General features: G+C 36.7%; 15 protein-coding genes, 3 long non-coding RNA genes and 1 pseudogene across 30 annotated transcripts; 7 read left to right on the top strand and 12 right to left on the bottom strand.

Annotated features, from left to right (window-relative positions):
* Positions 1-4149: 4149 nt before the first annotated feature.
* Positions 4150-7447, top strand: LOC145204820 (uncharacterized). Its single transcript, XM_080077419.1, has 5 exons — positions 4150-4324; positions 4598-4720; positions 6324-6388; positions 6653-6730; positions 7011-7447. The coding sequence occupies exons 1-5, from the start codon at positions 4302-4304 to the stop codon at positions 7031-7033; spliced, it is 312 nt and encodes a 103-aa protein (XP_079933545.1). The 5' UTR covers positions 4150-4301; the 3' UTR covers positions 7034-7447.
* A 156-nt stretch (positions 7448-7603) lies between these two features.
* On the top strand, positions 7604-16206 carry LOC145204819 (alkaline phosphatase-like). 4 transcript variants are annotated; one of them, XM_080077414.1, is made up of 17 exons: positions 7604-7806; positions 9070-9213; positions 9290-9388; positions 9547-9711; positions 9774-9949; positions 10022-10164; positions 10230-10380; positions 10469-10603; positions 10683-10791; positions 10856-10993; positions 11225-11386; positions 11456-11536; positions 11730-11803; positions 12238-12309; positions 13006-13221; positions 13281-13445; positions 13530-16206. In XM_080077414.1, exons 1-17 carry the CDS (start codon positions 7734-7736, stop codon positions 13929-13931), a joined length of 2505 nt encoding a protein of 834 aa, XP_079933540.1. In that variant the 5' UTR covers positions 7604-7733; the 3' UTR covers positions 13932-16206. The 4 variants fall into 4 exon arrangements, with proteins under 4 accessions (XP_079933540.1, XP_079933542.1, XP_079933544.1 ...); XM_080077416.1 differs by having other exon boundaries at positions 7759-7825; XM_080077418.1 differs by having other exon boundaries at positions 7759-7825; positions 9070-9164.
* A 2216-nt stretch (positions 16207-18422) lies between these two features.
* On the bottom strand, positions 18423-21977 carry LOC145205226 (NADH dehydrogenase [ubiquinone] 1 alpha subcomplex subunit 8-like). The gene is made up of 5 exons (XM_080077896.1): positions 21757-21977; positions 19500-19663; positions 19351-19431; positions 19099-19186; positions 18423-18713 (listed from the first exon to the last, which is right to left on the bottom strand). The coding sequence occupies exons 1-5, from the start codon at positions 21883-21885 to the stop codon at positions 18600-18602; spliced, it is 576 nt and encodes a 191-aa protein (XP_079934022.1). The 5' UTR covers positions 21886-21977; the 3' UTR covers positions 18423-18599.
* Positions 21978-29055: 7078 nt separating this feature from the next.
* Positions 29056-30876, top strand: LOC145205652 (sentrin-specific protease 1-like). Its single transcript, XM_080078387.1, has one exon. The coding sequence runs from the start codon at positions 30013-30015 to the stop codon at positions 30634-30636; it is 624 nt and encodes a 207-aa protein (XP_079934513.1). The 5' UTR covers positions 29056-30012; the 3' UTR covers positions 30637-30876.
* Positions 30877-34715: 3839 nt separating this feature from the next.
* On the top strand, positions 34716-39078 carry LOC145205651 (MORN repeat-containing protein 5-like). 3 transcript variants are annotated; one of them, XM_080078383.1, is made up of 6 exons: positions 34735-34958; positions 35906-35955; positions 37114-37251; positions 37703-37846; positions 38127-38236; positions 38397-39078. In XM_080078383.1, the coding sequence occupies exons 1-6, from the start codon at positions 34815-34817 to the stop codon at positions 38480-38482; spliced, it is 672 nt and encodes a 223-aa protein (XP_079934509.1). In that variant the 5' UTR covers positions 34735-34814; the 3' UTR covers positions 38483-39078. The 3 variants fall into 3 exon arrangements, with proteins under 3 accessions (XP_079934510.1, XP_079934509.1, XP_079934512.1); XM_080078384.1 differs by lacking the exon at positions 37114-37251 and having other exon boundaries at positions 34716-34958; XM_080078386.1 differs by lacking the exon at positions 34735-34958 and having other exon boundaries at positions 35549-35955.
* LOC145205650 (geranylgeranyl transferase type-2 subunit beta-like) lies at positions 38246-41450 on the bottom strand. Its single transcript, XM_080078382.1, has 8 exons — positions 41274-41450; positions 41017-41207; positions 40766-40880; positions 40613-40706; positions 40371-40555; positions 40210-40309; positions 39975-40150; positions 38246-38818 (listed from the first exon to the last, which is right to left on the bottom strand). Exons 1-8 carry the CDS (start codon positions 41274-41276, stop codon positions 38672-38674), a joined length of 1011 nt encoding a protein of 336 aa, XP_079934508.1. The 5' UTR covers positions 41277-41450; the 3' UTR covers positions 38246-38671.
* An 88-nt stretch (positions 41451-41538) lies between these two features.
* LOC145205649 (epsin-2-like) lies at positions 41539-52971 on the bottom strand. The gene is made up of 9 exons (XM_080078381.1): positions 52882-52971; positions 52507-52653; positions 51172-51571; positions 50708-50848; positions 46892-46993; positions 46730-46816; positions 45308-45440; positions 44081-44250; positions 41539-43355 (listed from the first exon to the last, which is right to left on the bottom strand). The coding sequence occupies exons 3-9, from the start codon at positions 51523-51525 to the stop codon at positions 42669-42671; spliced, it is 1674 nt and encodes a 557-aa protein (XP_079934507.1). The 5' UTR covers positions 51526-51571; positions 52507-52653; positions 52882-52971; the 3' UTR covers positions 41539-42668.
* Positions 52972-56588: 3617 nt separating this feature from the next.
* On the bottom strand, positions 56589-57464 carry LOC145205053 (uncharacterized). The gene is made up of 3 exons (XR_013853577.1): positions 57399-57464; positions 57246-57315; positions 56589-56845 (listed from the first exon to the last, which is right to left on the bottom strand). It is a non-coding gene; the product is annotated as an uncharacterized LOC145205053 (long non-coding RNA).
* LOC145205052 (uncharacterized) lies at positions 57438-62497 on the bottom strand. 4 transcript variants are annotated; one of them, XM_080077693.1, is made up of 12 exons: positions 61744-62496; positions 60791-60868; positions 60648-60714; positions 60236-60303; positions 60027-60174; positions 59878-59964; positions 59655-59760; positions 58302-58344; positions 58164-58237; positions 58024-58101; positions 57733-57963; positions 57438-57555 (listed from the first exon to the last, which is right to left on the bottom strand). In XM_080077693.1, the coding sequence occupies exons 1-12, from the start codon at positions 61787-61789 to the stop codon at positions 57463-57465; spliced, it is 1119 nt and encodes a 372-aa protein (XP_079933819.1). In that variant the 5' UTR covers positions 61790-62496; the 3' UTR covers positions 57438-57462. The 4 variants fall into 4 exon arrangements, with proteins under 4 accessions (XP_079933819.1, XP_079933818.1, XP_079933820.1 ...); XM_080077692.1 differs by having other exon boundaries at positions 59655-59763; positions 61744-62495; XM_080077695.1 differs by lacking the exon at positions 57438-57555 and having other exon boundaries at positions 57783-57976; positions 59655-59763; positions 61744-62497.
* A 976-nt stretch (positions 62498-63473) lies between these two features.
* Positions 63474-64439, bottom strand: LOC145205324 (uncharacterized). The gene is made up of 3 exons (XR_013853635.1): positions 64290-64439; positions 64041-64145; positions 63474-63930 (listed from the first exon to the last, which is right to left on the bottom strand). It is a non-coding gene; the product is annotated as an uncharacterized LOC145205324 (long non-coding RNA).
* Positions 64440-68308: 3869 nt separating this feature from the next.
* LOC145205653 (prostaglandin E2 receptor EP4 subtype-like) lies at positions 68309-76567 on the bottom strand. Its single transcript, XM_080078388.1, has 9 exons — positions 76291-76567; positions 75553-75718; positions 74430-74596; positions 73809-73961; positions 73354-73494; positions 73139-73239; positions 72941-73049; positions 68796-68894; positions 68309-68620 (listed from the first exon to the last, which is right to left on the bottom strand). Exons 1-9 carry the CDS (start codon positions 76375-76377, stop codon positions 68459-68461), a joined length of 1185 nt encoding a protein of 394 aa, XP_079934514.1. The 5' UTR covers positions 76378-76567; the 3' UTR covers positions 68309-68458.
* A 570-nt stretch (positions 76568-77137) lies between these two features.
* Positions 77138-79847, bottom strand: LOC145205510 (uncharacterized). The gene is made up of 4 exons (XM_080078253.1): positions 78971-79847; positions 78814-78865; positions 78650-78724; positions 77138-78049 (listed from the first exon to the last, which is right to left on the bottom strand). The coding sequence occupies exons 1-4, from the start codon at positions 79040-79042 to the stop codon at positions 77868-77870; spliced, it is 381 nt and encodes a 126-aa protein (XP_079934379.1). The 5' UTR covers positions 79043-79847; the 3' UTR covers positions 77138-77867.
* Positions 79848-85990: 6143 nt separating this feature from the next.
* Positions 85991-88115, top strand: LOC145204110 (uncharacterized). Its single transcript, XM_080076538.1, has 4 exons — positions 85991-86191; positions 86298-86367; positions 86547-86615; positions 87949-88115. The coding sequence occupies exons 1-4, from the start codon at positions 85991-85993 to the stop codon at positions 88113-88115; spliced, it is 507 nt and encodes a 168-aa protein (XP_079932664.1).
* A 46-nt stretch (positions 88116-88161) lies between these two features.
* Positions 88162-97164, bottom strand: LOC145204109 (putative GTP-binding protein 6). The gene is made up of 9 exons (XM_080076537.1): positions 96882-97164; positions 96673-96772; positions 96451-96618; positions 95860-95994; positions 95632-95798; positions 94789-94903; positions 94633-94726; positions 94409-94560; positions 88162-89835 (listed from the first exon to the last, which is right to left on the bottom strand). The coding sequence occupies exons 1-9, from the start codon at positions 97162-97164 to the stop codon at positions 89481-89483; spliced, it is 1569 nt and encodes a 522-aa protein (XP_079932663.1). The 3' UTR covers positions 88162-89480.
* On the bottom strand, positions 96966-108047 carry LOC145204107 (uncharacterized). 3 transcript variants are annotated; one of them, XM_080076536.1, is made up of 4 exons: positions 107918-108047; positions 107314-107359; positions 103479-103621; positions 96966-98711 (listed from the first exon to the last, which is right to left on the bottom strand). In XM_080076536.1, exons 2-4 carry the CDS (start codon positions 107343-107345, stop codon positions 97399-97401), a joined length of 1488 nt encoding a protein of 495 aa, XP_079932662.1. In that variant the 5' UTR covers positions 107346-107359; positions 107918-108047; the 3' UTR covers positions 96966-97398. The 3 variants fall into 3 exon arrangements, with proteins under 3 accessions (XP_079932662.1, XP_079932660.1, XP_079932661.1); XM_080076534.1 differs by having other exon boundaries at positions 103479-103939; XM_080076535.1 differs by lacking the exon at positions 107918-108047 and adding an exon at positions 106849-107052 and having other exon boundaries at positions 103479-103939.
* Positions 99641-100194, top strand: LOC145204111 (uncharacterized). The gene is given in 3 exon segments (XM_080076540.1): positions 99641-99839; positions 99842-99891; positions 99953-100194. Coding segments are annotated over 3 exon segments (393 nt in total). The 5' UTR covers positions 99641-99679; the 3' UTR covers positions 100136-100194.
* A 1863-nt stretch (positions 108048-109910) lies between the features above and the next one.
* On the bottom strand, positions 109911-111246 carry LOC145204780 (general transcription factor II-I repeat domain-containing protein 2 pseudogene; annotated as a pseudogene).
* Positions 111247-112074: 828 nt separating this feature from the next.
* LOC145205645 (uncharacterized) lies at positions 112075-112644 on the bottom strand. Its single transcript, XR_013853691.1, has 2 exons — positions 112465-112644; positions 112075-112139 (listed from the first exon to the last, which is right to left on the bottom strand). It is a non-coding gene; the product is annotated as an uncharacterized LOC145205645 (long non-coding RNA).
* Positions 112645-120256: 7612 nt separating this feature from the next.
* On the top strand, positions 120257-126709 carry LOC145205017 (uncharacterized). Of its 3 annotated transcripts, none has more exons than XM_080077639.1 (11): positions 120257-120523; positions 120661-120735; positions 120989-121053; positions 122878-123123; positions 123185-123362; positions 123553-123641; positions 123700-123824; positions 123885-124048; positions 124119-124309; positions 124481-124565; positions 126395-126709. In XM_080077639.1, exons 1-11 carry the CDS (start codon positions 120303-120305, stop codon positions 126597-126599), a joined length of 1644 nt encoding a protein of 547 aa, XP_079933765.1. In that variant the 5' UTR covers positions 120257-120302; the 3' UTR covers positions 126600-126709. The 3 variants fall into 3 exon arrangements, with proteins under 3 accessions (XP_079933765.1, XP_079933766.1, XP_079933767.1); XM_080077640.1 differs by having other exon boundaries at positions 123885-124030; XM_080077641.1 differs by lacking the exon at positions 120661-120735.
* The last annotated feature ends 2221 nt before the right edge of the window (positions 126710-128930 follow it).

Consider the following 128930-nt stretch of genomic DNA (forward strand, 5'->3'; position numbering starts at 1 on the left):
ATGTGCCATGTTAACCTGCCTATAATCTCTATCTTTCGTAACCCTGCAAAAATCAATAGTTACGTGTGCTGGCTGTTTTCACGTTTGCTGTATGCTGTACGCGAGTTTAAAAATAACGGTATTCCATTAATAGTCGTCTGAAAAAATCTCAATGAATATCACCTTGAACTGGCCATACCTTTAAATTTGTTACATTAACGCCTTCTGGCCACAGATTCATATTTACAAACTTCATCTGTTCGACTCTCAGCTGGCCGGTTCACGCTGTTCTGATTCTATTGTCTCGCAATGGATTTTCGGGCCCGCATTGTTTGCCTTGTAGGTGTGTCCGGAAAAGTAGTCGCCTTGTTTCGTAAAATTCAATCCATTCCATAATGGCTTTTACGGATTCGTGCATTAAATTGTTTTCTTTATTAAGACTAATATCGTTATCTTATAACCAGAAAAGATTATTAGCTATAATTTATTTGGCTTCAACCTGAAGGCGAAAGTTAATAAGTAACACGTAACACTGTTTGAACTAAATCCAGCAGCCAAAAAGTTTAAACATGGACACACTTTAATTCTTTAGTTAAGGGAGAAAAAATTAAACAAATAGTTTTCTACTCATGTGGATGTGTTTAAATTGGACATAAATTAGGACCGAAGCCAAATATGATCAGGCGTTATTTATCCCCTGACAAAATGCTTTAGCCCGTGTACTTTTGCCCTGATATCAACAAATATTATTGTACAAATTCTCCCCATATTCCAACTTCTAATTCGGTTTTCGTTCGTTTTGGGGTTCGTTTTGTTCTGTACCGCATCGTGTTGCTGACATTTATAGCGATGCTTCCAAAGCACATTTTTTCCTTATAAATGTTACACGTATTTATATGAATCCTTATTTTGATAAAAGATAACATTAGTAAAATTATCTTTGTTCTGTTTGTTTCCCAACCTTTTAGCTCACGTCCAACCTGATCTAGGGTTACTATGCATGAGTGGGAAAAATTCTGGCGTCATATGTGTTGTTTAGCTTGTTGTTACGTTTTACCAAGCCAAACACTATTTCTTTATAAACTAAGTTTGCTATCAGGTGGAAATATTAGAGACTTGCTTACTTTTAAGGTACACATAATCTTTAAAACAATAAAGCTAAGGTGCCTGCAGGTATAACAGGGGACCCTAAAAAACTACTGCATATCACTGAAAAACCATTCAAGAGTACACGGCCAATTGAGTTGAGTTGGGTTGGGTTGAGTTTATTCCGCTTGGTGAAAGAAAACATAGCGACACAATAGCACTAAAACAATCACCAAGGCGGAAATAGCTGCTCAACGTTAAAACGTTATTAAGCGCAAAACAGTAAAGGGTACAATTGGTGGATGATACCAAAACGCGCTGCAGCTACACCGTACTATAAAGCGTTATGTGACCGGGGCTCACAAGAAAGTGAGGTTGGCGCAGTGTTGGTAAACACGAATGGGGAGGGAACGTTGGTGGGACCAGTCGAGGGGGCCCCTATTGACTAACCACCCGTGTTAGGGAAAGAGGGTGGGGTTCGACAGGAAAAGAAACCACCAAAAGAAACCCGGTCGGATAGTTTCAAGCGCGAGAAGGAAAAACACACACAACGATGATAATAACTTAAAAACTAAATTTGGATTATTATTGAATTGTTAATTAGGGAATGTGTTTGAAATAGAGTCATTCACATTTGGCATGATATGGTTGTAGAGTTCAATTGTAAACATCCATCAGACGCTTGCAGGTTCGGTTTTGTAGAAGACAGTATAAAAAATTTAAAACTTGGGCCTTATCACATACCTATGCTGTTGATTAGGCCCAACATTTTTATGCGTTTTTAAAAAGTCTAGAAACCAATCAGGCCTGATCAAGCCTCTTTGATACTTTGCTTCGGTGAAAATAAGGTTCAAACAAGCAACGTTATTAACTTTAGGACATATAACTGTTACTCTGAAGGTACTATAACAACTACGCATAAACAAACGCTTGACAGACGATCATCCATGGAACTAAATACTACATCTCTCTAAAAAAGCAAAGAAGCAATTTTGGTGCATACCAGTCGCCTTTACTATTACTAACTACACCGAAAAAAAAACCTTTAGAAACTGACAAAAAATTGTTGGTCTCATTGCCATCACAAATGACAACAAAACCGTATTAAAATGTATGTAAAGTATTTTTTTTCAGGTTGAACAATGCTCCAATTAAACTAAAATGTCCCCCCTACTGATATATCCTAAAAAGTTTGCATTACGACAACAAAACGTTCTAATTCGTGGCTAGATTTTTCTATAGCATTCGCCTTGCAATATGGTTGCAATTGCAATTTCCGATTGTTTAATAATTTATAGGGCGTGAAACAATCTTCGTGGAGATGGTTAACTTTACGCGTATTTGTATTAGTGATATATCACATATCGGCGGGCACATAACAATGGAATTAGGTAATGATGTGTGTTGATCAGTATCAAATAAACATGGCACAAAATGAAGTCTATAAGTTTGTTAAAAATTACTGGAAATCCAGTATGTAACATTTTCTCAATACGTGGCAATGCTGCATGAATAAAATAAACGAAGAAGGGTGGTTAACAGTAAACGGCTGTTCTGATGGTAACTATTACACGCCAACGGTACATAATTTAGTATTAGTTATAATGGATTTTAATTTCAATTTTTTGAAAAGTTGTCAATTTTGTTTTAATTGTATTACATGTGTGTCCCAATCTGCCACTAAGCTTTGACCCTGTCGGGACATTGATTCAAGATCCCATTTTCGGTAGAGCTGCCATTAACAACATGCCTGACGGCAGCAAAATTTCAAAAAGTGGTTTGAAGAGTTAATTTTATTAAGTTTAGAAAAAACTTGATGTAAGTTTGGAGAATTTTACATTAGGAACTAAGTTGTAAAGTTAGTTTTATTGAATATTTGATGATAATACCTTACCCTAACCCTACCTGTCAGCATTTTTTGAGTTACATGGTTTAAATAGGTGTTAGTGCTCTTTGCGCCACCTATCTAAACTTAGCTAAATGTGTGACTACCGTAGAAAAATCTACTAACACAAAAAAAAACGTACACCAGACAAGTTTGTAAATACCGTTAGGTAGGCCTAACGCTAAAAGCAATCGCAAATATTTTGAATCCAATTTGTGTAAGGGTTGTAGTGAGGTTTCGTAACTTATTAATGTTACCTAAAATCGTACTTCCTGACGTTAAATTTATTTTTTAATACTCACCCAGTCTCACTGCTGATGTAAATAACTGCGCTCTTTACTCAGGCGTAATTAGGAAGCTTTAGCCTACTTATCTGCTGTAAGTTTTTCTGTTAATACCTATAGCTCTTGCCCCGGCGTTCAAATGCAGCAGGTGTCAAGATCATGGTTTATAGCCTAACCTTTTTCATCATGAAAATGAGTATGATTTTATATTTAAGATTATTTACTGAATTTTGTTTCGTATATTGGTATGTCTCAGTGGTTGTTTTCTTTTCCTTGTTGGTGCCCCATGAAGTCACAAACCAGTTCTCGCATCCTCTTTTGTATTTTCCGTAACCAATATTTCACGACCATAATGATTGCATGAGCACCTCTTGCGAAATTACCTGCAGCATTTTAGAGAAACTTCGTGTCAAATCAAGTTATCTGCAGCATTAAGAGTTACGTCGCACCAACTAAGTTTCGTTGAATTAAAAAAGGTTATCTGCACTAAAACGAGTTGCCTGCAGCTTTTTAAAGTTCGTCGCATCAAAACCTGCAGCATTTTAAGGAAACGTCGTATCAAAATCCGTTATGCCTGCACTCGTAGTCTCGTACAGCATGGAGTTCAAAAATACGTCGCATCAAAAATAATTAGCAAACCTGCACTATTTACAAGTTTTGTATCTGCAGCATTTTAGAGAAACTTCGTGTCAAATCGAGTTACCTACAGCATTTTAGAGATTAGTCGCACCGACTACAAGTTTCGTCGCACCGACTACAAGTTTCGTCGCATCGAAAATGGTAACCTGCAAAATTTCCGAGTTTTAAAGATACTAAAACTAAACGATTTGCATGCACTTACACCCGCACTCCTGCAGTGGTAATCATTGCCTGCATAGATTCCCCAACCACATACCAATTTTCATCAAAGTTCACTCAAGCGGAACCAAATGAACGTACACACTCACAATCACTGATCTGGTCACAATTCTCAGAGTTCAAACTTTGAAATTGTCTTTAATGTCCACTTATTTAGTATTGTATGATTAAATTACGTAAGAGGCGTCAGATCGGGCTTGAAAAGTCACATGGAAAAAGACTCTGTTACCAGGTTACATTATCTAAAATTTACTACCATTGCATTAACAACCACTTAAAAAATATGTACATAAATCTCTGTTGACTTTGCTGAATCTATCTAACCGCAAACCATTTTAAAAAAACTTTGGTTGAAAAATAAATGTATGTTTAAATAAGTACTATTTCCTAATTAAAAAGGGCTACAATGTTTTTGAGGACTTGGATTGGTTAAAAAGCTTACAATTTGGTAAAATTAGACTAATTAAACACTTGGTATCTAGTAACATACATGTATGTCTTTCAGGGAAAAGTTGTCACACAAACAGCTCAAACGGTTTGCCAGAGACCTGTCATTTGAAAATGCAGCATTGAGTTGTGAAATTTTGGAAACTGACAAACAGTTTCAAAGAGCAAAATTAGAAAGAAGGTACATTTAATGTTTAATTATTGAAGGGGGTGTCCAACCCAAAGCCTTTCAGGCATTTCTTGATTGAAATTGGATGATGCTTATGTTGCATGCTTGCAAACTAGTTTATTCCTTAGGTCTGTTGGGAAAAAATAGCACACTTACCCGGAGTTAAATTTTGACCCATACGTTTGGCTTTATTTACAACTCAAATGTCATTGCTTGTTTATGTGGTTTATTATGGGTCCCCTTCCCTGAAGGGGACACATATTGATTTTACTCAAATTTTTTTTTTTTTTTCTTCTCAAAGTTTGTCCGACTCGTTTTTCTATCAAATGTTTGATGGATTTGGCTGAAATTTACACAGATGGTAGATATAGTTATGTAGATGTGCATCCCACTTTGTTTTTGTTGATAACCCCAGTATTTACCCCGCTAGCCCCCTAAAATGGGTATTTCCCCCCCGAAGTTTGTCCGACTCGGTTTTCCATCAAATGTTTGATGGATTTGGCTGAAATTTACACATATGGTAGATATAGTTATGTAGATGTGCATCCCACTTTGTTTTTGTTGATAACTCCAGTATTTACCCCGTTAGCCCACTAAAATGGGTGAGTTTTTAAACAGTGTCGGAATTGGCTGAAATTTGGATTTCTTGTATAGTATGCCATTTATAGGTGTCGATTGTTGTGTTCAACCCTGTAGTCCTAACATTTACCCCACAAGCCCCTAAAGTGTAAAACGTATTTGTATGTTACTGGGCACCACAAACGAAAGATTTCTTTGGCGCAATAGTGTTACAAGGGCAACCAGTTGTACGTTGCTCGTTGGTGGGTAGCTTGGTGGTTGTTTTTGCGCCATGGCAGCTAGGGGCTTGTTAACAGCCCTATGACGTCAGAAACATTAACGGTTGTTGCTCAAAACACCTCTAGTGGTCGAAATTTTAAACATTGGCGGATTGGGCTGAAATTTTGCAGTACTATTGATTGAGTCATTGTGGTTTTTATATATTTTTTAGTTTGTGTGTCGAAACCAATTAGTTACCCTACTAGCCCCCTAAAATGGGTCAGTTTTTTAAAATGTTAAATAGTTCAAACAATATCCGGGGTGAATCTAATTTTATAGTTTGTATTCTACATAGTATTATTATTTAAGCCCAGTGCCGATCACTGTGTTTTACCTTACAACACCCGACTTTCTCATGGTTATCTCTTGAATTGCATTATTTTCAACTTAGCATGTGTGGGGACCCATGAGTTTTTGCCTGCAGAAACGACTAAGGTTATAAGAGACGGTGACTAATATGGGACCCAATACAAAATAAGCATAGGAAATATATTTATGTTTTAAAATAGGTTATAGTGTATATGCAAGGGCAATATGTGCTAAGCCACCCTTCTAGTTTTAAATAAAAACACATACAAACAAAGAGTGCTGTGAACAACTGAAACAACCCAAAGCCCTGTGTACTAAAATTAATAAAAAAAGTTGTAGGGTAACATGTCTATAATCCAAGTTCGAAGTGAGGATTTAGCATTATATTGTGAAAACCTAGCTACAAACTTTTCTGTTGTCAATTGACGGTGGAAAGGTTATCACTTATTACACCGTGTAATGTTTACAGATATTTATTGAAGAGACTTCTGCAACTAGAAAAATCAGAGAACAAGACTAGTAAATGGCCTAAAAGTAAGTGTTTATTCTTTCTGTTATTGTTAATGGCAGTTTACAAGCCCTAACCAACCAGGGTTGTAGAGTAAGGAGCAAACAGAAAATAAGTCAGTTGGTGAAAAAAAAAAATTCATCTCTAACTACATTTTGTTTTTCTGCAATAAAATTCTTAGATACACATTGTAAATATATATCCTTTCTAATAATGTGATGTAACAGCGAGTATATGGCAAAACTGCCCACGAAGTTAAAAGGTGATAAGATAGATGTTATGTTATATAGCTGTTGAAGGGGAGTTGCCTAACAGCAAATCTCTTGCAAATTCACAGAAGACTACTGATAACAAGAAAAAAGAATCAGGTTTGTTGTACTAAATGTTTCTTTACAACACACGGTGTAGCTGCAGCGCGTTTTGCTATCATCCAGCAATTCTGCCCTTAAATGTTTTGCGCTTAATAACGTTTTAACGTTGTGCATCTATTTCCGGTTTGGTGATTGTTTTTAGTGCTATTGTTTCGCTGTGTTTTCTTTCACTAAGCGAAATAAACTCAACTCAACTATCAAGTTTAAAGAGCTCTTCTGGCAAATGTGATTTTTATTCCGACTCAACTATGGTTGTATATCCAAATATTTTTTGTAGATGTCTTCAATGGAAAAAAGTAAGAAGCTCGCAACTCGGTCGTTGTTGTGCTCTAGACTATGTCATCCCCAAAGTTGGTGTTTAAGGATGTGATGATACAAAGTTTGTTGTTTGAAAACAATTTCGTTTTCACATCTAATAATGTCCTTTTAAACTGACAAACTTGTTCAATTGTAAGATTGGTCAGTTCTTAATAAACAAGTGATTTGCTAAGCTTTTTGTCACCTGAAACATTTTTTTAATTACAGTTTTTAATGAATCAATTAGGACTAGCCTTAGGTTCACCCAGATTCGGTCGAAAATATTTTTTTCGGTATTAGACCGAGTCGAATTCGGAACATATTGTTTTGATGAACATGACTTTTCGAATGCTTGCGCAAAACGCATTTTACTTCTGTCGCCGACATGTGTCCAATAAACGATTGTTTCGTCGTGTGCATTGTTCTGAATGAGACGTATGTTTGTCGGACTGTCGTGAAATGCAATAAAGACCGGTAGCTAATACCCACAATATAAGCGTTTTGTTTATGCGATACATAAATTATACAGTATCTCGCTCTTAAAGTCGCCATATGTGCTGTAATTATTGAAGGGCATATGTTAGTTTGCCGCAGGTGAAATATGGCACGGACATGATGTCTGCTGCTAACTATATGGAGATCAGGCTAAGTCACAATTCAGTTTAGTTGAAACGTAACGTTGCTGTTGTATTGGTGGTGTGCCATGGGACAGTTGTCAGAAAGGACGTTTGTTTTTCTTTTTATTCGGTGTGTTTTGGCATTGGAAATAAGAAAAGGTATAAAAAATATGTGATAGTAAGTATAAGTAAGTAAGTAAGTATTTTTGTTTTGCGCTGTTTAAGCGGCTACATATTAGCGATGTATTTTTATTATTTTTGAGATCTAGATGTAGCTTATGTATTAATTTACTCACATGCTTAGCCTACGGCCAAATGAACCGCCATCAATGGTAAGAACATAACTGCTGAAATGAAGAGAATTACTTTTAATTGTTCTCTGAAATCATGAGAATTACTTTAAACCTACACATAGATTGACTATCTACACCAGTGGTCGGCAACCGCCGGTACCGGTCCGCGAGGAGTTCGTTACCGGGCCGTATAATTTTTTCAGGTAAAATGCGACAAAACATTTTGCCTATGTATCCCGGGGAAGATAAACTAATTTAAGCGTTTTCATTGCTACATATTTGTAGTTTTTTAAAGACCGGTCCGCGATAAAATTTCACTTTCAAAACCGGTCCGCAGTGCAAAAAAGGTTGCCGACCCCTGATCTACACAACATCACTATAAGGTTGCGCTAAACCAGGGGTGCACAACCTGCGGCCGAGAAGACGGGTTTGTGCGGCCGTGACCGCGTTTATTAAAATACATGTACTGGCGGCCGTGACGTAACTAAAACTACTTGGCGAAATATTTTGATTTTCCAACTGCTCTAAACAGATTTCGTGAGACTGAAAAAAAAACAGTCGAGTAACCATGTGCGCCAGGCATTTTATCCGCTTATTGTGTGCAAACAATGCGAAAAAAAAGGCACCGTAATCGTCACTATACAGATTATAACGTCATAAGCAGTTAGCTCAGTTCAGCTTAACCTATGCACCAAGATAGAAATTATTAATCTGAGCATTTTAGGGGACTTTAAATGGTATATATACAGTGGTGGGATTCAGCCGGTTCGCACCGGTTCTATAGAACCGTCTCACGAAATTTTATGAGATCAGCGAACCGGTTAGCATTACTGGCTACTGTCAATTGACTTTTTGTGACAGAACCGGCTGAAAAATATGACTTTTGTGATAGAACCGACTGACAAAAAATTCGAATCCCGCCACTGTATATATATATATGATATAAACCTAATTCTTTGCACCAAGTAATTTAAACAAATACAAGCAAGTAATTGGCGGCCGTTGGTGAAATAAGGACCTGCGACGCGGCCGTCACAGAGAAAAGGTTGTGCACCCCTGCGCTAAACCAACATTGGAAATTTTAAAGACGACTTTGCAAGATACGATATTTTGCTTGTCCAATATTTAGGCGAAGATGATGCTAATTTTTGGAAAGAGTCTTCAAAAGCTACACTGGATGAGATTTTACAACGTGGTAGTCCGCAACTTACACCAGCAAAAAACGTAATTTTGTTTATTGGGGATGGAATGGGTCTTTCGACGATAACTGCAGGTTTACTACCTTATGACAGAAAAAAACCTTCCCCTATTAGGCTATACTATAAGGATCGTTTTTTTTTACTTTGCAGGCAGAATATTTATGGGACAACGTAAAGGACATCCAGGAGAGGAAACAAAAACATCGTTGGATCAGTTCCATCATGTGGGACTGGCAAAGGTGTACTCCAGTAAGCATAGATGGGCTAACACGTTGTCCTAAAACAATTAAAAAGTTATCAATATACTAGAACTTAAATAATAATGGACAAAACCAGTATTTGTAGATACTCCAAAGTGTTATTTCCAATTGTATTTCATCGGTTAAAATAATACTGAAACATTTCAGTTGACAAACAAACACCCGACAGTGCTTCGACTGGAACTGCTTTGCTATCTGGAGTGAAAACACGAAACAAAGTAATTGGACTAAACGGCAAAGCAATTTTTAAGAATTGCTCGTCGTCTTTTGGAAACGCAGTACAAAGCATTCTTGAGGATTCTGCAGACCAAAGTAAGCACAATTTTAAGAATGTGGCAAAACAGAAGGTATTTTAGGTGAATCCATGTTAACAGTGAAAGCCACCGGCATCGTCACAACAACTCAAGTGCAACATGCCACACCTGCTGCCGCCTTTGCTCACGTACCCTCGCGCAGTTGGTATGCGGATCACGCCATGGATGCAACATCACTCCAGGAAGGGTGTAAAGATATTGCTGTCCAACTTATTGAAAAAGGCCGACAGATTAATGTAGGCATTACCGAAACACATTGTGTCAATAATTTTTTACAAAGAAAAAAATCTAACAATTACAATTTTTAGGTAATTTTGGGTGGGGGTCGAGCACATATGCGACCAAATGGTTTTCCAGACGAAGAATACCTGCATAAGTTTTCGGGAAAACGCAAAGATAAAAGAGACCTCATTGATGAGTGGACAAAAATTTTACCTTCAGACAGAGCAAGGTATGAATTATATTTGACTGATGATTATGCGGTAATTCAGATTGCCTAAAAAAAACTAATTATAGATACGTTTGGAATTTGGCGGATTTTAACTCAATTGATGCCATGGAAACAGATTTTTTGCTTGGGTTGTTTCAACCAAACGAATTGCGTTTTGATCACGACAGGAGCGCCGATATTGCTGGAGAACCTAGTTTGCACGAAATGACTCGTAAGGTAAAAGCTGTCAAAATTTATGAAGCGCAATGTGTTCGTTTGAGTAAAATATAATCTTCATTCAGTTAAGTTTGTGATCCAAAAACAGGCAATAAAAATTCTTGAAAGGAACGCCAACGGATTTTTTCTGTTAGTGGAAGGTGGGAAAATTGATCATGCACATCATGCAAATCGTGCTAACATTGCTCTCAGTGAGTTTGAGGCGTTTGACAAAGCTGTTCAGGTTTGTGCTAAACAAACATAAAATTTTGACATGTGGCAAATTCCTACCAAATTAAATATATCCTTGTCCACAACTCAAGGCTGCACTGGAGTTAACTGATCCCAAAGAAACGCTGATAGTGGTGACGGCTGATCACGGTCACGTATTTACTGTTGGAGGTTATGCAGACAGAGGAAATCCAATATCGGGTAAAACAATTTACGCCTTATTAGGCAACAAATTGAGCACATTTCCTCATTGCAAAATATTTAGCGTTTGCCCGCAACAAGCAAAATCCCGAACTTGCTAGTGATGGCAGGAAATACACGAGCATGGCATACGGCAACGGACCAGGATTTCGAGGTGCTGGTCGATCTCACTCTCGTGAAGTGTTGCAAAATGGTCAAACAGGTAAAAACGATAAATTTTCATTTTAAGTTGTATCCTAACTTGTGCTGGTCAACTCTAACTCAGCTCCTATAACAGCCCTGGCGTAGTTACATGTTATAACATCAACATCCATCAAAAAGTTAATTCCAAAAGTGCACAAATAAACTGCACTGCGAAATTGAACAAATTTAAGACGTGTTCATTTTTATGGAAAGGGACCTATATTAAATATTCTTTCCAAAACTTTTTCAGAAAAAACAAACTATCGGTTTCAAACTGCGATTCCCCTTCCGTTTGAATCACACAGCGCCGAAGATACAGTGGTTCTTGCTCGTGGACCGATGTCCCACATTTTTTGCGGTTTGTATGAGCAAAGTTATGTTGGCTTCGCGATGAAATATGCTTCATGTGTCGGTGGGTCTACATTACCTTTATGCCATAAGATGACTAATTGTCGTATAATTGATAGCATTCACTTTTCAGGAATTAATCAAACTTTGTGCAAAACAAGCGGACAAGATCCTCTGCCTGGTACAACTTCTCAGCCGAAAGCAGGCGTTTTTGGTAAAGCAATCTAAACAGAGTGCATAGAATTAGACACTGTAAACACAGAACCATTGCTGATCTGTTTTCGTCACTTAAATTCGAGACAGCCATTTACAAATACGTGGCCTATATCGAAAAAGTATTTTGACTTTATGATTTTTTCACCATATGTAAAGTTTAACAAAACTATTTTAATTTTTTTTGCCTACAGTTACGAGCAACGAAAACCGTGTAACCAGCCAGATGTCGGTTCAATTTGTTACCCAGGATGCAAGAAATGGGAGGGTACGTTAATTTCCGCAAGGCCCACAACGTAGGGACTTCCTTTTTTACATAAAAACGTTTTTGGTACATTTGCCATGTTGATTTTTAAATATATGGTAGAGCTACTAACACAGTAACTCACACCAGAGGTTTGGGAATTGACGATAGGTGGCGCAACGGAGATTACGCGTTTGCAAATGGCAATAATTGCTGACTTAGCAAATATCGCCACATTCCCAAACCTCTGGTATGAGTTCCTGTGTTAGTGGCTCTACCTAATTATATAGGTAGCCTAATCTGTCAGACAAGAGTGATCTCGTGTTGGTAAAGTTTAGTTGAATAAATGTATGTCGCACACGTTGAATGTCGCACACGTTGATGCCAATCCAATCGTAAATCGACTTTCAGCCAATTATGTGCGCAGCCACAAATTACCGTTAAAACTTGTGGTTCAGGTAGCAACAAAGATAGGCAAGGATGAAATCCCAAAGAAGAGTTCTTCAACCAACGTCAATCTTAACCAAAGGGTATGATTTCATTCATTGAAGGGCTGTCACAGTGTTTGCTTTTTACTGTGTGCAAATCAGCCATTTTTCTGCTGTGCTTTCATTTATTTAACAAAAACTTTTATAAAACTTGTCACATGGGATCGAATACTCGCATACTAAACATTCGAATACTTTACAAGTACCTATAGCTGTATTCGAATTCATAAATACTTTTGTAGTTTTTGAGTAACAGCGATTTAAATTGTACTCGAATAAGATTCGTTTTCATGAAACATTGACCAAAACTCAACAACCAGCAGTTCGAATAGGGTTGGAATAAACCCTAGCATACAAGTTATACATATTCATAAAAAAGTTGTATTCGAACAAAGCGAGTCAAGTACTCGTATTCATATCATTGACCAATATGACCGGCAATTCGAATAAACCCAAACATGTATTCGTGGTCATAAATATTCCACACTTTTTGACATCCAGCAATTCGAATTATTCATTCCAGTAATGAGTAATAGACAATCCGAATAGCATTCGAATGTACTGTATCGGGTGTTTGTAATCATAAATAGTTAGAAAAACAACAGCGGCACACAATTTTTACTTTATTATTGTGACAAATTGTGCACTTTATTTCAATTACACGTAGACTGGAAAATAAGCGGATGTTTTCGTTTTCTATTCAGCGTATATGTGTTAAAACAAAACGTTTTTGTACAGATTAGACCGACGACTGACAGTAATAAATACACTACTGATTCATTGTACACGTCACCTGGCTTATCAACTTACTTTGGCGGTGAAGAATTAGCAAGCAGCCAGCAAGCAACCACAATGTTTCCCAGTAAATTGCCACAAAGCTTGTCACCACGGAAAAGTCTTTCGCAAACGAAAGAAGCTACAGTTTCTCCTACCAATGCAACTATTTCGCAAAAGGTAGATCAGAATGTCACATAATTTTAGAAGCATCACGAAGAATGGGTAATGTTTTGCAGACCGAATTATTTGACAAAGATAGGGTGAGGACAGATACAGCTTTGCACACGTCACGTGACCCAGTTACTTCTGACGACACAAACAAACAAGCAACAACAGTATCTGACGAACCGAATGCCTTTACTATATCAAATGGTTTCCAAAACGAAATAACCGAGCAACAGGTATTGTATTTCCAAAGTTTAAAACATAAACCCGCCATCCAATTTATCCACGTATTTAAAACACGCCATCCATATTTGCTTTAGAATGGAATTTTTTATGGGGACATGATTGAAAAAATGCTGCACGATGTCACGAGGCGAGATGAAACCGTCCGTTTTCAAGTTACCTTTCGGGTTCTCGGTTTATCCTCCTCATCACGACAAGATCACAACAGAAGGTTGAGGGTGGAATCAATACGTACTGGTGTTGTTTTTCCCTCCACCACAGCCTCTAATCAGTTATCAGACAAACTTAAAGTAGATTTTGACCCAATATCAACACCTGCGTTCAACGTGGTATCGAAACCAGCAACTGCACCAAAAAATGTCATTTTAATATTCTCTGCAGCTGCAGGGACGTTCTTTTTTGTGTTATCCATTCTACTGTTTGTTTATATAGTGCGATTACGCCGGGCATTTCAACTCATAAGTGTAAATAACAAGTAAATACATAAATTAACCTGGTTGTGGAAGTTCTCCACTACAAAAAACCTAAACAGGAAACACATTATGACAAACAGTTAATCCTGTTAAGATGGGTGAGATTATAAGCTTACTTTTAAACATTGTAGAGTGTAGACAAACGCTTACTTCTCATTTAGATTTTGGTTTATGGACCGCATATTTAATACCCCGATTGCATAAGCGCCCAGTTCCACAAATTTCCAAGGCGACAGACGTAAAATTTAAAGTTTAAACTAAACATATTCTGGCGTTACTAATGACAAACTTCATACAAAAGCAAGTCTGGCGGTCCATTGTTATGTCGAATCGCTTATTTTGATATTAAAGCGGTACTATAGTCAGTTAAAATAAACTGTAGCAAATTGCAGAACTCAAACATCAATAGCGTAATTACTTTCTGGAAAGTTTACGTGCGCAAAAACTGATCACCAACAAGGCATAGCGTTATAGTTTGTTTTGCAGTAATTGTGTTGTAACAAATAACTCTATAAAGTTATAGTGTTCTTTGGTTGTAACAAACGGAGTTATACTAGGGTTGCCATGTTTTATAATACACAATCCCTGACAAAATTTACCTCAGTTGCATTAACCCAGTGGTTCTCAAACTTTTTCATTATTTTTTTCTAAACGGTCGTATTGCCAATATTTCGAGGGCTCGCGGTCCTCAAGCTTGAATGTATATTTCAGAAAAACGAAAGTTGATTGCAGGATTTTAGCTAGTTATGCGAAATTGCGCATAACAATGATCTAAATCTGACATCACAGACAAGACAAAAACATTACAATTGTGCGCGAACAATTGCATTTTTGTTAGTTGTCATGCAATAAAGCCTAATGTTTAGCAATGGAGACGGTCGATTCTTACTTTCATTTTGATTTAAACTTATTCAGTTGCATAAACTGACGCCAAACAAGAATATAGAATTACTTCCACCTTTTCGCGGTCCCCGCAAAATTGCCTCACGGAGCCCTAAAGGACCGCGGACCTCAGTTAACCTTTTTTGCGATCCAAACACTTCTCTTCTGGAATACATTTCGAAAATTCGAAAGTCACACGCACGGCGACACGAGAAAACGTTAGATACGATACTCTGATCCTTGCCAATTAACTTTCTTTGAGGCTTCTGTTTTGTTAAGTTTATTAGGCTAAGCTCACTACTCTTACTATCCTTGAAACAATAAGCACATATATCAGGGGACGCCAACCTTTACCACTCTAAAAGCCATTCGGACCAATTTCACACACACAAAAAACACTGTGAGCCACAACGACCTTTTCAAATTAAGAAAAATAAAATGCCACTGCAAAAACGTTTTTATCGTCTCACGACATTCGACTTTTTGTTGGTAATTAGTTCCTTGCATATGAGGTAAGATGAACATAAATTCATAACTGGGATCAGCCCTGAAGCGTCTATGCAGACCAGCGATCACGGCGATTTGCATATGAGGTACACAGTTAAAGCAAATAAAACTTCCCAAGTTCCCACGTATCATCGAATGCTGTGTTTTCTTGAGACGCGGGTTTTTATTTGAGTATTTAACGCGTATTGTTAGACAACTAGTAACAAACAGGTATTGTTACGCGCGCACACACACTGCAAAACGAAACAGTAACCTTGTGCGTTAACCTGCGCGCCGCAAGTTTACCTCTTTACGTTTCGTGGCATAGACGCGGTTGTAGTTAACTAGAAACTTTCTTTGTTGGTACATTGATTTCATAGTACATATAATTTTTTTCTTAAATTCCTGACTTTTAAGTACATTTTAACATTTCTCCCTGGCGCAAATTTAAACACTAAATTCCCTGACATGTCAGGGAAAATCCTAAAGTATGGCAACCATAAGTTATACGATCTATGTGCTGACTCTCAGTATTTCTGAATATATGGTTAAGAACTTAAGACCAAATAAATACAAACCACTTTTTAAACGGTGAAGGTTAGGCAAGATCCTGAGTGCGTCGTCCGTTATGTGAAAAATAATTCGATAATTTTGTTAAGGTTGTTTGTTTCTTAAAAAACGGTGTCAGTGTTATTCGAATGTTCTGTAACATTATCTATTTTGCAACAAGTTGTAACAATTACAGGTATTTTAGCAATGTAAAACTTGTCGTCAAGTGGTTGTTGTTTTGTGCCACTGTGATTAGTCTGATTATACTATTCGTTATTACAACATATTCGAATCGTACGCATTAATGGCCATGCAAAGGCAAACAACCATTTATGTTTGGCGTAATAAACAAGGCAGTAGTTCAGTGGTTCTGAACCTGTGGGCATTATTACCATCAAAAGCAAAGGGGACCGCAAGTAGTCCATGATGACTTTTGGGTGGCCCCAAGGATGATAATTATATTTGGTGATAAACTGGAAATACTTGCATATAATTTATTGAATATTCAGTACGAAAGAGATTATCCAAGTCATTGGTCATTAACTGTTAGCTGTCAGTTGTTTGTTTGTTATCACTCCTAGAAATTCTATTTTAAAGAAATATATATCAAGCCAATATGCTTGTTGTGGATGCTTTCTTTAACCATACTTTACAATGATGGGCGTCCGCAGGAAAAAATGCAGGGGAGGGCAATACTATCGCCACATCGCCGTTCGGGAAACGGTATTTCAGAACAAAAATCATCTGACTGTCCTACTCATTCTTGCCAATCCCAAAGTAACATAAAAATACAATAAACACAATATTAACTGTTACTGAAATATGTGGTAGGTTGGCAAACAATTTTTAACGGAAGTGGGATTTACATAAAAAACCTCAGATGTAACAACAAAATCAGTGAAAATATTACATAATCGCTTTTTGACACATCCACCAATGACGTAATAATATGCTTGTTACCGAGCTATTGTTAAGTAATAATGTTCGATTCATTTAAACTGTTGTGAAACCTCAACCTGTTCTGTTACAGCAGTGGTTCTTAACCTTTTTGTAACGGTCGAACCCCCACGATATTCTTCAGCCTTTGGTCGAACCCCAAAGTTACATGCTAGGTTTTTAGCTCATTTTGTTTGGTGGGTCGAAAAAGATGAAGTAATAAGTTTTTGCTGCCGACAAAATTTCGTTGTTTTACTGCTTACGAACAAACAATGCTTGTTGTAATGTTCTGTGTTACGTCAAAAGTAAAAGAAAATAAAACCCTTAGTGCAGGCGGTGCACGACCATTTTGCTAGGACGGCCGCATCGCAGATTTTTATTTCACCAACTGCCGCCATCTACCTGCTTATTATTGTTTTAAAATACTTCGTTTATATGATGTATTTACCATCTAATAGCGCCCAAAAGCCCACTTTAATTTTTAGCTCGGTGCACAGATTGAGCTGCACAACCAGGAGATCAGTCTTAAGTGTTTATGATGTCATAATCTATATTGTGGTGCTTGTGGTACCTGTTTTGTTCGCATTGTTGGCACACAATATGCGTACAAAAAGATTGACACATACGGGTATCAGGCTGGTAATACTATTTTTAGTACCACAAAAACTGTTTAGTGCCGTTTAAAACACCCCTGCCTAAGTTAACCTTCCAGTGTTTTGATATTGAGCAAATACAAATTGCCGTTTTTAGCGACAATAGACCCTAAAGTTTGACAAAAACGAGTATTTGTATTGTACTTCAAAAAGACCTTCGTCGAACCCCTCATTCGGCGTTGCCGAACCCCGGTTACGAACCACTGTGTTACAGCTTGTATTAGGTGCGCCCCTCTGCGGACGCCCATGTTTACAATGAACTGGTCCACGATACTCATCTAATCTGATTGAACTGGTCACCAAACTTTTTTCACTGCGGGCCGGATAAGTTTAATAATAATTCGCGCAGGCCGGATAGTTTACATGCCCTAGCGCCGTCTTAGCGAACTTAGCCCGCAAGCCGAATTTGATAGGGGCGCCAAGATATGGTCTTTCTAGAATCCCATTAAAAATCTGGTGATGCGTCTATTAAATTGCGTAGTTAGTCTCATCTTACAAGCAACGCTTGTATATTACGTCACAAGTGACCAAAGAAAGCAATTGTTTGCGCACAATTGACACTTTTAGTCTTGTTTGTGACGTAACAAACTGGCTTTGGGTCAATCTTGGGCTTTGTAATCGCATAAAATAAGGTAATATCAATTCTACATATCGCGACAGGAAAACTTTCGTAAGAAGTAGATTAATTTTTAAATGTTACAAAGCTATCAATGCGATTTGACAAACCAAAAAAAATGTGGCCGCCGTAGTTTGGTGACCCCTGCACTAGGCGAAGGGGTTGCAGTTTTATAGGATGTTTCGTTGTCATGTTGGCAGTAAGTTTGTTCAACAGCGAAATTTATTTTGATTTTCTTGTTTTAAAAACCCAAGGTAACCGCTTCACCCGACGACGGTATTCTAGTCGGATTTGCCCAAGGGGTTTATTATTTCGAGATGATTAAGGTAAAAATCAAGTCTTAAAAATCAAGTCTTAAAAATCCTTCCAACTAAATAACATCAAGCATAGCAAAATTTTATTGTGTGTTCCAGAACAAATCATGCGATTTCCATTCTGTCCACTTGGTTTCCACCACAAATAAATAAAATATCAAGGAAAATATTACAAAAAGATGCGTTTGTTACATGCCAAAACTTAGATTTATTTACTTTCTGAAAGATCGAGAAAAAATTAATCACTTTTTTGTGGTGGAAAGGGCCTTGACCAATCAGGGGCGATGGGCTTTGGATAATCGTAATTCTTCAGGTGCAATGGATTTGTGGGTTTTGGTCTGTCAGTGTATATCTGCAAATATAACAATAACAATTGTAAGCTAATAGCTAAACAACGTTGGACATGGTTCACAATTGTTTTATTTTAGTTATCTGAATAAATTGGTATGAAATGTACAATTCAACCAAAACATATAGACAAAAATAGAATTAAACCAACCATCGAAAATGAAAAGTTGGCTTTTCTACAGCCTCTTAATGTTGTATGACACACCTTTTTTCATGGATACACAATATGTGGTGACTTGTTCCTCACAAGGGAGTATAATCATTCAGTGAAATAATTCACTTGAAAGATTTATGTTTTTGCTGTTTAGCCATGGTAAATCTAGCAACTATATTTTAATCTTTACCTTGCATGGTAACATAAAGTAGTTAAAAAAACAAATGGTGTATACCTTTTGGCGTTTCATTGAAAACACCTCTTTGTCAAAACCCAATTTATCAAACAAACATCTGTCCAACTTTAACTGCTGCTCCCGACAACTGAATTTGAAAACACAAAATGTGGTTGGCAACAATCAAATAATGTAACTGCAGTCACACCACTTACTGATAGGCAAAGTTGTTAAAATTAGGCAAATCCATCTTTCTTACTTGGTTTTAGAGTTTATTTTATTGTCATTGAGGTTGCATGTAAAAACACTTACTGTGAAAAGCTTCGACATATGTCAGATTCTAAGCATTGTGCAAGAGATATAAAGGATTCCTCACAATGGTCTGTCACAGTCCTTGAATTGGGGTTAGTTAAATTAGCAAATTATGTACTAAATGTTTTAGCAAACTATGTACATCATACTTGTAAAATTTGGCAGCACAATCTGAGACATTGTGACTATACTTTAAACACTTTCTTGGGTCTAGCTCTTCCTTTTTGCACAACATGTATTCTTGGTTAATATTTCCACATTGCACTGCATACTGGAAGGCAGCAGCCTTGAGGGCATGTGATGGAACACCAAGCTGAAAAAAATCTGCTTTACTGATATATTTTTCATGTCAAAATCTGCAATGGACATGAATAAGCAAGTCTCTTAAGACAGCATTGACAGCACCTGGCGAATACAAAAATTGGGATCCCTGCTAAGGCTATGTAATTACAACCAGAAAGGTGGTGCCCCTATATATTTGAAATTTATATATGTCACATGCTGCTTAATGGTTGTCCAATGTACCTAACCCTCAAGGATTTGTCATCAACCAGCTTTGAAACTTCTTTCCACATACTTTTTCATTATCATGTATTTGTTTATTGTAAAATAGAGAATGGAAAACAACCTGTTACCAACAGTTTACATACACCAATAAATTAGGAAACCATGTAGTGACAAAAGTATAACAAACCTTTCTTAATTGTACTTTGTAAACTGTTTATATATGTTGACTTGCAGTAATCAACAGCAGTTTTACCAGATGCATATTATGAACCAAGTGTAGCTTCAAGCTTGACAAGATAACTTTCCTATATATTTCCATTTTATATGTTCTATATCCTATTAATGGATCCACTATACACACTATTCACCAACAAACATGATTGTTTTTATAAGCAAAAACTGATGGGTCTTTCCCCTCACACATGTTAAAGCGAACTGGGTACAGTATTAAAACGGTGCAATTATTTTTAGACTCTTGGGAACAAATTAGTAGAAAGTATAAAACCAAAATTAAAAAAGGTTTCCATTTTCTTTTTCATCATTATATATATTTATTTTCAAACATTTACAAAAGTGGTAAAAAAGAACTAAAAAAAAGTCCAGTTTAAAAACAGGTAAAACTTTTGCTATTAAACCCAGACAGTATTATAGACATGAAACATTTCCTGTAGGGATGTGCCAAAATTGAAAATGTTCTGTTTGGTCGAGCACCGAGCATCTCACTTTGATGCTCGGTGCTCGGCCGAGCACGCTCGGTGCATTATGACATCACAAAAAATCCCCTTTCTACGTTTTAGCTCCATAAGGTCTCTTACGTCACCGGCGGTGTTTTATTAAGCTGTACATGCCTATAAAGTTCGCGTTTTTCCACCATCTAGTATATTTGAAAAATCATTCGTTTTTGTTCATAGACACCCTTTACAACACTAGTTTCATATGTTAGCAGGGCATGAACATGCAAATTGAACGCTCGGGTCAGTTCGTGCAACTGCTCGGCTGAGCACCGAGCATCAAAAACAGCGATGCTCGGTACCGAGTACTCGGGTTCTGGCTCGGCCCATCCCTAATTTCCTGCCAAAAGTACATGGACAAACTTCACCAAAGAAAAAAAAAACTGAAATAAGATGATGCTTATAATGCACCAACCAACAATGTATGAAACTTCTGGATTACGTCTTTTGCAAGTATATATATATAGATGATTTAGAAATTTCATATTTAGCATCATTCGGGTCAAACTTGGGAGGATTACTATAGGATAACTAACTTACATGTGTGTAAATTTGAAAGTTTTGTTTCTTTCTCAACCAAATGTTTGAACAAACCAGCGTAAGACAAAAAATACGAACAACACTTTTTGCCATTTGCTTCGGACAGCACAAAATTGGAAGAAAGTACAACACTACAATTAAGTACTCGGTAACCATAACCGTACATGGTATCAAAGGTATATACATGTGGTACTCGGTATCGGTACTCGCTTCAAAACCTGGTATTGTACCATCACTAGTATTCACCAAAAAGACTGTCCAGTAACAGGTCTGTTCATGCTTGAAGCAACAAAATTGAAAACAAGTGAATCAATTCCTGAGAGTTTAGTGAATGTGGTTGGGGCTGGGTCATCACTGTGCTCATCAGGCTAAAATTTATAACATACACGGAATACCTCATAAACAACTGTTCAAAATTATAACTCATAGTGGGTTGTATTTTTGACATAAATGGTCTGTAAACCTAACATATATTTTTGGGTAAAAGGTTAAACCAATTAAAAACTATAAAATGTTTCAAACACTTTGCAATGCCCCAACCAACAAAGTAAGACACTCCTTGGTCATATAATTTAGTAAGTAAAACTGTGAAAAGACTGGTTTTATTTCTACAGTCATACAAACTCACATCTCCTCGTTTGATTTGTTGGAAAACTGTTTGCAGTTCTTCATCCACATTTTCCTTTACCCCCTTTGTATTTTCAAATTTGTTTGTGTTGTTTGGCACAAAGCCATCAGGGTTGAGTAGTGATGGCATTGGTACCCTTTACCACATCAGTTTGTGGACAAGTTGGTAGCCAGCACACTATTTAAATGATTTCTGTTTAAACAATATTTAGAAGAAGTGGGTTAAATAGAAACTTTACTATGTTTACTAAATCATTTTTGCAGGAGGTTTTGTGTATGAAATCGTTATTTGTAAATATTGAGTATATTTTGTGGTCTAACAAGAGTACATTTTTAACACTATATTTACTACCCCAGCAATCCAGCATACATCATATTCTTACGCAGATTCGATAGTCGATACGCTTTGGATTTTTTGAAATGTTACTTTATCTTTTCGACTAACTTTCTTCGTCACTGCCGATTTTTAATTTCTAGTTGTTTGCAAATATTAACAAACCTACACCAAGAACAATATAACGAACATCAGACAAGACAGAAGTCAGTTGGTGGTTTTGTATTGTTAATCTTATCCTCATTGTTGTCATTGTTAATCTTATCCTCATTATCTGGGTAACACTAAAAGAAGAAAAACGGAAAGGCGGGAAAAGCAGGAAATCAACACTAAAAACAGAAAAGAAAGGAAAAGCAGAAAAAAGGGAAATTTATGTTTCCTAAAAGAGGGAAAAATAATTGCAGAAAAACAGGAAAAGAGTGAAATTTCCTGTTTCTTTAGGTTTCGAAAGCAGAAAACGGGAAACGTTGTCAAAACACTGAAAAGCAGAAAAATGGGAAATGTTTCTTTATTTGTTTTTTATGTCGTTCTAACCAGTTAATAGCGTTCTGCATCGATTGTGTCGAAATACAGAAAAGCAGAAAAACGGGAAATAATTCTTTATTTGTTTTTTATGTCGTTTTAATTTAACTCTTTACACCATTTAATAGCGTTCTACATCGATTGTGTCGAAATACAGAATAGCAGAAAAACGGGAAATGTTTCTTTATTTGTTTTTTATGCCATTCTAACTCTTTAAAACCATTTAATAGCGTCCTACATTGATTATGTCGAAATACAGAAAAGCAGAAAAACAGGAAATGTTTCTTTATTTGTTTTTTTTTATGTCATTCTAACTCTTTAAAACCATTTAATAGCATTCTACATCGATTGTTTTGAAATACAGAAAAGCAGAAAAACAGGAAATGTTTCTTTATTTGATTTTTATGTCGTTCTAACTCTTTAAAACCATTTAATAGCGTTCTACATCGATTGTGTCGAAATACAGAAAAGCAGAAAAACGGGAAATGTTTCTTTATTTGCTTTTTATGTTATTCTCACTCGTAAAAATCATTGGAAAGTGATCTAATGGCGTTCTACATCGATTGTGTCGCAATACAGAAAAGTAGAAAAACGGGAAACGTTGTCGAAATACAGAAAAGCAGAAAAACGGGAAATGTTTCTTTATTTGCTTTTTATGTCGTTCTAACTCTTCAAAACCATTTAAGAGCATTCTTCTTCGATTGTGTTGAAACACAGAAAAGCAGAAAAACGGGAAATGTTTCTTTATTTGTTTTTTATGGCATTCTAACTCTTTAAAACCATTTAATAGCGTTCTACATCGATTGTGTCGAAATACAGAAAAGCAGAAAAACGGGAAATGTTTCTTTATTTGTTTTTTATGTCGTTCTAATTAACTCTTTACACCATTTAATAGCGTTCTACATCGATTGTGTCGAAATACAGAAAAGCAGAAAAACGGGAAATGTTTCTTTATTTGTTTTTTATGTCGTTCTAATTAACTCTTTACACCATTTAATAGCGTTCTACATCGATTGTGTCGCAATACAGAAAAGCAGAAAAACAGGAAATGTTTCTTTATTTGTTTTTTTACGCCGTTTTAAATGATACAAATCATTTTACAAATCACCTATTTTCAAGTCGATTGTGTCGAAATACAGAAAAGGCGGGTAAACTTAATTGGTCAGACTTCTAAAGGGATCCGAAATTTAACTCCCTATTGAAAGATGCTGACGCAGTTGTACGATTGCTTATCTCACTGTTAACTCTATATTCTCGCCTAATCGATGGCCACATTTTTAATAGTCACAAATCTAAAGCTTCCGCATCAGCAATTTCACTGTGGATATGCTTTAGGAAAACGTTTACTAGTTGGAGGTAGGAGCACGTCTCTTTAGCAGTGATGGGTCAAGTTTGTTGCATAATAGCCTACTGCTTGCTGCGATCAAGATTACGGAGACATCTTGACTTTGTTTGCAGGTGCGAGAGAGGTTTCTTTACTTTAGATGACACATAAGTCAGTTCAATAGTCACACACTATTCTTTCGCTTGATAAAGTGTGGCAGAAACTAACCGGTAAAAGAGCTGCTTAAGAATACGAAAGACAATAAAATAAAATCTGGTTATTACGCATTCCCTCTGTTAAAAGCAAGTTTTAAAATTTATTAAATTAGGCAGTTTCACATCCTAGTAATCACAAAACTGTTTTAATAGTAAAAAGGCATTTATTTGTGGGATATTGTACTGTCATATTCCATTTAACTTTTTTTAATTAACCGACTTTCTTTTGGATATGTGACTGATTGCGCTACAACCTTGACATACTGCACTCGCTCTGAGACGTCATGCTATTTTGCGGCGCATTGCTGTCAGTGACCTTGCGTTGTTGTCGCGATTAGCCTTTTGTGTTCACGTCCAGGCAGAAGCATTAACTTCTATGTGTTAATTGAAAGGATATTTTGAGATGTTATAGTTAAATTATACTTCACAATTTCAAAGGACTTGTTTAATAATTAATGCACTTTTTTTCAACTTGTAGCAAATTTGTATGAAATCTTTAATAGCAAGCATTCAAAAAATGGAAATAAAACTGTTAAAATCAGAATACAAGCCTTTGACTTTGTTGGACGCAAAACAGTTACTGGAAAATCCCGTGGACATCTCACATGTTCCAGCTGTTAAGCCATGTGGCGGAACTTTTTCAAAGGAGAAAATTGGGAGTCGCGAAATGATTTTAAATGCGACCAGTATAGGTTTATCGGCGAAGGTCGTCATAAAAATGACAAGCTGGGAATCCTCCGCCGGTACTACAAAATCAAAGTTCCTGGTGGCAGAAAAAAACGGAACTTCGGTGGCGTTTCAGAGACATGTGTTTACTCTTCTACCCGACAGTTCCAAGGATCCACCATTATGTTTAGTCCACTACTTTGGAAATGAAGAAACTCATATGGATACTCCACACGGAAACGCAAAAAAGAAAACAGGAGTTTATCTTCCAACTCTTAAAACAGTAATCAACAATATTTCTTCAAAAACGGAAACTCAAAAGCCCAAAAAAGTGTATGACGAAATGCAAACCCCAAAAAGTCATGAAGATGATCAGCTTCGAATGCCGATCGATAGACCAAGAGACGTAAAACAATGCGAAAATATACAGCACAGTGCATCGCTTAAAAAAAGTTTTCAAACGACGAATATTTCAGCACTGTTGAAGTAGCCATTCAAACGGGGACCTTTGTGCGTCAATTGACAATTCATCCCGGCTTGGTAGTTTAAGCAAGTGGTTTCCTATGACACCACGTTTTGCCTCGGGAACTTTGTCAGTGCTTGTCGCTAGAAACGTCAAAATGCAGGATGATCCCATTTTTCCAGTGGCGTTCATGTTGCAGGAAAGAATTTTTTTTACCACAGGGAATTTTTACGCGACATTTTTCCTGCCATTGGCATCACTAAAGCGAAACATACACCAATAGTTACGGACAGAGAAAAATGAATGACCAGGTGCCTCAAGACCCATTTTCCAAGACTTGTGAATTGTTTTGCACAAATCACATTTTAAAAGCTGTCGAGAGGTGGATAAAATCACATGGTGGGGAAAAAGATGATGAAAAGGTCCTCAAAGACGACGTTTCGCGCCTCATCGATTGTCAGTCGATAACTGATTTCAATAACTTGTACGAGATACTTTCAAGCAGCTGGTCGCAATCGTTTAAAAGCTATTTTGATGGAAATTTGAAAAACGATCTCATTCAACACTCCTGCAAGTTTGTAACAGAAAAGTTTGCTGCGTTTCAACAAGGTGCTGTAACAAACAACATCGCAGAAAGTATGAACCACGTGCTTAAGGCAGTAACAGAACACCAACTATTACCCATTGACCTGATGATAATGATATTAAAGCAAGTTCGGGACATTTACCGCTACGACTTTTTGCGCGCAGTTACTGGTTTCGGAAGTAACCAGTTAAAACCAGAGTTTTCTTTTTTGCGGCAACCACGCACTGAAGTACACTTGCCAGTTATTTCCACAATGGAAAATCTTGTAAGCGAAACACTTTCAGATGAAGTCAGACAGGTTGGCAGTGTGGAAAAGGGAGATGATTATCGGACGACCCAAAAAGCGATGGCACGACTATGCATCAAGCGAGGTCTTATTGGCTTTTCCGCTGCCACATCATCATTTTCAGTAATGAATCCTTTCACGAACAACGTACAAAGCGTTGTTTTAAACCCGAAGCCCTCAAAGTGTTCTTGTCCAAGTACCGGTTTATGTTTCCATGTTCTAGCAGTGCAAATGGCAATACAGGAGTCAAAAGATAAAAGTAAAGACCAGCGTAGTTACTCACTTTCGATGATCCCAGTTATGAATTTATGTTCATCTTCACTTTCGATGATGATAAAAAAAAGCCGTGGCTCGGAAAAAAAATCCGGTCGAAAACGGCCAAGACCAAAGGATTATGACTACGAAGTTGACCCCGCCCCAGATGCCACGTTTCCCCTGGACCGAAAAATGGTCAAATTACAACATGCAACATCAACACCCAAAAAAGGAAAACTCGTCCAGCTTTGCCAAACAGTTGACACACTGGATGATTTAAGTCTAGAGGCTTTAGATGATACAACAATTGTTGATGAGTTTTCGATCCATGAATTGGATGATTGTGAAGTTAAACATTCTTCTGAAGTTCAGCTGTTTCCATGGAAAAGCAACTATTCGGAAATCAAAATTGATGAGGGTTGGAGTAAGACCTATCTGAGTGTTTGGAAGGAAGCCGGTGGTTGACAGAGGAATCACTGGAATTTTCAATCCAGTGCCTGATTAAAGATACCACAAGTCCAGCTTTCTTAATGTTCGATTCTTTTCTTCTGCAGTGTGCAGAAAGAAATATGCACGACGTGATTGCTACATTTGCCTGCCATAGAGAAGCAATTAACTTCGACAATTTCTGCTTTGTCTGCAACCCTGGAGGTCATTGGTTTCTAATCGTAGCAAATCTTAAGGAAAAAATTATTGCTTCGATTGACACCTTCGAAACGTTAACATCTTCCAAACTAAACTCTTATGACGAAGGTATTCCAAATAGTGGCCGCTTGCTACGCTGTTGCTGGCATAAAAGTATCGTACACAGAGTGGAAATTTGTACAATGTCAAGCAGTTCCCCAACAAAAAAACAGTTATGACTGTGGTGTTTTGTGTGTGGTAAACATGTTCTGTGTCCTCAACAATCTCCCTCTTCCCGTGGATGTTAGTTCTACTGAAGCAAGAAACTGGATAAAGCAAACTGTAGCAAACCAAGAACTGATTTATTCATCCACCAAGCCCAAACAAAAGCTGAATGAAGCTAAACGGGCAGTCAGTGAAATTTGGGACGAGGAACACCATGCAGAATCTTCACTGTCCATCGAAAAACGGCCATACCACCAAATTTTCAAATCAAATGCAAAGAGCACTGAGGCATGGGAAAATGCGAAGCCATAGGCTGCTCAGGAAACAAAACAAACCAAACACAGGTTTTCTGCATCTCATGTAGAAAATGGTTCCACCGGGTCCGTCTGCCAGGAAATGTTCGTTCGGATGGAACATGTTTCAATTGTTCATCCGTTTAAGTGTAACTGTTGACATTTATGGTTTGTAATTCTTTTTCATTTTAGCCGGGACACTTTTTAATCGCCTTGTATTTGCATACTCTTCATCCTTGTATTACTTTTCCAAAAATACCTTGACAAAAATGTTTCTGTTTATGTGGTTGTTGTGTGCAAGTAAATACGCAATCCATTCTAGAAACATTTCCTGTTTTTCTGCTTTTCTGTGTTTCGACACAATCGATGTAGAACGCTATTAAATGGTTTCAAAGAGTTATAATGACATAAAAAACAAACAAAGAAACATTTCCTGTTTTTCTGCTTTTCTGTGTTTCGTCACAATCGATGTAGAACGCTATTAAATGGTTTTAAAGAGTTATAATGACATAAAAAACAAATAAAGAAACATTTCCTGTTTTTCTGCTTTTCTGTGTTTCGTCACAATCGATGTAGAACGCTATTAAATGGTTTTAAAGAGTTATAATGACATAAAAAACAAATAAAGAAACACTTCCTGTTTTTCTGCTTTACTGTGTTTCGTCACAATCGATGTAGAACGCTATTAAATGGTTTTAAAGAAGTAAGAACGACATAAAAAACAAATAAAGAAACATTTCCTGTTTTTCTGCTTTTCTGTATTTCAAAACAATCGATGTAGAACGCTCTTAAATTGTTTTAAAGAGTTATAATGACATAAAAAACAAATAAAGAAACATTTCCTGTTTTTCTGCTTTTCTGTGTTTCGTCACAATCGATGTAGAACGCTCTTAAATTGTTTTAAAGAAGTTAGAATGGCATAAAAAACAAATAAAAAAAATTTCCCGTTTTTCTGCTTTTCTGTATTTCGACACAATCGATGTAGAACGCTATTAAATGGTTTTAAAGAGTTAGAACGACATAAAAAACAAATAACGACACAATCGATGTAGAACGCTCTTAAATGGTTTTGAAGAGTTAGAACGACATAAAAAACAAATAAAGAAACATTTCCTGTTTTTCTGCTTTTCTGTGTTTCGTCACAATCGATGTAGAACGCTCTTAAATTGTTTTAAAGAAGTTAGAATGGCATAAAAAACAAATAAAAAAAATTTCCCGTTTTTCTGCTTTTCTATGTTCGTCACAATCGATGTAGAACGCTATTAAATGGTTTTAAAGAGTTATAACGACATAAAAACAAATAACGACACAATCGATGTAGAACGCTATTAAGTGGTTTTGAAGAGTTAGAACGACATAAAAAACAAATAAAGAAACATTTCCCGTTTTTCTGCTTTTCTGTATTTCGACAACGTTTCCCGTTTTTCTGCTTTTCTGTACTGCGACACAATCGATGTAGAACGCTCTTAAATGGTTTTAAAGAGTTATGTAACAAACTGCTGGCTTTGGATCAATCCTGGGCGTTGTAATCCAACGAAACTAGGTAATATTATTCTACATATCGCGACAGGAAAACTTTCGTGAGGAGTAAATTAATTTTTAAATGCTACAAAGTTATCAACACGATTTGGCAAACCAAAAAATGTGGTCGCGGGCCTGATGAAATGACCTAGCGGGCCGGATCCGGACCGCGGGCCGTAGTTTTGTGACCCCTGTTCAAGTAGAATGAAAGACGGGACTGGGTGAAAGTTCACAGACCGTGCTTATAACGTTAGACGGGACTACGGAAAAGCGTTTGTTCTACATGACTAAAATACGGGACTGGGTGAAAGTTCACAGACCGTGCTTATAGCGTTAGACGGGATTACGGAAAAGCTTTTGTTCGACATGACTAAAAGACGGGACTGGGTGAAAGTTCACACGCAGTTCTTATAGCGTTAGACGGGACTACGGAAAAGCGCATATCCAACATGACTAAAAGACGGGACTGGGTGAAAGTTCAAAGGCGGTTGTTATAGCGTTAGACGGTACTACGGAAAAGCATTTGTTCGACATGACTAAAAGACGGGACTGGGTGAAAGTTCAAAGGCGTTTGTTATAGCGCCAGACGGGACTACGAAAAATTGTTTGTTCGAAAGTTCACACGCAGTTCTTATAGCGTTAGACGGGACTACGGAAAAGCAATTGTTCGAAATGACTAAAAGGCGGGACTGGGTGAAAGTTCAAAGGCGTTTGTTATAGCGCCAGACGTGACTACGGAAAAGCAATTGTTCGACATGACTAAAAGACGGGACTGCATGGGTGAAAGTTCACATATAGTTGTTATAGCGCCAGACGGGACTACGGAAAACCTTGATGGCAACCCATGGATCTGTGACCTTGTTCTGGACACGCAGCTGTGAAGTATTTTCGACTCAATTTACAAACCGCTGGCAACAAGTTTTTGGTGTTGGACTCAGCTTTTATGACTTGTGCCACGCGCCGCGCCCCTTTTCAACTGGCATGCTTTATATGTAAAACAGAAGCCCTAAATTATGACAATTTGCTAATTATTTCTGGCAATGGAAGTCATTGGGTTTTGTTTGTAGTGGATTTTAAAGCAAAGCGGCTGATTTCAATCAATTCATTAACATCAATTACTGTTGAAAACCTTGTTGAGGGAGGAATTAAAATTATCCAGGCCTGCTATGCCGTTGCCCAAAAAGAACTTAACCCTGAAGGATGGACTGTTTGCGAATGCAATGATGTACCACAACAAACAAACTCAACGGATTGCGGGGTTCATGTTGCCCTAAATGCTTTTTCCATAATTAACAGCATTCCCCTTGCCAAATCTGTTGCGTACAATAAAGCTCGGAACTGGCTAAAGTCTATTCTCAACACTGATACCACGGTTGAAAGCGTCCTGAAAACTAAGTCCAAAGATCAACTTTTATGTGCAGTTGCCGATGTGGAAACAGCTTGGAGTTTTGATTGCCCAATATTTCCCCGCTCGTACAAATGCTTTCCAGGCCTTTTTGAGATAAAAGACCAACCTACATTGTGGGACAAATGCGAGGATGAGCCTTGCCAAGAGGTAAAGCTGTAGAGGAACAGATATTTTGCGTGACCGGCAGAAAGTGGTATCACAATTCCTGTTCAGTGTTTTTTTAAGGTGTTTTGGGGACCGAAACGGATTTTGATTTCGGTTTGTGGTCGTGTGTTTAATTCGATTTCAGTTCGTGCTTAGCCTATGTGTTTCGTTTCATTTCGGTTCGTGCTTCTTTCAGTTTTGCATTGTTTTTTACAACATTCGAAGATACAACTAAAATTCAAATGCAACCGCAAACATATATTGAAGTGCTGTGTTGAACTCCGAGTTGTTTATAAAACCTAGATGTTTAGAAACTTGAAATACAGTGATATTTGCATAAAAATCGCGAAAAACAATAAGAAAAACAATCAATGACTAGGGAACGAAAAGGTATAGACCCACGTTTAAAAGGCAGAATTATTACCATTGTTCAAACGACTTCAAATGTACTGTTCGCACATAAGTACGCTTCTCGACCAACATTGTGCAAGAAATTAGACTCCCACAATTGAGGCACCCCATTGATGTAGGGAGCAAGCAGTTGGTCGGTGTCAACAAGTCGATCAATCACGTCCGACCAGCGTTGCTCCCCTTTTCGCGCATTGAAAATGCGTCGAGTGCGCTTTTCCGTAGTCCCGTCTAACGCTATAAGAATTGCGTGTGAACTTTCACCCAGTCCCGTCTTTTAGTCATTTTGAACAAACGCTTTTCCGTAGTCCCGTCTAACGCTATAGGAACTATACGTGAACTTTCACCCAGTCCCGTCTTTTAGTCATGTCGAACAAACGCTTTTTCGTAGTCCCGTCTGGCGCTATAACAAACGTCTTTGAACTTTCACCCAGTCCCGTCTTTTAGTCATGTAGGTCGTAGGATATGCGCTTTTCCGTAGTCCCGTCTAACGTTATAAGAACTGCGTGTGAACTTTCACCCAGTCCCGTCTTTTAGTCATGTCGAACAAACGCTTTTCCGTAGTCCCGTCTAATGCTATAAGACAGGGGTGTCAAACCCGCGGCCCGCGGGCCGCATGCGGCCCACGAACACTCAACAACAATTGTAGTATGTTGTTAATTTTTATCTAATTATAATGAATTTTTCTTACTTTTCTAAGTGAAAGCTATTATTTAAAAAGAGATTTACAGAAACTTAATGTATAAATAATAATTCATATGTTATGAATAGAAACGATAGTAATTAAACCGTCCCTTAAACCGCACGGCCACATGCGGCCGCAGAAACGAGTTTGTGCGGCCGTAAACATATGTAATTAAAATTCCTTAGGCAAATATTTTGATTTTCAAACTGCTCTAAACAGATTTTGTGTTACTGAAAAGACAAAAGAGTATTACTAGCCTAGCAGCCATGTGGCTCAGACTTTTTGTAGGCCTATTGTGTGCAAACAATGCGAAAAAACAGGCACGAAAAGCGTCACAATATAGATTAAGACGTAATAAACAGTTAAAACTGATCTTCATACTGTGCAGCTCAATCTCTGCATCAAGTTGGAAATGAATCTGGGCTTTGGGGGAGTCAACAGATGATATATATGTGATATTAACCTATTTCTTTACTTGTGTCATTTTAAAACAAAAACCAGCAGGCAGCACGCAATTGGCGCCTGTTGGTGAAATAAGGATCTGCAATGCGGCCGTCATAGCGAATAGGCTGTTTTAAGTGTATAAAACGTAATTAAAAATCACATGCGGCCCTCGGCATAATTTTCAAACTGCAATGTGGCCCTCGAACCCCACGAGTTTGACACCCCTGCTATTAGAACTATATGTGAACTTTCACCCAGTCCCGTCTTTTAGTCATGTCGGACAAACGCTTTTCCGTAGTCCCGTCTGGTGCTATAAGAACTGCGTGTGAACTTTCACCCAGTCCCGTATTTTAGTCATGTTGGATATGCGCTTTTCCGTAGTCCCGTCTAACGCTATAAGAACTGCGTGTGAACTTTCACCCAGTCCCGTCTTTTAGTCATGTCGAACAAACGCTTTTCCGTAGTCCCGTCTGGTGCTATAAGAACTGCGTGTAAACTTTCACCCAGTCCCGTATTTTAGTCATGTTGGATATGCGCTTTTCCGTAGACCCGTCCAACGCTATAAGAACTGCGTGTGAACTTTCACCCAGTCCCGTCTTTTAGTCATGTCGAACAAACGCTTTTCCGTAGTCCCGTCTGGTGCTATAAGAACTGCGTGTGAACTTTCACCCAGTCCCGTATTTTGGTCATGTTGGATATGCGCTTTTCCGTAGTCCCGTCTAACGCTATAAGAACTGCGTGTGAACTTTCACCCAGTCCCGTCTTTTAGTCATGTCGAACAAACGCTTTTCCGTAGTCCCGTCTGGTGCTATAAGAACTGCGTGTGAACTTTCACCCAGTCCCGTATTTTAGTCATGTTGGATATGCGCTTTTCCGTAGACCCGTCCAACGCTATAAGAACTGCGTGTGAACTTTCACCCAGTCCCGTCTTTTAGTCATGTCGAACAAACGCTTTTCCGTAGTCCCGTCTGGTGCTATAAGAACTGCGTGTGAACTTTCACCCAGTCCCGTATTTTGGTCATGTTGGATATGCGCTTTTCCGTAGTCCCGTCTAACGCTATAAGAACTGCGTGTGAACTTTCACCCAGTCCCGTCTTTTAGTCATGTCGAACAAACGCTTTTCCGTAGTCCCGTCTGGTGCTATAAGAACTGCGTGTGAACTTTCACCCAGTCCCGTATTTTAGTCATGTTGGATATGCGCTTTTCCGTAGACCCGTCCAACGCTATAAGAACTGCGTGTGAACTTTCACCCAGTCCCGTCTTTTAGTCATGTCGAACAAACGCTTTTCCGTAGTCCCGTCTGGTGCTATAAGAACTGCGTGTGAACTTTCACCCAGTCCCGTATTTTAGTCATGTTGGATATGCGCTTTTCCGTAGACCCGTCCAACGCTATAAGAACTGCGTGTGAACTTTCACCCAGTCCCGTCTTTTAGTCATGTCGAACAAACGCTTTTCCGTAGTCCCGTCTGGTGCTATAAGAACTGCGTGTGAACTTTCACCCAGTCCCGTATTTTGGTCATGTTGGATATGCGCTTTTCCGTAGTCCCGTCTAACGCTGGAAGAACTGCGTGTGAACTTTCACCCAGTCCCGTCTTTTAGTCATGTCGAACAAACGCTTTTCCGTAGTCCCGTCTGGTGCTATAAGAACTGCGTGTGAACTTTCACCCAGTCCCGTCTTTTAGTCATGTTGGATATGCGCTTTTCCGTAATCCCGTCTAACGCTACAAGAACTGCGTGTGAACTTTCACCCAGTCCCGTAACAATTGTTGCCAGATTTTCGGTGATACAAAGCAACAACGACGTCATACTTTACGTCCGCCACCTTACATTTTTGTAAAACTCGGCGCCTATGGCTATAAGCTCGGTCTGTGAACTTTCACCCAGTCCCGTCTTTCATTCTGCTAGCAGAGGTGTACAGAGTCTGATTTTTTAGACTCCGACTCCACTCCGGGTCCGACAAAAATGACTCCGACTCCACTCCGGCTCCTGATAAATAGCGCAAAATCAGACTCCGACTCCTGATAATACTCCGGTATAACAGAAAATTGTTGTTTCAACGAAGCAATAATAAAACGCAAAATGAACTATATAAACGCAAAATGAACTCCGGATCCGGCTCCTCCTCCGGCAGGCCAGACAAAACATAAACTCCGGCTCCGGCTAGACTCCGGCAAGTTTTGGCAAAATCCGGCTCCGGACACTCGGGTACTCCGGCTCGTGTACACCTCTGTCTGCTAGTCCCGCCTCTTCCGTCTTTTAGTTTGGCACTTTTCACGTCTCTCCCGTCTTTTAGACCCCCATTCCCGCATTTCCGTCGTCCCGTATTCCCGTATTTTAGACATGTCCGCATTGCACGAGGCCAATGGAGTCTACTCATCAGACAACTTGGTTTTGTTATTACTTTTTAAAAGAAATAAACTGCAATGATGATTAATATGATGAGTATTGTAAAGATGTTTCTACTTTCAAGTCAGGTTTACCGTAAGTTAACAAAGCTGATGCAGCAAGGTTTTTCTTGCATTTACAAATCTCTCATCGGATGTGCCAGAAAAATACAACAAAGATGATGTTGCTAAGCAATTACAGAAGCTACTTTTGTACATTGCTTCGTTTCGTTGACTTTTTTGCTTGTTAAAAGAAAATCCCATCGCCACAAATGCCTTTCATTAAAAAACGTAAAGGCGCTTGGGGGGTAGACGTTTGGTCTGTTTTGGTCAGTGGTTCAGATACTTTTTGGTCGCTTTTACCTCTTATAAGAGCAAATAATATTTCAATAATAAAGCTGAACAAGTTTGCAAAAGTAAGTTGGTGGTTCCATCGTTTTCAGAAAGTGATTCCTAAATACTTGCAAATAACAATATTATTTTGTGCGGGGGAGCTTTTTAAAGCGAAATGGCGCAAATCCATAATTTTTTGTAAGGAACTTGAACTACTATTGTCCAAGAAACGGGTGGTACTAAATACCGCATGTGATCGCATGTTATTCCGCTTAAAATACTGCATTGTATGTGAAAATACAAGCCCAACAAGGGTAAAATAAACCGAATTCTAGTGTAATTTTATTTGCAAACCCTCACCCAACCCAAATAGCTCTAACCGTTAGCGCTTTCAAAAGTCTGCAAAATTATATTTTCGTAAAAGCATATTCAAGTCCTTTACAACTTCATGTCGTGTGATAACATGCTGTATACCATGCGGTCACATGCGCTATTTAGTACCACCACAAGAAACAATGCTATAGTTACAGAATCAGCAAATGGCTAGCACAAACCTAATGGATGAAAATGTATTTTTACCAGTAGTGTCTGCATGGAAGTGTATAAAATGCCCGGTCACGTCTAAAACTGCGGGCCCACTTGGATCACTTGGCCCGCTTCATGGATGCAATTAAAAAACTGCGGGCCCGCTTGGCACGCTTCTCGCAAGTGTGAAAACTGCGGGCACACTATATCTAGTGCTTGGCCTGCCTCTCGCAGGGAAAAAACCGCGGGCCCATTATATCCAGTGCTTGTCGCGTCTCTCGCAAGTATAAAAACTGTGGGCCCGCAGTTTTTTCTATTGCATGGGGCGTGCCAAGTGCTGGGCCTAGCGGGCCAAGTGGGCCCGCAGTTTTAGACGTGACCCTAAAATGCCATACATTTTTGTTTAATGTTGAAAAGTTAATGCATACAAACATGTCATGTACAATTTAGGTTTTCTTTTGATAGTACAAGATTTTTACACATTGTTTTTTATTAAACTGGTTAGAAAATGGAATACACTGGAAGTGCCTATGATGGTGACTGGAAAAATGGCAGGTACCAGCACCTAGAAGTGATAAAATAACATTGTATTTCATGTATGCATAATATGGTTTTATTGATGGACTTCTTTTTTTTCTAATTTATAGTTCCATCTAAAATATACAGGTTCACTTGGTGCATTTTATTAAACCAAGTAATGAGATTGTGTACCAAATAATATAATGGTCAAGCAACATGAAGGTGCAACAAGTGATTTAAAGGTGCACTAAGAGGTGGTACTGATGTACCATGTGATTCTGTATTTTTTAGATGTACTACCTATTTATTTGTTTTTTTAACCACATGCACCTAATAAATCCTTAATGTTTTTGAAGAAATGGAAATAACATACAAAATCCCCAACTGAAATGAAGTAAATACGATTAACAACTGGATGTATGATAAACAAATCTATAAGACCAACAATTTAAGTCTCCACAATTGCTTTTTGCACCGCCAAAAATGAAATATAATATGACTTACATTTACATCACATAAACATATTTCAGCACATAGTTTATTGCAGAGGTTCCTGACATTTGTGTAGTAATGGATGTATAGCATAAAAGAGAAATGATTGATTTTTGCAAAATGTTTGCACCTATGGATTTAGTAAAACTACTGGTTTATCAGAATAATTTGATCTGATATATCTAATCGCATAGGCGCAGAGTTTAACAAAACGCAAGGTGTCGGACGTAAAATATGATGTCACTAATGTGTGCAACCACAAGAGCTCAAACCCAAAGCCTAACAAACTTTCAATAAAATGCAACATTTGTCAAAATTATAAAAAGGGATTGTTTGAAATAATATTAATTTGGAACATCTTGGTTTGGCAACTTTTAAAAAATGTTTCGTCATATTGTTGTTGCTTTGTATCACCTGCTATAATCATTTGTTACAGCACAATCGCATTGTATACAATAATGGCCAAACATTCACTGCCAAACAATTGTCTGCGTCACCCCGCCACCACCTATATCAAATCGATTTGTAAAAAAATATTGAATTTGCAAAAAAGTAGTTTTATTATAGTTTCCAATTGTCTGTTTTACTGTCCTTGCTGCCTTAAAACATTGCACAATGCCCCCTTCCTCCCTGATACTAAAAAATAAGAGACAGAGAAACAATACAATTCAAGCAAGCAATCAAAATACAAATATTTGAAAGGTTAGAAGGGAAGGGAAACTACGATTTTCCAACAAAAACTCTGTACCAAGGTGATCTACATGATGGAATGTTTCATGGAAAGGGTACTTTGCATTTTCCAAATGGAAGCAAATATGATGCTGATTGGGTAGAAGGCAGGTACAGTGCTATTTACATACCTGCTTTCATAAAAATTCAACAGTCTACAAGGGTTGCTTTGTTTAATAAACACTTATTGCATGGTTTATTAGCAACAGAATGATTCCAAATTCTTTCAAGACAAATGGTCATACCATTTTAAAGTTGAAAAAATGCTAATAACTTAATTTTGTTGTAAAACATATGCATACAAATCTTTGAAACATCGTGTAGGGTCAGGGGTTGTAAAATTAAGTTGTGGGAGCATTTGTTGTGGAATCATTAGCAACATTGACTGAGTCAGTTTAAGTCCTGGTTTACATACAAATGTTTTTGACTTACACGATTTTAGTCTCAATGACTTTGGCATTTCTTTTGTGAAAATAACTCGACTAGTACCCATGCAATACCTAGTTGAAACCAAAAAAATAGATTACAACTACAAAAGATAAATACATTAGTAACTGTTTAGAGCTGTTTCTGGAAATTACACATTTGCCGATGGTTTGAAATATGGAAATGGTGACTGGGAATATTGTGATGGTTATGACAGACGCTTTTATACCGAAATTTGTAACGGACTAAAACCAGCCGGAAGATCACAACTTACAAACAGGTTTTAAAAATATAAGTGTTAAACATTTGTCTGATTAAATTCTTAGAGTAGGATATTTGGTTATTATAAAAATTGTAGTTGGTTTAGTATAAGTTTTAAGAAATTACAGATATTACCAGTTTGTCACAAATTTTGTTTTGTTATCCATAATATCCAAAACTGTAGCCTAAGATCAGTTATCATATATTCTGTATAATGGAAAATTGGAGTTGCCATGAACCAGAATCATATGTGATAATTTGTACAGTGGTAAAAAAAAATTAAGATATGTTTATTTTAGGGTTCCACCACGCGAAATTCCAGAAGGCCAATATGACTGTGGAGATGGATTCTACAATCCAAAAAATAGAATTGTTACAGATTACAATCTGCGTTTTCTTAGAAATGCAGGTATAATAATAAACACCAATTTCATTCATGTATTTTTCAATTCTTATCAAATCAACATTGATTTTACATGTATTCTTTGCTGATAGTTTGACATTATAAAACATATTAGAATGTGTTTTGCTTTGTTGAAAAGTACAATTACAAATGGACTTCTGTTAAGATGATGATGAGCATGAGTGGATTATGAAGACATGCAGAAAGGGTTGGGACAAAGTTGTTGGCTTTCTTCCACAACTTGATGCATGAATTCATGTGGACAGAAAAAGTTATTCTCAACATACTGGAAAGTTGTTGTTCTGACATCACCAAAAACCTTGTTATTCCACTAACATTGCTTCAGTGTTGCAGCTTCCATCAACAACATGAATTAGTGAAGAAGTTCATTTATTTTGTTGGACTGTTTTAAATGTTCATGTTTTTTGTCCACATATATATTTATTGTGATGGCAGAATCTGTATTTTAATGTTCAACTTGTCAATAATACTTTGAGACATGCAAAATACTGGGTTGACTTGTTTTAAATCAGGTTCCCCAAGGAGTGATAAACCAGCAATTCCAAAAAGGGTATGAAATGGGTCAACCTGCAACAAAACAAATTGTTCTGGATTTCCTTCATAAAAATACTAATCAAAAATGTAAAAATCTCTGACACTGCACTACATCTTCAATGAATTTGTATGTAACTTTTGCAGTTGACAGATATAGTGATGTAGAGTGCAATCTGTTTTTTTTAAACTGCTACATCAGTCGTAACTCCACTAGCCATGGGTTACCATATCTGTGTGAACAAATTTCCTGAAACTTATAATAAATACTTTCTCGAATACAAGTTGGTGACATATTGTGCTTTGCATCATGTATCAAAAACATGACTTTTATTTGGTTTAAAAAATGCCAGTAACGTCAAAAGAAATGTTTTTATGCTGTGGGTAAGTGCAACCAAATTAACTTTAGTTGTAGTGGTAAACTGTTGAATGCTACTACTGCAACTAGGAAAAAAATCTTCAGATGTTATAAACCTTTTGATTAGAAGCATTCATGGTTGCTAAACTAAGTGCCTCTGGTGGTACAACAAAATATACATATAAGTGACAGTTAGGAGTGTTTGCAGCCTTGTAACATTGGAAACATCAATGAGCGCTGCTTTAATCCCCCCCTTGGCAGTCAACATTATGAGAATATACTTCAGGTTGGGTTAATATAGTTGGTGTGGTATTAGTTTGGTAAACCTGATGGTTTACACACTAGGCCTTTAATGGTTAGAACCCAATAAAGAACAATTCAGTGCATATACATCATTTTTAAAACGAAAACAGTGTTTGTGCAAATACAATATGTGGTAAGTCACCTTTTTAGTTTAATTAAGTTTTCTACATCGAGGTGTGTGGACAGAAACTGTTTTAACTGGATGTACCTACTCGCCTATGGTGGTAACAGTTTAAAACAATGTTCAAATTACATAGTGTACGGGTAATACATTATATAGAATAGCAGACCACACTACACCATCCTTAATCTTCTTGTTTTGTAAAAAGCATATTTATCAACAAAGACTGACAAAAATGCCAAATCCATTTAATTAGTGATTATATTCCCTCTTTCAAATAGCCAATAGTAACATAGTGAAGCTGACCTTCTGGTTAATTTTGAAAATTATTAGTACTGTAACATATTTAGGTTAGAATAAGCTTTACATATGCCATTATTAGTATTCATCACATTTGTAAAAAATCTTACTATGTCACCAGGACGATCGGCAATTCCCCCAGTTTCATCATCTTGTGAAGCTAAAATAAACAGTTTTAACCCTTCATTATCAATCCAGTTTAGTTTCCCAAGGATTTGCAAAGTTGAGAGGACCCACCAAGAGTAGCAAACATCTGGTAACTTTTCTGGTCTGCCATTGAGACCACCTACCAAAATACCAGATAAACTACATAGCTAGTTTTAAAATATACTAAACTTTGTATACCTGAAGGAAGCTGTCTCTCACATAGCCACCAGCCAAGTAAATTTGCATCAACATGATGTAGTTCACCTAAAATTGCTAAAGCTCCAACACAACAGTAGATCTGCAAAATATTTGCATGTCCTACTGGTTTTCTTGACCAAACATAGGAAATTATTCCAAACCTGTCCAGAATGTGATTCTGAACATGGGCGACAGCCAAATCCACCATCAAAGTTCATACAAGACAAAATAAACAATACACATTTTTCATGATTGATTGGACAATTGTCCCACAGGCGACCAAGAAGGGAAAGGGAAGCAACAGCACAAAATGAAAAACGGGTGTCAATCTCATTCCACTTATCACCTATACCTAATTTTGTTATATTTGGTTCATGTAAGTAAGAATAATCTCTACTCATACCAGAGAAGGAACCATCTTCATTTTGCAGCTTGCCAATATATTCAACAGCTTTGTTCACATCAATTTTGTCAAGCTTGTCATATGTGCATAGAACCTGATTACATGTAACAAAAGTAATAGTAAAAAATTTGCTGTTTTTGCAAAAGGAATTACCTGGATTGCACTGAGTGTGTACAAAATGCTATCGTCATGACGAGGGGATGGGCCAAACCCCCCACATTCTTTTTGACAAGACACAACAAACTCTACAATGTCAGCTTCACATAGTCTGAAAAACAAAGAGCTACAATGCAAATATCCAACGTTTTTAGTGGTACAAGGCCATATTTATTCTTTGCAAACAAAGTTGCACACTATTTTATTCGATGAAATGATATTTTAGTCAATGTTAAATTGAGTTTTACCTGTTCTTGCTGTGTAAAAGATCTAAAGCAGTTAAACCCCAAAATATGCCACTAAGGCGGAGGTATTCTGTCATGCAATATTCATAGTCATTTTTATCTTTTCCATAACTGGATAAATATTCAACATGTTTTTGCTGCAAAAAGTTCTTTGTGGCTTCTTGCTTTAACGACACATCTTTCACCAAAGTGGCCTGAAACAAGGGGATTTTATTGTTACACTGAAACCTGCTTATCTACTGCACATTTAAACCACTTACCATAATTTGTTGTCTAATTATGTGGTCATATATCACAATAATATGTTTAATTATCACCTTATTAATCTGAACAATAAAGTATATTTAATGGAAGTGAAAAATACATGCATTGCATAGATTGGCTCCAGAGGGAAGGGTCGCCACTCCCTTTCACAGACTAAACTAACTGTGCTGTACCCAACAACATGTTTGAACAAACATCTTTACCTTGGTATTTCTTGAACATAAATGCCCTAATGTATGATCTTTCTTCATTACCAACAAACAAGTGTTATATTATTTATTACTAACACAACAAACAATTATCTTATGCACGGTATGTCACATTATACAATAATGGCAAATGCAGTAATCTGCTGAAAAGTACAATAAATAGATGAAATAACAACATCGAACAAAACAGACAAAAATTTAGTGCTGCACTATACTTTTCAATTATCTCATTGTGTCACAATCTATATTTCCAAGCAATAAGTAATACTGAAATAGGGTGTTTTCCAAAACTTACGTAAGACACAACTGCCAATGACAAAGCAAATCTTTACAACCAACTCAATGCATGTGTTTTACATGTACTGACTACTATTCATTCATCCATTCACATAGCAGTGAGTGCACAAGTTGGGTAATTGTCAGCACTGACATGTTTACTGATAAGTGGTGCAGTTAAACAGATGAGCTGTTCTCAACATTTGTGTAAAAACAGCCTGGTAGCTAAAATCTCAAACAACGAACAAACCTGCAACTTGTAAAGTGCTGACATTGATTCCTGGAAGTTTAAAATAACCACACGAAAAACATGATAACAACATACATTTTAACACACATGACACAAAATATGTCAATATACAGTATAAAGAATGACTTTTAAAATGTGCACTGTACAGTCAACCTTTTTTGTACAATAATTAACACTAATAGCTAGACTGACTGGGGCAGCACTTCAGTTCACAATCTTCATTGCACACATACTAGATGCAACTGTGGGGTGTAGGTTTCAATTTATTTCTAGCAGGTCATCCTGATTTATCAAAATGTCTTTTTATCTATTTCAAACAGTTGTTTAAACAAAAAGTGTACAAGATGAAACAAGTCAATACATTTAGTTAATGTCTAAATAATATTTTGTTGAAATGGAATACAGATAATTGACAACATATACAAGCAATGGACATATCAGCTTTCGTGATGGCTACCTCAGTATTATAAGGAAATGGGGGTTGGGGGTATAAGTGGTTATACTTTCTCAACATTTTATTTCCAATGTATATGGACTGGTAATGTAAATTGTACATCGAATTCTTTAACCAAAATAAAAAATTCTTTGATGGTGAGATTACCACTGACTTGGAGGTTGTTTGAAAAAAAGGAAACAAGATGAAGTAGTAAGCTGTATCACAAAAATGGGTTGCTGTTTTGCTGTGTATTGCTGGTACCCATTCCATGCATTCCTAAATTAGGATTCATGTTAGCATTGCCCATCATCCCAACACCAGAAGCTGGCATGCCCATCATGGCTTGACTTCCTGGTGGTATTCCCATTGGGTATAATCCTGTGGGTTGGACACCAGGTTGAAAGTTGCCATATGCAGGAGGCATACCCACTGGTGGCTGCATGATTGGTGCTACCATGGCAGGTTGTGTCTGCATGTTAGGTGATGGATGAAGTATGGTTGTTCCTAGAGCAGGCCCTGCATTTGCTGATACACCTTTCATTTGGTTAAGTGTCATTTGGTTTTGTGTGGGCTGGTGGTATGGCGAGGATGACAAAAATGGATTTGATGCTGGTTGCTGTGTGGTGGGACGTGTTACTAGGCTATCAAGGTTGACCAAATCTGAGGCACCACCAAGAAAATCTTCAGCAGACTTTTTTGGCTTAGTGTTGCCATCTAGGCTGGAGGTGGGTTGGGATATGTCATTTCCTATCGCAGAACTCACAGATGAAAAATCGAATGGTTGTGCATTTGACGATTGTGGTGGATTGGTCTGCAATATGTCCAAACTGTTTCCCTGGTTAGTGGATGCAGAAGTAGCTTCCAAAGAACTGAAGGGGTCAAATGCTGCCTGTGTTGTTGCAGGTTGCTGAAAAGAAACAAATATGCATAAAGATGAAAAAGGGGGTAAGCACAAAAAGGTTGAGCTTAAGATACCACTGTTTTTGAACCTTTCTTAAAAGGCTAATTTACTTCATACCCTTCACAACTGCTCTATAAAAGTTTTTTTTATAAAGCTATTTATTGCACAACACTACAGCATAGCACACAAATAAAAACCTTTAAGATCCATTACTAAATATCGACTAAATTTCGATCATTTGAGCAATTATTCTTCATTATCCAATTTGATGTCAGGTTTGTAATTTGTCAAAAATTGTTTAACTGGTAGTTGGTAAATTTTTAAAAATGATTTATATATATTTGCTACAACAATGTGGACTTAGATATAGCAAAGTCTCTTGATTTTTTAAATAATCAATTTTTTACTTCAAACTAAAAAGCGCATGTTCTGTCTGGACTCAGATATTATACCTTGCTAAAAACCCTGCAGTCCAGTGTCTAATTATACTACTTGATCTGCATGGATCATTAAAATTGGTTAAAAGGTCATGATATTTAGCTAGAATTTGGCAGATATAATGCTTGCAAGTTTTTTTTTGCAAAGAGTACATCATAATTGACTTCAAATGATGTTGACAAAATGAAGAAACTTTCATGATCAGATGTTTAACAACATTTGCATTCTTGCTGTCAGAAAAGGACTGCTTTTGCCTACTGGGGTAAATTTGATACATGAATACTTTTTTCCACCTGCTGAGAAACACTCCATGGATCTTTAGCAGGCGCTGAGGAAGTTTCTCCCCACGGATCAGATGCTTGAGATTTGGAGCTGGTACCCCATTGATCTGCTGTTGGTTGTTGGTCAAGTGAAGAAAATGGATCTGGTACATTTGATTTGCTTTTCCCTGGAGATCCTGTCCCTGTTAATATGATAAATGTTTTTTGGAGAAACTGGGTCAGTTGTAGTAACATTCTGTTTTTATATACTATGTAATTGTTGAATCACGACCAGAACATGTAGAGATGAACCCAATTAATTGGAATTGCAATTCGTCAAGCGTTTTGTCCATTTAACTGGTTGTCCTGATTATCTTAATTCTTAATAAACATTACAAGATGTAAACAGAGTTGCTGATTTGCACTGTTTAAGCTGAAGTAAGGTTGTTATGAAGCTCTTTTAAGGCAACAGAGATGCTTTCTCTGTGTTTGTAAAATTAATGAAATCACTCTCTCATACCTTGGCCAGTGCTTACACTACTGCACAGAAGGTGACATCATGCCCATACATTGAATTGAGTTTGGTGCCATCAGTCACAGTAGCTTTAATAGAAGTATAGCAACACACACTTATGGCACACATATTGCACATACAATTGCTACATTGAAGAAATGGCATCATCCTTTAGTCTATTGTCTCTATATTTTAATCAGATTTGTCTCAGGGCTTTTGTTACCAACAAAGCATTATTTAGGCAACTTTGTCAAAAATGAAAATAGCAGGGATGGGCCGAGTCAAGCCAGAACCCTGAGTACTCGGTACTGAGCATCACTGTTTTTGATGCTTGGTGCTTGGCAGAGCAGTCGCACAAACCTAGCCTAGCATTAAATTTGCATATTCATGCCCTGCTAACATACGATTCTAGTGTTTTGAAAGGGTATCCAACAACAAAAATGACTGCTTTTAAGGCACCAAATGGTAGAAAAACACATATTTTGGGGGTCTGTACAGTTTAATACACCGCTGATGAAGTAAGGAACCTTGAAAAGCTACAAAACTAGCATGGAATGCGAAATGTTTGTAACATGTTGAATGCAACACATGTGCACTCTACCTTTACTAGAAATGAAAAACTTTTGTTTATGAATTATTAAAGTGGACCCACAACAAGTAATGAAAGATTTACTGAAAACTTTTAAGAGATAACACACAAATAATTGAGAAAGTAACAAAATAGGATTAAAACAGCACATACTTACCACCCCATGGATCTTTTAAACTTTGTGCAGCAGCAGTAAGATCTACCAAGTTTGATTTGTTTCCTTCTTGATCGGAATTCTTTACACTTTCTTGAATTGCCATCTCCAGGCGGACATTGTCACTGTCGTATTTCTGTAAAAATGTTGTAAAAGCTATGAAAGCAGCATTTCAAATATCATGAAACAAAAATAATGTGCCCAATATTATAGTACACATAGAGTGCACTCCATTTGATGTATCTATCATTTAGTACTTTGGCTCACAACCTTTTTTAGCTAGCAGCCCACTTCTGGGGAAATTTCCTCAGCAGACCACTGTAAGACATTGCTAAAAAAATGACAATGGCAAAAAACTTCAATATCAGCAAAGTGGCTTTTTTATATTTTGCTCATTAAAATCTGCTACTTCCTATTTAATAATTAAAAAATGTGTCAGTTTAAATGTGTTTTATGATACATATTTGTTAACCTGTGGTAACCTCTATCTACAAGCTAGCAAAACAGTAACCTCTTACTGGAAGGGATGCTTAGCACATGTTGCCATTGCACATAAACTATGGCCCATTTTAAAACATGTCTATATTCCCTACCAATGTGTATAATGAGTCCCCCAATAGACAACATTATTATAACCTCTGCTTGTTTCTGCTAGCAGAAACTCATCGGTACTCAAACATGCAAAGTTGTAAATAAAGAATTTTATAAGATGACCATCATAAAGTTTGATGCTATTCATTGAAACAGGGTAATCTATATTCTGCTTGAACAATCATGCTATATGAGGTACAAACTATCACAATCTCATTCATTTCAATATTTGTTTTTATAAAATCACCAATTTTAGAGGTAAGTGGGCTAAATGGTGGGGCTACAGGGTAAAAGTTAACCTACAACACCACAATGGCTCAAAATAGTTTTTATATACAGGACTGGTGGTTTAAATATTGGGGCTACAGGGTAAAACACAACAATTGACCTAATTATGGCCAAATCAACAAACTGTCCGAAATTCACCCATTTTAGGCGGCTAGTGGGGTAAATACTGGGGCTATCGATTCAAACAAAACAAATGGCACATTTACATGACCATATCTACCATCTGTGAAAGTTTTATTAAAATCCATCACAGATTTCATGGCAAAAGTGCATGGACATACTTCCACAGAAAAAAAAAACAGAGCGAAATCATGTCCCCTTCAGAAAAGGGGAGCCATAATTATGTTAAGAAAACTTTTTAGGCATGTAAAGAATCATTGGCACATCTTAACACTAAGCTTCAGCTGCACCAACTATCTCACAATTCTGTTTGCAACAGTTTTTCTGATATGCAAAACCTTAATTGTGAGGTTAAAAATATACGTAACAGCTAACAGTCATGATGTTAGTTATGTTTTGGGATAATAAACAAAACACAATTCCTACTTTCTTTTCAGATTCAGCTTCTTCTTTACTCATGGACAAAGCAAGCTGAAGTTGTAATTCCTCCTCACCAGCAGTTTGAGGACGAGCCTTAAAATGTCAATTATTATTAAAAAGACAATATAAAATACAATTGTCATGCTATGGCAGTCAAATAAATTTCACCTGTTCAATTTCTGGTGAAACTGCATCACTGGCTGCATCACTTCTTAAATTTGGTTCTGGTGTCCTTTGCTTTGGTGTTGAACCACCATGGCCATATACAACCTGTAAATGAGAAATACAAACTTGGATTAAGAATTATAAATCGTGACTGTTTTAACTGTTATGTTAGTTACTTGCAAAATAGGCATTTAAACTTTGTTTTATTACATAAGAGATTACAGATTTGAAAAATTCGTATGCACTGTTAAATTAAAAATGATCAGGTTTCTCCTGGGTTTGTTGAAGTATATAGTGTGTGCTAGAGATAGACCGACATGTTTTTTTAGGGCCGAGACCGATTATCGGTAGTCAAGAAGGCCGATAACCGATATTTTGTTTACATTTTAGGGAAAAATTTTAGTCTCTGAACAATCAAATATCTCACTTAACCTTGGCTGTATGCCTTGAGCACATGTTTATTGGACAGTAACTAAAATGTTTTTTCAATGAAAACAAAAACGAAACGAATATGGTAACAGGTAACCCGAAGTCAGCAAAAGTGTCATTAATTAGTATTCCCAATTAAGCAAGGGTAAATTATGGTGCGAGAAGCACAATTGCTCAGCGTGCTGTCCTGTGGGACGGCTTCTTTTACTTTCATATATCTGAGAAACTTCGCTGAAGACACGCTCACTTGGGACTGATGATGGTGGTATGCAAAGAAATTTTCCTGCTTGGTTGGCAAGAAGCTTAAAACGTTCTGTATTTTGTTTCCACCACTGCAGTGGGTCTCCTACGCGTCTGTTGATCACAGGCAAACAAATCCTCCATGCTCGCCATGGTATATTGTCAGTGTGCGCTTTTGCTTTAGCATTCTTTGCAGCATGTGAAGTGTTGAGTTCCACCTTGTCGGTACAGCCTGGATTAGGTTGTGCTGTGGCAAGCCAAGTCCCCTCTGAATGTCTCGCAACCGTTGTTTGGCCACGAGTGAATGATGAAAATGTGTTGCACACTTTTTCAGCATTGCAATGATATCAGTAATAGCTCTTTGACTTGTAAGCCCATCATTTACCACAAGTTGCAAGGTGTGTGCCGTGCAGCTTAGGTCTTGGAGCTCAGCAAGTCTCATTCCCTTTACTATATTTGCTCCACCGTCACGGAGCACAAGGCTACACGGTCTTTGCATATTTGCCACTCATCAAGCATATTCAGGAAAGTTACTTTCAGATATTCCCCAGTATGAGACCCATGCATTGCTTTTGTATTTAGGATTACTTGCTTTCTAGTCCATGTAGCATCAATGAAATGGCATGTTAGACTCATTAGAGATTCTGTCACACCAGACCAGCAGTCTGCGGTGAAGGAGAGTGAGTAGCCAGCATTTTCTGGTTGAATCATACCTTTGATCTTATCCACAACCTCTAGATAAACCTCTTGCTGCTTCTCGGTTCAATAGCACTTGTCACTTTTCAGTTCATATCTCGGCTCTGCTACAGCCATAAGGCGTTTAAAGCCAACATCTGACACCACTGTGAATGGTTGATTATCAGTAGCTATCATCTCCATAACCAGTTTATCCAATTTTTTCGACCTTCCATCCGAATTTGACCACATTCTTTGTTGTTTAAACATGTTGTCGATTGTTGACTGATATGAAGTTGCTTCATTCTTGTTCGATTTACATTTCTGTTTCTTTTGTGTTTGATCGAACAACTCTAAGTGATGAATCCTGAGATGGGTCCACAAGTTTGACATATTTTTATTTTTCCCTGCAGTTGCCCCCATGCTAACCTCTTTATTGCATGCATTACAAACTGCCTTTCCCGGTTGTGGTTGAGTATAAAAAGTCCATACTGCACTTTGTACCTTTAGTCTGTCCATCTGCAATCAAGGTTCACTAGCTTTAGTTCTGCAATGTGCTTTCCTGCAATAAAACAGCCTGAATTACTATTCTTACACATCAACACTCCTGTCACTGACTATTTTCTATCAATGCTTTCAGCTAGGTTTAAACCAGTCAAAAACACCAAATAGCCTGCTGTTGCAATCTTGTGCACATTTACCCGCTGCAGCTTGCAGCCTATATTGCAACATGACGTACCCTGAAACGTAACAATGCTCACTATGCGTCAAACGAAAGGTCATTGTGTCTGAGTCACTGTTCCTAAATTTCTGGTGTACCACATAGATTTTGCCATGACCATCACTCTCGAATTGTACATGTTTTAAATTGTATTGTGCACTGGGGCAGAGGGATTAGGGCTAGTAATGCGCATGGGCGTGTTACCCGGCAATGGCAAGGACAGCACAGAAATTATACCACTGGAGGACAACAGTTATTTGCCGCGACAAGTTATTAAATCATTTTGCAACTAAAATTATGGCTAACTATTATATGCTAAACTTTAAAGCCCCTGATAAAAACAACCGCAATAGTATCAAAGTATAAAACTGGACCAAGTTCAAAATTAGGCTACCACAAGTTGTCATGTATCCCGCATATAGCAAGCGTCAAAACGCTTTCTGCCATAGGTGAAAGAATAGCTAGTGCCGCCTTGCCCGCACCAGTAATTAAACCGAAGGACAACGCGAGCTTATATACAGGTACTTCTAGTGATGTTTCGCAACGGCGGTTCTTTTCGGTTTTTAGTTTGTTTTACATCGAGATTGCAACATTCCATAGCAATGCCGGAAATGGCACCATCTCAACACATCAACTAACTTTCAGTTTGTTTCAAATAACTCTCGCAACATTCCTATGCAATACCGAGATTGCACCATCTCGAGCATCATCTAATTTTAAGGCATTGCGTCATGGAAATGTTCTGTTTACACAATATATGGACGCTACAGGCCACACAATTTTGGTTTACATCCTTGGACCAAGCTCTGCTAATGAACTGTGTTCGCTTGAGCATGAACTTAACAATACTGCAGGACAGAGTAAGTAAAAAATAATGGTGTCGCATGTAATGATTGTGCGACAAAATGTTCAACAACTGCAAAGAAAGTTAGTCTTGTATGTTTTAATACATGCTGTACATAAAACAGAAAAATCAGCTTTAATGTTAGGGGTCATTGTTAATGAGCACTAGGTCGCTTGCCGTCGCGCATTACGCAAACGTAAATTTGTACAAAACAGACATGCGCTTCACTTTTGCGGTGAAACCAATTGGCGGCCAGACTGAGACGATCAGACGAAGGAACACGGCTGAGTCTACTAAACCCCCAACAATTATCGGCGAACTGACTAAAAAAAGGTGGATACCGATTATCGGCGAAACCCCGAATATGAAGTCCAACTTTCGAATTGCACAACCACAGGGGGTTTAATAGAGATTTGAAAATTAACCACCAAATGTCCCAACTTTGTTTGGGTGACTGTTTTTGCACTTGTTTCTATGTTATTCCACTCCCACTCCACTGTCTTTGTACATTTTGGGGCATTTTGTTTTAATGCAGTCAGGCAAAGTTTTTTTCCAGTGTTTTTTTTGGCAGTTTCTTTTTTACATTTTAAATGAAAAATACAATTTATAATGTATTGAACTGGTTTTTGTTCATTGTTGTCAAAATTATTAATTGCACAGTCAAAATGATAAAAGAACTGTATTCAATATTCTAGAGTCAAAACAATTATTCTAGAATACCCAGTTATTCTACTTTGAACAACGCTATATGCAGTAAAAAATGTCTGTAAAACATTTCATAAATAAGGAAATTTAGACCACTTTGTGTTTCATTTAACGAATATTTTTTTGCCTACTACAGCAGTTCTAAGTTCAGTCCATTTTTTTGCATGATGGCATTTTGAGAAAGCTTCAGAGCTTACAAATTTACCTGTCTGTCACTTCCGATCCCAGTAGTTGCTTGAGCAAATCTTTCCTTTGCTTTTAGTGCTCTGACTCTTTCTGTTTTTAGCCTTTCCTCATCTTTCAAGAGATTTACCAGTTGTTTGGATTTTTCTCTGACGTTGGAACCCTGATATATAATAAAACAGAAATAAGCTAAGGGGTGGTTGCCACCATGTTGCAAAACTGAATGCAAAACCAATAAATGCAAGTTTCCCTAATATTCCTTTAACATGACAAACATGAAATGGATGGGTAGTTGGGACAAACACAGCATTGGAAACACTGCTATAGCATGAAACAGAGAGGTCAATAATGAAACTAACTCTTAAAACACTATATATAATACACTAATCAAAACATATCTTGTATCTTGTAATCAGTGTTTTGTAGAAACTACCACCCATGGACAAATTACACGGTAATAAAAAGATATGAAGGTAAATCACTTACCTGATCTTTCACATCTCGATCAATAAACTGAAAATCCTTTAGGGTTTGAATTGCAAAAATATTTTCTTTGCATTGCTGAGCAACTCTCTCAGAGCCAGTTTTTATCAAATAATCTAGAAGTACCAGAGCTTTGTAAACATGCCTCCAGTTTTTTCCATGATCATTAATTCTTTTCCAAATCATGGTCATAATTTCTGAAAATGCTACTACATTGTATGTCATGTCAGCAATTTCAGACATAAGTGAACTTGATGGGCCCCATGGATCATTAGATGTTGCTTCCCGAACTTTAATCTCAGCATCAGAATAGTTCCTAACCACATTCATCACATTTCTTCTCACTGATAGAGCCATCTTTGTTGCTTAAACTATCACCAGTAAGCAGTTAATTTACAACTTTCTGAAACAGAATTGCACACTTAAAATTGTGCTCTAACTGTTTTTTTCTCATAAAAGTTTCATATATTTAACTGCATTACATCAAGTGGAAGCAAGCAAACATTTGAACAAAGTCCTTTCATGCACAAATAGGGCAGTGACAGGATGCGAAATGATGTAAGTTTTGTTAGGTCCACAATAGGGATAGACCGATTGTCGGCCCCAATATTCGGTCTATTGCAGATTTTTGGTATCAGCCATTTTGTCATCAGACGACCAACAAATGGCTCGTTTGTAACTATGTTATTGAACTAACATTTTTTGTTACTCTGTTCACTCACATTTTTAACATTGTTTGAGTTTTGGCCATTGAAAAGGTATAAAAGTAAGTTCTTTACTTGAAAAATAATATTGGCTTTAAATAGCGGTTATCGGCCTACCTGGGTACCGATAATAATCGGTATCGGCCTGAAAAACTAGAGATGTACCGAATCCGCTAATTTTCGGTTGGTCCGTAACCAAATATTTGGCAGTTTTCCTGTAAACTTCAACCGAATCATTAATGATGTCATGTGAAGTTGTATAATCTCTCTACTTTTATTGATTGTAAAAGAATCCATTAATTACAGCAGTTAGTACATCACAGTAGGGTTCCTCTATTTTCTGGATTTTTAAATTCCCGGGATTCGGGAAATAATTTTTATTTTCCGGAATCCTGACCGAAAATTTTGTGGGTAATTACGTCATTGCAATCGCTAAAATTATTTTCACCGGAGGCCTCTATTTAGTCACAATTTTGTCGATTAAAACTATATTTGTATCTTGTTTAACTTAAACAAGTTTTGGAAATTACCAAAAATAAATTCGTTTTTTCTAATACCACTGGGTAGACCATTTTCGAATATTATAAACTCGTATAAAAACGCTTCACCAACTCGTATAAAAACACTTACTTACTTTATCAATGAAATCACAAAACGCCATATTTAGATAACAGTTAGCAGAAATTTGAACTTTCACTGTAATTTTGTCACAAAATTCAGACGTTTTTGCTTGATTGTCTGTTTCCTGGGATGTCTCGACGGGAAATTCCCAGGAGGAACCCTACATCACAGTGACATGTTTATAAACCATACACACTCCGTTTTGGTACACAGTTCACGATTTTAACGAATCTGACAAGCCAATATTTTTGTAAAAAAAAACAAGTCAACAATTCACATGTTATTCTCAAATGGGTAAAACCCAAGCAGTAAATAAAAATGTAACAGAACAGCAATAATGGCATGTGGACAAGTGTAAGTTTTTATCAATTTTATTAGTAGTGTTCACCTGCCATTATTGCTGTTTTTTTGCTTTTTCACTTGCTGCTTGACCCATATAGAGAGGACTAGCTTGGCAAACGGTTTAAATACAAAACCATAATACCCTTAAGGCGGTTCATAAAAAAACAGTTCTCTGAAAAACATGTGTTGAAAGCATAAAAATTAAGCATTTTTTCAAAAGAAGTAACTGAAATAAAATGCGAGCTACTTCCATTATTAAAATTTACTGGCAAAAGGCTATTCGGAATTGAAGACCAAACTTTTATGTTATTTAATGCTCTGATAAAATTAAGGTGATAAGCAGGGCTAAAAGTTTGTTTCAGTTTCAATTGTGTTACTGAAAAAAACAAAGTATTGAAAAATTTACAGCTGTAAACGCGTTGTTATATCCTTACGTTCAGATATTTTTTTCTAAATTACATCCAATAGTTTCACTTATTTATCTTTTTTCGTTTTTTATTGTATACATCTAATTGTTCACTTTTACAATCATTATCTTTTGTAACCCCAATTCAGCAATAAAAGTTAAGAAGTTACTATAATAAAACAACTACAAGTACTGTTCCCCTTAAAATACATACTCCACAGATCGATAAAAATCATCAAGTCGGAGTGATTAAAAATATCCTCGACTTCGCAGTTAAATGACGGTTGACGTGACCACCTGACCAGTTAAGCAAATATTTTTTTCACGGCGACTTGTTAATTTTTAGATGTTATTTTATTCTTATTAGCACAAACAACGCAATTAACGTTAAACAAAAGTCAGATTTCAAATTTTCGGTTTATTGAGAAATAAGAACAAATAAAAAAACGGGAACCAACGCCTTTCTTTGGCGATGCATGTCAAAATGACCTCCTTAGTAGTGGATTTCACAAACAGACCTATTTCCATCTTTCTTTGCCAAATAATAATCACTCATAACTTAAAAACAATGGCTATCAAAAATGTTTCCACATGTTTACTGTCGCTTTTAGATCAGTCGTTCCCAGTGGTGGGATTCAAATTTTTTGTCAGCCGGTTCTCTCACAAAAGTCATATTTTTCAGCCGGTTCTGTTTTAAAAAAGTCCATTGTCAGTAATCAGTAATGCTAAACCGGTTCGCTGGTTTCATAAAAATGCGAACCGGCACCACTGGTCGTTCCCAAACTGGAGTCCGCTCAGCAATTTTGGCGGGACCGAAGACCTTAATATTCCATTACAAACTAATTTGATGTCAAATCGTGTGCCTTAAAAAGCCTACGTTAAGCCGGTTACGGAATGCTCTTTTTTGGTCAAAAGAACCAAACATTAGCGATTGTTTGCCCACTAATATAACAATTGCTTTTTCACCCAAATCGGCATGGTCAACTTCTTTCGGAAAAGTCGTTTAGCCTACACAAAAAATATTTGGCAATCGGCGAAGTTGGACGAAGGCTGTGTCCTAGTGGTGTCAACCGCGCCGCTTAGGCGACCGCGTAATTTTTTGGGGTAATTTTGAACGAACTGCAGCGGGTCTAAAAACTTTTTATGCCGCGTCGATGCCGCACACCGCGCAACTTATTTAATAACTTTTGCTTTGAAAAAACATCGACAATATGTACACAGATTTGTTTTTCTGTCATAAAAGACACAATCAGTTATGTACAGAATCTAAAACTCAATTATTGTTAGTTTTTAGAAGAGTGAGTGTTGTATTTTGTTGTTGGTTTGTGTTTTATTGTTCAAGGTTGCTTGGAATTTATGATTTTGTGAAACTGTTGCTGTTTGACCTTTTCATGCAAACTTGTAGCTTTTTAAGGTAAACATTAAAATGTGTTTAATGTTGAAATTTGAATGTTTGCAATGCAGATTTAAGAACTGATGTAGGGCTTTATAGTTCAATATTATACGTGGTGCAGTGCAGTGTCAACCAATTTTTTTCAAAATTTGCAGTTTCGGTGCAGTTTGCGAACAGCTTGAAATTTTGCGGTGCGAACAAAAATCCCAAAATTTCTGTCCGCGACATCACTACTGTGTCCGGCGTAAACAGTCCCATTGAAATCCATTTTGGCGAAAGGTTCGCTCACATTCGCCCAACTTCGTTCCACTGCGTCCGGTGTAAACGGGCATTTAACGATCTAAACTAGTTGTTCTCACTTCTCAACCTTTTTTATCGTCGGGCTCAAAAGGTAATTTTTAAAGTGTGTAAGGAAAGCAAACACACGAATTAAAAAAGAATGAAGGATGACAGCAAACAACAAGAGTCTGAATCGTTATTTTTTTTACTATTGTAGCTTTCTTGGTAATAATAATCTTTCGCGATTTTCCTAGGTCTGGTGAGGGCCGCAAAAAAGGTAGTTGGGGGGCAGACATGGGGCAATTCGTATTCGTATGCTTTCGAATACAGGTTATGCCGGCGTCATGCTGCAGAGCATAGGCGTTTATGGTGCTGACTCGGCAATTAGTCTTACCATAAACCCAAACTGCTGTAACAGCACCATAAACGGCTATGCTCCGTTGCTCCACCTACCAGAAGTTCTCAGACCGGGACAAAGCTGAAGCTCAGTGTTAGTAGCTCTACCGTTCGCAGCAGATGACAGGTGAAGCATGTTTTGGAAGCAAAATATGTAAATTGGGGGAAATTTATGTGACGGGGATTTAAATCAGTCAAGCTAATGTGGCAAAACAAACTCGTTGATTTAAAATTTTACAAATTTATTTGCAATTCATAAACACAAACGTTACTTTTTGTTCGACTATATTTTCGGGGCGGTTTTATTTCCTTTATTTTCCGCAACTACAAATACTCAAATAGGTGCGAACTGTTTGCTTTTTACAACAATTGAACAATTCTGGAATACAAATAACTGAAACTATTGCTACATCTCAAAAAGCACGTAAGTATTAAGGAATACGAATACATGCTTGGGTTTATTCGAATTTTATTTGTAGCGGTCACGTGCTTTCAAACCATCATTTTGGCACTTTGGTTTGGCTAAACATTAAGTAATGGAAAATTTTAACTTTGCAAGCATGACTTTTCGTCCCATGGAAATTATAAGCTGCTTTTGCGACATATGCTACCGAGCGGTGTAACTTTACTGTTCCATGTGTTCTCATGATTCAGTAACTATTGGAAGTACATATTCAGTGTCGTTGTTACATGTTCCGTCTTCCTCATATGTTGCAACAGCCTGACCATAAGATGGGCTGTTGCGTAAACCGGGTGTTTCGAAATAACTTAGTTGTGCAATCCATTGCAGTGCTGCATATTTTTGCAAGCGTTTAACTTAAAACAAACTAATAACTGATGTGAGTAAAAGAAGGTACTGTTCTGGAATGATCGCACGAAAAACGAGTATCAGTTTAAAAGCCAATGTTTTATCGTTGATCTCTCTTTTTTCCATCGTATCCTTTCGTTCAGATAAATGAGACTTGATGTGTGTTGCGTAACCAGAATAAAAGACAAGAACTAAATTGATCTTTTGTGGATCATGTCGGCTCTATGCAGCAAGCGTTAAGAATCGTAATAATGAACTTACTCGGTACTGCAGACGACCGATACGAGAAGCAGAAGAAACAACAAGCTTCCGAGTAAAGAATAACATAGCCCTAGAAGCGCAGCTGACGCGGGAGAACATTTCCAAACCAATAGTCACTCCAGGGCCGTGTTATTCATTGCGGGAACTGCGCACGCGCACGCATCTAGCCCCGCATATTCGAATTACACGTTGTTGATTTTTGGTCAACTATTCATGTGTAGCGAGGTGTTTATTCGAGGTACAACGTAGTAGAATAACACAATGAGCGAATACGCCGCATAAGACGAGAGTCAGAGAAAGAAGGCAATCTGTCCGGTTCGCTGTAGTATGAAGGCACACGATAACGGTAGTGAGAGAGGCCGCTACATAGAGGTATTCGTAAAGTATTCGAATACATGACGCGTGCATGTCTGGTTGGGAGCCGCATGCGGCCCTGAGAGCCGCGGTTGAGAATCACTGACACTGACCTAAACAGATACAAATATAACTGGTCTTCATATTCTGATAATGCTAAGTTGGTGACAACAATGCATTTTCCAGCAATGCTTATGATTCAACGATCCACGAGGTAGATGTAGTTAACAATCAGGTATTGTTCGTCACAATTCCCAGTATGACTCGAAACAGATTTAAGTGATGTGGTAAAGTCGCTTTAGCAGATAAGCATTGTGAAAATAGTATTCTTGTCGCAACCGTAAAGTCATTGAGAAAAACTAATTTATTTTTTCAACATGAAAGGGTTTCTTCATTGCGACCCTTCCAGTACTCACTAAACCATGTGACCCTTTGTGTTTTCAGCCTTAGATCAACCACATTTATTTATAATAGAAATGAAGCAATTAGTAATAGACAATTAAACAAACATACCGGACAAAGGTAATTACAGTTTTTGATCCTGGCACCCCATTTACCATTTCTTGGTTGGGTTTCCTTAATGCTGCGGAAACCATCTATTTAAACTTGGATATTTTGATCCCTTCAGTTGGATTAAAACTTTAAAAAACGAGCATGTCATCTCACCTTATCATTATTCTTGTCAGAACTAAAATTTCAACAGACTGAAATCACGGTCGGTTTTTATTTTTTAAATAATCAATGAAAATTCAAGAGCTGCAAATACTTGAAATTCCATTTTGACAATGTCTCCTTTGTCACACTTGAAGTTATGTTCTAAAGCCTGCCAAAAAATTACAAATTACTAGAATGTAGCCTTTAATAAAATATTACTACAAATATATGTAAATATGCACTTGGTTGAATGTATTTATTTTTTATATTTTGGGACAAAATAATTTGAAATATTTAGGAAAACATAGATTTCACGCTGCTGTAATGTGAAAATAATTATGCTTACCAAAAATAAGTTTGACAAGTCTTCAAGCTTCAAATCTCCATGTACCTTACTAGACAGAAGAACACACGTTCCAGCTACAGAATGTCTGTTGGCTTTTACAAAGCCTGAAAATATAAGCCTTTTAAACAAAGCAACTGCGCATCCCAATACTCCAGTGTGTAAACCAAATTGCTTTGTAACATGAAGCATTTGTTGCTCCAGTGATCTTATTTTTGAGAGAGTAATTCCAACCTGTCAAAACACACTATAAAAATTCCAGAAACTGTTAAAATTACAACTCTAAGTTCTTACATTTGGAAAGGTACACCTAAATTTTGCATTTATAGTCTTTTTCAATTCACTGGGTTTGGTATATTCCATAACACTAACCTAAAAATAAAAATAAAGTTACCAGCTTCCCAAAACATCATGTCAATACATTTAACACCCACCAAATAACCATTTAGACCTAAAACCTTTCTGTGTTTTCCAGTGGTCCATTCAGCACTGTTTAAATCAATTGGCACTGAAACACATATGTGCAAAGATTTGTCACAAAACAAACTGGTATACCATGATACCAAACAAACCTGGTGGATCATTTGTTGAGTCAAGAAGTGATTTGTATGATGTCTTAAAAAAACTCTAGTTTAAAATAGTGTCTAAGTAGCCAAAAACAATTTTCAACTAGAATGGTGGATCAGAAAAACCCTCAAACAACATACATGATAATTTACTGTTACTAGTCTGTAATAATGGAGGTCAATCAGTGTGTTTAAAACAATGACACAATAATATAAAGACCACAAATCCATTCAGCAAGTACCCAATAGTATGTGGTAAAATAAAGCGAAACTAGACGGGTGGCTTAGCACATATTGCCCTTGCATATACACTATAACCTATTTTAAAACATTTATATATTCCCAACACTTATTTTGTATTGGGTCCCATATCATCCACTGTCTTTTATAACATCGGTTGTTTCTACAAGCAGAAACGCATGGGTCCCCATACGTGCAAAGTTGTAAATAATGCATTTCAAGAAATAACTATGAGAAAGTTCGGTATTGTAATGTCAAACACAGTGATCGGTATTGTGCACAAATAAATATGCTATTTGGAGTAGAAACTATTTAAATTCACTCCATGCAAACATTTTTGAAGGTTTTTCTTATTTTATGGTCTATCTGGGGAAAAAAGTGTGAAATAGTACAAAATAGGCTAAAACACAACAATCAGCTCCCATTAATGGCAAATTGCACATGATTGTAGGGGGCTAATGGGGTAAATGATAGAACTACAGGGTTGAACACAACAATCAACACCTATAAATGGCATACACTCAAGCTGTCCAAATTTCATTCAATTCAGACATTGTTAAAAAAATTGACCCATTTTGTGGGGCTAGTGGGGTAAATGTTGGGGCCACAGGGTGAAACACAACATTCTACACCCATAAAAGGCTCTTCACACCCGTTTAACTTCCATTTGCAAAAACGTCCACCAAGTAATACACAAACACTTGTACCATATGTTATGTTGCCTTTGTTATACTATTCCACCACAGAAATCTTTCGTCTGTGATGCGCAGCAACATACAAAAATGTTTTACATTTTGGGGTCTAGCAGGGTAAATACTGGGATTATTAAGTCAAGCAGGTGGCACATCTGCATAACTATATCTACCATCTGTGAAAGTTTCATTCAAATCTACCTAAGATTTCATGCCAAAAGTACATGAACAAACTTGAAGGTGGAAAAAAGAAAAAAAAAAACTGAGTGAAATCAAAATGTGTCCCCTTCAGGGAAGGGGACCCAGTATAAAATGTCTGGAATAATTTTCTGGTAAAAAGTTTTGACAAAAACATTAAAACAGATCCAACATACACATTGCAAATCAATAGATTCTCTTTTAGGAAAACACATCCATAAAAACTTACCACGGATTGTAAAGATGTATTTAATTCATCATTAGTGACGGGTGTTTTGGTGGATGTTAACAAATTTTTTGGACCAATGTACTGATCTTTGTTTGTGTAAACATTGCTACTAAAACACAAGAAGTATTTTTCATGATACTGCCGAGTGGGTTTTATCACAAAATAAAAAAGATAACTAATAAGCAATTTTTATTCACAAACTAAAACACTGTCAGAGTCTTACCCAAAATTGTTCTTTTTGTCCTTTTGATGAGATATAACAGAAACGAGAACAAATGGTGTATTGTTTAGAGGCTCCAAAAAAAGCAGTCTAATACAGCAATAAGGCTGTGGTGGTTAAACGAATTAACATGCGACAACTTTAGTACTTGCCTGCAATTTAACAGCATTGCATTGGTTATATATTTCATTTTCACAATTGATTTTTTTAAACTGGCTCTTTTCTTCCACATTAAGGAAGAAGCTAAAGTACTTTTGTCATATAGAATCTTAGTTTCCTCCAACACATTTGATGAATTCTCTGTACGGATATATTACAAAAATTTAACTATTCTACCAAACATGTTCTCACACAAACACACCTGGACAATGCCGTTTCTCCATTTCTGCAGGATGGAAAGAAGATACAGATCTTTTGTAGAGTATGTGACTAAAATTACACTTACGTAAATAATAAGCATTAGTCCACTGTTAAAATTATTTCTTATTATCACTACAATTGTATAACTCAGTGGTTCTTAAACTTTTTTTATTTGCGACGCCTCTGGAAAATTTTTCTGGACTTCGACGCACCAGCAAATAAAAGTTAACAAGGGAACTTATTATTAAAGTTGCATTTATTGACAAAACAACAAAAAGCCATGAAACGGAACTATTCTGCGACGCCCTTGAAAAATTGATACGATGCACCAGGGCGTCACAGTTTGAGAACAGCTGGTATAACTCTTTACATGCCATTCCCAAACAAATAATACTCACATTCAAAGAACATACCTGTTCAGTTTGGTTATTTGCATGCATGTGCTGGAGCTAAATACAAGTGAGCTATCACTCCTGTTTTCTGTTTTATACAGCAAACACAAAATTAAAAACAGGTAAATTAATTAAATATTGCATAATTTGTAATTGTTGTGCACCTTGAACATTTCGTGATGAAACATCATTACTTGCCGCTGCAGTATTGTTTGATAGTTGCTGAATACTTAATGGTATTTCTGCAACAAAAACAACAAATGTTTAATATATATTAGAAATTGTTATTGTTTGCAAAGGTTTGTTTATACTTTTATCAGACTCTTTTTTGTATAAATTGTTTTGTCTGTAAGCAAATGTTTAGAACATACAATTTACTTTAAAGTTCAATTTAAACTTAGGTCCAAGTAGGGGCGTTTAAAGTGGAATATTGAATCCTCTCAGATTCTAATTAAAACTTGCCCTTAAAAATGGTAATTGGAACCAATAGGTATTGTGCTCTGAATGTTTATAAAAGTGTAAACCTTGTGTAATGTTTCTGTGGATTTCTAGTGTTTTTCCCATTGCAAAATTGACGAAGACACCACGACAAAGGCAATGTGCATTGGGTTTATGACGCATGCTTGATGATTAGCACAGGGCGATTGTCTGTTACACATCAGTGACTTTATTTCATGCAATTTGCAATGGGTTGTCAGTGGTTTATTGTTTTTCAATTTTAATATCAACAAAACCGATCATTTGTTACTCAGTTAGGCAGAAATTAGAAGCTTGGGCATTGTCTGTAAATACCACAAAAAGAATAATGCATCATGTAAAAACACCTTTACAGGCAGGTTTATTAGGCATCATCTTTACAGGCAGTTAAAAATGATTTAAGAATCGGATTAAATGTCCTGGATTTGAAACAATAATTCTAGAATACCAAGTTTACTACTTTGAAGTTTGGACATCTGCATCCCTAGGTCCAACTCCAAGTAATCAATAGCATACTTCCAGGGCCCTAACTAGTCTCAAAACTATTCAAGAATCCCAAACATCATCCAACTATTTTCTTATTTGCAAAAATTCTCATCTTTAAAAACCTAAATCATACACAAAAAACTGAAACTTTTACCTTTCAAGAAAATTAAAGCGTGTTTAACGGTATCTTCGGCCTCCATAGTTTTTTTCCGTAGGCGCACCACGATCAGCTGCTTTGCAACAGAATTTCATGCCACTCTGATAATACTACGTTCTATCTTACAGGGCTTTTTCATGGCATATTTTGTCAACAATCGATGCCGCATTGCCACTGTGACTGACTGTTTTCATGTTTTACTTGATGCAAAACCATCCGTGACCACTAATAAAATCACGCAATCATGTGTGACGACCGGAGCCTCTTGGCGACAAGAACACTTCCTATTTTTACGCGGAACCAATCTTAATTATCAAAATAATTAAATGCAGGAAAATCAACAAAAACCTTTGTGCACAATTTATTTTTATCCGCTGCCTATCGGTAATGATACAACCAAATTCATGTCGTCGCACCAGGGCCAATAGCTTACGCCAAGGGTAGAACTACTAGTTAACACTGGAACTCGGCTGACGCCCGGTTTGGTAGGTAGCAAAACAGAGCATAGGCGTTTATGGTGCTGACTCAGCATTCATTCTTACCATAAGCCCAAGTTAGCACCATAAATGCCTATGCTCCGTTGCGTCAACTATCAGAAATTCCCAGACCGGGCGTCAGGCAAATTCCAGTGTTAGTAGCTCTACCCTTGGCGTAAGCCAGTGGTTCTCAAACTTATTTTTGTTGCGACGCCTCTGGAAAAGTTTTCTGGACTTGCGACGCACCAGCAAATAAAAGTTAATGAGGAAACTTATCAATAAACAGTTATTTTAAATCTATTAAACAGCACTTAGAGAACAATTTTAGCGCAGCTGTTTTTCGACAAATTTGTAAAACTGCACTCAACACTTTCAGTGCACCCGGGCAATCACGTGCGAGCTTTTGTTAATTGTTTCAATTATTGCGCACAATTGCATTGTCATGTCTGCTGCCAGGTCTCAACAGCATCAATAACGAATTACAATGAAAGTAATGTTTCAACTTACGCACAATATAAACTGATGCACAATAACTTACTGCTGCAACTCATGCACAATAATCACTTAAAAATTTAGCTAACAATTATACGTTATAACTACCTCAAGCCTTTGCTCGAAAAGTCGCCTTTGTTACATTGTTATGAAGCAAGACTCCGTTCACATAATCAAGTTTAATGCCCGCCAAGCGTCGCCCCAGACACGCGCCTATCACGCACTTGCTGCTTGTAATGTTTGGTCTCGACGTACATTAACGGACAGCAGCATTTTTGATCAAAAACTTTTGAGGTAAATTTACGTCAATCCGCACTCTACGCAAAAAGTATTTGGACGTAGATATACGTTAACCGCATTAAAACCTCATTTTTATGAGATAAACTTAGTTCAGCCACGAAACGGAAATATTCTGCGACGCCCTTGGAAAATTGAAACGACGCACAAGGGCGTCGCGACGCACAGTTTGAGAACCACTGGCGTAAGCTATTGGTCGTGGTGCGACGACATGGATTTGGTTGTATCATTACCGATAGGCAGTGTACAAAGGTTTGTGTTGATTTTCCTGCATTTAATTATTTTGATAATTAAGATTGGTTCTGCGAAAAAATAGGAAGAAGTGTTCTTGTCGTCGACTCGTCGGTGCCGGATTAAGGGTCTGCTGGCCTGTAGGCACACGCTAAAAAATTTGTGTGAAGTTTGAATGAAAAATGATTCTCATCGGGTAAAGAGTGAAATGATTTGTGTATTTCACTTCATTCATTTTTTTCAATGATTCAAAGATTGATATTTATGCAAGCTCTATCTTTGAATCATTGAGTGATATTGAACCTTTCAGATATTCATTATTCTGAACCTTTCAAACATTTATTTTTCAGTCATAGCGAAAATAGCATACAGATTTAATATTTCGTCACTTTACTTGAAAATTTATTTACCATAGCACTTTAAACGACAGCTAAAAGAGCATGCAGTACATGTACTCAAGTCTCAACATACAACTTTTGAATTCAAACAATAAAGTTTAGGAGTTTAAAATCGTTTCAAAATGAAAAAGGGGAAAGTTATACACCAAAAAGATGCAAGCAAAAGAAGTGTTGACCAAAAATAAGCACTATAGAGTGACCCATATTGTGGTTCAGTGGGAATGGGATAGGGTTGATCCAGTTAGATTCATCGGCTGGTTTTCCTTGTGCTTTATCCCACTGAATCCAGTCTGTAAAATGTAATGTTTACGACACATTTAATACCTCTTTTTTTGGTGATATAATGTCTTTTTTGGTGATAAAATGCTAGCATCTTGTTGCAATATGAAAATAAACTCACCTTTTTTAAACTGGACAACCACGCATAGAGATATTCGCTCTCTTTCCCTCCTATACTTAATGGCGGAAGAAGCCTTTGGCTAGTACATTGTTGTAGTCATATATTCTGTAAAATGGTATATTATTTATCTACTGTTACCAGGGTTTGCTCGTTATTCCTCACCAGTTAATATAGGTTCAGATACGTTTTATGAAACCATGAAGCTTACAAATTAAAGTATAGCTCTGTGTTTTGTTAAAATCATCTTACCTGGCATCAACATCCCGATTCCCGACCTTTTTGTCGATCATGTTTTGTCTGTCGATAAGTTCCCCAATTTAAAATGGTGAAACATTTGCCATTGACAAATTATCCGTTTCGATAAAAAGCACAAAACCAGACTTGCCTACATGTTGCCTATTTGCTATAAAATAGATATTCAAAATAATTTTTGATCAATCTGTATGTTATTACGTCCACATTTATTACATTAATTTTTCGTCTAGAAAACTTTTTATACATCTATAAACTAACAAACTTATCAGTAAGCGATATATACCCCTGGCATCCCGGCCTTTACTTACCGGTTTCTAACAGCTTTTTTTCAAGTATCGTTTCAAACTTCCGCCTTCCCAAACCAGTCGAATATAGCAAAAAAAGTTAATTGAATTACCGCCCGACCGTCAATATCCAATGGGGTCGCTGTATTTGACAGGCGAAACGCCGAACTAGTGGCGCGGAAATCAGGGTTGTTACTAAAAATTAGAATTATCAGTGTTGCCAAACCATTTAAAGTGGCCTGGATTTTTGACTGGCCAGTAGGCACGTGCCTACTTAATGGTTAATCCAGCACTGCTTGTCGTCTGTGTTTCGTGCCTGCGTGAAGCGTAGCCTAGCTGTTAAAATGAAATATGTTTATTGGTACAGTAGGCCTACTACTTTTTCACTTGTAACTTTTTGTAAACCGCTACACTAGGGTTGCCATATGTGCGAGAGCAAAATTCCGGACGGTTTCTATAATTTTTTTTAGGCGAAACCAAAGTTGCGTTTCAATGCGTCCCAGGCATGTTGTTACACGTTATACCAACCCAAACAGTGCCATTTTTGATACAATATCATTACTATCACAGAGAAAAAAACGCAGTTTTGTTTCTAAATAAGTTACAAAACAAAGTTTTACAAGATCCGGTCTTTTTACAGTATAGTTAGCTTTCAAGATGTTCCGCATGCGTTAGTCTACCAATGGGGTGTATCGTAAATCAAAATTAGCACAGACAACAGTTATAACATAAATGTTTAAGTCCCATCAATACAATTGTAGGTTTGGCCGCTAGACACGTATATTTAAAAATTATTTCCGGACACTGATTTTACGCCAAAATCACGGACGTCTGGGTCTGATAACCCTAAACTAGGCCTACACGCCGATAGTGTATAATTCTGCTCAAATATTTTGTTAAGTTGATTGTTTGTCCACTTGCAAGGTTTGTCTGTGCTTTCCAACATGCGATCAAACTTCCGCAAAGTTTCTGTAAACCAACGTGGCAAAATTGTTTCGAAATAAATTTAAAACGAATTTTGAGTTTATTTCAAGAAATAACGAAGGTCCATTCAATCATTTGGTGGCCACATGTGATGCAAATAGTACCCATCAATGTACCGGTTGACTTGATCATTGATCTCCTACATTCCATATTATATTGTGATAGACCAGGGGTCGGCAACATTTTAGGCGACGCGTGCCAATTTACTTGTTGTTTCCATGTGTTAATGACCTCGCGTGCCAACATTTTTCTAAATAATAGTGGTTCGTACCAACAGATATCAATAATGAAGAGAAAGCAGAGTGTTTTGTGCATGTAACGCTGAATTTTAAGACAATGATGATAAAAACTATAATCAAGCAGTGTAACAAGTTAAATTGTTACTTCAATATAAACAGGCCAAATCGGTTGGCGTGCCATGAAAAACCACCCAGCGTGTCAAGCTTGGCACGCGTGCCATGGGTTGCTGACGCCTGTGATAGACCAATACCGTCAGTTATCTGAACAAACGTTGATTAAAAAACTAATGTATTGGACTGCTTCCATAACAAATTTCCCGTGCAACAACCAAAAGTATAAACATTGTTAATTTACTGTGAAAGTATGCCCGCAACAACAACCCAACATAAGATTGTAGCAATCCCTTAAAGCAAGCTCTTGCTGATCCCACACAACACTTCGCGTATCATGGGTTCGAATTGTTTTTAGGCGACTCTTGCTTCGCAACTTTTTTATCAATCGTTTCATGCGACGTAATTGTAATTAAACCCGTGTAAAAAATGTTCGCAGTTTGAGATCTCTACTTATTAGTCTCAAAAGAGAAAAATCGTTTTTAAACCGACCGGATGCCACGAATTGGGTGAATGCTGGTGTCATAATAACTACTGCGTTATTTGTTTAGTTTCAATTTGTCATTAAAGGATAACGTTACGTTTTTATCGTATCGCATCTAAGCCGTTGCGACTGAATAAGAAATATAACTTTGTGAAATTTGCTGTGCTCTTTTTCTATTAGGCATTGTAAGCGACCATGTTTTCAACCAGTGTTTTATACCGGAACGTTAATTATACCGAAACAAAACAAACAAATGTTGCCGAAACGGAACGAAGGGTTATAAAGGTAGTAAACATTACGAAGCTTTATTTGAGTCGGACCGGGACACTGTAAGGTTGATAACCACTGCTCTTACCCAATATCAATGATAAATCGACCCATTATGAAATACAGATAAAAACACGAAACTACACAACTACATTACAAATAGATTGCAGTCACGAGGCGATTTTCGTGGTACCGCCCAGCCAAAAAGCTTGTAGTATTCTTACAATTTTGTTTAAAGTTACATATACAGTATAAGTGTAGTTCTATGTAAAATATACATTAGTCTTTTTAGGTCTTTGTTAAAATATACATTAGTCTCGTTTTTCACAATGCCTGTTTTACATCGGATGTTACAAGCCCAGGTTGGCATTGTTAGCAGATGTGCATATAGGGCAGCAATATTTAGGTGTCGAAACACTTGAATCCATTAGAACAACAAACGCAGAAAAGAAATTGCAACACCGTAAACTTCTAAATGCAGAAAAAATTAGACTTTTATTTCTGCGCAGTGAAGCACTTTCTACAAGTTCAAGTTCTGGACTAAAGTGGCACTGTAATCTGATGTTCAAGTATAGTTGATTGCCTTTTGTGCTTGGGGTAATTTAGCGCTATTGTGGTGAATGTATGGAGCAGCGTTTGTAAAAATACTTGAAAATCAGAACGAAAATGTCATTATCATTCCGATTTAGTTTAGTCAGAACGGGGTGGTGTTTCCCATTTCGATACAGCTGAACGGAAACGTCATTCCAATTTAGCTAATTTAAAACAAAATTTTCGTTTTTCTCAGTCCATCATGGTCTAGTGCAGTGGTTCTTAACCGGTGGGAAATTTCCCGCTAGTGGGAAATTTAATGTTTTCGGAGGGAAATTATGTAAGCTTGAAAAGAGCAAACTCGCGCTCGAGGGTCGAATCCGTCTTTGAATTACCATTGAAGTTACTTTACTAAAAATTTTCTGCAACAACATGTAAGATTAATTTCACTGAGGTTTACAAGACACATAAAAATCCAAAGGCAGTTTGTTACATCACAGACAAGACTAAAACCATCAATGACTTTGCTGTTGTGCGCGAATAAAAGCCTTTCCTTTGTTGATTGTGATACAATAAATGAATAATGCAAGCAGAGCAGACTCTTCAGTATTCCAAAAAGTTTAATCTCTCACAGAAGCACTATTTAAACTAAACGAGATTGCAGTATACCTTTAGGGTCCAGACCAAATCGCTCCACAAAACTATTCTATTTAAAAAATATTTTTTTGTTAACGTATACGTGCCCTATAGGGCACAAAACATGATTTTAAAAATAACAGAGGGGGAAATTCGAATTTGGTGATTGACGTTAGTGGGAAACCACACCAAAAAGGTTAAGAACCACTGGTCTAGTGCTAGTCGGAATGACCTTAATTCTCGTTTCAATGTAGCTAAATCGAAATAAGAATGACTCGCCCGTTCTGATTGATACACCTAAATCGGAATAAGTACGCATAGTTTTACAAACGATGACATTATTTGACCTAAGGGCGTTTTTTTTAAATAAAATGATTATTTTCACAAACGTCGTCTAATATGAATGCCACTTTTGACTAACTTCAAAGAAAACAATAAGATCGTTACTGATAAACCAACTTAATGGTACATGTTTTTATTTGCACACACGATGTTTGGTGTAATAAAAAATAGGTGTAAAACAATACTGCATATACCTTTATGATATATCAAGGTTGAAAGCTTTTCATAATAAAATCTCACAGTACTCTAGGAACATGAATTAACAAAAAAGAAAAACAATAAGCATTAATGCATTTCTTGTAACTGCACGTTTTGGACAGGGCCAGGTTCGCCACGGCGTAATTTTATGAGCACATCATTGGACAGACGTTGAGACTTGTAGCAAAATATTATTTTGGCATAGCGAACCAAATCGTAAACAAACGATTTCCGAAAAAGAATGTATACCTAGAAATATAATTGAGCTCAGTTTAAGTCGTTGACCAAATTTGCTACGCTTAAGTTAAACGACCGTATACTTTTCCACGTCCACCTTTAACATTAGAGTGGTGGTTTATTTTTCATATATCAGTACGTTTAAACTTAACGAGCGCTTGAAACACCCAAACACTTATTTACATACCCAAGGATCAAGGATCGGGTTGACAGCAACGAGCCATATTGCGACACGATCACATTCAGCACAAGACCTCAGTTTTAATTGATTCAGAAATATTCGAACCTAAAAAAAACATCATTTATAGGAGGGGTACACAAACGGCGTCCGCAAGGACAAATTTATGCAACCGTTTAGGTGTACATTAAAATGAATGAAACTGATCTGAATGGGTTTGGCGGACTGGAATGGTATAGTAAACGACAAGTTGAAATATGGCCCTGGCGTTTGAAAGCTGATTGTGTGTATACAACGCGAAATAACCAATCAACACAAAGCACAACAATAAAGATGGAGACGTCATAAACAGTAAATAATAATCGTGGAATTGTTTGTTTAAAATTGATTTAACCTTGAAGTTAGGTCACCAATTTAGACTTGGGTGCTAGAAGATAAGGCAACTGCTAATTCTTTACAGCTTTATAAACAAAACGGTTGGAGATACCGGTCGTTGCAGAATAGTAAATCGGCGAAATGACCGTTAGCAACAAAAACTAGAGTGGCTTTCTAATATTATTCTATTTTATATGGTCTATAAACTCTATATCCTATTTATCAAATTACTATAAACATCATTTGATCTACTCATATGATTGTTACTACAAGCAGTGTTTGTGCGGATTTACGGTGAACAAATGTTCCGCTTACTTTTAGATTCTTAAGGACAACTTACTAGAAAGCATTAACCCAATTTTTAAAAAGTTTTGTCCTACTCTTTTGGCATCATTATTGTCATCTCTAGTTTGGATTTTGATATTGTCGTCCAGTATTGTCATCTCTAGTTTGGATTTTGATATTGTCGGTCAGTTTTAAACACAAATTTTCCTAGAAAGCCTTTACAGTTGTATTACAGACACTATAAATTAAAAATCCATTTGCAACAAAGGTATACATAACAAATTGTTTTTCACTTAAATTTGTTTCGCAAAACGAATACCATTGACCTGTAGAAATCTCTCACCGCGCAGCCGCCGAACGACCGTTTAATGACCTTTTGATATCGTTTTCAATAGCACGCAGTCCTTAGTGTTCAACAATACTGTTTTGCCTAATTTATGTATGACTTAAGCATTGATTCTTGAATTGACTTGACAAAAATAAAGAAGCTGTTATGACGAAGAATTGTTCATCAATATGCTTGTAATACCTACAAGTTGACCTTTAGTGACCCGTGGTCATGCGGCGGCCAAGCTGACAACGAGAATTTAAAGACCATTTATCGCGGAAGTCAAGTTTATGTTTTCACCTTTATGTCAATCAACAACGATTTGCCTGACATGTACGAAACCGAATCACGTTTATCGAGTTTAAATCACGCCTGAGATGTGAAACCTAGGTCAAAACTAAAAATACGCGTAATAACCTATTAAAACGACAAAAAACAGCTGATTTATAATCACCGAAAAGACTGTCTCGTAAAACGTCTGTCCGGGCGTCAAGCTGGGCACTCCCGCCTCAATCGTAAGCCAGTGAATTACTCCCTTGGGACTTCTGTATGCTTGACAATGTACACATTTCGGGCCGCAAAGGTTATTATTTTGCCGATTAAGGCAAACTTTTAAATACTAAACGAGTAACCTACTTCAAACAATTGTTTGAAACATCAGGGCTTGTATTTCCGGCCTAAAACTAAAACCGATTATTTCGGGGTTTAAGGGGTGAATCTAATAAAAATATGCCTGAAATTTGACCCCCAATGACCCAGCGGTTCACCCACAGGCCCCCAAAACGTATAGCATGCCTTACATTGCACCAACCAACAAAGCAAGAAACTCCTAGATTATGTACTTTAGTCAGTACAACCGTTTTAAAAAAATACGTTTTGGGGGCCTGTGGGTGAACCGCTGGGTCATTGGGGGTCAAATTTCAGGAGGATCAAGTTTAGGGTAATTGCACCAACCAACAAAGCATATAAATCCTAGATGATGTACTTTAGTCAGTATAGCTGTTAATAATTAACATCTGTCCAAATTTAAATAAATTCGAAACACTCTTTCTCGACCAAACGCTTATAACAAATAATGTTTTTTAAATTTTTAAATTTTTAAATTTTATGTTTTGGGGCCTGTGGGTGAACCAGTGGGTTATTCGGGGTCAAATCTCAAGAGGATCAAATTTAGGTTAATAACTAACATCTGTCCAAATTTCAATAAATTCGAAGCACTCTTTCTTGACCAAACGCGTATAACAAACCAGCGTTAGACAGAAAAAAGAAAAAAAGAAGAAAAAAAAATACGGACAAGAGCAATATGTGTCCCCTTCATGGAAGGGGACCCATAATTAAACCTAGACCTGAGCTGAAGTGACATGCACAAAGTATTTTCTACAAACAAAAGTTGCGGGAACTGATAATCTCCGGCAAAAAGTATGGCATGTGATATGTCAGGGCTCGTATAAATGCAAACCTTTGTATAGCAGAGTTTACCTAATTGGCGGCCCCTGATAAAAAGTTGCTAACGTTTAATACCAAAACATAATTAAACAGAAAACAGTACATTTCTTTTAAGCGAAACTGGTGCGGTAAAACTAGCCAACATAGATTGAAACATTTTGTGACGGGTTGTGTCGTACAACCTTAATATGACGTTTTTTTAAAGGCGGTTATGTCACAAACGGGAAAAAACTGAATTATCAAATGCATTTTTTATTCAAAATATTCTGCAAATGGTTTTGATTTAAAAACGCCTTCATTTGCTTCCTGTTTCATTCGACCCTTACAAAGTGCTGGTTACCTGCTTGGACAGGGGTGGACAATTAATTTGACTCGGGGTCATTTTGATAAGGTTGCGTTTAGTAGAAGGCCGTAACATCTGATTTATTGAATAAACCCTGATTTTGATCAGTACGATTTAGGGTGGCCGATACATGCCAACAAAATTTAGCGTGACCAATGGCAACGAGCTTTCCGAACACTTTGTTTTGCTTTCGCATCTTTATATTAGCGTTACCCAAACTGGAATTCACCATAAGCGACTTCGGTGGCGTATTTTTGCAAGTATATTTAATGCGACTGTGTTGATTAAGCGTAAAGTAGAAATTTATGTGGAATGAACAAAGTATACTCTGTCGGGCAGTGCTCTTATTATCCCAGGGACTCTCAAACTGGGGTGCGCGGTCCCTTTGGGGTCCCCCACGCGATTTTAGAGGGACCGCGAGGAGCTTAAAGTATTTCTACAATCTTATGCAATATCAGATCTTGCGAGTGTATAAGCAAAAATTAGACAGACAAACGAGTTTTCTATGACAAGAAGCGGTTTATTACTTCATTTTTAAGTAACAAACAGAGGCGATTGTTCGCGCACTATATTTGTATTGTCTTGTTTGTGACGTAATAAATTGCCCTTAGAACATTTCCCACGCAAAGCGAAACTAAATACTAATAGCCTATCATTATGCATGTTGTTGAGGGAATACATTCGAAAGGAATATATTAACTTTTAGTTGGTAACTCGACAATTTTGTTTTGCCATGGTATTTGCAGTTTAAAAATATTGGAGAGCGAGTGCTCGAAAAAATTGCGAAAGGACCGTTATGACAAAAAATTAAAAGTTTGAGAACTGTTGTATTATCCAGGGGTCCGCTCACGACCCAACGTACGTGAAAGGACACACTGAATGCACTTTTTTTACTGGTAAACATTTGGTCTTTGCAGCTAGCACTTATTACAAGCCCTAGACTGCAACTGTGGCGGAAGAAACTAGTATTGATAAATCCATTCTAAAACAACAAATCAATCTAAAGCTAAGAATAATACCAAAGAAAAACAGATGACAATATACAGTCTCTTGGTTTACATTTAAACACATTGACATTTAGATTTTGCGACCCAAAGGCGACGACTTTGCGACCTATACACGAATCGTGTCCAACTATTTTTACACCCCTGCAATAGTCCATGACAGGAAACAGACGAAAGCATTTTTTGCGCACAATCAGAAATGGAATTAGAAGCGTCTCGGTTGATTTTTTCTGAATGCTTACGTGCACCAGTAAAAAGTCACTGTGGCCACGAGCCGCTGGTTGTTCGCCTCTGCTTGGGGTACGACACACAACTTGAAAACAACTGCTATATAACAACGTTATTTGCAGTAAAACTTATCACAAAATGTTACCATAAGGGGCATCCAGCAAACAACAAAGATCACGGTGATAACGAGAAGTTGGATAATCATTTGCACTTCCATACTTAGCACGTTTTTCTTTCTTCTTCTGCAAGCTAGTCTAAAAGGTTAATTGGTCGTAAATGTTTTTTTTCCTTTATTAAAAAAACTTATCCCCACCGATGCATGATAAATATTCAATTTTGTTACCTTTTACGCATTTTCAGAAGTCCACGGATGACTTTTGTGTTGCAAAATAATGTGACGAGTAGCATGGATATTCCAAGGAAGACGTACAAAAAATTAAATGCCTTGATGCAAAAAAAGTTCTTTTTTTAATTCAAATAGTCGGTTCAACTTCCAGAAGTATTTAAAATACATAAATATCACAGGAACCGATTTGTGAGGAACAATTTAACGCCCACCTGATCTTTAGGCGCTGTTGCGCTCCAATCAGCAAAACACCACGAATATGGATACATCGGGCGAACCTTGCCGAACCCCATCACAGGAAAGCAACAAACCAATACAATCAGAAAGAACAACATTAAAACGGAAAGAGTAGCCTGAAAATGTTTAGCTGAAATAAATTTACTGTAATGAACACTTTCAATTTTAATAATCTTTATGTTTTGTCCAAAACAAATTCGAAAATGCGTATTTCTTAAATCATAAATCAATTAACTGTTGCATGAAAGTTTGTTTTATTTGCTTGGCTCGCAATTGCCACTACACCTGAAGATAATCCGTTAAATATTGCATGCGAACGTACTCCATGCAACAAGCTGTCTTCTCATTAATTTGTTATGGTAAGCCCAGACTTTTTCGATTTTGAGGTTATGCCTTTTTATTACTTTGTAGGATTGTACTTGTAACTCACGCTGCCGGCAGTAACTCTGTGGTGATAAAAGAAGGGGTGATTGATGCTTATCAACCTTTCAACGGACATAGCCATCACCATTCCCATTGTGGCAAATCCAAAAAACATCATGCAAAATGCACTGTAGTTGCATAAAGGCATCCCACCTTGCACCTGAACAACATAATCATGGAACGAATTCAATTACCAAACAAATTAGATTTTTCTGCACAAAAGACCACAGACGTTACACTTTGAAGCACGAGTGCGTGTTTGCTGTGTTATTTCACTGAACTGGATCGTTTTACACTTCAGTAAAAACTATTGTCAAGATCCGTGACCACAAACAAGTATATACGATTACCCGCTCAGGCGCTTTTTTATCACTCGCACAGTTATATCCCGCATTTATGGCCTAAAGAGTGGGTAAAACTAGACGTTTATTTGACATTACAAGCAAATTAATAATAAAACATGATTTTAGCTTTGTTCAATTGTTCGCTGGCTGTCAGTTAAAGTAGCCTACAGCAGTGAAACTAAGAGAACTTAAGTTTAAATTATAAAAACCCAAGCTAACGCAACTTGAGATCAATTGGAACGAGGTAGGGTTTCAATTAAACAATAAGAATCGTTGTATCCTACCAAAATATGTGTCTCTTTCACGTACAGAACAAATGTGACAGGCGAGACAACAAGCGAACCGAGTAAATCCAAAACAGCCAGAGTTAAAACAAGAGTATGGAATGCACCGAACTTCGCAGGTTTTCGTGTTTTTACTTCACCTTCGTAAACGGATTGTCCTCTGGCCTCTGCATTTGCAAAATATAAGTTTTAAGCACCTCATAAAACAGTGGTTCTCAAAGTATGGGTCGCGACCCAAACATGGGTCGCGCATGGTCAAAAAATGGGTCGCGCTATGGTGATTCAATTTTGCACAAATGAACTATTACTGCAATAAGTAAACACAAACGAATTTACTTAAGGCAAAAATAAAGTCACATCACTCGACCACGTTGTACAGTAAAATGAACCAATCATTACAACATACAGACAATAGCCTTCCAATTTTACTGTTACGCACATGGCGATTGCAACGTCATAGCACGGGAAATAATAGGAAGTTAATCTTGCATCCCGGTAACTTAACGGGAGATGTAACAATTAGCGTTTAAGGATGGCCTCGAAATTGTAGTCCGTCTCGTTAATACATTTTTGATGTTTGAGGCTTGGGTCGTGAGATGTTCATACGGCCCAGATTTGGGTCGCGGTAAAAAAAGTTTGAGAACCACTGTCATAAAAGGTTGCCAAAAAACTTTCAAAAAATATTTTGAGGATTAGGCAACCGCAAAAATAACGAGCAAAAGCGTTCAACGCAACAACTTGTTATTGAGCGACCTACGTTTTAACAGACTACCACTAATAAAAGAAATGGCAAGTTCAGTTTCAACACACACAGGCTGCGAAATAGTCTTCTTGGAAACCAACATACTCGTAGCAGCAACATTCAATCGGGTTCGGTTTCATGTCTCAATACCGCAACACAAAAATACCGCAAGAATACAAAAATTCATTGTAAACCAACGTCTCACTAAAAAAACCACAATCAAAAGCATTTACCTTCACAACAGTACATTGGCATGTACATAGCGGGAATTCAATTTTGGTTTAAAGGTTGTACATTGGACGTCTACAGTTTCGGTGTGCTTAAATACCACTAATCTATAATTGATAATTTTATCAGCTTCGATCTTTTGCCTTGTTTTACCGATTAAATTCGGATCTGGAAGAACGTTGGTCGATGTTTCCGACGGAACGATTGATGGTCTTCGATTACCAACCCTCCTAAATTTGTAACAGAGTAGTGAGGCAATAGCCAAACTGTTGCTCAGTACTCCCAACGAGAAGGTGGTGATGGGAATAACAACTGATGTCTAAACATACACAAAAATGACATTTAGGTGTTTGCCGCGTCCCCACTTGCCCAATCGATCGATAGCGGAAGCAATGCTACAACCTACTTGAAGTCAGTACATGACTTCGGGCAAATTATGTCCGTTACTTGACCAACCATTAGCAGTCAGCTGTTGGTTTCACGACCTAGCAGTTAGTTTTTTGAGATACCCGGGGTTAAAGTATTTCCTAGTGTAGCTACATTGCAACCGAGTCAATTAGCGTCAGAACACGTGAAATGCCAACACAGTAAAATACCAGAAACGTAATACTTGCAGCGGTAGTCAAGCATAAAAAACAGTTAACTGTAAATGACGGTTGTATAACAAAATACAAATTAATTTGGCCCTCTTATACAGTCGGATTTACGTCAGTACCATAAGTGGTTGATTTCAGTAACATATTTCATGCATACAAATACCACAGCACCATGGCCATAAAACAAACTTTGTAGTATGTAAAGTGTTTAATGTCTTGTAAACGAATTAAAACATGTTACAAAGACTATCATGATGTCTTGTACATTTTGCAACTTAAAATGGGCTGAACATACCGATTTTGCTTCAAAGTCAAGGTCAGAAGTTGTTAGGTTTCCACTGAAATTCATATCATCGTTTACGGTTTTGACAACTGCAAGCATTTAAAATGAGCCTAAAAGCTTGACGCAGACCACTAGACCTACATACAACGCGCACCCTTTCCTCGTCGATAACCTCAGCAGTTCTTGCGTTCGTACTCCCGCCCTTGCCTTTTTTTCTAGACAATTTCCACTCGCTTAGCATTTAACAAAAGGAGAGAATCACTTAGCTACCCAACAGCAACAGTCTGTCGGTAATGCCCCATTTAAAATGAATGCGGCATGCTAATTTCACACATCCTTTAATTGACTTGAGATGTGTCAAAAGTGCGCTTGTGACAATAAAATTCAGATGAACTCCATGTGAAGTTTAAAAAATGACTATAAAAATGCCTTTACAGTGGCCGTTGCACTCGTGCAGCATTCACGTTTCCTTCTACAATATAACTGCAAGTTCGTGATCTTCGTAACAGTTTTAATAATCGGGCAGTTTCAAAGCATCGCATTAAAATCGTCACGACAACATATTTATACTTGCTAACTCACCCGAAACTGAGGATTACCATGGCTCATAAATGTGAATGGAGCTATGTTAGATGGTTAGGGCATAACATAAAGGGTCAGATAACTCTGGTGCCATTTCAGTATAATTTTAAATGAATGATAGATCTGAGTTTTAAAGCTACGTCAGAGTCGTCTTGCAATTACGAGTCACATAATGAATTTCAGACACGAACGTTCTTGGTGAGCAAAAGGTACTCAAAACTGATCAAAAAATCGATTATTTGATTGATAGGGGCGGATCACAATTTATTAAAATCAATTCAGCCTCAGCGAGTGCGTAAGTCTTTGTTCATTATCAGTTTACACAAATAGAAATTCGATATCGCACGTCACGTTTGTCTTTCTGTGGTGTCAATATAGAACCACAGGCTACGACAAACAAATACCAAATAGTAACAACAATCGAATTAGTCACGACTTTTTTCCTGTCGAATTGGGATACCAATATACAGCGCTACTTTAGAGGTATACCAATTTGAAATTTATATCATGGGTTGTAAATAAACTACATAGGGTTTGTTGTTTTGTGAAGTGATATTTCTTCTCACATAAAACTTTTCCTTTATATCTTTTATTGCACGTTCCAGGCTTGTCATCGGAATATAAAATCTTAACTATGCGTTTTGCAGATAATCGAGGACGTAAAAGTGAAGATTCGATTCCCTCTGGATCTACGTCATGCACTACCGAGAATTTCCCCAGAGAAAACACGATGGGCCCTTGTTACATTTAACTTGACGCAAAAAAGCACATACTGAGATAGGTTTTAGACTTAATTGGCAACAAGGAAGCGTAGCCCGATGCACCGAGGGCGGGGTAAATGCGTCCTAAATTACAGTGAAGAAAAACACAATCAACAGAAATATCAAAAAATGCAGTTTGATCCGAAAGCGTTGGGATAAAACATGAATTACCGGTATTACAGCACTGTGACATAATCGTGTTTTATCAGGTTTTTTCTTTAAGCTGCAAGGGGTTGGAAAAATGTTTTAGGATCCACCAGAACTTCCACCAGAAAAGTCATCCGAATCGCTGCTACTACTTGACGAACTGCCGCTGTCTAGATGAGAATGTCCACTGCCACCAAACCAGCAACAGCATGGAAAGAAAGGAAAGCACCAACCTGACATTACCACTGGCAAGACGATCAACAACATTGCACCACCTATTACTAAATATAACACAGACGATAACTACACAGCATAGTAAATTCGTAATTAATGTTGCGTTTATAAACGTAGAGAAGGTAAGTTTTGCCAACAAAAAGAGTCATTGAAAATGTGTAGGCTCCATGAGTATGTAAAATAGTCTAAATAGCCTTTTTACTTCAAAGTGTACAGCTGTATGCTTCTCACTGCAGAGGCCAGTAACACCTGGTACATGTGTACGTGAGGTGTCTATTTATGCCGCACGTAGTGTTTTTAAGTTCGTGTTATAGCAGGATTTTGTATTAATTTTCAACTATTACAATTTTTGTTTTAGGTTTGTTGATGTAATTGTCCTACAAACACAGTCTTCATGATGCTTTCTGATTACTGTACAAATCGGCTGCATTAAACAGGTAGCTATTATTCACGAGAAGCCATTATTATTTTGACTTAACAAGTGCATTGTCACGCGGCGTTAAAAAGGTTGCCGACTTCTGGTTTAAAGTTTCAGAACATGTTCGTGACTTAAGAAAATAGCTGCTCTATTTTTTGCAGTGGTTCGTGTAACGTGATCTGTTTGTGTTAGTTTATCTGTTGAAAGTTGGACGAATTAGTCTACTTACCTAACTGATGGGTAATGGATATGTCAGAACTGCAGCATTGCATGCGTTGTTTTCCACAGCAATACGTATTTATACCTAAATACCAAGATTTATGTGAACCTTGATGTGAAGCACTATTGCTAACCGAATAACATTAATAAATGCACAACTGTTGTTTTTCTTACCGCTGCACATATTCACAATGGAACCATCGTCACTTGAGCACGAAGGTGATGCCTGTAAAACATACATATAACTCATAAACGCCAATTGTAACATTTACCACTTTACTTGCAAATCCGAAATATGCAACACAACCGTAAGGCCCGAACGAAAACTTACATCGCAATAGGTAAAAATATTATAAAGCCAAAGCAGGCACAGCAGGTTTCTTGTGAAGCGAAATATTTCCATTTAGAAGCATGCAGTCTAAGACCTACAATGCAAAAACATGTTTTTGGCGTACGCTTTCGTGGCCAATGAAAGATGTATAAAGAACCAATACTAAAACAGGCGTACCAATACTAAAACAGGCGTACCATTACGCAAAGGATTTCAAAACATGTTATGGAAATAATCTACCTATGTAAACTATTTAGGAAAAGCACCACTGCAACACGATGGTCGTTTAGTCAACAACTTAACGCATGACAGGATATGGCATCTTAGCTGGACCATATGCACGCGCTTTTGTAATCTTTAACAGGAAGCCGTAGTTTTCCAACCATGCAGTTAGGGGAAGTCACGCATCTCTCATAATACCGTATGGTTAATATAGCGCTCATACAGTAAGTTATCGTAGCGGCAAATACTGAAAACAACAGCTCGGGGTACCGAGCTAGCTACTTTCTGTTACGTTGCAAGCAATAAACAATCTATACTTTGTTATTGTAAAGCTGTACAGTATAGTTTGCGATTGCAAGTAGTACAGTAAAAAGCTATTTCCGTGCCGGGCAAAAATCGATAATAGTAAGACCCTTTTTTCAATCACTGATTTTCACAAGGCACACACACCAAACATTTCAGTAACATGAGGGCTTTCCCTAATATAGGACACGCACAGTTACCAAGGATCGAAGTTTTTTACGTCATTTGCTTCAACCCCATACTTTGCTGACATTAACTTGCTTTTTAGCGATGCTTCAAGATACTTTGCTTACTTTTTTATATGCATATTTTAGATTTGTACTTATAGCAATCAGTATTTTCCAGAAATGTAAATAATATAACAAGAACTACCTCGACAGAAATGTTCTATCTGTCGCTAGTCGTCAAACACACTAAATCATGTAAATTATTTTATTGCACGCAGACACACTTTATATATTGTATGACAGGAACACATTAAGTCGTTGGTTGAGCTGTTGCGTTTTTCTTCCAGCGTAGGCCTAATGTCTTCCTTTCTTTCTTTCAAACTCAGCATGTGATGTGAAACTCCCTTTAAGTTTAATTAAAGACATGAGATAATGATAGGTCAGGTATATAAATATGTTAACTGTATATGGCCGAAACGCGTATTGGACACAACGTCAACACGTGGTAATGGCGACATATGTGCATGCAATGTGCATTGGCTGAGGGCTGGCGGCTACAGCTCATATTGGAAAAATCTGTGTTAGATATTTTTAACGTTCTTGGATAACGCAATCGGGTGTGTTAAACTAGTTAAATTAATTGTTGCAATATTTGACGCTTTTTTAGTTGACAAAATATAATGCAGTTTAATTAAAAAAGAAAATCGTGCCTTATTTTTTCAGGAAATGTAAGAAAAAAAAGATGATTGGCGACTTTATTTAACGTAATATTGAAAACAGGGGCAAATACACGACGTCCTGGTCTAATTAGCCGTAACTGTTTACCAAGTCATCAATTGCGCGTTCTGTCACTCAATCCTGTTTGCAACCGACTTCTGTCAGTTATATTCGACCGTTTGACTGACGTGCAATTACTGGACAAAACTTGAGTAGCCGTCGAAACATTTTGGACTTGATGGCATTTTTCTTCGGCTCAATTCATTCTATTAATTTTATTACCATGGACGCAACAGGTCATACATACGTTAGTGCAAAAAAAAACATTTAACAAACGATCTGTTTAAATGAAGAGCATACTAAATTGGTTTGTTAAGGCAGATGTTTGCAGTTATATTATTTATCATTTTAGAATGAATTTTATGCTAGTCTTCCACATTGATATCGTGTTTCATATGTCAGTTGGAAATAGTGGTTGACTGTACAAGTTTTTCATCGACAGTATTCGATTCAAGAACACTTTCGGGTTCTACTTCGGGATCCGGTGCAAACCCAAAATTCACATTTGACTGTTTGCTGACATTAAACGCAGCTTGTCGGTTGGCTGGTGACTTATTGGCGTCACTTGCACCAATGTCAGTGTCCTTTCTATTCGAACTCATTTTAAGGTTACAAGTGTCTTCTGCGGGATACAACCTTTGATCGTACGGATAGTGATCAACGGAAGGCTGGTTGGAAATTATACGCGAACGACTTTCAAATGAATAGTAACCAGAAGGGTCATCACTTTCTGACACCTCCTCATCTTGTTCTGTAAGTTCTTTTAGACTATTCGAACATCTAATCACATCTTCATCGCCATCAAAAGAAGCGTCACTGAATACTGTAGTTCTTCGGTTAAATCTACGAATTCTGTCCTGATGTGAACAGTATGTTTGCTTACGATTCACTGTTGCCGAACTGTCGGGTTCAAAACGTGATAAATCTCCTGCTGTTATGTCATTAAGAGACACACTTTCAATTTTCCCAGATTGTTTTCTGAAATTGAAACTATAATTAAAACTAGAAATATTTCTAAGTAAAGTGTGTAAATCATAGTAGCACAAAAACTGACGCCCTTTTCCAATATAAAACCCCAGTTAACCTGCTTAATACCTTTGCGACCAAATGCTTACATTGAAAAAAAAACTGGTTTTGGCATTAAACTGGGATGTAACATCCAAAAGTCTGGGTACTCTTGGTCTAACTCTAAACAGTCACGTAAACACGCACTTATTTTTTATTGTAATGGTCATGGTATGACCCAAAACAAGTTTAAATAAAATTGTGTGACCTTTCATGTGGTCCTTATATAATAGTCAGTGAACTACCTCTTGGTAAATTAAAGGCTAAGAGGGTTACTTATTATAGTTCATAAATCTTATTTGTGGCTTATTAAAATCTTTTGCGACCCTCTGTAAAATGGCAAACGACCTTCAGGGGGTCGCGACTCACAGGTTGAAAACCGCTGCCGATAAAGTGACAAGACAGAGCAAATTGTAAAAAGTTGTGTACGTAGGGTCACACTTAAATTCGTGTCATCCCAGATCATCATTTATCTCGACAAGTTCAACAAAGATCCGAATAAAACATTAAATATTACTTTTCGCTTAATCGTGTATCATAGAGAAGATGTGTCAGTTCGTCGCTGCTTCTGCGACTGTCCTGAGAGTTGATGGAAAACGTCTTGTAGGTCGATTGATTCAACAGGTTTGATTCTGTAAACATGACTTACAATTCGATTTCAGAGTAACAATCGAAAAACTTCCATTCACCAAACCATTTACCAAAAAGTACCTTACAAAAAACAAAAGGTCCAAAAAAACGTGGCATATCCGGGGGAAATTTTGAAAACGATTTAGCAAAATGCGAGCAAAAAAAGAAAATGCGCCTACTATTTTCACTTATTGGCGACTCCCTCGCACGTTCTTTATGGGCTGATGATATTGATTCAGTGTTTCTCATTTGTTGCTGGGTCCGGCCGTGTTCTTGAATAACTTGCAGTCGAAGGCACAATATGTACAGAATTACTATCCCAAGAACACATAGCATTACAACCAAGCCGCAAATCACAAGCCAGAACCCTAAGGATAAAATGCATAAAAATCGGTAATACTGTTGCCGCTCTATTAACAGAATGTACATTTGTACAATCAACTTATATGAAAAGTTGGTTTTCACAATATACCTAAAAGCGGTAAACATACATGTTTTTAAACTAGTTATCGCATGCTCCTTCAATATTGACTTTGAAGTCATGATTTATCTCAACGTAATGACAAGACAAAATCGTTATGTTTGTTTCGACACATTTTTGCTTTAAAAATGTAACCTAAACGTATAATGAGATTGTTGTTGGCTGTCGCAGGTTGCCATATATACCGAAAAAGGTTCAAGGCGTGTAAAAGGTTGCAAACGGGTGCTTAATTATTACGTGGCCTGGGTAAAAAAGAAAAATTATGATTGGGACTTTTTCTGACAAAATTAATTCATCTGAAAAAAACTATATAAATAAGTATATAAATATTTGCAGTGCGATTTCAGAACTATTTTTTTCTGTAACGCCTCATTGAGCTGTCCTTAAAGCACTTAATTCCCTGTCAGCATTTTTTTTGTTTCAATGAATAAAAATGATGTTGTACCCGAGATAGCCAAGATCGATTAATTCTTTCTACAAGGTTCAATTTTATTCTGCCTGTTGTTTTTGCGGCTTGGCAAGCTATGCCATTTTGGGGAATCGTTAACGGGTGCCGGTAATCGCGTTGTCAGTGTATGGAAATCTCTTGCATGGTATAATTACTTTTTCAAACGGTTTGAATCTTTTTTCACTTAAAGATGGGAACTCAACAGAAAATTTACGTATTCAAAATCTCGGTGTCTTAGCATATAAATATACCGTCGGGTCGTTTTTTTTCTATTGATGCTGCGTTATTTTCTATAAGTGTAGATATTGCAACGATACAAGAATAATTTCAGCTTTTAAGGCTCGCTTTGCTCGCCACACAACTATTCTTCTGTTACGAATACCACTAAATGGGACACCACCTCTCAGTACTCTTGAGGTTGCTAAAAGGCTAAAATCCAGCCCTGTACATGAAACAGTTTATGTTTTTTTTAATTTTTAGAGGTTTGCCTTACATTTTCAGATTAAAACACAACAATCATTTGTGCTTTAAACTATACCGCTGGTTATACAATTAAGCACAAAAGCAAAACATATCACTGCGAGAACAAACAAAAACTCACTTTTAAATTACTTTTAATTAGATATGGCAGCAAACTTACTTAAATAAATAAATAATTATTGCAGCATAATTAGTGCAAACAAAAATACAGTAGTATCGTAACAGTAAGTGGCAGCGATTCTACGCAGCGGTTAATGCTCCAAGTATAATGTAAATGTGTTACTGAACATAAGATGAAATGTAAACAAAACAGTTCAATTAATCATCGCTGCTGTCTGATGATGAACTGCTTGAACTGTCGGAGGAACTTTCTTTACTAAATAAGATTCCTGTTTTGGAATCGCTTTCGTCAGAACCCTCATCATCTGAAACACTGGATTTTGATGCCTTATCACTGGAATCTTTTGATATTTTTTTACCAAACAACATGCCTTTAATGGAACTTTCATCATCAGATATACTGGATTTCGAGGCATCATCACTGGAACCTTTTGAACTTCTTTTACCAAACAACATTCCTTTTGGGGAACTTTCATTGTCAGACATACTGGATTTTGAGGCATCATCATCCGAATCATTATTTTTGCTTTGTTCGGAACCTTTGTCAGAACCTCTTTGGTCAGAGCTGTTGTTATCAGAATCATTGTCATCCGAACCACTATGTTCAGAGTCGCTGTTATTTGATTCGTTGGATTTCGGTCTTAAACCAAACCATGAGCAGCATGGTGAAAAAGGAAAGCACCAACCTGACATCACCAGTGGCAGCACTATGAGCAGCATTGCCCCACCAACTACTGTAGTAAGAACAAGCATGCAACAGCTGTTACAAGTGCTATTATTTTACGCTTGCATAGCAATGGCAGACATGCATTGTGCTACTGATTTAGAAAACTTACACCATTGTTGTGTTATGGAAAGGTCAGCACTGCAACATCGAGCTTGGTGCCTTCCACAGCAGAAAGTGTTTGGTTCTACCAAGAAACAAAACGTTTTTCAGGAAAAAAAAACACAAACACACAACCATTTTTAGATGAAAAATACGTCAATAATAGTTTACATAAAAAAGACAGTCAGACGATAAGCATGTCGATTTGAACAAAACAAGTTTTTTTGCATTCATCAAAAAAATCCTCACCCTCACAGGTGTTAATTACAGATCCATCAGCGCTAGAACATGTAGACAGCGCCTGAAAAAAACAAACATATAGGGCATTAAACACAGCATTGCGAAGTATTGGTAACAAACGTGGTTGGTTCATAAATGATAATTAAAAAATAAAATGGTGTTATACAATGTAATATGGTGTTGTACAATGTAACTCGCGAAGATGCGAATTTGCGTTAAGCAAAGATCGTTGAATGAGTATTGAAAGTGCATTAGGATTAGGCTATTTATCGTACCTGCAACATTTTTTGAATTTTAACGTTTAAATACATTATATAAATAACATACATTTCCTAGGTTTGTAGTGTAAAATATCCAAAATGCACAGATTAGTATCTTCGGAAAACTAACTGATTCCATGCTGGTCACAAAAACTGAACATTTATCTGAAAAAATGCACAAATGGATTTTGCAAGCTTTGTATTTTGTCTATTTAAGTCGCGATTTCACGAAGACCCTAAAATGCTTGGGTTTCAACTTTTGTCTGCATGTGTAGCAGTGACACGCACCACATCAACATTTAAAATATCTATCAACAATGTTTAACTTAAATACCACCCACAGTTGACAAACTGGTTCACTGTATGACACAGAACTTAAAAACTTGAGAGTTCAGATCCTGTGATGTTACATTTACCACACTATAACTCATAGGAGGAAATCCTATTGCAGTGTTTGGCTTACAGCGCATTAGAGGATCTGTTCTAGCCTATGAAAATATCACCAGCACATTTCAGGCTCATGAAATGTGACATTGCAAAATAATTTGCATTTACGTGTAGTGTCTGTTGTATTGTAAAAGTTTGGTACGTTATTTACAAATGTCAATCCTGCACAAGTTGTAACATTTCGCTGTTAGTAACACATCCAACCGTCAGATTTGATATGTTCTGTTTTAATAACCCATATTGATAACAACACTTTTCAATGTTTCTGATCCAAACCCCATGTGATAATACGACCAGACATAAAGAAAATGAATTTCGAGCTTATTTACATTTGTGACCAGTTGAAGCATTTTATTTTGGTCAATGACACAACAGTAGGATTGTTGCAAAACAATGTTTATTTTTTCGTTGTGAGAAAAGCTGGTTATATCCTGTCAGTCATTTAAAATTGGGTTTGGAAGTAACACGATGAAATGATGACAGATCTATAACTTTCCTATGTAAACAACAATTATTCTAATTCCGTTTTTTACGAGAATAACACCACAATCGAGATGGCAAACGTTTACACGAAGCAAAGTAAAATGCCTCGAACTACAACGTTGTCGGACTATGGGTTTCGAAGTCGCGTGCAAGAAGTTGAAAAGACAAGTCCTTGTGATTTAGAAGACGTTCGACTGCACTCACCAACGCGAAGACAAAATCCACAGCCAATTGGCCTTGTTTACCAAAGTCCTTACAACAGACACAATCAGGTACAACAACTAATATACCTAAACAATTGCTTGTTCGTTTTCTCAATGTAAGAGCGGCTAAATCCTGTGTTTCAATGCTGTTTACTATAAGATACTACTATTGCAGGTGTTTGGCATTTGGAATCCCAACCAAATGATGCCCCTGCTTCGTTGTCAGAAGACCTTGCCTCACCTACGTACGTTTTTCCAACTGTTCTGATTTCAACACTGCTGTAAAGGTCTAAGTCTCCATTTCGGTTTGACGTAAATGATCAATCGAGCAAGGAAACTGTAATCATAACTTCCGATGTGTAATCACGTTCTTCTGAGTTAGCTTTGTGCAACGCTGTTTAGTTTAGCTTGACGATTTTTCAAGGTGCCACAAACTTTTCGTGCAAACATGAAACGGACCTTCTGGTGAAGTACATGACCCCCGTCGATCAAGGTTCGTTTTCGTTTTTCGTGGAAATAGCTTTGAGACAATTACCCTTTAAACCAGTGGTTCTTAACCTTTTTTCCTTGCTGCACCCCTTTCAAATCACCAACCAATTTTCGCTCCCCTGGATTTTTGTATTTGTATAGAATAGACCTAACCAACCTTAATGATTCAGCATCCCCGCACCCCCTATAGGAACAGTTCTCGCACCCATTGGGGGTGCGTGCACCCCTGGTTAAGAACCCCTGCTTTAAACGGTTTACTTTATTAATGGACAGTTGGGCACTGCGTTCTATACCACTTTACGGGTGTCCAACTCGTGGCATTTGGACAGATTATCATGTTGTATTGACGTTGTGACCAAATGTATGGGTACGGAAGTAGCCTAGGCTATACTTCGTGTATAGGTATCGGAAGTACCTTACAAATAACTAATAGTACTAGAACTAGAAGGAATAAAAATTAAAAGTGATTTATCGTTCAGTGTCATTACCATGAGCATATAATTGATTTTGTGCCCAAATGGATTCTTCTTCCGCCTTTTCTGGGGATGCTAACGTCCGTTAAGCGTTAATCAATGTTTCATGATTAATTGGAGACGGAATTGAATCACGAAAGCATCGTTGAGGTGGTGGCGTTTTTTTAAGGATATTTTAACTTAAATTTCCCGTAGACCCATGATAAAAATCTGTCAAGCCGTGAGACGAACGTACAATTTAAAAATAATTCGAGCCCCCCTTGACCGCAGGACACTTTGCATTTAAGTTTTTACTTCTCACCACAAACTTCGACAAAGTCCTTGCGCCTTTTTATGCTAGCTGCAGAAGAAATTTGACTTACATCAATGATTTGCGAAACTTTCTAAAGTCATTCGAGAAAAACTTTAATAAACAAAGCTCGAGAGTTAAACATCCACAAAGTCGGGTATTTAATGTGCAGACAAGAGCATTCGGTCAAATGTAAGGTTTCAGCTGTTGAGGCGGTTTCGGTGCATCACTTACAAGCATTCCAGTTTCGGATTTTAAGCATGACATTTTCGCGATGTTTTAATTAACCTACGTTAGGAATTTTCTTTTCTTTAATTCTTTACGTTTTACATTGATTGTTTCACAGCAACTGCGAATTAAATCTACAAAACACCAGATGTCTGTAAAATGTTTTGTTCAGGCTTATTTCTGAAAAAGTGATGTAAGCGATTTGAACGACTCTTAACCACTAAAAAATCCAGAAGGACAAATATTTAGGTCTTCGACTTTTCGGCAGAACAATTGGTATCCTCCAGACACAATCCAGGTGAATAGGGTGCGAAGTTATTAAAAACCATTAGTGAAATATTGTGCAGCACCCTCCCAACGACGACAGCCGGAAGTACATTACACCAGAAACACAATTCAGCGACAGTGTTTTGAATGGCCGCAAAACATACCAGACAAATTTCAACATATGGTAAAAACAACTCGATTTGGACACACTCCTCACAGAAGTGGACCTGTGGTTGGAATTGGTTAGTCGGGCCATTATTCTTCCGTTTTGAAACATAATTTACCGCTTTAAGTTATACAAAGAAGACTCCTTTATTATCACCATAATACAGCTTTTTCAAAAATGCAAATTTTCATTTCTTGGAGATAGGTATACGATACTATCACATTTTACCACGAATAAATACAAACGAAAAAGTGAAATATATTAACAAAGTCAAAAATTACCTGAAACGACCGGGCTTGGGATAAACATGCTATCTAACAGTCAAATATAGGCGGTTTAAATTCAAGCGAGTAATATTCGTAACAAAGAAAGAGTTTCATGTGAATATTACAGTACCCAACGTCATCACAACACCCAATCTCGACAGGAAATTTGCGAGCTGCCGAGACAAACGACCCAGAATCGGATTTCCCACCATATCAAGTTCGAGCACTGCCCGTGTCCCTTCCAACACTTAAGCAAGGAAAGGATCGTCCGCAAGCCCACACACATCAACATTGTGCAAAAAGAATCCGCATTACTGTGTAAACATTTTCCTGAAGTGTAACAGTAAACGCGAAAATTAAAGCAGAGACAAAAACGGGAATATGTAAGTGGCGTCTAAAACGGTAAACATCTCGCGGATTCTAAATTTCACAGGATTTGTTTCGCAAATCGAACTTTATTTGATTAAGTCATGTGCTTGCTGATGGTTACAGCAATAATGAAAGTACAATAAGGAACGTTAATTACATAACTTGTCTCAGACAATGTGATCCCAACCATAATTGTAACAAATTAATGAAGAAAATGGTTACTTTGTATGTCACATAAATAAAAGAAACGTCAACTGCACGTTATGTATAGTCTAAAAAGACAAAATATTGTAGAATGTAGACTATTAATACAACATTTCAAGGGGTTTATGATAGATTAGTAATACAGTCGATTCTTTAGTACACATTCGCCTTGTATCTTACAGTGGAATGAGGTACCGGCCCTTTTTTGCTTGTTTTTGGTTTTGCACAGGTGTTAGTATTTACAACATAACTTATTCAACTGTGTCTGCAACATCGGATGCCATTATGGAATAAGGTTTATACGCACAATACGCTTAAGTCCGATAGAGTAAAGATAAGGTTCATATGGCATAAAGATAATACTTGAAGACGATTTTTGGTGTTAAAGATCCTACAAACACGCGTAGAGAATTTGGCCACGAGAACCAAGAGAACTTTATAACTTTAATAGGCAGCTGCGTGTACTGCAGCATACAGACGACCGTTTGATTTTAAGTCGCACCCCCGGTACTTTGCAAAACTTTTAAAATCTTACAAGACAAAAACAGTTTTGGCGAAACAATAATAAATATCAATCACAGGCAGTACCTGAAATAGTGATTTAATTTTACGTTTCAATTTGTTTTGAGTCTGGAAATACTGACAAGAACTTCTTAATTTTCCAATCGACGGCAACAACAGTGACGCACAGACGATGGTCGGTCACTGCTTGAATGTTTTGTACACTGCATTCGCTTGCCAACCATTTTAAATGCAGTCCGTGACTAGGAATATCGAATTTCACTTCTCGACGGTTTGTTACTCGCATTAGTTGCTTCTCAACTTGGGAGAGCAAGGTGTCAATGCCGAGGTTTCTCGTGATTGAAGTATAACATATGACAACCGGAATAATACATTTTGTCGATGACTCCGCTTTTGGTCGCTTTGGTTCTGTAGGCTTGTCGAATTGAAAAGTAGATAAACTGTGACAAAAATCGTTTTAAAGGAGCATTGGTTACTTGTTTCCTGATTTTGAAATAAATGGCAGTAAGCCACATAATTTTTAATCCCACTCTTTTGACTAATTTTGACCTTGTCACTGGATGTGTGTAGGTTATGTAAAATATCATTTGGCAAAGGATGGCTTGCTCAATCCCAGTAAATTGACTTTTTCTATTTTTATGTTTGTAATCAATAGAAGGAATAGATCAGGGTCTAAACCTCACATTGACTTAGGTGTGTTCAGCAATTAAAAACACATGGGCCCCACCAAACTTACAGCCAATAGCAGCTGTTTAAATAATAAAGGCACTCCCTATTGGGCCCAATGAAAAAAGGTACAGAATATATGTCTGTTAAACATAACTTGAGTGGTCTTTTTCACATTCAAAATCAAAAAATAAATGGTGCTACCATTGCATTTGTTGTTACATTCATATAATGGTAGAGGTACTAACACAAGAACTCACACCAGAAACGGTTTGCTAAATACCGATAGGTGGCGTAAAGAGCGCAGAAAATACTGAACAGGCGTTTCGTTCACCAGGTTGCATATTTAATAAATTCTTTCGTTCGACTGGTGTAATGCTAAACAAAATACTAGTTGTTGTTTTCAATAAGTTGTATTTTAGCTGACGTTTCGCCCACCAGAACGATAGGGCTTCTTCAGAGCAATGAATGAATAATACAGCGGGCACAGAGGCGAAAATGTACAAAAACAGCGGGATACGATGAAAAATAATAACAAAGGCTTTCCGTGAAGAGCTGCGTAAAGAGCGCAGTTATTTACATTAAGAGCGAGACTGGGATGAGTTAGGGACTAAATTTAACATTAACTAGAAGGGTGGCTTTCTGATATACTTCCATTTTATATATTCTATACGATATTTACCAATTTACTATACACATCATTTGATCGCTTGCTTTGACCCAGATATTGTCGTCCAAGGTCGGGTTTTAAACACAACCATTGACCTGTAGTAACCTCTCAGGGTGCAACGACTGTTTGACCTATTGACACCGTTTTCAATAGCACGCCGTCCTTTCTGTTCAACAACACCTTTTAACCTAATTTATACATGCCTTGAGTGTTGAGTCCTAAATTTATTGCCAAAAAAACGCTACGTTATGACGAAAGAAAGTTCTGAACTGTGTTAGTAATACCTACTAGTTGACCTTAAGTAACCCGTGGTCATGCGGCGGCCGACCTGACAACGAGCATTTAAAAAAAACAAGTTTTGCTTGACATATACGAAACCGAAGCACGCTTATTAGGTTTAAATCACGTCATAGGTGTGAAACCTTTGCCAAAACTGAAAATGTGAGTGATAACTTAATAAAACGAAATAGCATTGCTGTGCAAAACAGCTGATTTCTGATCACCAAAACGACGTCTCGTAAAACGTCTGTCCGACGTCAAGCTGAGCCCTCCTGCTATCGTAAACCAGTGAGTTACTCTCTTGGGACTTCTGCCTACAGTGTCTTTCTTGACCAAACGAGCGTTAGACACATTTACGTTTCGGGGGCCTGTGGGTGAACCGCTGGGTAATTCGGGGTCAAACTTCTGGAAGATCAAGTTTGGATTAATAACTAACATATGTCAAAATTTGAATAAATCTGAAGCACTCTTTCTTTACCAAACAAGCGTTACAAACCAGCGTTAAAAATTTTACGTTTCAGGGGCCTGTGGGTGAACCGCTGGGTCATTCAGGGTCAAACTTCAGGAGGATCAAATTTTGGTTAATAACTAACATCTGACAAAATTTAAACAAATTTGAAGCACTCTTTCTTGACCAAACGCATATAACAAACCATGTTTTAAAAAATTTGCATTTTGGGGGCCTGTGGGTGAACTGCTGGGTAATTCGGGGTCAAACTTCAGGAGGATCAAATTTAGATTCATAACTAACATCTGTCCAAATTTGAATAAATTTGAAGCACTCTTTCTTGACCAAATGCGTTTAACAAACCAGCGTTAGACAGAAAAAAAAAAAAAAATACGGACAAAAACAATATGTGTCCCCTTCAGGGAAGGGGACCCATAATAACTGGGTTTTGGGGTTGAATGCTATTATTATTATAAAACCTCAGACTAACCCTAATAGCCCCAACCGTCAACATTTTTTTATGCAAACTGCATTTAAAACTAGAAAGGTGGCTTTCTAATATACTTCCATTTTATATATTCTATGTCCTATTTATCAATTTACTATACCCATCATTTGATCTACACATATAATTGGGTCCCCACACACGCGTTTGTGCGGATTTATGGTAAACAAATGTTCCAGTTATTTTTAGGAAAAACTTTCAGAAAGCATTAACTCAACTTTAAAAGTTTTGTCCGTATTCTTTTTGAATCATTATTGTCATATAATTACAAAAAGTAGTAAATAAGAACGGGAAAAATACTTTCAATTTAATCTCATGCTTTGACCTTGATATTGTCGTTCAAGGTCAGTTTTCGAACACAATTTTCCAAAACTGACTTGTAAAACGTCCGTCCGAACGTCAAGCTGAGCACTTTCGCTCTGCATTCACCCGCCTTAATCGTAAACCAGTAAATTACTCCCTTGAGGTGTGAGACTTCTATCTGACTGACAGTGTACACATATTATGGGCTGTAAAAGTAACTATTAGGGTTGGGCCGATTAAGGCAAAATTTTAAATAATAAACGGAATAACCTACTGCAAACAATTGTTTAACATTTCAGCACATTAGGGCTTGTATTTTTGGCCTAAAACTAAAACTTATTATTTAAAGGTTTAAGGGGCCAAATAAAAGTTACAAAATTCTTTAGAATACCTTACATTGCACCAATCAACAAAGCATGAAACTCTCAGATTATGTACTTTAATGGGTACAGCAGTTTTAATTTTTAATTTTTCGTTTTGAGGGCCTGTGGGTGAACCGCTGGGTCGTTCGGTGCAAATTTGAATACATTTAAAGCACTCTTTCTTGACCAAACACGCCCAACAAACCAGCATTAGACAGAAACGAATATTTTTGGGTTTAAGGGGTGAAAATGGGTAAATATTTTTTTAAGGTACAAAATTCTTTAAAATGCCTTACATTGCACCAAACAACAAAGCATATTACTCCTAAATAACATACTTTAGTCCAGGGGTGGGGAACCTGTGTCAGAATACAATTTAGGATGTTGATAATACACACTGCACCAGGCGCTAAAAACTAGACAGAAACGTATTTTTTTACCTTTATTCCACATTACTATTTGATTGGCTCTAGGGCAGCGGTTTTGAAACTAGAGCCAAATGTTTGCGTACTGGTACACAAAGCGATATCCGTAGAACTGCCAAGAGACCAAGGTTCTACAATCCTACTTGTGTTGCAAAAGAATAATTGTTTGCGCATAATCGAATGTCTTAAACTTGTCTGTGATGTCACAAGCTGCTCTTAGATTGATATTGATAAACAAGCGAGTTTCTGTGTTAATAAAATCCTGAATGTGGCAGTGAGGGTGGAAATGTAGTGACAAATTTTATTTAGCTTGGACCATAAGTCCAATAGCACATCAACCATTCTGTAAGTCAAAAAGTTTGAATGTCACTGTCCTTGGCCTGAGAAATAGTCTGTGCGGCCTGAAAGAGTGTCGATAAACCGTTTGGCGGCCTTCACAAACAAAAAGGTTCCCCACCCCCACTTTAGTCAGTACAGCCGTTTAAAAAAATGTTTGGGGACCTGTGGGTGAACCGCTGGGTCGTTCAGGGTTAAACATCAGGAGGATCAAATTTGGAATAATAGACCCATAATTTGTGAGCGCGCCACCTACCGAAAATTAGCCAACCTGTCTCATGCGAGTTTTTGTGTTAGTAGCTCTACCTCTTATAATAACCTTGTTTTGAAACACAACAACTTAATTCATAAAAAAATATATATATTAATTCATAAAACATATATGAGGAAAAGTCACAAACTTGACATTACAAGCTTTTTTCCAATCTTTTAGATTTGTTTTATATATGATTTAAACCAGTGGTTCTCAACCGGGGGTCAAAGCGTTTTCAGGGGGTCCGCGACAACTTCCTAATTTTGCAGACGACGATATTGATAAAGCGCTATTTAAAAAATATGTCTCAGCGTTTTAAAATAGCATGAAACTTGTTGAAAATCGTTCTTGATAGGCGATAAACCAAAATGCATTGTGACATTTTAACCCCATTGTGATGCAACAGAGGTAAATTTTCAGTGGCAAACAACGTCACATCACAATGTAACTGCTCTATTATTGAGTTCCGATGTCGCAGCCCAGTCAAAGTGATTGAAATTTTGGTCCTGGACCAAACGTGGTTGGTTCTGCACCTTTATTGGGTTGCTTGTTAATAAAAAAGGACAAAAAATACCAAAACCTTCAAAGGGGTCCGCGATAAGCCTGACAGTACCAAAAAGGGTCCGCAAAGGCAAAAAGGTTGAGAACCACTGATTTAAATGCTTTGGAAAAACTGCGTTGGGCCTGTTATTCCAGGGACATGTAAAAAAATATCCCACATCTGTCACAAACAATCAGCATACACTGACATAAAATTTAAAGTTACCTTCGATCAGTCAAGTCCACTTTGTTTCGTACTTCAACAATGTTGTTTAAAAGAGTTTCACGTAAACCCATGCTCAATAGAAAGGAAAGTACACTTTTCAGCTGACCTTTGCAGTCAGGATGGCTCATGTCCCGTACATGAATAATTAAGTCCTATGAGAAATATAAACAAAATCAGACTTTCGAAAAAAGACTACCTGTACTCAATTGGTCTCCAAAACTTACAGCTTGTAGCATGTCTTCCATGATGGCAGTGAATGCATTAATTAATCCTTTTGGAATATCAGACAAAAATCCAACTGAGTCTATTAGCACATAACTGACAAATAAGTCACATTGTTAGTGTTTACTTTTAAATATTTGTAAATGTAACAGGTTTACTTTAGTTGGTTCGGAAGAACTGCAGAATGTGCTGTGACATCCAACGTTGAGAACAACTCATCTTTAGGTTTAGCTCTACCAGTTCTGGACAAGATTTGTACCAAACTTGTTTTTCCTTACAAAACACAAAAAATAGACTACAATATAACTAACCCAAAACTAAACATATTTAGTGTACCAGCTAGGGCTGTTATCAAACAAATAATTATTTGAAATTTTTAATTATTTAAAAATTTATCAAATAATTTTTTACTCATTTCAAATAATCAAATATTTTTTTCCTATGCAGTAAACCTCGATATACGTACAAAATCAATTTACTTGAACACATTGGTGACATTGTTATGGAATTGCGGTTACACAGAAGCACTTAAACATATGTTTTCAGCCTTATATTAATGTTTATTACCCATTCCCCCAAAAATGTTGGACAAAACAGCATGATAATTTTTTGTTCATTTCGGTATTAGTTACACCCAGGAATAATTAAAGTTTTTCAAGCAAGTGATTAAAATGGTATAGAACCAAGAAAAAGATGTTGTAATAGCATAAAAATACACACGGAATATGTACATACGGTTTTGACAAAATTACGGAGAATAATTGAAGCTTGTCTCTACCTGTACTAATTTATTATTTTAAACAAAAAAAGATGTAGCCTAGATTTAATGACTTACAAAATTCGTTTAGTAATTTCAACTATCCTTATTTAATAATGACTCTGGGACTTATATATCCGGTATTGTAAATTATTTGAATTACTTGTTTATTTGATTTGAAAGGGAAAAAATTATTTGATTATTTGAAAAATTTAAAAACTTTATTTGATAACAGCCCTAGTACCAGCATTTGTATATCCTACTATGGCAACAGTCGGAACGCCAGAGGATTTTCTGACACTACTGACAACTTCTCTTTCTTTTTTAAGTTTTTTTAATTGTCTTTGCAGCTTTTGTTCCTTTGTTTTAAATTCACGGGCGATTCTTTCCATAAAACTTTCTCCTGAACAACTTAAAAAAATATGATGAGAAAACTCTTTTGCATTTGTCAAAATACACAAGTTAAACATACCCCTTGAAAGCCATGTACTTATAAGGATCTGCATATATGTTCTGTTGTATTTGAGGAAGTGCAGCCAAAGTAACTTGCAACTGCGCAAACTTACTTTGAGCTCGCAGATAAAAAATATACAAAACAAGTTCCTGTCTGAAATAGTAAAAATGTTTTAATAGTTCAAAATTTTTGGTTGTCCTATAAGCAACACAAATCTTCTACATAAACAAATAATTTATTATTATGTAAAGCAGGGGTGGGCAACCTGCAGCCTGCGGGCCACATGCGGCCCTTCATTAAAGGTTGTGCGGCCCGCAGAGACGCTTGGATTTCAAAAGTACTGGCAAACGAGTCCAATTATTACATATTTTTGAGCTGATTAATGCGCCTGATGCTAGTTTTCTGCAATCTATCAAAATGTGGATTTAATCAAATACGAATTATACTTGTAGTTAAGCATTTTTGCTAAGAAACCAAGCAAAATCACTTTGTGTCATGCACATGTGCGGCCCGCGATCCAATTTTGACATTTATAATTGGCCCTACAGTGAAAATGGTTGCCCACCCCTGATGTAAAGCAACAACATGTTGCCGATTTAGGCTAGTTACCTATCACACACATATCTGGTTGCAGATGCATTAATCAATGCAGCTTTGTGTTGAACAGAAAATTGTTTTGTGCTAACGAAGACACATGACACGGATGGCACCTCATTTATTTTGGTGACAGTTTGAGACAATGTGTTTTTCCCCAAAAGTTCATTGATATCCCCAGATCTAAAAACATTTCAGTTTTTTCCTCACAAATAAAACATTGAATTTAACAACAACCGTAATTCAACAAAATGATTTCCAGTTGGTTTCCATCCAGGAATGCTTTCAACTAAAGCAATAGATTCATCCAATTTTGCTTTCTTTACTGTTTCACCATCTGCAACAACCTGCTATTTTTATTGAGTTTATAAAGCAACACATTTGTGTGACCTAATGCAACATAGCCTAATTTTCTTTGAGAGACACATAGCAATAAATTTACCAACCTATCATGTTATATGGCTGAAGAATGAAAACCTGCTGTGATTTGTGAAAATACTTTTCATCTTCTGAAGTGAATACACCAAGAACACTTTTACGTTGTTCATTTTCAAATTTCTGATGATGCACACAGGACACTGAAAACTTATTTGACCTCAACAATATGGTCCTCAAGCAAGATAGTGCTTGTATAGAACTTGATAAAACTTTATGTGCTAAACGAAAATTCATGATCTGATAATGTAACAAACACGGAGCATAAACAATTTTCAATAGAAAAATGGACATACAGCATCATAAAAAAATGAAGTAGTAAAATACAAAAATACAGCTACACAATAAAGACACAATCAAGTGGATTCACACAAACAAATTTCTAATAACGAATAAAGCGAACATTTTTTAATAAATTGGCAAAAACAGGAAAACTGTATATTTGAAGAGCATAACAATATTCATGAAAGCCAAGGTTTATGCATGTCATCTTAAGTTACAAAGTCTTGATTGCATTGACGCAATATCTCATTGTACATTTACCAATGCAAATTTGCAGCTACTTTTTGATACATTGTAAAAAGTAACCACAGTAGAGAAAGTAACATCATTCTGCACATACACTTTAAAAAGTAACTTGCAATCACTTCTTTTACAGAATCCTTGACAGAAAAATACACACTTGGAATATACTTTGTTACTGACCCAATGCGATTTAAATGCGAAAATACAATACTGATTATGTTGTTTAATTTTGCGTAGTATGTATTTTTTCCACATATTACTGGCAAATTTGTTATTTCCCATCATAGAATCTTTCAAATTGTTAAAAAACGAAGCATCAAAGTTAAATTTGAACTGCTTGCAGTCATTGCCAATGTGCATTTCCTCACTTGTGTCTACATATTTTGGTTCTCCAAATTTACTGTAATGAGGTTTCCAAATTTTGAAGGTGATGTCAGATATTAAATCTGGGCTTTTCACAATGCTTTCAGTACCACATGCTTGTGACTCAATATCAGTAAACTGATTAAATTTGGATGAAAACTTACTGGAAGTTCCCAATTCACAATCAGTGGCCTCCTTCACAATAGATTTGTATGCCAACTGGGTATTGTTACTGAGTATAGAGGATACGCCATGCATACTTAACAACCACATGCACCTTAACCTTGTTGCAGCATGAATAAAGTTGATGTTTTGTCGAGGGCTTGGAGAAATTTTTTTCACAATTTTTAACCAAAATCCATGATCAGATGGTGTAAATGGAATTGTAGTACCGATAGCATGCAAAACATCAGCAACACATACTTGAACATAAGGATAAAGTTTGCAGTTGCCACTGTATTCAAATTTACCATCAGAATCATCAAAATCTGCTTCAGTTGACCATGTTGATTCCAATAAATGTGAGGTATTTGTCACTAACATACTGTTGTCATCCTTTTCTCTAATAGTTCCACCAAAATCATTGTTTGCATCATCATCCGAGTCATCACTTACATTCATTAAATTCAAACTGTCTGGATATTTTACTGCTGTATTACTCTGAAGTGGCTCACCAGTTAATAATGATATGAGCTCTTTGTTCTCACACCAAAATTGCTGTAATTCTTGAGCATGAACTTTTGCCATTCCAATGACATTGCTATTATTTGCAGCACTGACCAAAGCTATCCAGTACCCCAACTTATTGGGACAAAAAGGATGAACTTTTTTCATTGCCATTACAAGATGTTCAATGGTTAGTGTGGGTTTGACACTGATCACAGGATTTGCCAAATGTTGGTTGCTGCCATTTAAATGAAAAGCAGATGAAGAAGTAAGAGCATCATCAGAATCTGTACAATACAAACAAGTAATGTAAAAGATGAATGACAGAGATTACTGTTAGGTGGTGTTTAGTTATGATAATGTGACTGGTTGTATGTTAAAAACAGTGTTTCATGCCAAAACATTACATGAACTTTACAAATAAATTTTGGCCCAATTGTTGAAACAAATTCTGACATATAAAATAGTCAATATACAAGAAACCAAATACCATTATATTTTTTTGCATATTGCAAACTTTGAGTTGTTAACAGTAAACTGTATGCATATCAATGTTGTGTGTTGATACAATACTTCCTACAATATTAGCAGTAGTTGAAAACATTTTCTGTGATCAATCAATCAATGGTTCATTTGTCACGATTTCATATAATAGTAACAAAGAAAATTGAACAACAATGAAAGGCCAATCATTGGCCGCACAGTCGTTGACCCATTACACTAGCCGACATGATTTTTATTTTCTGGCGAAAATGGTGACTTCTAAGATAATTTGCTTATGCTGATTACGAATATAAAGTCGCTTTTTTTCTATCAAGTCAAAATTTTTTATAAGTTGTGATTTAAAATTTTGCATTTCACTACTAATAACAGCCTGTTCTTTTTTTATTCCTTGCTGTTGGGTCATAGTTATTATTGTCATAGCCATTATATATCATTGTGACATCATAATAATTTTATTGTGAGTAAACCAGGCTACATACAAGCACAAATTGGGAAAATACCAGCACATGTACAGTACATTATGCCAGCTTTACTCTTGTTTCTACTACAGTTGTTATTTTAGCAATTTCAGTATTCCTCTTAAGAGGTAACCACCGAAGATTTTTGTTTAGTTTTGCATCTTGCAACAGAGATTCGAATAAATGATATTTTATGCCTGGATACAAGAATATTGTCAGGATCAATCTAGTCATCGTTCTTCTAGTGTTGGAGTTACTTTTGTTTAGGCTGTTGCTCGAGTTTTATAAGAAAAATGTCATCTAAACGAAGAAGCTGTATCAATGACCCAGACGTATTTTGCTACATATGCGGATGCTATGTTCCATCTTTTGAACGGCAGAATATAACACCTTTTGTCAAAAATGTCTATTATGCCTATTTCGGTGTAAAATTAGGGGACCAAGACAAACCATGGGCCCGCACAAAGTGTGACAGACTTGTGTGTCATTATTGAGGCAGTGGAGCATTGGAAAACAAATTTTTTTAGCATTTGGTGTGCCAATGGTTTGGATAGAGCCTAATGGACATGGAAATAAATGCAACTTTTGCTCATGTGTTGCATAAAATTCAATACCCTAATTTGCCTTGCGCAATACGACCGATTCCTCATGGGCCAGATGTCCCAATTCCATTGCCTCCAAAAGTTTTACAAACAGTTGAAGAAGATTCTCTCAGCAAAGAGTCATCAAGTGAGTGCCGAGAAAGTTAAAGACAGTGTATTTGTTGGACCTCAAATCAGAACACTCACTAAAGACTCCCAACTTCTTATTACCCGGTCCATGACGGATGTAAAAAAAAAGGGTGGCTCTCTTTCACCGAAGTTGTATCCAAATTTCTTGGAAATACTAAAGACCTGGATTACCAAAATATTGTAGAAAACATGTTGGTTTCTTATCAAGCACTTGGATGTCTAATGAGCAGGGGCGGATCTAGAAAAAAATTATGGGGGGTGTCCAACAATTTTTTGGGAAATTCCCTGATACGATACTGGCGCCATTGGGTATTCCCCTTTCTAAAAAACATAATAACCTTGATGTCATTTACACACCAAAAACGCTGCAGTCGCAAAGTATCTTTTGTAATTACGCAGTGCCTAATGCATAACAGAGATTTGGGGTTGGGAAAAACTGTTTTACTATCATGGACGCACAAAGCTTGTGATGATGCATTGTTTATAAATTCAAAAACATAACACCTAGTTCCCAACCTGATCATTGCATTTCTTTAAGTAAGAAGTTTAAACGACATTGCTCTTCTAACTCTAACACAACACAAAATGTTCACCCATAAATTTTCTTGGCGGGTCGCGAAAAGAGGAACTTTTTTAGTACTAAAACCTGAATTTGCTGTTTAATCGTCTCCACGTTTTGAGACTTGAATATTCTGATATTGGCAACTTAATTCAATGCGTTTATATCACAACACGCGAAATAGTTTACAGGTCAAATGGGAAGTAGGTAATTGTTTGGTTGTGAATTTCATTTTCTTGTTCAAAACGATGCGCTAAGCAACAAAGTGCTTTGTCCAGAATTGAAAGCAGGTCCAAATCAGAAAGTATAAGACCTCAACCTAACTCGCAACTTTGGCATGCCGCAGAGTGAGTGGCTTCTGTTATTACCCGTTATCCAATAGCAAAAAAAAAAAAACCACTATTGATATTAGTGAACAAAAATTCCAGCAAAACTGCTATTGCAAGATAAACGTGACTGTCAGGTAATCAAAATACATAAGTTGCTTAAAAAAAACATCAAAGGACTGAACTAGGGTTAGGGATATTCAAAGTATAATATCGAATCCTTAATCCATTTTTGCCGTTTATATTGGGTAATTGGAACCGATGTAAATGTGTGCTCTCGCCGTGGGTAAAAATGTAAATGCGTTACGTTTTTACGTCAACGCCCGGTCATTGTACCAGTTACAAAAGACTGCAAGTGACTCGTCCCCGTCAAATCAGGGCGCTACCCATTACGTTTATGCTATGAAACGACGTACCGGCGACTTTTTGCAACTTCTTACCAGCATCTATTTGTTTTCCGACTTTGACAACAAAAAACGTTTAAAGGCCATGGCGTTAGGCAGCGATTGGAAGCATGAGATTGTCTATTAATATAGCAAAACAGTAAAGAAATCCCAAACATATGACGTTTGGGTCAAACATTAAAGTGTAGTCAGTAAACTTTTCAAAGTTCACGTTTCTTGCTGCAAATTCGCAAGTAGTTTATTCGGAATTAAAATATTAATCACCCAATGTCCAAGCTTTGTTTGCTAGGGTGCCTTTTTGCAGTTGTTTTAGGTTAACAAACGTTATATATTTGTACACTAGGGAGTCTATGTCAGTCTTCTACCACCATACAAATCAAGTTACCTCAGTATGTTTACAATATATATAGTTACTTCTACTGAAGGCAATAAAAATCACTGAATAAAATTGTTACAATTATTTTTGTAACCTTATGCTAATTTTTCTAGCTTTGTGGATTTTGGGGCATTTAGTTTCAATGCGGTTATGCAAAGTTTTTTCTCAGTGTTTTTCTTTGTTTTGGTTGGTTCTTTTTTACATTATAAATGAAGAGTATGTTTTATAATGTAGTAAACTAGTCTATTTTAGTTGTTGTCAAGATTAATGATTGCACAGTCAAAAATAATATAAGAATTGGATTCGATATTCTGGATTCGAAACAATTATTCTAGAATACCCAGCTATTCTACTTTGAACATCCCTAGTCTAGGGTTGAATTATACGGATATCGGATAACCGACCTATATCCGGATATTATTGTGTCGGAGAATAGTGCCTTTATGCATTTTAAAATAATTTCAGAAAACACACAGTTAATGTGCAGTAACAGATGCAACAGACGACTTTAGGTTTATCCTAAATAATACGAATATTCGCTTTGTTGTACATATTCCCTACTGCTGTTAAAATTCACGAGAAAATTGAAGTCACACAATAATAAAATATATAAATGCATCCACTGTAAGGTGATTCACTCGGAAGAATAATTTTTGAGATTCGATAAAGACATGTTTGTTTAATAACAATGTTTTGGGCCTATTTTCGCTCAGAAAATTAACTGTAGGGCAAAATATGAAACAACTGATGTATCGTGCTTTTTCAGAGCTACACTGCTTAAGCAGTAAATTTGATATATGGTGGACAATATAAACACTAAAACAAAATCTGTGCCACAATTGGATGATGTTGTAATAGACTTGTCACTTGTCATTATCAGGTTAACCGAATAGCTAAATTCAAAATATCCGCATATATCCGTTATTCGGATAGTGGAAATTCTTGATATCGGAACCTACCCTAGACTACAAACTCTTCATTCTAACCCTTGTTATGTCACAATAGACTATTACATAAGCCAATATAAAACGATGAAGGCGCACTGCTTTGAGATAACGACTCCCTGTAACCACGCAGCGGTAAAAGGAACGTTTGGCCAATTTAATCTACGCACAACGTTCTTTGAAATGGAAGTCCGGCAAATTTACAAATTTTCTGAGAGAGGTGTCCAAACACCAGACACCCCCGTCTAGATCCGTCCATGCTAATGAGTTCAAAGGTTCATTTTCTACACGCACATTCGGACAATTTTCCTAAAAACTTGGGTGACATGAGTGAGGAGCATGGTGAACATTTTCTCCAAGACATCAAACCATGGACCCGCGGTATCAAGGGCGATGGGATGTGCTATTGGGGTCTAGGGTTTAGGTTTAGAGGGTTAAGGTTTAAGCTAACAAAATCTCAAATCCAATCAAGTAAGTTAAGGGCCTTGTAGGCTATGTTTCGTTTCACGTACGGAGCTCTTGACCTGTAATATGGCACAAGCGCCCTGAATACAACCGTTTTTGAGTAAACTTTTCATTCAATTTTGCAAAAACATGTGACATGATATTGAATTCTGACTGCAAATTCAGAATCAGCATAGTCAAATTAAGTAAACTAAAAAGTTGAAAAATGTCGCCTAGTGTTATCGTCTATTTAGTATTACGATAAAAAATCTACATGTAAAGGCCAAAAACGGATTCAAAACAAAAACCTGATTTGTTATCTGCAGTTTCCGACAACGGCCAGTATTTGACATTTCCCACATGGTCCAAATCCAACCAATGCTTTGAAAATAACTGGAGGAGGCTGTTAATTGACAAATGAAGAGTAGTATCACTAACCAGCTGCTTACATCTGTACAAATTTTGAAGTATTTCTTTTTTATGTCTACTCCAGGTGCTTTTTAAAGTTTTCACAGTGTTATTTTTGAAAGTTGTATCCCCACTTCCTCCAGTGACTGTCACTGCCAAAGTGTCCCAGTATTCATCTTCATGTGGTTTTAGTGGCAAAACTTTTAACATAAAGACAGCCAGGTGAATTGCTTGAAGATGGTATTCTTTTGCAAAACGTCCATAAACTTCACAGGCATTATGATATTCTGATTCATTTATTGAGCTCAAAAACCTTAACAATCTTTTAACATTAAGGTTATTGTTTGCAACAAATTCCATCCTTAATAAAACATTGATGACAGTTAGTTTTGTTAAAAAACAAACAACTACAGATGGACTTATACTAACCAAATTACATAATATGATATTATAGCTATCAGCACATGATATTATAGCCATAAGCCATTGTACAGTTGTCTTTTAGAAAGGGCATAAATTCAATAAATTAGTTTCAGATGGGTCACATATTTTTTTAAACCATGTTTGTTTGTGTAGACCAGGGGTTCTTAAACTTTTTCGGTCGCGCCCCACTTTACACTAATTATTTATTCTCACGCCCCCCCTAAAAAACGTTAGCACTAATGATGCTTGTCTTGTTTTTTGGAAACAACATACATGGTAGGTCCGCTTTAAGCTACTGTCAAGTTAGTTCCGAACGTTGGAAAAAGCCACTTCAACACTGATAAGTTGCGAAAAAGTAGGCTTTTGCGAACACAGAGACACGTTGCCAGTATTCTTTTAAACTACGCATATGTTGCCCAGAAATTGTTGATTCACTCAAAGTCAGGGCAATCTCTAATGCGAAATTGCGCACAAATAAAGAATGTACAGCCGACTATATAGTACAGGGGTCACCAAACTACGGCCCGCGAGGTCATTTCATCCGGCTCGCGACCCAATTTTTGGTTTGCCAAATCGTATTGATAACTTTGTTACTGTCAAAACTTAATCTACTCCTTACGAAAGTTTACTGTTACGACATGTAAAATTAATATTACCGACTCTCAAAGGATTGCAACGCCCAGGATTGATCCAAACCCAGTTTATTACGTCACAGACAAAACAAAAAGTGTTAATTGTGCGCAAACAATTGCCTTATTGTGTCACTTATGACATAATATACAAGCATTCCTTGTAAGATGAGACTAACTATATAATTTAACAGATTTTAAATGGGGTTTTAAAAAGACCATATCTTGGCGCCCATATAAAAATCGCCTCATGGGCTAAGTTTGAGAAGACGGCACAAGGGCATGTAAACTATGCGGCGGCCCGCAGTGGGAAAAGTTTGGTTAATACAATTGGACATCCATTTCAATGTAATGAAGCGTTTATACTTTAAACAATAAGTTCGAAATCAGCGCCGACATAATTCCAATGCATTAATTTACAATTGTTTGCAAGTTAAAACTTTGCTGCCAGATTGTGCTGCGCCCCCCTTGCGAACGCTTCACGCCCCCCTAGGGGGGCGCGCCCCCCAGTTTAAGAACCCCTGGTGTAGACAGAAACTCTGTCTCACATAAACAAATATTAAAAAAATAGAAAGGTGGCTTTTAAATACTATACAAAGCACCAACCAACAATGTATGAAACTTTTGGGCTATATAATTTAGCAAATATGCTGGATAACTACCTATTCATCAACTTCAGATAACTACCAAACATTATTTTTCTTGACCAATTAGGAAAAAACAAAACAAAAAAACACAGACAAAAACAATATTTGTCAAAAAATAACAAAAAATCAAATGTGTCTCCTTCACGAAATGGTTTTCACCACGTTGTAGGAGCAAAATCAAATTTGTGACATTTAAATTTAAAAAAGCACTACCACACATGATTTAAACCTTACACACTCATTACCCAAAAAAACAAACATGATTATTTTACTTATTGATCATTTTTATTTCTACCTTGATAAATATCAAACATTTAATTTTCTTGTAATTTTTCTTGATAAAATCAAATAATCAACTTCTAGGAATTTTGGCAAAATGTATTTTACTGTTTAATTGACATACTTGCAAACCCTACAGAAACTAGAAGGGTAGCTTAAAAAAAAAAAAAACTCACCCATTTTAGTGGGCTAGTAGGGTAACTAATTGGGTCGACACACAAACTAAAAAAACACAATAACTCAATCAATCATACTGCAAAATTATAGCCCAATCATCCAATGTTTTAAATTATGACCACTAGACGTGTTTTGAGCAACAACCGCCAATGCTTCTGACGTCATAGGGGCATTAACAACCCCCATAACTGCCATGGCGCAAAATCGTCCACCAAGCAAACCACAAACACGAGTAACATACAACTGGTTGCCCTTGTAACACTATTGCGTCACTGAAATATTTTGTTTGTGGTGCCCAGTAACATACAATTACATTTTACACTTTGGGGGCTAGTGAGGTTGAACACAACAATCGACACCTACAAATGGCACACTCTGCAAGTTACCCAAGTTTAAGCCAATCCTGAGACTTTTCAAAATTTCACCCATTTTAGGGGGCTAGCACGGTAAATACTGAGGTTATCAACACAAACAAGTGGGATGTACATCTACATAACTATATCTACCATCTGTGTAAGTTTCATCCAAATCCATCAAACATTTGATGGCAAAACGAATCAGACAAACTTTGGCAAGAAAAAGTAAAATCAATATGTGCCCCTTTAGGTAAAGGGACCCATAACAAAAATCCCAAGAAAATTGAATATATAATTTTATGAAGGTATTAGCTTTAATAAACTGATTACACTTAATAAACCTATAGAGTTTACTTGGTAGTTGTAGTTATGTATAGGGTTAAAAGCTGGTGTGAATTGTAAAAAATGATTGATTGATAGTATACTGAAATTAATATTTTTGCATATTTTCATAACTAGATTAAAAAGTCTAGATGCATGCTTTATTCCTAGTTTTACAACTGGCAGCTACATGCATGTGACATAAAATATATATATATATGTTCTGGTGTATAATAAAATTGTTTTTCTAAATGTTTGGCTTTAAAAGGCTCAGAATAAAAGAAATAATTTTAGGGATTATAAAATGTATGTTACTGGCCAAGTGGCTATAAGTACAGGTTTTTGTGTGTTTTTTGCTTGCAAACAGTGTAAAATAAACCTACAAATAAAATTTAATGTTTATCAGTTGAAATAAAATTATAAAAAGTAATTACTTACCAAACCTAACTAAAGCTAGCATCTTATGTATCAATGTTTTTGTTTCGGAAAGTTTAAGCTGGTAACTTCTACTAAAATTGAACTGTACACAGCCTTTGATATCAAAGTATGATACGTGAAAATTTGAAGAAGTGTTTTTCAAATTCTGCATCAACGTTAGTTCTCTTTTAGGTCTCTACACATCACTTAACAACATATTTGTTTCTGGAAGCAAAAACAAATAGGTCCCAACAAATGTTTACATGCAAAATGATAATGGTATTAAAAGGATTCAATCATTTTTATTAAGCGATATATTTATGGCAATAGTATAAAAAATCATTCTTCATTCATGCTAATAGTATAACAATCGCATTTCGCAAAACATATATGTTTTCTTCAGTTACTCTAATTGTGTGATAACCATGTCAGTAATATATACCCATTTAATGAGTTTTTATTTAAAATAAGGCTCTTTCCTCACACCTTGTGCATGTTGAAGACTTGTTGTGTATCATAAGCCACAATTGACCTACAAACAAAAACCAATTATTTTTGATAAGTTATACTTACATAACTATTAGTTTGAGCTTTTAACTAAAGGATTTTAAAATCTGTTGGTTAAGTGCAAGTCATATCCTGGCAAAAATAAACAGGAATGACGAGCTGGCAACCGTTTTGATCTAGCAGGAAGTGAAATTCCCAAAATTTTGTAAAATTGCTCTCAATGACACAGTACTTGCAACTGCCTTCCTGAGTCCTCATGATAACATTACAAAAACTTTTGTGCTCTATGCCACCACACAAGTAGCAATAAAATAAGAGCAAAAAAGCATGATTGAAATTTTGGGTTTGACAGCTGTGAAAAACATGAAGTTGAAAGGTTTTTTCAAGCGACAGACACTTGAAACTGACAGTGGTCAACTTCATAACCAGATGTCAGCAACCAGATAGACAAAAAACATAGGGTTAGGAAGGGAAGCATTTCAAAACTGGCCAAAATAATCACTTCACTGCATAGATTTGATTAGGCATTAGAACAAATAAAAGTCAGCCATGCAAAGCAGTATTTTTTTAAACATCAAGTTACCTGGGTAGTCCAGGTTGCAGTCTTCCTGCTTCTAATTATGACAAAAAAGGATTATGTTTCTACTTTGGGGTTTACAACAAACTAAATTTAATAAAGATCTTAAACATGCTGTTAAACAAATACCAAAAACAAGGTCAAGAATGTTGAAGTGAACATGACTCATAACACACAGTTGTAAGAAGTTAAACAGCGCAAATAACTTGAAGTACTGAAAAAGTCTGCAGAATATACATGTGAATTGTTTGAAAAAAAAAATTAAAAAACAAAACAAAACTGCTGGTGCAAGTAAAAGTCTCACACTTTATTTGAAGAGTGCAATTACAATCTGGTTTTCTTAAAGGTAGGCGCAAATAATTTAAAGGAGTGTAAATACATTTATAAATTATGCCTATAATGCTTGTGACCAGTTCACCACTGTCATCTCGTCATGTTATCAAACTTCAGATTCAGATGTACTGTACAGTGTACACAACACATCATTATATTAATCAGTTAAGGAATATACGCTGTTAAGCGTTCTAATTTCACTTATTTTCACATATCTATCACGAAGACATTCAAATCAATACTATTGAAAGAAAGGAAAGGAAGATATTTTCCGCTCATCATTTAAAGCTTTTCTCACTAAAGGGCACTGTTGCACCTTGTTGTTACATTTTCTTAAACTTTGCGAAACATTTTTTTGCTTCTTTGTCAATTCAGAGTAAAAAAAAGTGTTTCAATTCCATTTTGCGAAATAATATCGCATTATATTTACTTTGTAATACAAATAACTTTTTAATTTAATCTCAGATACCATTTGGGACTAATTTGTGTTAACATGCGGTACCACACAGTGATCAGTACCACTCTCATCACATATGAGAATATTAAGCCCAAACTGGGCATCTAAAACTAAATTATAGTGTTATTTTTATTATAAACCCTCACCCAGACCCTAAAACAGGGGATTCCCAACCTGTGGTACGCGTACCACTAGTGGAGGCATTTCTGTTGTTTCGTATCATTACGACCTTCAAAATACAGGTCATGTCAATTGTTAACAAAAAGCATAGTTAATGAAAAGCCGTACAACGCTGTGGCACAGTGGGCGTTAATTATGTTAAATGATTGCTCTTGATAGATATCATCTACTGTTTTGTAGCTTAAGCTTCAAATAGCGTTGAATGATTATGAAATATGATTCGAACAATAAATTAGTTGTTCTGCAAGAAGTGGTACCATGCATAGAGCACATTATAGTGGTCTATGGTGGTACGCGTGGCAGTGCAGAGTGTCCAAGTGGTACGAGATCGTAAAAAGGTTGGGAACCCCTGCCCTAAAAGCTCTAGAGCAGGGGTGTGCAACCTTTTTCGTCGGTGGGCCATATAAACAATTTCGGACATCAAGCGCGGGCCACTCAATTTTTTTTCCTATACCGTATTTACACGTTTTTTACCCCACTATTGGTGCGGCTTGCATTGTAATATCATGTCGATATTATTTCCCCACGCCTGCGCTTTGTTTTATTTTGCGTTTTAATTTTCTTTCATGTTGGCTTTTACACGTCAACAAACACTCCATCGCGTAAAGCTATTTGTGTGACTATAACAGCTGTTGACAAATAGGTGCACTCTGTAGCAAAAAAACGAAGTTTTATTATACAACAGTATCTAACATTGCTGTATAGGGCTTGCAATCGTGTAAGTAGGCCTACGATACACAATAAATTTGAATATTCTTATGACACACAATTTTAGTGGGACACTTGAAGTTGAGAGTCCTTACACAGCTTGTCAATGCGGGCTTTGACAGAAGTGGTAGCTACCCTTAACTGACTAACTAAATTTTCATCAGTCAGCTGACTTCTACATCTTGTTTTGGTGAGCTTCATTTTAGAGAAAAATTGCTCACAGCAATAGGTGCTACCAAAAAGGGAAGTCATTCGTCTTGCATGTCGGGACAAATTGGGAAACTTTTCACACATGTATAGTTTGTAAAAGTCTACCAAACTTTATTCAGAATATTTTCTCTTTGTGTCCATGTCAGCCTGCAGTTCAATGAGTTCCATTTGGTAATCGTCAGGACTGTCTTCCACTAGGAAATCAAAAGGTTGAGCAAACAATTTCAGTTTCATTTCATTTTGTCTAAAATCTGGAAATCTGTTTCCAAACTCATCACGCAGCTTCTGTACACTTGCTACATAGTTAGCGCAATCCAGATCAGGAAATTCTCGTTTCCTGGTTGCAAGACACGTGAAACGGATCAACGTAGCTCTACTCAACTGAAATTGGAAAAGTTTTAATTTATTCTCAAAAGCACTGATATGCTCAAACAGCTTATTCACAAGCTGACTTTTTCCTTGTAATTTCAAGTTCAGGTCAGAGAGATGCTGTGTTATATCTGTGAGGAAGGCTAAATCATTCAACCAGTTGTCATCACTCAAAAACGCCACATTCTGATGTTTGCTTTCCATGAAAAACTTAATCTCCTCTCGTAGATTCCAGAACCTCTTTAGAGTGGCAGCTCTACTAAGCCAACGTATTGCAGAGAAGTACACAACATCAGCATACTCACTGTCCATGTCATGCAGAAAAGCTTTAAATTGCCGATGGTTTAAACCTCGTGCTCGAACGTAATTTACACACTGGACAACACTTTTCATGACGTCTACAAAATCAAGAACTTTGGTACACAAGTTCTCTTGGTGAATAATGCAGTGGCTCACAACTACGTCCTGTGCTTCAACTGCATTGAGAAATTTTGTGGTGAATCCATTTGTTTTACCTTTCATGGAAGGAGCACCATCTGTTGTAATACCACACAAGTTAGCAGGATCCAGTTCGAACTTTTTCACTACCTTAAGCACCTGTTCACAGATATCCTGTCCTGTGGTTGTCGAATATAGACTTCCCATATCTAAAAATTCTTCGACAATATCAAAGTCAGCAGTAACAGCTCTGATGAAAATGACGAGTTGGGCTGTGTCACTAATGTCAGTGCTCTCATCTAAAGCCAGACTGAAAGCTTCACATGATTTTAGTCTCTCTTTTAAAGTCTCTTTAATATCATTTGAAAGACAATTTGTTCTGCGCGAGAAAGGCTAGTTTGTTTTACCAACTGGGTTTTCTCTGGACATGCATTTTCTGCGAATATAGTCAAACAATGTTTAATAAATTCTCCGTCACTGAAAGGCTTTCCTTTTTCGGGCATACTTTCACAAATCTTAAAACTGAGTTTTGTCACCAGTTCTGTGTCTTTCTTGTAAGTGGTGAAAACATGTTGTTGTTTTTTCAAAGAATTTTTCAAATGTTCTGTTTTGTCCACTCGTACCTGACCAACCATTCCATCATACTGGGAGGAGTGGTTACTCAAATAATCAGGGGCGGCTCGTGCTAGGGTGCTGCGGAGCTGCAGCACCCCCTAGATATTTTACTTAATACACCTACCATAATATTACAAATAACTTTCATTATTTTTATTTTTTTATTCCTTAGCAATATATAATAAGCATAATTTCTGCCCTAATCACCTTTTTTTTCATTAAAATTTTTTTTTATTGGAAACACTATCTATGCTGGAACTGCAGCTCCAGTTTTCTGACGTTTCATGACGTTTTGCGGTTCTGCGCATGCGCACTTTAAAAAGCTACATGCTGGGCGAAATAGGAGCCAGGGTGCTGCGGCTCGCGCAGCTCCACCAATCACGTAGCGTGTGACCTGGGCACCCGGAAGTAGCTGTCTGTTCCGCGTTTATTGTGTGCCAAGCAAATCACGTGTACCATCAGGTTCGACAATGAGTACAGTACGACAGTTATTCTTTTTTAATCATTTTTACAGTTTTTGATTGAAAGGTTAATCATGGCTTTTCAACATTCTCATTCGGTGACTGTAAGTGAGCTTCAGCAACTTAAGGTTTCGCAGTTATCAAGTTCTGAAAAGGTAAGTATAAAGAAAAAAGGGCGTCCAACGCCTGATATTCAACTTTGTCAGCCAGGAATGAGCCACAACAAGAAATATATACGCAGTTTTAATTCTGAATGGTATCAAAAGAATAAAATGGCTTTGTGGTTGTGAAGTTAAAAATGCACTGTTCTGTTTTCCATGTTTGCTGTTTGGAGGTGATGAAAAATGCTGGACAAAAGATGGTTTTACAAATGTAGCCGAAATAGGTGAGAAAGCAGAAAAACATGAGAAGTCAAAGAAGCATGTGGACAATGATGTTTCACTTTCACTTTTGGGAACTGTTAATATTAAGGAAAAGCTTAGTGAGGCGTACAGACTTTCAATTATTGAACACAACAAAAAAGTGAAAAAAATCGTGAAATTTTGTCCAAAATAATAGACTGCATTTTGTTCGGTGGAAACTTTGAAACTCCCTTACGTGCACGTGTCCATGGACATGATGAAAAAGATGATGCTCTTAATCCAGGGGTATTTAAAGGATTAGTTAATTTTGCAGCAAAGTTAGATCCAGACTTAAAAAAACACTTAGAAACAAGTACAGTTTTCAAAGGGGTTTCTAAAACAATTCAAAATGAAATACTTGACTGCCTTCTACAAATTTACCGTGATGAGATAAGGGCCGAAATTGGAAGAGCTTCTTTTGTCGCTGTCATGGCTGATGATACACCAAGTTAAATGCCTGACTGAAATTCAGGCAATATCAAATGCAGAACAAAGCAACAGGATTTTTGAAATATCTGATTGAAGACAATTTAAAGTTTTGGTTTCTTAACACACCATGTGGACAGTATTTGCAACGAAGTCAATCATGTGTATTGATATAATGGACATGTACTGTTTGTCTAAACAGTAGCTGCTAAATTGATTCACAGGAAGTGTTTCTTAAGAATGAACATTCTACAGACAAGATAGTGTTGACCACCAAGCACATCCTATTGTTGACAAAGAAAAGCTAGTTACTGAAATGAAAATGTTTCTGTAGATCTGATGTTCATGATTACTTTGAAAATAATCTAGATGATGTTTTGACAAGTGAAATTACTAGGATGAAAAATCCTTTTTGCAGTTTCAATGAGTCCTTCAAAGGCAAAACAGTTCTTTTTAAAACTGAAAAGGATGCAAACCTTTGTTAGGAACACCATTATTTCCAAAAGACTTGCAGTTGCAGTGCTAGTACTACTAAATAGAAAAAACAGTTTCTCAGTTGTCATTTGGAATCAAGGAAGAAGCTACCAATTATCATGCCCAAACTATAACTTTATGATTCATTTTGGTTGTAAAAAGGAAGCACAAGGTTTAATAATATGGTTTAAATTTAAGTGAGAGTGTTGTAAATTTTAAAGCTTGAAGGAGTTTTGCACTTAAAAAAAGCAATTATAAGCTATTTGCCAGCAAATAAAGCAGCAATTATAGCAGTTAAGAATCTAAAAGACAAATAATAGTCTGTACACAATAATTCAAAAAAAGGTTAAAATAAACAAGTTCTGACACAAATGTAAAGTGGTTGTTAAATTTGTCAGTTATGATTCCAATAAACAGCTGTATGGCTATTTTTGTGTGTGACAATTATAATCTGTGAAGTGTCCTATAATATGTTAAAAACGCTGACTGTGACCATAAGGTTACTTAAATGAAACATGACCATTTTTTTAAGTGTTGTCGAACTGAAATACTTCGACCTTTTTCGAATCATTACTTTTTTTCTATATTCTTGTTGTGTTTTACCGTATTTACAACCGCTTAGTTTCGAGTCTGTGTCACCTGTGTTTTTGTTCCACATTACTACTGCATGTTTTGGTGTTTGGCCGTCGCTGTGCAAGTAAACAAAATACACAAATGATATCGTCTGCTGTTTACACTCGTGTACATTATTGCGTAACAAAAATTACGTCACAATGAAGTTGCTAATTAAGATTAGTTGCTAATTAAATGTAGGTTTTCTATATATTGCCAACTTATATATGTTCAATTAAGGCTAAAATTTTGAACAGCACCCCCACAAATTTTAGGCACGAGCCGCCACTGCAAATAATGTCGTTTAATATACTCTTTCATGACAGCAATTGTATTTTGGCAGACGAGACAGACAACACCTTCGTTAAGTGGCTCAACAAGATATTTTGTGCACCATTCGCTGTTGAATAACCTTCCTTCGCCATCAATTTTTCGTTTCTTAGCTGTTAACATTTCGCAAGCCCTGACACTCCTAAAATACCCTTTCAGTCTGCTGTCGCAGATATATAACTTAAGAAAACATTCCGCACCAAGCTTGCCAAGTCAACTTTAAAATGTGAGGTGCAAGTAAGTTTCGTCCCAACACTGCCTTTCACAACAAAGTAATTGTTTACTACACAAAGAGGAATATTACGTCACATTCGGTTTAGATACGCAACAAGCACCTAATGCGAATAGAAGACTATAGGTCTGGGTGAATTAAGTTCAATGCGCTGGTTTAGCTTATTCTTGTTACGTATAGCAACTTAGGAGATTTACCGAAAACTAGCCAGGATTTTTTGCTAAAATGTGCATTTTTACTTGCTCTGAATTTAGAATGTTGTTGCGGGCCACACTAAATGGCTTGGCGGGCCGGATTGTGGCCCGCGGGCCGCGGGTTGCACACCCCTGCTCTAGAGCAATGCTCCGCAACCGGTGTGCCGCGGCACAACTGGTGTGCCGCAGGACGATGCCGGGTGTGCCGCCCCAAAACCGTAACTTTTCAAATTTTTGTTTTTGTGTACTTTATAGCAAATGATACAGTTCACAACACCAAACTAAAGCTTACTACCATGGGCGCCGGCACGTAGGGGCAGGAGGGGGCACTTAGCCTACACTTTGATACACTGTTCATCTATTTCTTGTTTATTAAATTACAAATCTTTTGTGTACATTAAATGGCATATATGCACAACATATTTAGGCACATAATATTTTTGTTTAAAAAAATTACGTTTACAAAAAATTCACGTTTGGCCCTTGACTATCGTAAAAAAAATTTTTTTAGTCTTTCGGAAAATTTCGAACGCAGCTACTAGAAATTTTGCTCCATTTCTGCACAACTTACTTGTGCGAACAAAGCTTTTTTCTTCTTTGTTGTTGATAAAAAATGGCAACGACATTGCTTAAAAAACCTTCCCAGCAGGCACCACGACGTCGAAATGAAGTTAACATATGGTTCGGACCAGACGTCGTTTGCACCAAGATTTTTTGGTCGAAAATGCAACAAATTTTAGGAATTTCGACGTCTAACAACGACGTTGATTTGACGACTTTCACTAACGTTAAAATCCCGTTGATTCCTGACGTCTTTTTACATTACATATTTAGGTCGAATATGCAACAAATTTTAGGAATTTCGACGTCTAGCAATGACGTTGATTTGACGAGTTTTGTTGACGTTATAATTGCGCCTATTACTGACGTCTTTTTTGTTGTATATTTACGTCAAAACTGCAACAAATTTTCTTCCACTGTGACGTCTAACAACAACCCTAGCGTAACTAAATTACCCTCCAATTACCTGCAGAATACACAAAAGTTAAACCGAATAAAGAATTTATTACAAGAAAAACTACCAAAAATCACAATAAGAAATTGTAGTTGTCCGGGGACGTTCGGGATTTCCAACTTTGTGAACCAGAGTTGCTTCCTGTATGTCAGTAACTCCCACAAACTCTTTCACTCTGTACAAAAAAATCAGTAATTAAAAATATGTTGCATTGGAAAAAAAGCATTTCTCTTGTAGGCTACTCGTACCTACTGCATTTGTCATACATTTAGAAATACCATTTCAACATAATTAATAGCTTCTACAAGAAGAATCGATTCGGACCATGTACATGTGTATTCTACTTGCAACATTTAAACCAACTTTCTCGAACCACATGAGGAGAAAAGCGGTTAGACTTTAAAACAATAGGCCACTTTTGGGAAGGATCCTCATAATAGTGATACAAGTAATTTACGTTGCACAACTTTGAAGAGATGAGTTGAGCCAATGCGAGCTTGTCATAAATTCCTTTCAATAGTCCCACGTTCATGGTTGACATGAAAAATTAAATGTTTACTTTGATCTTCTTTGTCGTCAGAACAGATACTAAAGAACTCGAAGAATCCCATAACGCCTGTGATATGCGGCCATACTTATGCTCGCATTTTCGTCTCACTGCTAAACTTGCGTAGATATGACCAAAAATTTTGGTCCAAAATGACGAACACACCCTTTGCGTTTATTGGATACCGTGGTCACATGATCCTTGAGAACAAAACTAAAACAGCGCGAAAGCAGTAGCGCAAAATCGAATTTATTAAAACTGACATATCAAAGCGACTAACAGCGGGAGTTCGAACGCCCAGTCTGATAAAGTACCATTGTTTGGATCCCATGGTAGAGGGATATCACGAGACTTATGAAACTACAGGCATATGAGCCTGATCGACAAAAGGCACGCCGGTATTTTTTGTGGTTAGCATTACAATCTTCTTCAAGAATATATTGGCTAAAATAAAACGTCAATGACCATGTTTTTCAATCACGCTTTTATATTATACATCGATATGTTTTGTCAAATCAGCGTGTGACAACTGGCTACATGTTATCTGGCTACAGCTATGAAAACTGGCTACAGCTACATGTTAGTTACTCAAAAATTGTGTGCTTTCTTCACTTCGATATGTGGACATAATTGAAACTTTTTAGTTGAAACGTAGATTGAGTTATACATGCATTGAATTATGATGACAAGTACACACGAAAAGTTCAACATAATTTACTCTTTTAAAATATGCTATTAAATTGATGTTCAAAATGGTTTAAATTTCGACGTTAAAATGTGGTTAATTGTTTTGTTGCGTAACTGCCCTTTCGTTCGCGACATTTAATCTACTTTGTTTTAACGTTCCCTAATACACATAATTTCAACGTGAAAAGAAAGACGTCGCAATTCAATCCAAAATACCACAAAGTTGCATTACGACGTCGAATATTAACGACAAATTCAACGTTTTCTTAACGTTCAAAACATGTCGTAAAATCGACGTTCAGAAATGGTTTTAACTTTTAATTTTTACTTGAGTTTGCTTTTTGGCCTGTTCTGAACGTTGAAATGTGGTTAATTACTAATGCAACAAATGCCTTTACTTCTTCGACGCCTAATCGACTTTATTTTAACATCAATAAATGTACATAATTTCAACGTGAAAAGAAAGACGTCAAAATTCTATCCAAATTAAGACAAAGTTACGAAGACACTAAATTACGACGTCGAATTTTTACGACAAAATCAATGTTTCTTTAACGTGCGGAGGTCCATGCGCAGTCTTCAAGTACTGGTAATGCTACTCTCACAATTTAACAACGCAATAGGTTTGCGCTATGAGTCTCACTAAGTTTATAGTTCAAACTGCTGCCTCAAGATAAAGGAGATAAACTCCAGAAAGCACCACTTGTATAATCCGTTGACTATTGTTGGTTTATTTGATTATTATCAGCGACAGAAATATTTCAAGAAGTCTTATTCAAATAGAATCGTAATTAAAGAGAAAACAGTAATCAGCAATTAACACCAAAGCATAAAAGAATCCAAAACTTGATTTAAATATTTAATAGTACAGGTAATGTTTCACCAACATGGTTAAGTATTGACTTGCAACTCTATGTCTCAGTTCTAATAAATTAGACTTGTATGTTTCGGTTAATTAATTATTTCTTCTCGGCCTAAGATGTCTAATGGCCACGGGTAGACTCGAGGCCGGGGCCGCCATTTTGTTTTGGCCGGCAATTAAGGGCCGCTGGCTCGCGCGCAGATTTCAGTTAAAATCGGCTAAGTCCGCGCTCCTCTATTTAAACTTAAACACTTAGTCATTTTTCCAGCCACTGTTAAATTTTCTAAGTCCGAACGCTTCAAGTTAAATAAAAATACTTTGTCAGTTTTCTAGCCTCATCTAAGCTAACGCAGGTCTGCCTTATTTTTTGTTCCTGTCTAAGTCTGCTTTCTGTTTAGTTTGTGTCTGTCTAATCTAAGCGTTAACATAAAAATGGCATTTTCCCCAAAATTCGCGGTTTATAGCCTATAGGCAGGAGTCAGGGGATTCCCGAGCGCTGTGAGCGGTCAAGAGGAGCTCAGAGCCATTTTAGAGCGCGATGTATTTTCTATGACGTACGGGAAGTTAGTTTTCTGGCCTGCTGAACGCGGCTGTGCTTTTGTTGTGGAAAAAGCTATACAAAATGGCGGGTATTGGCATGTTGCCGCTACAAACGTGTCCAATTTGTCAAAAAATCGACGTTTATTAACGTTTTTGACGTTTTAGTTTCACTTTGGTTTGGTTTTTGGTCGGATTTCAACGTTGAAATGTGGTCGATTATTAAACCAACAAACGTAGTTTCATCGACGACGTTTTGGCGACTTCATTTCAACGTCGACAAATGCACATAATTTCAACGTGAAAAGAAAGACGTTGATATTGAATCCAAATTACGACAAAGTTGCGAAGACACTAAATTACGACGTCGAATAGACGTGAAAAATTCATCGTTAGCTAAACGTGCCTAATATGCCATTAAATTGGCGTCGAATACCGGTTGTTTTGGGACCTTACAATTTAGACTAATTTTTGACCTTAATTTGACGTCATTTCGACGTCCTATGTTTTCACAATGGTCGATTTTTGTCCGAAAGACGTCATACCGCGATTGTGGAATGTGCTCATCTAAACAATGCCAGATATCTGATATCTCACTAAATCCATAATGTATTTTTGTGCTGTTTCGTACATCTGCAATCACATTTTTGGTTCGGGTGTGCCGCCGACAATTTAAAGCTCGTGCGGTGCGACGTGCGTGAAAAAATATTGCGCAGCACTGTTTTAGAGAAGCCCCATTAAATTTGCTCTTTTAATTGTATTCCTACTTTCCACCCAAGTTTGCCCTTTTGATGAAAATTGCGTGTGCGCACCCAAGTGGATCTTATTTCATGAAATCCGAGCGAGAAAAGTGAGTCCGTAGTTACTGCATATTGCACATGCAAAAGAACAGTTGCGACAGAACATTTTTAGGTGAGAAAGAGGGACTGCTCTAAAACACCAAATCTACGTAACTCATAACTAGCAATACACTATTGTATGTAATGTAGATTATAATTATAATTAAATGCATAACCAAAGCAATAGCAAGTGAATTCGTAAATGAAAAAAAGTGCAAGAACCTGGTTCTTGCAAGAACAATTAAAAACTTCAAAGTGTAATGTAAAACATGCATTGTTAATTGCATGCAGAACAGTAATCACCGGAAAACTGCTACTGTGGGTGGATTTCAGTTCAAACTAGATTTTATTTTTCAACGCAAAAGGCATGGGATCACCATGAACAGCAGCAGAAAATTCATCGAATACTTAAAAAGTATAACAGTAAAAGTACGGTTGATTCTGTTTGGCCTAGGGTTTATACACTGGGTTTTGAATTGTTAATTGCACTGTTCATCTAAAGTGGCCTGAAATAAATGAATCCCCAGAATCGTGCATCAATTTCACTTTGTCAATTTGAAGTTCTTTTATATTGCCTGATCCCTGATGCATGATTTTGCCACTTGTATAGCATAGCCTCTGGTCACTCGTCTGACTGCATTTATTTTATATGTATTTGGTGCCATAGTGTGGTAAAACTAAATGGGTGTTCCTGACAGGGCTAACACCTTTGTTTGGGTATAATAAAACATACAAAAGTCTTAACTGTTAGTACTATTAGAGTTAGGGTTTGTTATCACAAAAACATCATAGATACCCTTTTCGACTAATATTTTTGCAAGCCTTTACATGTGGTGTTTACAAGCACTTACATGTGGTACCACTTCAATGCATTTGAGAATATTAGCCCAAGAGAGTATCTCATAATGTATTTTTGTACTGTTTCGTACATCTTCAATCGCAAAAAATCTAGTTTTGACTTGAGAGTCTTTTTTCAATTCTCAGCAACAAAAGAGAGAAATCACTGCTCCTTTCCATAGTTGAGCGTCACTGCAACTTTGTTTTAGCTGGGAAAGTGAAAATGAGCACTTATGTTAACGGCGTGTACTGTTTACATAGCAACCGGATTATGGCATAATCGGGTTAATCGCATCAAAAGCCCTTGGCAAATCGATGATGCAATTAACCGGATTCATCTGTACTGGTTTCCTTCATTGATATTATTAGACATCCTTGGTATTCATTTCTTACCTTCAACAGCTAAAGGTTCATTTTAGTGATGCACCGAACCTGCCTAAAAAGGTTCGGGCCGAAACCGAATATTCGGCCACGAGGCCGAATAATTTCGGCCGAATCAGGCCGAACCTAAAATCCTGTGCTTATGGATGTTTTCAACTGAACCTTGTGTCGTTGATGCGAGTGAAGTGAATTAATGCACATTGTGAAACATTTTTTAACAGGAAATTATTATTATACTTCTCTAAAATGCGTCAAACAAACAGAATTGAAATTAGCACAGCTACTGAAGGCCTTGGTTTAAAAATATCTGGTGGACAGCAAGTATGGCATGGTTTAGTTTTTATGTTTGGGATTTATGTGAAGCGAATACTTCCAGGAGGAGCAGTGGCAAAGACTAATGCAGTTTTTCTAAATGATGAAATTTTGGAAGTTAACAACAGAAAATTGAACGGATTAACTAAAAAAAGGTGCATTTGATTACACTGACTAAAATGTGCTGTAAGTACAAAATCAATCAATAAAAAAAACAGAATTTTAGCTTTATATTTTGTATGTTCACTGTTACATGCTTCTGTTTGTTTTATTGGTTTAATATGATTTACAGAGCTGTACAATTGTTGCGACAGGCTTCACAAACTGGTTTTGTAGTGCTTATAACAACTGCAGATGAATTATCAAGGTGCTGTTGGCATGCTTTTTATGCTGTACTTACATTTTCTCTTGATCATTATCTTTTCAACAACACTCAGTTTATAGCCAAAAATATTTTTTGACCATTTGCACTGTTTTTTTTTTAATTTTTGACAAATGGGAAAAAAGTTTATTTGTTCTTTCATCAGTAAGCCATATGTTTTACCGCTTTTTAAATCTTTTAGATTTTTTTCACAAAAGTTATTTTACTATGTATGATTATTTAATCTTCTTTGTTGTAGGTCAAATCAAATAAAGCTGATGGATTTACAGATGTCAAAAGCAGAACTTAAATTAAAAGCATCAGGTATGTTCTCAAAAACAATTTGAGGTTCTACAGTGAATCTAAACTAAACTGCCATTTTTGGAAAAAATGGTTTTACCAAGTGAATCTGAGTTACAAATTTGTATTTTGACACATTTTCAACCTTAATTTTTAACAAAGATTTAGCAGAAAAAGCTACATAGCAAACCAGGAGCACACCTGCTTCACTTTTTGCAACATAAAACTTCTTCACATGGAAACCAACAATACTAATTATGAGCCCCCTTCCCTGAAGGGGACACATCTTGATTTCACTCTGTTTTTTTCTTTTTTCTTGTTTTTTTCTTTTTTTTTTCTTTTTTTTTTCTTTTTTCTGCCGAAGCGTTTCCATGCACTTTTGGCATGAAATCTTTGGTGGATTTGGATGAAACTTTCACAGATGGTAGATATAGTTATGTAGATGTGCTATCCGCTTCGTTTCAGTTAATAACACCAGTATTTTCCCCGTTAGCCCCCAAAATGTAAAACGTTTTTGCGCACCACAAACGAAAAATTCTGTGGAGTAACAGTATAGTAAAGGTACCAGAGAATATGCTACTTGTGTTTGTGCATTACTTGGAGGACGTTTTTGCACATGCCAGTCAGAGGGGTGTTAACAGCCTTATGACGTCACATGTGTTAACAAATGTTGCTAAAAACACCTCTAGTGGCCAGAAATTTAAACATTGGCCGATTTGGATAAAAATTTACATGACTGTTGATTGGGTCATTGTAATTTCATATTTTTTACTTTTGGGTGTAAAACCCCATTAGTTGCCCCACTAACCCCCTAAAATGGGTGAGTTTTTTAAACGGTGTCGGAATTAGATGAAATTTGGACAGCTTGTAGAATTTGTCATTTATAGGTGTCAATTGTTGTGTTTAACCCCGTAGCCCCAATATTACCTCTCTAGCCCCCTAAAATTGGTGAATGTTTTAAACCATGTCCGAATTTGATAAAATTTCAACAGTTTATAGAGTGTGCTATTTATAGTTTTCTATTGTTTTGTTAAACCCTTTGACCCCAACATTTACCCCACTAGCCCCCAAAATGGGTCAATTTTTTAAACAATGTCTGAATTGAATAAAATTTAGACAGCTTCTGGAGTGTGCCACTTATGGGTGTCGATTGTTGCTTTACCCTGTAGCACTATCATTTACCCACTACCCCTCTACCCCTTACAATCAGGTGCAATTCGTAATTAAAAGGAGCTGATTGTTGTGTTTAGCCTTTTTTCTCAGACAGAGAAAAACCTTGTATGAATGGAATGAATATTCATAACTATGAGAAAGTTTGTTGTTGTCAGATAAAACACAGTGACCGGTACCAAGCGTAAATAAATATGCTATTTGGATGAATGGAATGAAATTTGAATAATTTGTAGTCCATACAGCATATTTATTTATGTTCAGTACCAGTCACTGTATTTTACCTTACAACAACAAACTTTCTCATAGTTATCTCTTGAAATGCATTATTTACAACTTTGCATGTGTGGGGACCCATGAGTTTCTGCCTGCAGAAACAACCAATGTTATAAAGACAGTAGATAATATGGGACCCATTATAAAGTAAGTGTAGGAAATATAGTAATGTTTTAAAGTAGGTTATAATGTATATGCAATGGCAATATGTGCTAAGCCACCCTTCTAGTTTATGTCTGATTAAAGGGTTTCTTTCCAGATATTATTTGTCAACATATTCCTTCATCATAAATATTGTATTCGGCAGTTCTTAATCACATTGAGTTGCTAGTATTGTTACTTACGGCTTTCTGTCAGCATGTTGAATTGAACACAGCCTAAAGTATTGATTTCATTTCCCAGCATTACAAAGACAAGTGAGCAAAGATGTTACAGTGGATACCTCTACAAGATCCTTGCATGGCTGCGAAACTGATCAATCAACAACCTCTTGTTGCAATAGTGACTGTGAAGAAATTGTTCGTGATATGTCATCACTCAGTCAAGAGTATATCATGCAGAAAACAACTGCTGGATTAGGATTAAAAGTGGATCAAAGCACAGAAAATTGTTTTATTAATGGTAATAACTCACATGTGCCGAGGCAAAGTAAGTAGTCTTTATTTAACTCTTCAATTGATTGTTTGTTCTAAACATAAATATCCAATAGGTTTACCACTCACTATCACGCGGGTTGCACAAATTACGCCTGGCAGTGACCTTGATGTACAAACTAACATTATGGTTGGAGATGTTGTTTTATTTGTGAACAATATTTCAGTGATCAACAAAAGTTTAACAGACATTTCATCTCTGCTTCTGCGGGAAAAATTGCACTTACATCCAAGGTACATAGACAAGATGTATTTAGGTAAAACTAATGGCTGAATAAAAATGCTAAATAAAAATGCTAAATATTATAAAATGCTATAATTTCTCTATGAAATAAATATATTTGAGCCTTTTCAAGTTTTTGATTGGGCTGGCTTCTACAGAATTAGTGCCAGCAATAGGTAGAAGTAACACTTGTTTTGTTAGATTTTCTCTTTCCTGTTTGCCTGCAAAAACATCAATCTACAAAATTCACCAAATCTACAATGCCATCAGCAAAAATTTTGAACACACTAGTATGTAAAACACCTGTCACATAATGCTATGTTCATAAATTATATATTACATACATAGGTAATTTACATGAAGACAATATTTTGGAAAATGAAGTTGATCATCCTCGTAAAGTTACTGCACAAGAAACACCAATACCTAAAGAAACTCGAAAAAGTAGTATGCAAACAGGTCATCTTCAAGAGGTATTTTATCAGATTGATCACATATATTTACAAAATTCATATTTACCCAATGTGTTTTAGGAAATATCTTTATTAAAAGGTAACATACTTCAACTTGAGAGTGAAAACATATTGCTGAATGAGAAATTGCTGGAACTTAAAGGGAAATTGCAAGTTAATCCAAAACCTGCGAGTGATCTACAAAGTCAGGCAGTTTCTAAACACGAGTATGAAAAGCAAATAATGTATGCAATTATATAATGGTGTATTACGGTGTAATAACAATGCTTTTTAAAACTTTTCTTTTGTTTGCAGGTTATTAAAAGAAGAAATTAACACTTTGCAGTCAAGTGAAACCTCCATTGTTAAGTTGGATGATGAAAATGAACATGAAAAACATGTTGCTTTAGTTGAATGTGAATGCCGAAAACTGAAGAAGATTCGGGAGTCAAATGAACAAACTATTTATCATCTAATTTTGTTTTTGGATAGAATTTGTAAAGCTGGTAAGCTGGGACAGAAGGGTGGTTCCTTTTTTTATTCAAGCTGTAGATTTCGGAAGAAACTGTGCAGTTAAAAATTGTAAAGTTGATAAAGAATAGATTTTAAAATACACCAAAAGATTCGGATCCAATGTTATATTTCATTTCTACATCTTTATTTGTTTAACTTCACAGTTCCCAATCTTCATGACACAACAAACAATGAAGCCAAATGGAAATCTATACTACAAGAAGCAAACCAATGTATTGAAAGCACCAGGTATATGTTCATAGGCGTAGAAGTTTGCAAACTACAGCGGATAGGGATTTAAAATTGGATGTTCGTCATGATGCTGCAGAACAATTTTTAGTTAACACGTGTCGCTTTGTATTGTTTTGGTCATTTTAACGATTTTCCCCTCTACTCGCGTATTTACAGGACCTGTACATCTACGCAACTATCTATATTCCATAAGTAACATGCACTTTCTCCTTTACCTTATCGGACTTCGCACGTATCTAGCGTACAAACATCATTTTATAAAACCATGATTAGCAGAGCAGTTAAACAAAATTTTTTGATACTAACGCCTCGAAGTTTTCGCATGAATCGCAGCATTCGGTATAGAAATGGATATTTTATTAACATCTGAGACATTTGATTAATATCAAGCAGCGTCGAATGTAAGCAAAGAAAGTCGGCGTATTGAAAAACAATACAAAACAAAAAGTACAAACAATCGCGAATAACTAACGGAAACACTTTGAAAGACGAGCTTATTGGCAAAACGTTTTTTTCCAACAGCTGTTTTAAGTCAGTGACTAGTTTTCTATTCAGGTGATCGATTTTTTACTACAGTTTGATTTTCGATAAAAAAATTTGGAAATATTTTGTATTGGAATGAATTTCACAGGACAGAACTTGAAGCGTTGTAACTGCGTGATGATTTTTTTAAGTACTCTAGAACAACTAAATTGATTTGGTGTCTAGCGGAATAGACATATGTTGCCAGTGGATTAACTCTTTATCTGCACTCAGCTAGTCCGACCTCACATATTTGCTGCCTCATCGTATGACTAACCTATGCAAATATGTTTGTATTTTTTGACGACAGCAATGCCTGCTGTATAGTGTGAAAATGTTCCACGCTTTTTTTTTATCCACCAAAAAAGTCTTCATGATCTGAAAGAGATTTCGTCCACTTGACGTACACAAATCGATAACTAATATTTTCTGATGTCAAAAGTCTCATCAACAATTATGCTGCACTATCTTTAAATGCAACAACACCTATGCCGCAGGTTGCCCACCACTGGTGTATAGCATACATGCCTCATTTCACGAATTGAAACCTCAACGTAACAGCGCGTACCAATGTATTATACTGGCTTGTAGCTGCTGCTATTTCTTCTTTCTTTAATTTGTTTTTAAAGTCGGTGCCAGCATGTCCTTTACTTGTCCTCTTCATTGCGTTAAAAGTATGTGTTGTTCAAAAATGCCCCTTTCATATGACTGAAGTATATCTCTCTCAAGTTCTACTGATGTCATTGTTCTAATAAACGCCCGTTTACGTCGAGACAAACGAACTGTTGCCTTGAGATCGTCGTTTGTTGGAGTGATGACATAACTCAAATCTCACACCTCTATGTTCTACGCCAATTACATAGTTTTAAATCAGAAAATATATTTGGAAATCAATCATGCCTGGAATTATTTTCTGTTGATTTGTGATGTTTTTTGTCAACAATATTGTTCTGTCTAACTGACCCAAAAAATGCAGCATGTATACTAATGTAGTAGCCTATTTTGGACAAAAAAAAAAAAAAATTAATAATGGATGGGCCTACGTCTACATCAGAAATATTTTATATTATTTGACGACACACTTGTTTAATCATTTGAAAAAAATATTTTTTCATTTGAAAATGAAAATACCCTAGTTTTGAGCAGCGTTACTTTGAATTAGGTTATGGTGTTAGTCTTTCCACAACAAATAGAATTGAATGTCATAATACATTTTTTTCTATTATCATTTGTAGCTGGAGTTTCACTCTCGACGGTTTAAGTTCCTTTTTCACTCCCTGTAACATTGTTTGTTTTCAACACAGAATGGAGTTAGAGCATGAAGAGATGCCCTTCGGATGGGAACGAGCCAGTTTAAGCGACGGACAAACTTTTTTCATAGATCATGTGAACCACGTGACATCGTGGAATGATCCTCGATTAAATAATTCAGGCGAAAATCTGGCTGAGCCTCCGACAAATGAGGATTGTCAATTGCACTCTTCTGGAAGAGCCGCGTTACATACTTAAAGTTATTCGTTTCAGGCATTTGTTTATTTTTGTTTTTTGTTTCGGTACCGATATTTGTATTTTGCTGCGGTCGTAGAAATAAATTTATTATTGTATTTTGCAACTTTTAACTCATTGTCGGGTGGTTGTTTTATTCATTATCCCTACAAAATTTCAGCCTTGTCCACAAAATACTTTGCTTTGATATGTAACAAAAGGTGTTTGAAATATCATAAACTATAGTATTTTTGTAAGGCAAGTATAATGCATCACATTAACAACAGCAAAAAAATTAGAGGGTGGTTGTTTTCGTACGTATGTTTCAAAATCCAGTCGGCCACTTTAATATCTGTAAAAAATTTAGGCTATCAGGATAACGATGATAAATTTATCACGCATTTCGAAACCAGAAAAAAGGCACTAAAAATTATTAAAATACTTTTTTGTTTCTGTTTTGCGCTTTCTTATTTCCCATCCGGCGAGCAACTTCTGACCGCATTAAAAATTCTTTTTTTTTTTTGATCGGCCAAGTGCTATGTATGCGTTAAATCCCATTTATGCATCCAGTTTTTAAATTAAACGCTAAAAGTTATTAGTTGATTACTAAAAACATGCATTGTTACTTACAAAGACAAAATTATTGTGTGTATGTGGGCTTGCCTTGGAACTGTATCATAGAGTTGTGTCGAAGTTTACTGTGTGAGTGGGCATGATTGTTAGTATATCATAAGCAAACCTGTTTATTAAAGTCGGAAGAAGCAAGTACTGTTCACTTAAAATTGTACATGTTCACATCTAACAAATACGTGTTTAAGTTGAGTTTTTCTACATTCTTATGTTATTGCATGACCATTGTTGCGACCCGTCTCCAAAATATCCCTTTTTTGGCCCGTGCATACAAAAAGGTCGCCCACCTTTGGCCTTTTCAGTTTTATCAATATCATAACAGCTTGTTTTAACTCATTAACGCAGTGCTCATTTGTGACGTCACAAGTTGTCTGGCTAACTGTGCTTATTTTTTTTACTTGCACGGAGTGTTTTAGTCCAGGGGTCTTTAACCTTTTTACCAAATCGACCCCTTTCTAGGGCAGGGTCCGCAAATAGTGGATCGCGACCCAAATTTGGGGTGCGAAGCCTTCCAGTCTGGATCGCGAATTTTTTCAAAGTTTTCCATGAATATAAGCATCGCATCTACAGTATTAATGAACTTCGGCTTTTTTCAACCTTGTAATTATCATTGCATTGTTACATATGACCACGTAACTGTTACATATGTCAGTGAACTCGACCTTTTTTAAAAGCGACTCCAATTTAAGAGAAAATGAAGTCAGCATTTACATGCGACCACATTTTTTTCCGATGGGGAGAAAAATGCTTCAGTAATGCCGAAACTGAAAGAACTTTCATCAACTATTAGCATTCAGTGTGCATTATTACGTTTAAATGTTAGAATCCATAAGTTTGATTTAATTTGGCCAGTCTAATTCGCGTTACAGCTTACCAGTTTGCAGAAATCAGTAAATACATGTGTACCTCTACCCGTTGTATTATTTTGGACACAATAGGTCATTCATGGGGCTCTATCGTGTACCATTGGATGGGACAGCTTGTATTTGATGTAGATTTGGGTCGCAACTACCGTATTTACTCGATTGTAAGCCGCGGCTCATATTGTTTTTTACCTGCCGTTTGTGCGGCTTATAATCGGGGGCGGGTTACATTTTAATTTTATACCGATATTATTTTTACACTCCCGATTTTTTAATGTAATTGGGGTTTAAAACTTCTTTGCGTGTACAGATTATACGTCGATATGCGTTCTGTTGGGCACAGTTATCAACGTAACTAACGGATATGGGGCAGATATATAACAACTGAAAGTTGTATTATGAAACAATCATATCTCAAATTCCAGCGTGCGGCTTACAATCGAAGGGCCGCTCATAAACGAGGGTGGCTTACAATCGAGTAAATACGGTATTCGGTTTTGATTATTGCATCACAATGATTAGATTGTTACACGAGGTACCAAGCTGTACTGCAAAACATGAGAAAATGGTGCAAACTAGAACAAAAACTTCTCATTTTTGGTCATAAATTTAAACGTCAATAAAGTGAATTTATAGCGACCCCAGAAAAAGTTTAGGCACTTGGGGTCGGGTTGCAGACCACTGGTCTATGTGACAATGCAATAAGTTAAGCGCACCTGTGCAAGCAGTCATGCGTTTTTTGCACTATCTTATATTAAAAGCAAATACAGATCAAGACTACAAGTAGAGGACGATCTTCGGCTTGCCGTCTCAAATTAAAGCTCGAATTGATTTGCTGTGTTCTCAACACAGAGCCCATCGT

Source organism: Phallusia mammillata, chromosome 8 (assembly GCF_965637545.1).
Source record: "Phallusia mammillata chromosome 8, kaPhaMamm4.hap1.1, whole genome shotgun sequence".
NCBI classification, from domain to species: Eukaryota; Metazoa; Chordata; class Ascidiacea; order Phlebobranchia; family Ascidiidae; genus Phallusia; species Phallusia mammillata.

Coding starts and splice junctions, on each gene's coding strand:
- LOC145205017 (XM_080077639.1), top strand. CDS start 120,303: ATGCGTCAAACAAACAGAATTGAAATTAGCACAGCTACTGAAGGCCTT. Junction 123,642..123,699: donor CAAAAATTTTGAACACACTA/GTATGTAAAACA, acceptor TTACATACATAG/GTAATTTACATGAAGACAAT. Junction 124,049..124,118: donor GAGTATGAAAAGCAAATAAT/GTATGCAATTAT, acceptor TTTTGTTTGCAG/GTTATTAAAAGAAGAAATTA.
- LOC145204107 (XM_080076534.1), bottom strand. CDS start 107,345: ATGATACACAACAAGTCTTCAACATGCACAAG. Junction 103,940..107,313: donor AAGTCTTCAACATGCACAAG/GTGTGAGGAAAG, acceptor TGTTTTATTAAG/GATGGAATTTGTTGCAAACA. Junction 98,712..103,478: donor AACTGCAGATAACAAATCAG/GTTTTTGTTTTG, acceptor TGTATTGTACAG/ATTCTGATGATGCTCTTACT.
- LOC145205653 (XM_080078388.1), bottom strand. CDS start 76,377: ATGCTTGCAGTTGTCAAAACCGTAAACGATGATATGAATTTCAGTGGA. Junction 75,719..76,290: donor TTGACTTTGAAGCAAAATCG/GTATGTTCAGCC, acceptor GTGTATGTTTAG/ACATCAGTTGTTATTCCCAT. Junction 68,895..72,940: donor TTTGCTGGATGCCCCTTATG/GTAACATTTTGT, acceptor TGTTTTTTTTAG/GTTCGAATATTTCTGAATCA.
- LOC145205510 (XM_080078253.1), bottom strand. CDS start 79,042: ATGGAAATATTTCGCTTCACAAGAAACCTGCTGTGCCTGCTTTGGCTT. Junction 78,866..78,970: donor ATATTTTTACCTATTGCGAT/GTAAGTTTTCGT, acceptor TATGTTTTACAG/GCATCACCTTCGTGCTCAAG. Junction 78,050..78,649: donor ATCCATTACCCATCAGTTAG/GTAAGTAGACTA, acceptor TGTTATATTTAG/TAATAGGTGGTGCAATGTTG.
- LOC145205651 (XM_080078383.1), top strand. CDS start 34,815: ATGCCTTTCATTAAAAAACGTAAAGGCGCTTGGGGGGTAGACGTTTGG. Junction 34,959..35,905: donor AGCTGAACAAGTTTGCAAAA/GTAAGTTGGTGG, acceptor TAAACTGGTTAG/AAAATGGAATACACTGGAAG. Junction 37,252..37,702: donor GCTGATTGGGTAGAAGGCAG/GTACAGTGCTAT, acceptor GTAACTGTTTAG/AGCTGTTTCTGGAAATTACA.
- LOC145205226 (XM_080077896.1), bottom strand. CDS start 21,885: ATGCCATCACTACTCAACCCTGATGGCTTTGTGCCAAACAACACAAAC. Junction 19,432..19,499: donor TGTGCTGCCAAATTTTACAA/GTATGATGTACA, acceptor CCCCAATTCAAG/GACTGTGACAGACCATTGTG. Junction 18,714..19,098: donor TTTCAATGAAACGCCAAAAG/GTATACACCATT, acceptor TTATATTTGCAG/ATATACACTGACAGACCAAA.
- LOC145205650 (XM_080078382.1), bottom strand. Junction 40,556..40,612: donor TGAAGATGGTTCCTTCTCTG/GTATGAGTAGAG, acceptor AATTAGGTATAG/GTGATAAGTGGAATGAGATT. Junction 40,310..40,370: donor CAGAATCACATTCTGGACAG/GTTTGGAATAAT, acceptor AATATTTTGCAG/ATCTACTGTTGTGTTGGAGC.
- LOC145204110 (XM_080076538.1), top strand. CDS start 85,991: ATGGCAAACGTTTACACGAAGCAAAGTAAAATGCCTCGAACTACAACG. Junction 86,368..86,546: donor GAAGACCTTGCCTCACCTAC/GTACGTTTTTCC, acceptor CGATTTTTCAAG/GTGCCACAAACTTTTCGTGC. Junction 86,616..87,948: donor CATGACCCCCGTCGATCAAG/GTTCGTTTTCGT, acceptor AATATTGTGCAG/CACCCTCCCAACGACGACAG.
- LOC145204820 (XM_080077419.1), top strand. CDS start 4,302: ATGGAAAAAGACTCTGTTACCAG. Junction 4,721..6,323: donor AGAGCAAAATTAGAAAGAAG/GTACATTTAATG, acceptor TAATGTTTACAG/ATATTTATTGAAGAGACTTC. Junction 6,731..7,010: donor TAACAAGAAAAAAGAATCAG/GTTTGTTGTACT, acceptor TATTTTTTGTAG/ATGTCTTCAATGGAAAAAAG.
- LOC145205052 (XM_080077692.1), bottom strand. CDS start 61,789: ATGGAGGCCGAAGATACCGTTAAACACGCTTTAATTTTCTTGAAAG. Junction 60,869..61,743: donor CGCTTTAATTTTCTTGAAAG/GTAAAAGTTTCA, acceptor TTTTTGTTGCAG/AAATACCATTAAGTATTCAG. Junction 58,345..59,654: donor ATACATCTTTACAATCCGTG/GTAAGTTTTTAT, acceptor AGTTTTTTTAAG/ACATCATACAAATCACTTCT.
- LOC145204109 (XM_080076537.1), bottom strand. CDS start 97,164: ATGTCCATTTTTCTATTGAAAATTGTTTATGCTCCGTGTTTGTTACAT. Junction 96,619..96,672: donor AATCATTTTGTTGAATTACG/GTTGTTGTTAAA, acceptor AAATGTTTTTAG/ATCTGGGGATATCAATGAAC. Junction 95,799..95,859: donor AAGTACATGGCTTTCAAGGG/GTATGTTTAACT, acceptor TATTTTTTTAAG/TTGTTCAGGAGAAAGTTTTA.
- LOC145205652 (XM_080078387.1), top strand. CDS start 30,013: ATGACTTGTGCCACGCGCCGCGCCCCTTTTCAACTGGCATGCTTTATA.
- LOC145205649 (XM_080078381.1), bottom strand. CDS start 51,525: ATGGCTCTATCAGTGAGAAGAAATGTGATGAATGTGGTTAGGAACTAT. Junction 46,994..50,707: donor GGATCGGAAGTGACAGACAG/GTAAATTTGTAA, acceptor TCTCATTTACAG/GTTGTATATGGCCATGGTGG. Junction 43,356..44,080: donor CATGGAGTGTTTCTCAGCAG/GTGGAAAAAAGT, acceptor GTTTCTTTTCAG/CAACCTGCAACAACACAGGC.
- LOC145204819 (XM_080077414.1), top strand. CDS start 7,734: ATGGGACAGTTGTCAGAAAGGACGTTTGTTTTTCTTTTTATTCGGTGT. Junction 9,214..9,289: donor TCTTTCGACGATAACTGCAG/GTTTACTACCTT, acceptor TTTACTTTGCAG/GCAGAATATTTATGGGACAA. Junction 13,446..13,529: donor ACGAAATAACCGAGCAACAG/GTATTGTATTTC, acceptor TATTTGCTTTAG/AATGGAATTTTTTATGGGGA.